Source organism: Cornus florida, unplaced genomic scaffold (assembly GCF_030987335.1).
Source record: "Cornus florida cultivar Cherokee Brave unplaced genomic scaffold, ASM3098733v1 CherokeeBrave_3.0.0_Hap2_Chr01, whole genome shotgun sequence".
Classification (NCBI taxonomy): Eukaryota; Viridiplantae; Streptophyta; class Magnoliopsida; order Cornales; family Cornaceae; genus Cornus; species Cornus florida.
In genome coordinates this window covers 76,634,733-76,778,911 of record NW_026775571.1, presented here as the reverse complement: position 1 = coordinate 76,778,911, position 144,179 = coordinate 76,634,733, and the positions used below count along the sequence as shown (strand labels likewise).

General features: G+C 33.9%; 5 protein-coding genes and 5 pseudogenes across 11 annotated transcripts; all 10 read left to right on the top strand.

Moving 5' to 3' along the window:
• The first annotated feature begins 7,309 nt into the window (after positions 1–7,309).
• LOC132283583 (small nucleolar RNA R71) lies at positions 7,310–7,408 on the top strand (annotated as a pseudogene).
• A 30,831-nt stretch (positions 7,409–38,239) lies between these two features.
• Positions 38,240–42,411, top strand: LOC132301795 (wall-associated receptor kinase-like 10; annotated as a pseudogene).
• Positions 42,412–51,127: 8,716 nt separating this feature from the next.
• On the top strand, positions 51,128–57,066 carry LOC132275234 (wall-associated receptor kinase-like 22; annotated as a pseudogene).
• A 5,955-nt stretch (positions 57,067–63,021) lies between these two features.
• On the top strand, positions 63,022–73,002 carry LOC132301771 (uncharacterized). Of its 6 annotated transcripts, none has more exons than XM_059799012.1 (15): positions 63,022–63,372; positions 64,561–64,751; positions 64,860–64,920; positions 65,085–65,133; positions 66,643–66,697; positions 66,774–66,861; positions 67,659–67,713; positions 67,801–67,877; positions 69,057–69,182; positions 69,658–69,783; positions 70,559–70,645; positions 71,564–71,718; positions 71,859–71,901; positions 72,364–72,481; positions 72,628–73,002. In XM_059799012.1, exons 1-9 carry the CDS (start codon positions 63,180–63,182, stop codon positions 69,062–69,064), a joined length of 777 nt encoding a protein of 258 aa, XP_059654995.1. In that variant the 5' UTR covers positions 63,022–63,179; the 3' UTR covers positions 69,065–69,182; positions 69,658–69,783; positions 70,559–70,645; positions 71,564–71,718; positions 71,859–71,901; positions 72,364–72,481; positions 72,628–73,002. The 6 variants fall into 6 exon arrangements, with proteins under 6 accessions (XP_059654995.1, XP_059654985.1, XP_059654991.1 ...); XM_059799002.1 differs by having other exon boundaries at positions 71,795–71,901; XM_059799008.1 differs by lacking the exon at positions 72,364–72,481.
• Positions 73,003–79,093: 6,091 nt separating this feature from the next.
• On the top strand, positions 79,094–88,113 carry LOC132301762 (wall-associated receptor kinase-like 8; annotated as a pseudogene).
• A 2,932-nt stretch (positions 88,114–91,045) lies between these two features.
• On the top strand, positions 91,046–93,971 carry LOC132275228 (wall-associated receptor kinase-like 22; annotated as a pseudogene).
• A 6,334-nt stretch (positions 93,972–100,305) lies between these two features.
• Positions 100,306–102,532, top strand: LOC132301752 (uncharacterized). Of its 2 annotated transcripts, none has more exons than XM_059798986.1 (4): positions 100,306–100,624; positions 101,807–101,970; positions 102,115–102,139; positions 102,304–102,532. In XM_059798986.1, exons 1-4 carry the CDS (start codon positions 100,432–100,434, stop codon positions 102,366–102,368), a joined length of 447 nt encoding a protein of 148 aa, XP_059654969.1. In that variant the 5' UTR covers positions 100,306–100,431; the 3' UTR covers positions 102,369–102,532. The 2 variants fall into 2 exon arrangements, with proteins under 2 accessions (XP_059654969.1, XP_059654965.1); XM_059798982.1 differs by having other exon boundaries at positions 100,311–100,624; positions 102,079–102,139.
• A 5,556-nt stretch (positions 102,533–108,088) lies between these two features.
• On the top strand, positions 108,089–117,503 carry LOC132275222 (probably inactive leucine-rich repeat receptor-like protein kinase At5g48380). Its single transcript, XM_059776657.1, has 2 exons — positions 108,089–108,637; positions 117,201–117,503. Exons 1-2 carry the CDS (start codon positions 108,089–108,091, stop codon positions 117,501–117,503), a joined length of 852 nt encoding a protein of 283 aa, XP_059632640.1.
• Positions 117,504–120,278: 2,775 nt separating this feature from the next.
• Positions 120,279–122,692, top strand: LOC132275215 (uncharacterized). Its single transcript, XM_059776644.1, has 3 exons — positions 120,279–120,770; positions 121,007–121,156; positions 122,141–122,692. Exons 1-3 carry the CDS (start codon positions 120,279–120,281, stop codon positions 122,690–122,692), a joined length of 1,194 nt encoding a protein of 397 aa, XP_059632627.1.
• A 12,559-nt stretch (positions 122,693–135,251) lies between these two features.
• Positions 135,252–139,480, top strand: LOC132275209 (wall-associated receptor kinase-like 3). The gene is made up of 4 exons (XM_059776630.1): positions 135,252–136,339; positions 136,473–136,554; positions 137,329–137,468; positions 138,110–139,480. Exons 1-4 carry the CDS (start codon positions 135,394–135,396, stop codon positions 139,324–139,326), a joined length of 2,385 nt encoding a protein of 794 aa, XP_059632613.1. The 5' UTR covers positions 135,252–135,393; the 3' UTR covers positions 139,327–139,480.
• Positions 139,481–144,179: the final 4,699 nt, after the last annotated feature.

Here is a 144,179-nt window from a genome sequence, read left to right as displayed (position 1 = left end):
TCCAACTTTTTGGAGATCGATCGAAGTTGCTGAAATTCTACCTTTTTGCTTCCTTTTGCTCTACTTTGCTCCTTTTTTTTATTCATCCCAGAATTGCTTCATTTCTGCTCTTATTTAGCTGAGTTAGCATATTTTGGGGCTAAGTACCTGAAAATGGAAATAACACGAAATCAATCTAAGGCGGGAAAATAAGATAGATAAAGGTCCTAGAATACCTAAGCTTAAGGGGTTTAAATGCGCATTTTTCAGCGCTTGTCACACCCCCAAACTTAAATATTGCTAGTCCCTAGCAATAAACTAGAAAGTAAATGAATGAAATGAACAACTATACAACTATGAATCTAGAAAGCAATGAAATGATAGCGCCACTTTCATAGGGAACACGATTGCATTTAGCACATATAACAAGCCTTTTAAACCCCTAGGTTACCCCTAGTAGACGAATGAAGTCTCGTGAGGGTTTCCAGAAATGATACCCACAAACATCAAGCTCAATCTCACTAAAAAGGCACCAATATTACAAACAAGGATTGGGAGAAAACTACCTCAAGTATGCAATGTTTCCAAACATTTATAAGCAATCTCCCAAAATTTTAGCATTAAGCAAGCAAGTATGGTCCTCCACACATCAAGAAAATGATCATGAAAATCAAAACAACTCAAGAATCCTTTTTGAGTGGACTAGCATCAAGTGCGTTGCTATCTAAGCCAACTAAAGAAATGACCACATCCTTACCTTCAAACTATCACACAAATCTAGTACCGATCATCAAAATAAAGAGTGGATCTTTTATTAAAGCTTTATTGCTCTAGGTGCGCTTATTCTTTCCACTCGATTTTTTTTATTTATTTATTTTTTTTTCATAACTACCCTAAGGATCAAAGATGGAAGTATGGTGCAATGTGTTGATCTATTAAGCTTTCTAGCGATCCATGAGGTCGAGCGTTAGGTCAATAACTCCCAAACTAGACGTCTTTAGGGCATTAGGCGTTCAAACACCCCTACGGACTTATAAGCTCAAATCAACTAGGTTACAAATCAAAACAACCTCCATCTAATCATTTCCCACTTCTCACCTTTTGGGAGAAGTCCTTACTTTTATTGCTTTTGCAACTTTTTCTCTTTTTTTTTTCTCTTTTTTGTTTTTTTTTTTCAAGTTATTATTAACCTAGAGTCTGGGCCCTCCACCTTTTGACACAAGAAATTCAGTGCTTGATGAGGGTAGAATCCCGACTACTTAGTGAAAAGGGGTTGTTTCAATGCACTACTAGCCCAATTAGGATATAACCAATTCAATAATCAACAAAGCATGTACCCCACAAATGAATGCTAGTGTGTGCCTGTGCTAGTGTAGAATACTAGAGTGAATCTCAAAACAATCACAAAATTAGGATGATGTTTACCACAAATGCAAGCAAGATATCAATCTTTTGAAAAAATTACTCCTAAATGGCATCTACAAGGCATACAAGGAGTATTGGACTCTCAAGTCAAACAATTTTTAAATTTTAAGCAATAGAGTCTTCAAAAGATCAAAATCATATCTAATCATGGACCAATCATAGAAAATCCCTCAAATACACAAGTCATGCTCAAAATTTTGAATTTAAAAACAAACACTGCAAAGCACCATTACCCCCAAACTTAAATGGTACAGTGTCCTCAATGTGCAAAGAGAACAAAAGGAAAGAGTATACCAGTGCAACTATAGCAAAGAATAGCCTGAACAAAAGTATCCAAAGTAGGTGGCATAGCCCCCCCAAACTTGGGATTAACTATGGTCCTAAAATTTTGGCACTTAGATAAAACTTATCAGATAACAAAAGGGATAATCACAGTGTACAGTGGACATGCAAGTGTAAATGGGATAACAACTGAAAATAGAGAGAGTTATAAAGGTGGTCCTGAAAATTTTGGGCAGTACTCTCTCTCACTGAAGTCACTGGGATGCATCTGATGGAGTCAATCACAAACAGATATATCAATAGAAGAGTATAACATCCAAAAGAAAGCATAAATAAAACAGGATAAAATGCATAGTACATCATAAAATTAAAGCCGACAGGCCGGTTGTAAAAATAATATACAGTGACAAAAATGTAGCAGGTATCATAAAGATCAAATATATAAAAGAAAAAGAACTGGGAATATCAGGTGGATGAGGCAGGATGGGCAGGGCAGGCTCCACGGATATCTCTGGATAGGTCTCGGAGTGCGGTCATAACATCCGTGCGGAGGGAAGCAATGTCAGCTCTGATGGATGCCACTGAGTCCTCCAGAGTCTGAAGATGCTCTCCAAAGCTGGGTATGTGGTCTGGAGCCTCAGGTGATGGATCTGAAGAATAATGATACTGAGTCTGCTCCTGGAAGTGTATGGGTGACCCAGCTGGAGAGTGCTACCCTGTGTCCTTGGCAAACTGCTCCAAATCGATATCAATGTGCACAGCAGTCGGATCGACTGGTACATCATCCGCTGCCGGGTCTGCTGCTACTGCCTCCTCAGCCTCTAACTCCTCTGCCGCCACTACCACGTCATCCTGGAGTTGGCTTATAATAGCGTTGTAGCTCTTTTCCCAGTCCTTCTTCTTGAAGGAACAGGATCCTCTCTTAGGGCGCTCCCGTGGCAGGAAGGGATAGTGCTAATTGCGTAAAATCTGGGTGATGAGGTGGCCGAATGGGAGGAACTTGGGTTGCTTGGGCCGCTCCCTGCTAATATAATCATCATACAGCTTCCTCATCACCCACCAGATAAGAGAAAGAATGGACAGCCAATGCCCTAAATAAAAGTCGTATAAAGTTGTAAGAAAATCGTCTCGCCGCTGGATCTTGTGGCCGGACATGAAGACGTTTCGGTATAGCACCGAATCGAAAAACCATAAATTGTCTGGAAGATAGGTCTGGGTGGCGAAGGTCTCGCCAGCAGCATAGTGGCCTATAAGAAAGACAGCCATGCCGGCATAGGTAGGCCTGTAGAGAGTAAAATAGGCCTCCTGAAGATCTAGTGGGCAGAGATACGGACACTGGCAGAATCTGGATAATGTGTCGACGGTAATCCTGATCGGGTAGCCGTCAATGGTGGTCCGCAGCTCCTCCAGGTTACGCGGGGCAGGCCAGATGTTCTGGTAGAACATCCGAACGAGCCTCGGGTATACCGGGTAAGTGACAGGGGCTAGGGTAGCTGAGATGCCCCTGCGAAAAATATCATCATATGCCGATTGGGTCAGTACCGACCGGGAAAAATAGTCGAGGTCAAAGAATGACTTATGCGCCACCTTAAGGCGTGAGTATCTCGGCAATGGCTGGTCTAGATCAAGAGCTGGCTGAGCTGGTGGAGATGGAATATGTGCAGTCTCAGCATCAGCTTGTTGGGAATAAGATGCCTCAGGAGAAGACTGGGGCCTACTGTCAGCTAGAGACTGAGGTGGAGTAGGCTCATGTAAGGGCTCTGTTAGCTCCTCTGTCCGCTGTCGGACTCTCCTCTGAGTGTCATCAGGGATGGGATCCTGGACACGAGATGGACCGGTCTGATCGGGTCTACGTCTATCTCCACTGTGATAGTGTTCGCGAGCTACGGTCTTAACTCTAGCCATAGTTTATAAAAAAAAAATTCAAATGGAAGTCAGTGCCAGAATAAAGAATATAAAGCACAGTTATAGAATCATGTATGTCAAATAAGATAGACAAAACTGGTAAGGCACATGAATCTATGCAAGTGACAAATAATGATGTGAAACATGCTAGACAGGATAAGTATGAAATGCGTCCAATGTGGAAAACATAGGCATTGGCACATATAAGGTGGCATGGCACACAATAGATGACCTATGAAGTGTATATAGCAAATCTATGAAGTTCAATCGATCACAAAAATGTGAGATCGATCTGACAAAAGAAACTTCGATCGATCGAAAATTAGTGAGATCGATCTCACCAGATCGACTGGGGAAAACGTTCGATCGATCGAACTGAGTGAGATTGTGGACAGTCAAAGATCTGTGACGTGAATGGCACGGGGGCCTCACAAATGGGTTTTTGGGCCCCTCTACATAACAAAGCATCAACAATGGTCACTTGGATTGGCCCGTGACCCCCAAAATAGAATTAAAATCAAAAATATCAAAAACATATACAACTATATATACATATATATACACATATATACAAAAAGCTCAAAATCGGCAACAATGGCAACAAATCATCATCATACACCTTAGATCTAACATTTAACACATGGATTGATGAAGTCTAAGCTTGGAATGAAAGGATGGGGTTCGGATCTTACCTCAAAACGGGAGAGAAGATGGGAGTAAGATGGAATGAAGACCCCGAGAGGAGAGAGAGAGATTCGGGATGCCGGAGGAAGGTCGCAGGAGGTGGGGAAGAGAGGTGCAGTGATGAAGGACGAAGGGTGGGTTGTTGGATAGATCTTAAGGGATCAATCTAATAACCCTAGATCTGTTTTTAAAAAACAATGTCGAACCAGTTCAATCGATCAAACTGAAGTCTCAGATCGATCGAACTAAGATCGATCTCACCTTTTGAATTTTTGGGATATTTTATTTTTTTTGGTATTTTTTTTTCTTTTTGGAAAAATTAAAAATTAAAAATGAAAAATTTAAAAATTTAAAAATTATAAACTAAAACTTAAAAAAAATAGAAAATGTTTTGGATTTTATTTTTTTTAAAATATGAAAGTCAAAACAAAGTTAAAATATCAAATTTCAGAACTGAGATCGATCTGAACAAATGTTCGATCGATCTGACAGAGAGCAAAAGTTTGCAGGTTTTTGGGTTCAAAAATATTCGAAGTGTTTGACACTACATATCGATCGAACAAGAAATTGGATCGATCAAAAAAGTGAAGATCGATCTAGGATCAAATTTGAATGATGGGACAGAGAGCTATTTTATGCAGGAAACCTTTGAACGATTGGACAGAGAGTGATTTGGATGCAGGTTTGATATAAGTGGGAAGTTCGATCGATCGATCGATCGAACTTGGACAAAATGCTCAATTTCAACATAAAAGTGCATGCAAGCCTAATCACAGTTCCTAGCAATGTATATGAACCTTAAGCCAATTTCTAGACTTCACAAGAAATGTAATTAAAGATAGAAATGAGGGAGGAATAGGGTTTTGACACCCTGCGAAATGTTTTGCTAGTCTTTAACGTCTCTAGCAAGACGTTAGGCTCTTTTAGCCCGGATCAAACATCTTGTAGTGCATCCCCTCCTTAATGGGGTGATGGATGCCTTGAGCTTCACCCAACAAATGGTTTCCTAGAGAACTTGTTGGATTAGGCTCAAAGGAACTTCTTGGTCCTTGGTCAAAATGATCTTTGGGCTTCCATGCCCTTTCAAAACAAGATTTTGAAACACCTTTCTTTGGTTTCAAGGTTGAAGGTGGACTTTTTGAAACTTTGGTCTCGCACAAAAACTCAATTCCTTCACATTCATGGTTATGACATTTCTCCACAACATTAACTTCTTCATGTTTGTCAAAGGAATTCGGGGTTAGATTAAAAATATTCAACTTCACCTTCATGTGGCCAAATGAGATCTTCATTATCCCCGTCCTACAATTAATGTTGGCATTCATGGTTGCCAAGAAAGGACGGCCAAGGATAACGGGAATTTGGCTCTTAGGATTTGGGACCAGTTCAGTGTCAATGACAACAAAATCAACGGGGAAGAAAAACTTATCAATTTCAATCAAGACATCCTCAATGATACCCCTAGGCTTCTTGATGGATCGGTCGGCAAGTTGCAAAACCACCGACGTTGGTTTCAAGTCTCCTAAGCCTAATTTGACATACACCGAGTATGGAAGAAGGTTAACACTCGCTCCTAGGTCTAGAAGAGCCCGATTAATGACATGGTCACCAATGATGCAAGAAGTGGTAAGTGAACCGGGGTCCTTAAACTTTGGAAGAGTGTTATGTTGCAAAATTGAGCTTACTTGCTCAATTAAGACCACTTTCCTAGGTGCTTGGCTTTTGTTCTTCCTCTTTTGGGTGCATAAGTCTTTCAAGAATTTGGCATAAGCCGGAATTTGCTTAATTGCATCTAAAAGTGGAAGATTCACTTTCACTTGCCTAAACACATCCATAATTTCATTTGCTTTGGCCTTTTGCTTGTCATTTGAAATGGATCCTTTTAAAGCATCCGAAAATGGAGCTTTTGGTTCAAAAATCTTTTCACAATTTTTCTTTGAAGTCTCTTAAACACAAGAAGTTTTGAAATCATGTTGCAAATCTTTCTTTTCAAAATCACTTTTCAAATCACTTTTCAACACATTCTCATTTGAAAAATCATGCATATGTAATGAAGGAGGAATAGGATGTGAATGGGACGGGTGTCAACTTTGGGTTGCACCGGTTCACTCTCTTCATTGGACATACCCACTTGGTTGTCCACAATCTTCTCACTTCTCAAGGTTGTCACCGCATTGACATGCTCTATTGTATGACCTTCCGATGAGGAATGAGTCTCCACAACACATTGTTGCTTTGGTGGGGCATTCAAAGGCATTTTCCCTTTCTTTCTAGCATTTAAAGTGTTAACTATTTGCCCTACTTGGGTTTCTAGCTTTGCAATGATTGAGAATGAGAATGAATTAATTGAGTGTTAGCCTCTAAAGTGCCTAAAGTGGTTAAAACTTTCTCTTCCAAAGCGGGACTCCTAGAATTTCCTTGAGAATAAGATGGTTGATGAGGAAAATGAGAATTAGAGAATTGGTTTCCTTGTGATTGAAATGATCTAAATCCTTGGTTTGAGCCTTCCCCTTGGTTTTTCCAAGAAAAGTTCGGGTGATTCCTCCAACTTGGATTGTAGTGATTACCATAAGGATTGTTCCCTTGATTAACAAATATTGCATTGACTTGTTCATGATGCTCATTTTGCACATGTCCATGGGGACACTTGGAAGTAGAATGTAAAACACTTGAACAATTCATACATGTCTCATTAGATGCATGATGGGAATGGTTAGGGATGGAAGATACTTGATTTGCCGAGTTTTGGTTGATTAAGAATTGATCGAACCTTTGAGATAATGATTGCATCTCTGCGGCTATTTCATTGGAATGGTCGACTTAATGTAAGCCAACACTCTTCCTTCCACTTGAATTCCTACCATTTTTAGAAGATAGAGTTCGATGTAAAGAATTCTCACTCATGCTCTCATAAAGACGCCACACGTCATCCTCATGCCTGTCAATGTAAGAGCCACCCATGGAAGCATCAACCATGCCCTTATGATTGTCCGATAAGCTCTCAAAGAAATATTGAACTAATTGCCATTTGGGCATGTCATGGTGTGGGCACTTCCTAAGCAATTCATTAAAGCATTCCCATGCTTCATAAAATGTTTCCCCATCCCCGTGTGAAAACTCTCGAATTGAGGTTCGCATGACATTGGTCTTAGAAACTAGATAGTACTTCTTCAAAAACACTTGTTGCATTTCTATCCAAGAAGTTATTGAAAAAGGCCTAAGATTATTAAACCAATATTTTGCCTTGTCTTTTAGGGTGAATGGAAAAAGTTTAAGCCTTAAGACATCTTTCGGCATGTCCGTATATTTCACGGTGGAACATACTTCAAGAAACTCATCCAAATGCTTGTAAGGTTCTTCACTTGGAAGTCCACAATAGTTAGGAAGCATTTGAATGGTTTGTGGCTTGATCTCATAGTGGTGTGCTCTAAATGGTGCCAATTGAATGCATGTCGGTACATTGTATTCATTAGGCACATAGTGATCTCTTAAAGCAAGGGGAGGATTAGTAATTGGAGGTGCAACATGGGCACCTTGATTGCCTTGAATGATGGGTGGTTGTGGAGCATAGATTGGCCTTAGCATTCCCAATGGAACTTGGCCTTGTTATTGTGGTAGATGAATGAATGGCCTTAGTATGCCTAATGGTACTTGCATGTTATCATGATGCACATTGGAGTGGAGGATACCTTGTTGGTCTATGTGACCAAGGTCCTCCACATGGTCGTCATTCAAATCCTCCATTGGCGAAATGGAGTGATGAGAACTACCTCTTCCCCTAAGATTACGAATAATGGATTCAAGATGCAAATTAGGAGGGATAAGAGTATGATTTAATGACCTACGACCATACATGCACAATGCAACACAAATAAGCAATAATGACAAACACTTCACCTTCACAACAAATCAACAATCAACAAACTTCCTCCACATACAATGATCCCATACTCCCATGCTTGAACAATCATGCAAAGAAAAGTAAATTGCCTCCACGTGGGCTCACGATTTATCTAAGAATTGAAATACAAGCCTCCACGCGGGCCGATGATTTAACTAGAGATTGAGTTAGAAAAATCTCACAAAGGTCCTAGAGCACTCCAACTCCAAAATTTTAGCTTCTAGCTTAGCAATTTTTTTAGAATTTAGCCTTTTTCCTTGCTTTTGCTTAGCTCCTTTACTTGGATGTTCCTTTACTGACCTTCTTGCTCAATGATCCTAGTCAAACAAGAACCAACACAATAAGTAACCAAAATAAAAATAAAGTAAAGACACGATCAAAAGAGTACTAATTCCTAATTGATTCCACAAATATAACGTTGCCAATCAATCAATCCCCGGCAACGGCGCCAAAAACTTGGTCCTATCGCTCGGTGTGCGGCCAAATTTGCATTAGCAAAAGGTGGACTAAGATGAGTGTGGACAAGTTCTACATTTATAATTTGCCACTACTACCTTTCACTAAAAATATAGCTAGGGCAAGTAAGGATCGTCCCAAGGGATTGTGAGGGTTGTAAAAGGTTGCAGAATCAAAATTAGGGTTAGTAAGTCGAGTGATCAAAGGATTGGTTGGTGGTTGAATTAAGCTAAGATGCAATTTAACTAAAGTAAGCAATAATGCAATAAAGGTAAAATAAGAGAGAGAAATCTTAGGGTTTAGAGATCACCACTAAGCACAACTCTTCTACACCCTTAATGAATGATTAATGAGGGGGGGAACATATATTGTAATAATGGTGTGTGTGTGGTTGTTTCAACAAGTATGGATGACCAATTAAGCATATATTGTCTAGACAACTCAATGAATAACACAACATACCAAACTAAGCCATTAATTTCTCTTTAAGCTCATAATCCAAACACAACACAAAATTAGAGAAATATGCCACTTGCATTCATAAGTATGGAATATCAAACAACAAGCATGGATTGTCCTCCCATTTAACATCTAAACTAAAATTACACTACAATTAAGCTAATGACATGAAATTAAACTAATTAAACTAAGGGAGAGGTACAATCCATCAAGAAATGAGTATGAACCATCAAATAAACCACAAGAACATTTCATTAAGCACTTTGTCTTGACAACCTCTAGATCTATAGCATTAATACACATAGACATGCATCAATAGCACAAGAAATAGAGACAAACACATGAACATCTATTCTAGCACACATAGACATATGGATAGAATGAAATGATCAATTAGAAGCATTAAACCATACAAATCATTGAATAAAGAAGATCTATATATATAAAAGTGTCAAAACATGTATCACAATACAAATCCCCTAAAAAATACACAAATCAAGATGTAGAAAGCATGCTTAGAGCTAACTCTAGCCCCAAGAAGATGTCTAGCCACTCATGGATGATGTCTCCCAACCCTCAAGGGCTAACTCCATGGTAGAGATTGCTCATCTTCTTGGTTAATGGAAGATTTCCAAGCTTGTGTCTCTAGCCTCTTCCTCCTCTAATTATCTTAGCCTCCAAGTATATATGTGTCTCTCTCTTTGAAAAGTGGCTCATATTCCTTATATAGGTAGGTCAAAAATCACCCTAAATGAGCTGGGCTCGTACACCAAATATTCCTCAATGATTGGATATAAGACAACTTTTAATGAGCTGGAATTTGGATTTTCTCCGGATTTGGAAAGTTCGATCGATCGAACTTGAGGTTAGATCGATCGAACATGGTTGAGATCCATCGAACTAAAGTTGGATCGATCCTTAATGGCGGTGCCTTTTGGATAAAAACAAATTTGAGATATTTTGAAGATATTTTTGGGAAAAGGACAAAAGTGGTTGGTAGGGTGGTACAGTTGGATAAGATTTGACATGTGGATAAGGACAGTAATGTTCGATCGATCAGAGAATGATGTTGGATCGATCGAACTTCTGGGATCTCTGGAAATGACATCATGGCCTGGATCTATCTTGAAGTGCTGAGATCGATTGAAGTTGGATCGATCGAACTTTTTTGGAGTTCGATCGAAGTTGCTGAAATTCCACCTTTTTGCTTCCTTTTGCTCTACTTTGCTCATTTCTTTGATTCATCCCAGAATTGCTTCATTTCTGCTCTTATTTGGCTGAGTTAACTTATTTTGGGAATAAGTACCTAAAAATGGAAATAACACGAAATCAATCTAAGGCGGGAAAATAAGATAGATAAAGGTCCTAGAATACCTAAACCTGAGGGGTTTAAATGCGCACTTTTCAGCATTCATCAACGTCATTGGCAAGGGTGAAGTGCAAATCAAGTTGAATGGGTCAGCTTGGAAGTTAAAGGATGTGAAACACATCCCTGACTTGCGGAAGAATCTGATTTTGGAAGGACAATTGTCAGATGAAGGTTTTGTTGTAACCTTCAATGGAGACTCGTGAAAAGTTTCCAGAGGCGCTATGACCATTACACGTGGTAAGAAATCTGGCATTCTCTACACAACTACCAGTGCTTGTGGGTCTATAACAGTTGCAAAAAACAGAGAAGATCACAACCTTTGGCACCAAAGACTAGGTCACATGAGTGAAAGGGGGCTCAAGATTATGCACTCCAAAGGGAAACTACCAGACATACGGGCAATTGATAGTGACTTCAGTGAGAGTTGCGTGATGGGCAAGCAAAAGAGGTTAGTTTCAAGAAGAGTGGCAAAGATCTCAGAAACTTGAGTTAGTTCACTGATCGGTTGGTCAATTAAACATCAACCTTCGCAATAGCACGAATCATTGTAAAATAGGGCTATTGGTCGGGTAAGTCGAACCACTGGGACTGCGCTAGTCTAAGGCAACCTAAATGTCTAGAATCGTTCTTAGAATGATGAAGGGGAAATAAGGAGTTGTTTGTTTGTCACTAAATTGAATATGTGAAGTGCATGAAATAGAAACTTACAATAATTGAAGCGAGATAAGATACGAGTAAGAGAAACTAAGGAAGTGAATCCGTCTCCATCCCTATACACATGCTAGGCTAAATTTAAATTCGGGAAATCAACATAAACGATGGTCATGATACATAACAACCCTTGGTTGCTATAATATCCTCAAGAGGGTCATTGAATCAAAAACAAGAATAATCCATCAAAGAAATACATGCTTAAACTACCTAAACTAGGGTGTAGTCTTCAACATGCTCCCTAAGCCAAAGATTATCAAGCCCTTAATTGAATGATAAAAGCACATAAAGTAGGAATCAAGAATAGACCATCAAAGGGGGAACCTAAGCAATGGACTATCAAATTTCTCTAACTTCATGCCATTAAAACTATTCCATGATCTCACTACCATTGTCACCATGAGAGTGCAAGCACTATGATTAAAAGAATAAACCATCTAAGATAGATAATTAATTCAACAATAATCATTAAAATACATGAAGATCCATTACAAGAAGCAAAATGCTCTAGACCATGAAAAGACCATAGGTTATACATTGAAATCCCAAAATAAAATCTACACTAGAACATGCTTACAAGGGAGGGACTTCATCACCTCCCTAGAAGAAGAGTTAGTTACCCATTGGAGCCTTAGAATGAAGAAGAAGCTTGAAGACCTCCTCCATTTTCGTGCTCCCTTCTTCAAGCTTGGAGAACTCTCTTCCTTTGCTCTCTTCTCTCTCCTCTAATCTTGTAGAATATGGGATAATGATATGTGTGGCCTTCCTTGCCTTATCTCCTTCAACAAAGCTCTCTCTCTCCTCCAAAAAAACATCCCCAACCACCTCATAAAGAAGTAAGTAGAAAATGAGGAAACCAATGCACAAGTGGCTGCCAAAATGAGAATTCCCGAAGGCAATTCTGCCCCAAATTCGAGCACTCTAAGCAAGGCCTCGAGCGCTCGAATTTAGTGTAAAAATGCCCATGCTTCACTTGCTCCGCCCAGACCTACTTTGGTTAAACAGCCATAACTTTGTGCTCCGAACTCCGAATGATGAACCGTTTAAAGATTTGGAGAGCTGATTCAGAGCTTTAAAAACTTCATGTTTTGATGAAGACCCAAATCTCAAGTCTGGTTGGTCGAAAATGGGGAGAAAGGCAGTACTTCAGTGCTGCCAGGCAGTTCTGCGCACCTCTGGTAACAAGGCCATAACTCTCTGCTCCGAGCTCCGAATGATGAACCGTTTGAAGATTTAGAAAGCTAATTCAGAGCTCTAAATCTTTCATGTTATGATGGAAGTGCAGTTCTCGAGCTTTCTGGGTCAAAATGGGGAGCAAAGTCCTAACTCCACTGCTGATCTCGTGAAGCAATCTGCCCTAATTTCGAGCACTCGAAATTAGGCCTCGAGCACTCGAAAATTGGCCAGAATGCCCTATGCTTGGTTTGCTCATCCCGGACCTACTTTGGTAAAACGGCCATAACTTTGTGCTCTAAACTCCAAATGATGAACCGTTTGAAGATTTGGAAAGCTAATTCAGAGCTCTAAAAACTTCATGTTTTGGTGGAGATCCAATTCTCAAGGATGATTGGTCGAAAATGAAGATCAAGGCAGAATTTCATTGCTGCCAGGCAGTTCTGCGCACCTCTGGTAACAAGGCCATAACTCTCTGGTCCGAGCTCCGAATGACGAACTTCTTGAAGATTTGGAAAGCTGATTCAGAGCTCTAAATATGCCATTTTATAATGGAAGTCCAGTTCTCGAGTTTACAAGGTCGAAATGGTGAGCAAAGTCCTGACTCCACTGCTGCCAGAAATTCAGAATTGTGCCTTTTGATGGCCAAAACTCCACAAAGCCTTGATTTTGCTCCTTTTTTGGCAAATGGACCTGAAAATGCATAAAAACATAGAAATGAAGATAATCTACATAAATTAACATACAACGGACTTTACTAATGCAATTTAGGGCGCTTGAATATATAATATTCGGCGCTTATCACACCCCCAAACTTACATTTTGCTAGTCCCTTAGCAAAACTACAATGAAAAATTTAATGAAAAGACAACCATGGGCTTGCTATTGCAAAAATATCATCCATGGTAAAATAAGATATATACATTGCTCAAAAAATAACTTGAAATAGAAAAAGAGCTGGAGATGGGGTCATTGGGAAGACTACCTTGCATATATGAAGCGTTGATACAAAAATTGGCTAAATACATATCCACATACATGCATCAACATCAAAGTCTATATAAATAACTCAATTATCATCTCTTGAATGGAAATCAACTCTAGCTTCAGTGAAAGTGAATTAGATTCTCAACATGCGGCTTTTACTTTCTTTTCCAATTCCAAAGCGCAAGTTTTCAAATCATTGAATTCCCCTTTAAATGAGGTCCCTAAGGCATGATTTTATTTACAAGACAACTTTTGTTGCTTGTTGACAATTTATTGTAACTCAAGCGAAACATAGAATGGTTGTGCAATGCTGAAGTCCCTTAAGCTTTCTAACCAACCCTTGTAGCAAGCGTTAGGCCAACAACTCCCAAACCAGATGGCTTTAGGGTGTTAAGTGTAGAGACACTCCATAGGGCTTAATAGCTCAAGTTGGAAAGGCTACGAACTCCAACGAACCATGTTTATTACCAGTTTATTTTTTTTTGAATGACCGTGCAATGTTTAAGTCCTTTAAGCTTTCTAACCAACCCTTGTAGCAAGCGTTAGGCCAACAACTCCCAAACCAGATGGCTTTAGGGTGTTAAGTGTAGAGACACTCCTAGGGCTTAATAGCTCGAGTTGGAAAGGCTACGAACGTCAACTGGTCATTATTTTCTTTCCTTTTCAGTTTTTTTTTTTTTTTTAGATTCATGCCAAAAGTATTCATCCATTAGGTTCATCAAATCAGATTAACTAGGGCAAGGTCAAGGTCAATCAAGTTGCATGCCTCACAGTTAAGTTTCCAATGTGCATCTGTGCATTGTGAAACTTAAAAGAGTGTCAAATCCAGCGAGAATTTAATTGAGACATTTATACAGACTAATTTGAATCTACATGATCATTTCAACTCAAATTTTCTTTATTTTCAAAAATATCAGCTGCTTCTATACACAAAGTTTTAAACATATGCTTTCATCTCCAACAGGTTTCAAATTCCATTATCATTGCTTAGCAAAAATGTAAAACCAAAAATACATAAATGCACCCCCAAACTTGAATGTCACATTGTCCTCAATGTGAGAAGACAAGTAAATCAAAATAAGCGCAAAGAGGGTAAAAGAACAATAATACCAAGTGGAGTGACGACGACGTAGATGTTCAGCCATGTGAGTACGCAACGGCGTCCCCCAAACTTGGACATGAAGACCTATCAAGACAGAACTAATGTACACAGGTGAAAGCATAGGTCTCTTAAGAAAAAAAAATCAAAACAGAAATGAAAACACTAAGACGAATGTGATTGCAAGGTAAAAATCCATACAAAATACAAATTGGCACACATGAGTCATAAGTGTAAAATGGAAAACAAAACAATGCCAAAAGCCGTGCATTTAGAGAGATAAAGTTGGCTTAGGCAATTCGTCAAACACGTGGTGTGCAAGACAAAAAGGAAGAGGGCCAAAGGTTGATTAGAGATGAGAAAATCCAAAAATTTGGCCCTGCAAATGCAATACACAACTCCCAAACAATCACAAATCCTTCACACAAGCAATCCCATCCTCCATTGATCAAAAATTGAAAGAAAAAGAGGGTAGACACTTACCCAACAATGGAGAACACAAGGCCCATTATGTGTGGTTAATGGAAGATGTGGATGAGAGGTTGATGATGGTGCTTGGGTTAGAGGAGAGTGGGGAAAAAGGTGGAGGAGGTGAAGGTGGGTTTGCATGGGGTGGTGAGGTTGAGGGTGGTTGGGTTGTGAAGTTGGTGGAGGAGAGGGGTTGGCAGCCGAGGAGAGGAGATGAGGTTGAGTGAGAGTTGGGGTGGTGGATGGAGATGCCGAGAGGGTGGGTTTGATAGGTTGAGGTTTGCCGAGAGAGATGAGGAAGGTTGGGGGGTTGATGGTGGTGAGTTATGGGTTGCATGCATGGTGGGATGAGATGAGGGTGGTGAAGTGAGGTTGATGGTGGTTGAATGGTGTGAGGCCGAGAGGGATGGTGGCTCACATTTAGAGCACTCCAAATGGGAGCTAGAGTGCTCTAAATGAAGGCAGTAGCTTGGGATGAGATTGGTTCACATTTAGAGCACTCTAAAATGGAATTAGAGTGCTCTAAAGACAACCAGCAGCCTCGGAATGATGGTGGAGAAGTTTGGAGCAATCCAAATGGAAGCTAGAGCACTCCAAACTTGGGCAGTGAGCATGCAAAATTGGTGTGGTAATTTGGAGCAATCTGAATGGGATTTGGAGGGCACGAAATTGGCTCAGTAGGCTAGGGGGTGAGCTCGGCTGTGAGGACTGAAGCAATGAGTGAAAGGGAAAACATGCAAGACAGTGAGCACCATAGAAGTTGAATTTATTGCAATGGAATATGGAATGTGAGCAACATGGAAATGGAAGTTGTTCAAAATGGAGTCCATGCATGGAAATTCAGTGGCTTGGAGATGAAAGAATGCATGCAATGAATGCATGCAATGAAAGAATGCATGCAATGAATTTTAATGTAGGGAAAATTTTTGAAGCCTTGCAAGAGAATTCCAATCCAATGCATGGATGGAAAATTTTTGAAACTTAGCACTTTATCTCTAAAGCATGGAAAAAATTTTAAAATTTGCAAATTCAGTCCATTCCACTGCATGGATGGAAAATTTTTGGAAAAATTGTCGAATTGCTCAACATTTCTAATGCCTAGATGAAAAATTTTCAAACTTTGCATTTCATCTCCAATGCATGGAAAATTTTGGGGAACCATGATCCAACAATGCGTTGAAAATGAGAGGTTGTGCACATGAGTTGCATGCCAAAGATCCTATGAACTTGCTCGAAAGCGATGGAAATTTCCGGGAATGAAAATTAGAGCTGAGAAGGTCTAAGAGGCCAGTCTAAAATTGCGGAACGCAACTGAAGATCATTTCAGAAAAATCAAATTTTTGGCTTTTCTAAACCATTTCCCAGAAAATTTCAAGGCACGAGCAATTTGAGAAGGTAGGGAAGCTTGGAACATCGAAAGAATTTCTTCCCTTGCTTTGCTAAATTTAATGTCGATAGCTAGACGAACCAGGATCAGGATCCATTGGAGAGATGGATCCTTAACGCTCCGTATGCAACTTGCCTCCTTCATATGGTCTCAAACTTAGATCAATGAATGGTGAGGGATATTGATCCTTCCGAAGAGAAACAAGTTTGGCCTTAGAGGATTTGAGTATCGCTTTTAATCTCACTTCTTTTATTTTCAGATTTAAGCAAAGGTGTTGCTTGTTCGAGATTATGGAGGCTCGTTGAATGTCATTGTTTTGACTAACAGTGGTAGGATTATGACCTTCCATATTTGCAATCTCCAAGTCATATACCTCATTGTACTCAAATGGTTTGTTCACAGGTTGAGTATCATGGACAATGATTCTAGATTGGGCTAGAATGATTGGAAGAATTTTCAGCAACTTGTCAACATTCTCCTTACCTTTGTCCGGTGGTTCACCCTCAAAATGTTGAGGTAACTCCGGTGAAGAAATGGAAGGAGATAGACAATCCCACGATAGAGATGGATTTGGTGCTTCCCATAAAGGAGAGGAAAATGGTGATGGAATATCAAGCAAGGAGTTGACTTCCCGAATGGATTTGTCCACACCAAAATCCTCAAAATCAAAAGGGACCAAGCAAGCATGTAGGGGATCCTCCGTTGAAGGAGGTGGGATTGGATTTTGAATGTGTTCATCAGCAATAGTGATTTCAAAACACTCATTGTCATCTGAAGGAAGTTGCACAGCATTGAAGATATTGAGCTTAACATTCATATTCCCAAAAGAGATATCCATCAATCCGGATCTACAGTTAATGGAAGCATTAGCTGTAGCTAGAAAAGGACGTCCGAGAATTATGGGAATGTGTTTTCTTGGATCATGGACTGGTTCTGTATCAAGAACCACGAAGTCTACCGGGAAGTAGAATTTGTCCACTTTTATGATCACATCTTCAATAATTCCCCGTGGTTGCTTAATAGATCGATCAGCAAATTGCAACACTATCGGAGTTGGCTTTAGATCTCCCAAACCAAGTTGTAGGTAAACCGAATATGGAATCAAATTCACACTAGCTCCTAAGTCAAGGAGGGCCCTCTCGATTTTGTTGTCACCAATGACACAAGAGATTGTGGGGGCACCCGGATCCTTATACTTCGGAGGAGTGCTGTGCTGAATGATCGCACTAACATTTTCAGTTAACCTCACTTTCTTTGGTAAATGACTTCTGGAAGTGCGCTTTTGAGTGCACAAATCCTTAAGGAATTTTGCATAGGGAGGAATTTGCTTGATAGCATCCAAGAGGGGAAGATTGATCTTTACTTGCCTAAAGACCTCCCACATGTCTTGAATTTTGCAATTCTTATTCCCAAAATGTGTCGACTCTTGAAGACGTTGAGGGAACGGAGCTTTTGGCTCATAAGTAGTTTCCACATTTGGGGTGACATGCGTGGGACTTCCGTGAATGGTATTTGGACAAGAAGAACTTGGATTTGGACTTGAAGAGCTTGAATTTGGATTTTTCAACGGAGGGTTTTTCTCACTTGCGTCTCCATCAACCTTGTTGTCAACCACTCTACCACTCCGAAGGGTGGTGATAGCTTGAACTTGTTCATGAGTCGGCCCACTCGGAGGAGGGGTTTCATCAATCACATGCATTCCTCTAGGATTTTCAAATGGTTGAGCGGGAAGCTTACCCTTGTCTTTTTGAGGAAGTTGGTTCACTTGGTTAGCTATTTGTCCCATTTGATTTTCGAGCCTAGCTATGGATTGAGTATGGGAGTGAACCATTTGGAGAGTAGGTTGCAAGGATGTCAAGAGATGCTTGTTGGAATCTATGATTTGCTTGTGTAATGATTCCATCATTTGCACATTTAATGATTCCATCATTTGCTTGTTTGCAGCCACTATCTCATCAATTGGATTCACAGGAGGTTGAGTGGAGACATTTGGATTGTATGGAGGTTGGTAGCTTGAAGAGGCTTGGAAAGGCCTACCTTGATATTGAGAAGAGGGCTGATTTTGAGGCCCTTGATTTTGAAGTTGGGAATTTTGTGGGGCTTGTTGCCTCCACGAAAAATTCGGATGGTCTCGCCAACCCGGATTGTAGGTGTTGGAATATGGATTGTTCCCGGGCCGTGAGAACATGGCATTAGCTTGCTCTTGGTTGGGATTGGGAAATTGCTCCGGTGTGGGGCAATCTTCCGAGAGATGAAATGGACTATTACATGAGGCACAAACCGAACTTGCCGAATTTTGAGACAATGAAGGAGGAAGATGTGGTGCCATCAATTGGTAGAATTTATGAGCGATGGCATCCACTTGAGATGATTCCTCCCTTATTGACTTTGGTTGACAAGGGTTGGTGTTGTTTGGAGTGGTTGCGGTCGGAGCCCTACGAGAATTGTGTTGAAGTGAATTTTCACTCAAATTCTCAAGTAAGGTCCAAGCCTCATCCGCATTCTTGGACATGAACATCCCACCACAAGAAGAATCAACCATGAATCTATGGGTTTCGGTCAAGCCGGCATAGAAAGCTTGCACTAATTGCCATTTTGGGATCAAATGATGAGGACACTTCCGAAGAAGATCTTGTAACCTTTCCCAAGTCTCGTGGAGTTGTTCTCCATCAATTTGAGAAAAGCTTAGAATGGAACGCCTCATTTGGTTGGTTTTACTCACCGGATAATACTTCTTAAGAAATTCTTGTTGCAATTGAGCCCAAGAAGTAATAGAGTTGGGAGCGAGGGAGTTCAACCAATATTTTGCCCTATCTTTTAGGGAGAATGGGAAGAGATGGAGATGAAGTGCATTGTCCGGAAAACCTCTCAACCGGATGGTTGAACAGATTTCAAGGAACTCATCAAGATGCTTGTATGGATCTTCATTATCAAAGCCATGAAATGATGGAAGCATTTGAATGGTACTAGACTTGATCTCATATTGAGCTGCATCGATGTTTGGCATCACTATGCAAGATGGAGAAGCATAGGTGGTAGGGATGAAATGATCTCTAAGAGTCATTGGCTCGATATTAGGAATTTCAGCCCTTTCATTCCCCGGATTTCCTACGTTATCCCCCATTATATTGAATTCAGTTTCAAGGTCCCTTGTAAGAGTGGGTTCCCTAAGGTTCCGTCTAAGAGTTCTTTCAAGAGAATTGATATCAATGGGCGAATCGATTGTGGGTAAGGAAAGTGACCTACGACCGAACATCAACAATAAAGCATATACTCAACAAAGCAATTCATCAACCACAACTCCACATACGATGTTCCCTTTCTCCTCAATTATCAAGACGGAAAATGTAAATGGCCACGACAAGGACCGATGCTTTAACACAAAATTTAAACAGGATAAGAGCCTCAACAAGGGCGTCACAACTAAACTAAAACTAAATTTAACACATGCACAATATTCACAACTCGAAACTAGAAGTCACGAGACTTACCTGGGGTCCTCTAGACTTACAATTTGCTAGCATTCCCACGGCGAGCTTCGAGTCCCTAGAATCTTACAACACTTAAAACACAAAGGTGGTCAAAACACACAAGGAATATTCACAAGACACAATATTCACAATCAAACTAAATTTAACCCTAGAAACTTCGGTTGCTAAACCGTTTGTAGTCCCCGGCAACGGCGCCAAAAATTGATCGGTTGGTCAATTAAACATCAACCTTCGCAATAGCACGAATCATTGTAAAATAGGGCTATTGGTCGGGTAAGTCGAACCACTGGGACTGCGCTAGTCTAAGGCAACCTAAATGTCTAGAATCGTTCTTAGAATGATGAAGGGGAAATAAGGAGTTGTTTGTTTGTCACTAAATTGAATATGTGAAGTGCATGAAATAGAAACTTACAATAATTGAAGCGAGATAAGATACGAGTAAGAGAAACTAAGGAAGTGAATCCGTCTCCATCCCTATACACATGCTAGGCTAAATTTAAATTCGGGAAATCAACATAAACGATGGTCATGATACATAACAACCCTTGGTTGCTATAATATCCTCAAGAGGGTCATTGAATCAAAAACAAGAATAATCCATCAAAGAAATACATGCTTAAACTACCTAAACTAGGGTGTAGTCTTCAACATGCTCCCTAAGCCAAAGATTATCAAGCCCTTAATTGAATGATAAAAGCACATAAAGTAGGAATCAAGAATAGACCATCAAAGGGGGAACCTAAGCAATGGACTATCAAATTTCTCTAACTTCATGCCATTAAAACTATTCCATGATCTCACTACCATTGTCACCATGAGAGTGCAAGCACTATGATTAAAAGAATAAACCATCTAAGATAGATAATTAATTCAACAATAATCATTAAAATACATGAAGATCCATTACAAGAAGCAAAATGCTCTAGACCATGAAAAGACCATAGGTTATACATTGAAATCCCAAAATAAAATCTACACTAGAACATGCTTACAAGGGAGGGACTTCATCACCTCCCTAGAAGAAGAGTTAGTTACCCATTGGAGCCTTAGAATGAAGAAGAAGCTTGAAGACCTCCTCCATTTTCGTGCTCCCTTCTTCAAGCTTGGAGAACTCTCTTCCTTTGCTCTCTTCTCTCTCCTCTAATCTTGTAGAATATGGGATAATGATATGTGTGGCCTTCCTTGCCTTATCTCCTTCAACAAAGCTCTCTCTCTCCTCCAAAAAAACATCCCCAACCACCTCATAAAGAAGTAAGTAGAAAATGAGGAAACCAATGCACAAGTGGCTGCCAAAATGAGAATTCCCGAAGGCAATTCTGCCCCAAATTCGAGCACTCTAAGCAAGGCCTCGAGCGCTCGAATTTAGTGTAAAAATGCCCATGCTTCACTTGCTCCGCCCAGACCTACTTTGGTTAAACAGCCATAACTTTGTGCTCCGAACTCCGAATGATGAACCGTTTAAAGATTTGGAGAGCTGATTCAGAGCTTTAAAAACTTCATGTTTTGATGAAGACCCAAATCTCAAGTCTGGTTGGTCGAAAATGGGGAGAAAGGCAGTACTTCAGTGCTGCCAGGCAGTTCTGCGCACCTCTGGTAACAAGGCCATAACTCTCTGCTCCGAGCTCCGAATGATGAACCGTTTGAAGATTTAGAAAGCTAATTCAGAGCTCTAAATCTTTCATGTTATGATGGAAGTGCAGTTCTCGAGCTTTCTGGGTCAAAATGGGGAGCAAAGTCCTAACTCCACTGCTGATCTCGTGAAGCAATCTGCCCTAATTTCGAGCACTCGAAATTAGGCCTCGAGCACTCGAAAATTGGCCAGAATGCCCTATGCTTGGTTTGCTCATCCCGGACCTACTTTGGTAAAACGGCCATAACTTTGTGCTCTAAACTCCAAATGATGAACCGTTTGAAGATTTGGAAAGCTAATTCAGAGCTCTAAAAACTTCATGTTTTGGTGGAGATCCAATTCTCAAGGATGATTGGTCGAAAATGAAGATCAAGGCAGAATTTCATTGCTGCCAGGCAGTTCTGCGCACCTCTGGTAACAAGGCCATAACTCTCTGGTCCGAGCTCCGAATGACGAACTTCTTGAAGATTTGGAAAGCTGATTCAGAGCTCTAAATATGCCATTTTATAATGGAAGTCCAGTTCTCGAGTTTACAAGGTCGAAATGGTGAGCAAAGTCCTGACTCCACTGCTGCCAGAAATTCAGAATTGTGCCTTTTGATGGCCAAAACTCCACAAAGCCTTGATTTTGCTCCTTTTTTGGCAAATGGACCTGAAAATGCATAAAAACATAGAAATGAAGATAATCTACATAAATTAACATACAACGGACTTTACTAATGCAATTTAGGGCGCTTGAATATATAATATTCGGCGCTTATCATTCACACAGATATTTGGGGGCCAACCACTGTTTCATCCATTGGCGGAAAATCCTACTTCGTGACTTTTATTGATGATCACACGAGGAAGGTATGGGTTTATTTTTTGAAGCACAAATATGAGGTATTTGATGTGTTCAAGAAGTGGAAGGCCATGGTGGAGAATGAGACAGGTTTGAAGATCAAGAGGTTGAGATCAGACAATGGTGGTGAGTATGAAGACACTGGGTTCAAGAAGTTCTATTTTGATAATGGGATTAGATTAGAGAGGACTATCTAAGGAACCCCACAGCAGAATGGGGTGGCAGAACGGATAAACCGAACATTGACAGAAAGAGCTAGAAGCATGCGCATACATTCGGGTCTACCCAAATAGTTTTGGGCAGAAGCAGTCAATACAGCATCTTACCTAATTAATCGTGGACCATCGATGCCTTTGGAGCATCGAATACCAGAAGAGGTATGGAGTGGCAAAAAGGTAAATCTTTCATGGTTGAAAAATTTTTGTTGTATTGCATATGCACATATTAGTGACTATGCTAGGGGAAAGCTCGACCCCAAGTCACTAAAATGCATCTTCGTTGGGTATGGCGGAGATGAGTTTGGTTATCGACTCTGGGATAATCAGAACAAGAAAATCATCAGAAGTGGAGATGTGATTTTCAACGAGAAGGTGATGTACAGGGATAGAGATGCAGCACAGTTAACTAGTCCTGTACAGAGTAAGCCTGAGTTTGTTGAGTTGGATGATGATCCAGAGAGTATTGATGCGGAGCAGACAGATGAGGGTTCTTGGCCAGAACTCACAGAGCATAGTTTACTGCAAATTCCAACTCCTATGCCTGCACCCAAAAGGTCTACGCGACCTCATGTACCGAATAGGAAATATTTGGATTATATGTTGCTCACAGATGATGGTGAGCCTGAATACTATGATAAAGCATGTCAAGTTGAAGATGTTAGCAAGTGGGAGCTTTCAATGGAAGATGAGATGAAGTCCCTTATCTCCAACAAAACATGGGAACTAGCCAAGTTGCCCGTAGGGAAGAAAGCTCTTCATAACAAATGGGTGTACAGGGTAAAAGAGGAACACGATGGTTCCAAGAGATACAAGGCGAGATTGGTGGTCAAAGGCTTTCAGCAAAAGCAAGGCATTGACTACACAGACATTTTTTCCTCGGTTGTGAAACTGAGTACCATTCACTCAGTTCTTAGCATTGTTGCAGGAGAAGAGTTGCACCTCGAGCAGTCAGATGTCAAAACTGCTTTCCTCCATGATGACCTTGAGAAGGAGATTTACATGCAACAACCGGAGGGTTTCTCAGTCAAAGGGAAAGAGAAACTTGTGTGCAAGTTAGAGAAAAACTTTATGGCTAAAATTCCATATGCCTCAGCCATTGGAAGTTTGATGTATGCCATGGTGTGCACAAAATCAGACATTGCATATGTAGTGGGAGCAGTAAGCAGGTTCATGAAAGATCCGGGCAAGCTACACTGGGAAGCAGTAAAGTGGATATTGAGATATCTACGGGGTACCATAGACAGATGCCTATGTTTCAAAAGGGGCGAAGTGAAGCTACATGGCTATGTAAATTCAGACTTTGCTGGCGAGGTGGACCACAGAAGAAGTACTACCAGGTATGTGTTCATGGTGGGTACAATTGCAGTTAGTTGGGTTTCGCAAATATAGAGGATTGTAGCGTTATCTACTACAGAGGCAGAGTATGTGGTGATGACAGAGGCTAGTAAAGAGATGACTTGGTTACAAGGTTTGTTAACAGAGTTGGGATTCGAACAGGTGAAGAATGTTTTGCACAGTGATAGTCAGAGTGCAATACATCAGGCAAAGAATTTAGCATTTCATTCAAGGACCAAGCATATTGGACTTCAGTATCACTTTATCAAATCTTTGTTAGAAGATGGGGTATTGACACTTGAGAAAATACTTGGCACCAAGAATCCGGCTGACATGTTGACCAAGACAGTGACCATGGAGAAACTGAAGTGGTGCGCAACTTCAGTTGGTCTTCTAGCTTGAAGATAGAAAGAAGCGCACCGACATGTATGGGATATGCATGAGAAGAAGATGGAATGGGTTTACAAGTGCTCCAGACCCCAAGTGCGAGATTGTTGTGATTTTGTGGAATCTGATTAGATGGAAGATTTTTAGGAAGATTTAATTATATGGAAACTTCAAGAGTACTGAATTTTAGGGAAAATTCAGTTTTCTAATCTGTTAGGGAAAATTCAGTTTCCTAATCTGACTTGACTTCCTTATTGGTTTAAGGAAAATTCAGTTTCCTGATTTGATTTAATTTCTTTATTGGTTTTGGATTCTACAAAAGGTAAATTCTTGTAGGACAAGTTTGGGGACTCTATAAATAGGGTGAGAAAGTTAGAGAAAAATTTATGCCAATACAAGAGAGAGCAATTGAGAGAGATTTAGAGAGAATTCTCCTTGTAATTCTTCATCTTTTTCATAGTGAATTTGTTCGGTGTGCTCCATGGACGTAACCCTAAGATTTGGGTGAACCATATATATCTTGTGTTCTTGTGTGTGATTTTTTTTCTTTGTGATTGCTTGATTATTCTTCGAACAACGTGTGTTGTTATTTTGCATTTCCAGCATAACAACTGGAATCAAATTCAGTTGATTGTGTAGTGCAACTCTAACACTCCATTTGGTCATATGTAAGAAAAAAAATATTAGGATTAGTAGTAATAACTCAACGAGATATTCGCCCTCAAGTCAGACAAACAAAGAAGGGAATCCTTTGACTTCTTATGCTTTAATGTATCCATGGCCATTTTCCAGTCAAATGATTACTAAGCTGCTCCCTGGGCCTTCTACGTTAGTGAGATATAGGTGATACAAAACAGCTCAAAATTAGCATCTATTCCAAGGAAGACTCGGTTCTGCAACTCTGTGGTAGCATCCAGTGTCCATCAACCCCATGCTTCACCATCAACAACCCAATAAAGGAAAAATAGGGCTCAGAAGTCACATTGAATCAATATCTAAAAGGTTGGAACACCGTCTGATGATCAGTTATAAGATAGCCAAAATTCAAAACACAGAAGTATGGCAAGGGAGAAGAAAAAAACACTTAAAAATGACAGTAAATTAAAGCACCATTAGGAATGGTGCAAGATTTTGAATTTAATGCAAGGACAGCATGCAGATTAGCCAAATGAAAAAATAAAAAAAAAATGGAATTAGAAGGAACTTAAATGACAGTTCAGAATTCAATGATGAGGATGGTTAGGGACAACTCTTATGTGGACTTGCGAAAAGAACAGAAAAAATAAATAAATGAATAAGAAGAAGAAGTTGGAGTGCCCAAAGAGGGGTTGTATACAGATTTGGGACGGTGTGACAGTGCTACCATAATGGTGAAGGGTCTTAATGACTTCCAAGTTTGTGCACATAAAGATCTGTAGGGGCGCTGGATCCAAATGTATATACATTGAAGATATGTTTTGACCCAATTTACCTAATATTCATCACAACAACATGGTAAAATATGAAATTTTGGAATGATTGAAGTAAACAAGAACAAAAGTGCAGAGATTGACAAAGTTTAGCTCCATTATTCTGAACCGTGCTGAAGAATCACTCCTAAAAATTAAATCTTAAATTTCCACGAAAGTGACCGTGCTGAAGATTAACTCCTAAAAATTAAATCTTAAATTTCCACGAAAGTCTGTAGCCTGATAGCATCTCCTCTGTTTTTAAAGTGAAAGATAGAGGGTTCGACGCGCTACAAGAGCACTGTGTGAGTTATTTGCTGAGACAATCTCCCTAAATTCCCAATAAAACATGAAACTGAATGGCAGTTTAGATTTTAAAATCTTACGGCAGTAAAGTAAAAAGTTGTACACCGCCAAAAGGAAGTGAATAAAATTGAATGGCTATAAACTCTTAAAAAAATAAATAAATAAAAAATAAAAATAAAATTGGACTTTTTCTCAATTTGTTCATGTTATCCAGGGACCATGCTAAATCTTCTCTTCAATTTGAGGTTCCAAATTAACGGATGTCTGATTAGGACAAACTGACTACTGGCTTCGATATATATATAAACTGTGAAATTTTGTTTCGCTATAGCGATGTGGGATCAAATAATAATACTTATAAACTAAACTTCAAAAATCTAAACGGATCAGATTCGGCTGTTGATCTAACCTCAATCCAATAAGGTTATTTATTGATCCAATTTGATTCCACCCAATTCATTAATGAATTTATATTTTGATTTGTTATTAACCCTATAATAGATTGGCTGAAGGATTTTTTTTACGAAGAAAAAAAGTCAAAAATTTTGAAATACAAATAAAATATGAAAAAGAAAAATAAAATTAAATCATTTACTCTCTACTAAAAAAACACTTTAAGGTGAGAAAAAAAAATAGAGAGAAAAAACAAGAAAATAATAATAATAAATATTTTTATAATATGTAAATAATATATATTATACCATCCGATAATATATTTGAACATATATATTATATAAGTAAAGTGCAAAAAAAAAGTCCCTACTATGTATGAATTTGCATAGAACTTCTTTGAAGAATATTTTGTACATAATACCTTTTGATTTAGGAGAATGATTCATTTTGTTGCAAAATGCCACCATGCCTGCATTGCCCGGGCTATTTTTCGTTAAATGATTATAATGTTCTTTTTTATTGAATTATACCTAATTCATTTTTCTTATTAAAATAAATTATGATTAAAAAAAATGCTAATTTGATTACAAATTCTTCATTAAATTTGCATAAATTAACTTTTAATTCTTGAAATTAATTGTTTAAATAAAATCTTAAGCAAAAATTTTAAAATAATTTAAGTAAACACATTTTTAAAAAGTGAAAAAGGAGGTATAATTGGAATTTCATATAATTATCTCAAAGAAAACAGAATTTCTCTGTGTTTTTTGTAGAAAAATTTTGTGGGAAAGTTGGGTGGTTATGAAAAATTACTTTCCCACAATTTTATTTTTTTTTTTTTTTTAACCAAACTCTTAAAAAGTTTTTAAAAATTCTTTTTCTTGCTAACCAAATTCTTAAAAAATTTAAATATTTTTATTTTATTTTCCTTTTTTTCTTGCTATTTCCATCCAACCAAAACTAAGCTTTACCACATGTGCAAGATGATAAAAACGACTAAGATTAAGGACATGGACGCATGAGTAAGAGAATAAAGATCCGACTGCTTTAGTGCTTTAGTAAAAGTACTTTAATAAAATGACTTACTTTTGTGGCTTTTACAAAAGTTCCTTATTTATAGAATGAAAACTTTGGATGTTGGTCACACTAGAGAAGGACTTCTGCGAGAAATTATTGTAAGATTTGTAGTTGAATTGAATAAAGTTGATATAAAATAGAAGCGTTTGTTTGCTGCTAGTGATTGGTCTGGACCACTTAATTCTGAAACGTCTGCAATCAATATGCTTTGAAGAAGAGAGGTTATAGCATTCCACTATATTTGGTCGTCTTTTGCAAATTGTATTTTGCCTTTCAAACAATGAATACCACCAATTATTTTGACTTCCAATCTATTTTGGATGTGCAATTGCTGTTTGGGGCCACCATGTTCCCGTCTAAAGTGTAAATAGGTTGGGGTCAAAAAACAATTTTTGACATATACACACACACACATATATATATATTAGGAAAAAGCGTGTCGGATGCACGTAATAAATGTTTTGTAACTTATTTTATTATTTTGTAAATTATTTTATTAAATTATTACCTATTTTGCCTATTTTTTTAGATGTTTTAATAATGATTTGAAATCTTTTATTTTAATTCAATTTATTTAAAGAAACTCATTTATTTTAATTCATTTTATATCAATTAATAAATATTTTTAATATTAATAAATAAATACTAAAATACTAAAAGAAAATAAAATAGTTAATTTGTGGTATAGTTTTAAAGACTATTTTTTATATTAATAATTCTTGTCTAATTATATTTCCTTTTATTAAAAAAGTCATAATAAAAGGTAATTTGTGGTACAATTTTAGAAAATTTATTTAATTTTTTATATCAATTAATAAATATTTTTTATATTAATAATTCTTATCTAATTAGATTTCCTTTCATTAAAAACTCATAATAAATAGATAAATAGGTAATTTGTGTTAGAGTTTTATAAAAACTCTTTTAAAACTATTTTTATATCAATTAATAAATATTTTTTATATTAATAATTCTTGTCTAATTAGATTTTTTTTCTTAAAAAACTCATAATAAATAGATAAATAGGTAATTTGTGTTACAATTTTATAGAAACTCTCTAAACATATCTTTGTCTAATGAGACAAAGTTTTATTGAAAAATAAAATAGGTAATTTGAGTTAGATTTTATAAAAATTATTTTATTTTTTTAAAATATATCATTGTCTAATTAGATTTTCTTTTATTAAAAAACTCATAATAAAAGGTAATTTGAGATAGAGTTTTAGAGCAGTTATTTTATTTTTATATCAATTAATAAATATTTTTTATATAAATAATTATTGGCTAATTATAATTTCTTTTATTAAAAAACTCATAATAAATAGATAAATAGGTAATTTGTGTCAGAGTTTTATAAAAACTCTTTTAAAAAATTATTATTATTTTTTAAAATATATCTTTGTCTAATTATATTTTCATTCACTAAAAAACTTATAATAAACGGATAAATACAGGTGCTATGTGATAAAGTTTTAAAAAAATAAAATAGGTAATTTGTGGTGGAATTTTTTATAGAAATTATTTTATTTTATTTTCTTTAAATATATCCATAATAAATAGGTTATATGTGATAAAGTTTTAGAAAAATTATTTTATTTTTTATATCAATTAATAAATATTTTTATATTAATAATTTTGGTCTAATTAGATTTTCTTTGATAAAAAAACTCTTAATAAATTGATAAATAGGTAATTTATGTTAGAGTTTTATAAAAAAAATTTTAAAATATCTTTTTATATCAATTAATAAATAATTTTTATATTAACAATTATCGTCTAATTATATTTCCTTTCATTAAAAGACTCATAATAAATAGAAAAATAGGTAATTTGTGTTAGAGTTTATTGAAACTTTTTAAATATATCATTGTCTAATATGATAGATTTTTATTGAAAATAAAACAGGTAATTCGTGGTACAATTTTATAAAAATTATTTTATTTTTTTTAAATATATTCTTGTCTAATGTGATTTTCTTTTATTAAAAACATATAATAAAAGGTAATTTGTGGTAGAGTTTTAGAGATATTATTTAATTTTTTATACCAATTCATAAATATTATTTATAGAAACTCTGTTAAAAAATTATTTTAACCATGTTTAATTATTTATAGAAACTCTGTTAAATATACCATGTTTAATTAAATTCCTTCTATCTAAAAACTCATAATAAATAGATAAATACAAGGTATATATGTGATAGAGTTTTTAAGAAACTAAAATAGCTAAATTATAGTAGAGTTTTATAGAAATTATTTTATTTTTTTTAAATATGTTCTTGTTTAATTAGATTTTATTTTATTAAAAAAACTCATAATAAATAGATAATGTCATACAGTTTTATAGGAAATAATTTGTGGTAAATTTGATAGAAATTTTTGTATTTTCTTTAAATATATTCTTGCCTAATTAGATTTTTTTTTATTAAAAAAACTCATAATAAATAAATAAAGAGGTAAAATATGTTAGAATTTTAAATAAACTCTTTTAAAAACCTTTTTTATATCAATTAATAAATATTTCTCTTTATATTAATAATTATTCTCTAATTAGATTTTCTTTTATTAAAAAACACAAAATAAAAAGTAATTTGTGGTAGAGATTTTAAAAAATTATTTTATTTTTATATCAATTAATAAATATTTTTTATATTAGTAATTCTTGTCTAATTAGACTTTCTTTTATTAAAAAACACATAATAAATTGATAAATAAGTAATTTGTGTTAAAGTTTTATAGAAACTCTTTTAAAATCTATTTTTATATCAATTAATAAATATTTTTTTATATGAATTTTTTTTGTCTAATTAGATTTTTCTTTCATTAAAAAACTCATAATAAATAGATAATTTGTGTTAGAATTTTATAGAAACTCTTTAAATATATCATTCTATAATGTGATAGAGTTTTTTGAAAATAAAATAGCTAATTTGTGGTAGAGTATTAAGCAAATTATTTTATTTCTTTAAATACTTAGTCTAATTAGATTTCCTTTTTAAAAAAAACTCATAATAAAAGGTAATTTGTGGTAGAGTATCAGAAAAATTATATTATTTTTAATATCAATTAATAAATATTTTTTTTATATTAGTAATTTTTGTCTAATTAGATTTTCTTTTATTAAAAAACTCATAATAAATAGATAAATAGGTAATTTGTGTTTGAGTTTTATTGAAACTATTTTAAAAACTCCTTTTATGTCTATTAATTAATATTTTTTATTTATATTTTGAAATAAATATTTAGATAATTTGAATTTTATTAGGTAATTTTTAATTTGAATTTTATTATGTAACTTGAAATAATTTTTTTGGTAATTTGAATTTTATAAAAACTCTTTTATAAAAAGTATTAGGTAAATTGTAATTTGAATTTTATTAAGTAATTTGAAATAATTTTTTAGGTAATATGAATTTTATTAGGTAATATTTTTTTCAATTAATAAATATTTTTTTATATTAATAAATAAATACGAAACACATATTTGAATTTTATTAAGTAATAATTTGTGATAGAGTTTTAGATAAATTATTTTATTATTAATATCAATTATAATTTTTTTTTATATTAATAATTTTGTCTAATTAGATTTTTTATTATTATTAAAAAGCTCATAATAAATAGAACAAATAGGTAATTTGTGTTAGAATTTTATAGAAACTCTTTTAAAAAAATATTTTATTTTCTTTAAATATATTTTTGTCTAATTAGATTTCCTTTTATTAAAAAACTCATAATAAATAGATAAATACAGGTTATATGTGATAAAGTTTTTTCAAAAATAAAATACGTAATTTGTGGTAGAGTTTTATATAAATTATCTTATTTTCTTTTAATAATTTTTTTTTTCTGAATAAACTGATAATAAATAGATAATGTGATAGAGTTTACAGAAAATAAAATAGCTAATTTGTGGTAAATTTTATTGAAACTATTTTATTTTCTTTAGATATATTCTTTTCTAATTTGATTTCCTTTTATTATAAAAAAACTCATAATAAATAGATAAAGAGTTAATATGTGCTAGAGTTTTATAGAAACTTTTTTAAAAATTATTTTTTTATCAATTAATAAATATATTTTTATATTAATAAATCTGTCTAATTAGATTTCCTTTTATTAAAAACTCATAAATTGATAAATTGGTAATTTGTGTTAGATTTTTATATAAATTTTTTAAAATCTCTTTTTTTATCAATTAATAATATTTTTTTATATTTAAAATTTATTTTTAAATAGATTTCCTTTCATCAAAAAAACTAATAATAAATAGATAAATAAGTAATTTGTGTTAGGGTTTTATAGAAACTCATTAAATATATCATTGAATTATGTGATAGAGTTTGATTCAAAATAAAATAGGTAATTTGTGGTAGTGTATTATAAAAATTATTTTATTTTCATTATAGAAATTTGTATTTTAACTACTGCCAATGCATTGATCAATTGTAGAAATGGTAACATGGCCTTGACCTTGAATTCTCAATAGTAAATAAAAAATAAAAATAAAAAAAATAAAAAAAATTGAAAAAAAAACATATAAAAAATTTTCAGCAACAAATTCATTTAATAGTGAAGTCCAACCGAAAACCCAAAAATATTGAAACCTGTATTACAAATGAACCAAAAATAAAAAATAAAAACTAAGAAAAAAATTACAATCCAATATAAACTTATAGAGAGTAAAATAAAAATAAAAATTAAAGAAAAAAGAATAATGGTACTTCTAAAAAATAAAAAGTAAAGAAAAAAAATAACAATAATGACTCAAAATAATAATAATAAATTATGAATGAACCAAAAAAAAAAAAAAAGAAAAAAAAAAATCACAATCCAAAGTAAACTTACCAAATCAACCACTTCTAAACATCAATTAGAAAGGGAAAAATATAATAAAACAAATCAACTACTTCTAAACATCAATTAGAAAGAGAAAAATAAAAATAAAACAAAAGAAAAAAATAATAATAATGCTTCTAAAAAGAAAAAGTAAAGAAAAAAATTAACAATTGAACCTTCTCAATGCAATAAATTAAGAATAACAAATTTTGAAGTATAATTACAAAGAGTAAAATAAAAATAAAAACTAAAGAAAGAAGAAGAATGATACTTCTGGAAAAAAAAATAATAATAACAATAACAACTTAAAATAATAATAAATTAAGAATGAACCAAAAATAAAAAAATAAAAAAATGAAGAAAAAAAAATCAACCACTTCCAAACATCAATTAGAAAGAGAAAATAAAAATAAAACAAATCAACTAAAAAAGAATAATGATACTTCTGAAAAATAAAAATTAAAGAAAAAAAAATAACAATATTGACTCAAAATAATAATAACAATAAAAAATTATGAATGAACCAAAAATAAAATATAAAAAAATAAAAGAAAAAAAAATCACAATCCAAAGTAAACTTACTAAATCAACCACTTCTAAACATCAATTATAAAGGGAAAAATAAAATAAAACAAATCAACTACTTCTAAACATCAATTAGAAAGAGAAAAATAAAAATAAAACAAAAGAAAAAAATAATAATAATGCTTCTAAAAAGAAAAAGTAAAGAAAAAAAATTAACAATCCAACCTTCTCAATATAACAAATTAAGAATAACAAATTTTGAACCATCCAAAGTATAATTACAAAGCTTAAAATAAAAATAAAAATAAAAACTAAAGAAAAAAGAAGTATGATACTCCTAAAAATAAAAAATAAAAAAAAAAACAATAATGACTCAAAATAATAATAAATTAAGGATGAACCAAAAATAATAAAATAAAAAAAAAATGAAGAAAAAAAAAATCAACCACTTCTAAACATCAATTAGAAAGAGAAAATAAAAATAAAACAAATCAACTACTTTTAAACATAAACATCAATTAGAAGGAGAAAAAAAAACAATAATAACATAATAATAATGCTTATAAAAAGAAAAAAGTAAAAGAACAAAATTATAAAGAGAAAAGAAAAAATATGCACACCACAAACCGGATCTAATATATATATATATATATATATATATATATATATATATGTGTGTGATAGAGTTTTATAAAAAATAAAACAGGTAATTGAAATTTTATTAGGTAATTTGTATTAGAGTTTTATAAAAACTCTTTTTATAAAAACTTTTTTTATATCAATTAATAAATATTTTTTTTATATTTATTTATATTAATAAATAAATACCGAACTACTGAAACAATTAATAAATATTTTTTATTTTAATAAATAAATACTGAAATACTAAAACACTAAAACTCTTTGTACATTTAATAATAGTATATATATATATATATATATATATATATATATATATATATATATATATATGGGTATAGTACAAAAAAACTATTGAATTAAAGATTGTTTCTCTGAACTATTGATTTTTTACAATTAAAAACAAATCCATCACAAAAAACAAATTTATAATTAGTATCAATTGATTATAAAAATGAAAAAAAAAAAAAGATTTTAGGTTACCATTTTCTAAAATAATTAACTATTATAATAAAACTTATTGACTCACTTTAAAAAAATTTAGAATAAAAATACCTTCTTTTTCATACAATATCCATGAAAATCTAATAAATTACATTAAAAAAAAAAATCTTCCTTTTATGCAATATATTAATGAAAATTAAGAAATAGCTTAAATTATTTCAAAATTTTCTACTTGACATTTTTATTTAAATAATTAACTTAAAAAATTAAAGGCAAATTTATGCATATTTAACGGAGAATATTTCATCAAATTAATTTAAATTTTTTTCATAATTTATTTCAATAAGAAAAATATATCAAGTAAAGTATAATTCAATAAGAAAGAGTACTATAATCATTTAATGAGAAATAGACACAATAATAACCAAGGGTTTCCTTATAATATCATATTAATTTAAATATGCTACTAGCCTACTACTTAATTATCCATGCTAAAATGAGTCATTTGGGTCAGAAACAATTACGAGAAAATTAATTTAACAGATACAATTAAAAGTCAATCCTACTAATTTGATGGTGAGTTTTAGGTGGATATGTGAGGCATTGTCACTCCCGTCTCTCATGTTCTCAATTTTTTTTTTTTAATTAATTAATTAAATCAGTTTTTACTATATTATAAAAAAACTAGACAATAGAAGATACTAGTTTTTGTTCTTTGATCTACGTACCTAATTACGAATAGGCACATTATTTTTTCGAGCCTCGGCATGGCAAAAATATATAGTAATTGTGTATTTGCTTTAACTCTTTTTCATATATATACTATACGTATAAAATATGACAAAACAATTTTTATTTTATTTTTTCAAATTTACGAACTCTAAAGTAGAAACACTGCTACTGTTTCATGTTAAAGTATAATTTATCAATTGCTAAAAACGAATAGAGTATAATTTATCGGTTGCTAAAAACGAAATCTTTAAAATTTAAGTGTCAACGAGGATGAAGGTAGGTATTCAAAGTTTCAAACCATTTACAATGATTGATTTAAATTTTAAACTTTGGCTTGAGCTCTAGGGTGATCTAGGAATTGTCAATGGGATACTAATAATTTTTATTCGTTTTTTGGGGTTGGGCTAAAATTGCAGTAATAATTTTTATTCTTTTATTTTTATTTATTTATTTTTTTGGATGGTGTGGACTCAAGCCCATCCCTAAATCCGCTCTTGCTTGAGCTCATCTAAAGCCGAATATATTTATACTTTGTCTTGGAACTTATCTAAAGAAAATTAATATTTTGAAAAAAAATATTTAATATTTAAAGTATAAATATTAATAATGAGATCAATCTGCACCTGAAGACAAAGACTGAGGTGTGAGGACCCGACGCATGAGCAAGAGGATAAGGATCCGACATATTGGGTCCGACTGCTTTAGTAAAAGTACCTTTAATAAAATTACTTTACTTTTGTGGCTTTTATAAAGCTAATTTACCTTGATGATGTTAGGTCACAATAGAGAGGACTTCCCGGAGAAATTTTTATAGAGATGTTAGGTCACAATAGAGATGTTAGGTCCTGATAATTTCGCAAACTTCTGCAGTGAATACCCTTTTTTATTATTATTACTTTTAAAAAATAATTCTTCTATAGATTTATTGCAGTGAATTATCAGATCTAATTTTTTAATTGATCCATCTTTATAACAAATAAGAAAATGAGTTCTTCCACTCATTTATATTGTGTATAAATAATCAATCAAAAATATTAATAATTTATTAAACTACTCGTATACACATACACACACATTCCACATATTGCTTCTCACCTCTCTTCAACGAAGAAGAAGAGGTTATAGCATTCCACTAATGAATGGTCATTATATTTGGACATATTTTGTGCACTGTCCTTTGCCTTTCAAACAATGAATACCACGGATTATTTGCACATTTGTAAATCCATCTTGGATTTGTCATGGGTTGAAGAAATAACCCCACACAATTGTTATTTTGGGCCACTATGTTCCCTGTCTAAAGCTTAAATAGGTTGGTCAAAAAACAAAATTTTGACTTATTCATATATATATAACACGCATATATGAAGCCCAAACAACTCTAAAAACTTAATGTAATTTTTAAAAAGATTATAAACAAATTCAATATACAATAAATTAAAATTTAAAATTATAGAACATAAAAAAAAAAAAAAAAAAAAAAAAAAAAACTAGAATTAGTGTTTAAATCATGTACCTCCATTGAATTTTAGCTTCAAATTTTTAATTTTTGTACCAGGCTACCAGCTTTTGTTAAAGTTGTCTTCTTTGCTTTTGGAAAATGTACATTAATAACGATTTTTTGCTTTAGGCTTTGAAACTTTTTTTTTTGTGTCCTGTACATTAAAGTTGTTTTTTTTTTTTTTTTTTTTTTTTTTTTTTTTTTTTTTTTTTTTTTGGTTTTTGTCCTATACAAAACTTTCCTACCGACACTTTTTTTTTTGGGTTCTATACAAACTTTTTCAGCTCTATATAAAATAAGTTGCAACCATGGGATGAAGTCATTGGTTAAATAAAAGTTGCTATCGTACTTCAGAGTCCTAACTCAGGTTCATGGGTTAAGTAAAGTTTATTACAAATTACTAATAATTATAGCAACAATGAGCTTGTGGTCCAGTGGGTTACATTGATGGCTTGTGACATTGGTAGGTCTTAGGTTTGAGTCAAATTAGTTTCATTTTCCTTTTCATTAAATAAAATCTCACCGTTAAATTGGTGTTTAACTCAAATTTGCTGCGAACAGAATAGTTGGACGAATCATGCTATACACATCTTTTTACAGTATAATTCGATAGGTTTTTAAAGATTTTATTAAAATTTTTAAGGATTATATAAGGCAAATCATGACCCATTACTAATTTTTAAGTGTACTAGCTGAGTTCAGTTTTCGGCCATTTGATAACTTAGTTAGAGCTTGAGTTTCATGAAAGAAATTTTGTTCATTGAATCATACATTAATTACCCCTTTTTTTTTTAAACACATTAATCATTCATTAATTACACCAATTTGATTAGGTATTAGTATTATTTTTAGTGATTGAGACGGACATTTCATTCCACTCTATTTCTGCACACCAAATATAGTTTTAAGAGAATAATGAAATACAGTTATCTAAAAATAGACCTTTTTATAACTGAATTTTCAGAAAACTGAACCAAGCATAATTTTTTATACACTTTTCTAAAAACATAAAATTATTCTCAGAGTTACAAACCAAGTAGACACTTAGATTCTACAAAAAGTACTTTTATTTTAGTATGAATAGAGTATAATTTATTGGTTGCTAAAAACAAAATCTTTAAAATTTAAGTATCAACAAGAATAGAGGTAGGTATTCAACGTTTCAAACCATCTACAATGATTGATTTAAATTTTAAACATTGGCTTGAGCTCAAGGGAGATTCAGGAATTGTCAATGGAATACTAGTATTACTTCTTCGTTTTTTGGAGTTGGGCTAAAAAATTGTCGTACAATTTTTTATTTATTTTTTGTGTGGACTCAATCCCACCAGAGTCCACCCACCCGTAAATCTGCCCTTGTTTGAGCTCATCTAAAGCCAAATATAGTTTATACTTTGCCTCAGAGCTAATCTAAAGAAAATTAATACTTTGGAAAAAAAAAAAAAAAAACAAAGAAAATTAATATTTATACTTTACCACATATTAAGTATAAATATTAATACTGAGATCAATCTGCACCCGAAGACCCAGACTGGGGAGGACCCGACGCATGAGCAAGGGGACAAGGATCCAACATATTGGGTCCGACTGCTTTAGTAAAAGTACCTCTAATACTTTTGTGGCTTTTATAAAGCTACTTTACCTTATGAAAACTTTGGATGTTAGGTCACAATAGAGGGGCATCTGGGAGAAATTTTTAAACAGATGTTTGGGCCTAATAATTTCTCAAACTTCTGCAATGAATACTGTTTTTTATTATTATTATTTTTAAAAAATGATTCCTGCACAGATTTGTTATAGTGAATTGTTAGACCTAATTTTTTAATTGGTCCATCTACGAAACAAATAAAAAAAAAAATTCCTTTACTTACTTATATTGTACATAAATAACCAATAAAAAATATTAGTAATTTGTTAAACTACTCGTACACACATTCACACACATTCCACATATTGCTTCTCACCTCTCTTCTTTAACGAAGAGGCTATAGCATTCGACTAATGAATGGTTGTTATACTTCAACGTCTTTTGTGCAGTGTCTTTTGCCTTTCAACTAATGAATACCACGAATTATTTGCACATCTTTAAATCCATTTTGGATGTGTCATGTGTCGAAGAAACAACCCCACACAATTGTTGTTAAAGATGTGCAAAAGTCACCAATTCAAAATAATGGTAGGCTCCAACTTTGGAATAATGGTTTAATGACTCCACCATCGACTAATATTGAGTCAATGACTAATAGATGGTAGTCTTCGTCTTCTTCCTTTTTCATTCTTCCAAAAGCACACCCACAGAGAACAATTATTTAATCGGTGATTGCCTCAATGATCAATCCAGCCTACTTAAATGACTAATAGATAGTAGTCTTCTTCTTTCTTTCCCTCCAATCTTCCAAAAACAGAGAGAGAATGGTTATTCAATTGGTGCTGCAAATCGCACTATTGTTGTGGCTAACACTAACACAAGCATCATCAGCATTAGCAGCATCACTAGCAAAGCCTGGTTGTCCAGACAAATGCGGAAATATTACCATTCCTTACCCATTTGGTATTGGACCCAATTGTTTTGCTATTGAGTCGAGTTACTCGTTTGAGATAATCTGCAACAAATCTGTCACCCCACCCAAACCATTCGTCACTAGCATGAACCTTGAGGTGCTTGAAATCTCATTAACAGAAGGCACTGTTCGTGTCTACAACCCGGTAATCACTTCTAATTGTGATAACAGGGTTAATCATCAAGTTGTGAACTTGAACCCAACTCCTTTTTTCTTCTCAGACACCTACTCCCGATTCACGGCCATGGGTTGTGACAACCTCGCCTTAATCGACTATCGAGGATTGGCCATAGGCTGCCTGTCCAATTGCAATGTTACTTCAAGAGATAAAGTTTGCTATGGCATCAACTGCTGCCAAACCACAATCCCTCCATTCTTCGACTTTTTCAATGCATCTTTCAGAAGCATAGTTTCAAACAATGATAATAAAGGGTGCAAATATGCCTTTATGGTGGACCAAGAATGGTTCACTAAACTGACAGACCCTAATGCCGTGAAGGGAATGGAGAAGGTCCCTGTTGTGCTGAGGTGGGGTACATCTGACATGTGCCGTGCATACATTGGCTTCAATCCTAAAACTTCATTATGCGGCACTAATGCTTCCTGTTTCAATCAAAGCTCAACTTACAATACTACCCTATGCCAATGTGACCACGGCTATGAAGGAAACCCGTATTTGCCTCATGGATGCCAAGGTAAAGTTCTGCAATTAATAAATTTTCAGTTTAGTTATGCAATAGTTGAGTAACAATGATTTGATTCTAAGATTTGTTTAATCCAATTGACCTCTCCAACTACTATAAATTCTAGGATAAATTACACTGACCTCTTTTGAAGTTTGAGAGAACCAACAGGCAATTCAGATGCAGCAGTCATGAGCAGATACTCTGACTCTTCACGAGATGGTGCTGGTGATCATGAAGGTGGAAGTGGAAATTATGTTGCTGATGATTCTGATGAATGTAGGGATTGTGATGATGAATGATGTTAGAGAGAGAAAGAAGTGGATGAGAGGAGATTTTAGAGAGGTAAAAATAGGTAAAGGAGAAGTTAGATTTTAGGATTTAGGAAAGGAAGAGGAAGTCGACGGCAGTGTTGGCAAAGGAGTGGGTGGGGAAAATAGAACAAGTTGAAGGGAGAAATAGATTAACATTAATTTATTTAAATATAATAAATTTGTATGTCTATTTTATTTATTTTTATATATATATATATTTTTAATTAATTCAATTTAATTAGCAAAAAAAACTATAATTTTTTTGGGTAAGGTCCATACAATTACTCCAGTATATGAGTTTGTGTATATATATATATATATATATATATGCATTAATGTAGATTACATAGAATTGTAATTTAATTAATGTCTTCTTGCATAATATAAGGATAGTTTAGGTACTATATAAATATTTTTAACTATTCTAACAGTCAGTTGATGGGAGGGGGTGGTTGAGTGCACACACCAAACCTCAAAGTAATAAACTTCAGATGTTCTATTAGCGCGTAATTTGACAAATTAAACCAAAGAAGTGTAATTTATCCCAATTTTAACAATATGTACACAAGTTATAATCTGTTGTCACTCTTCTGTGTATGCCTCAAGTACTCTTTATGTAGTCCTGTGCGAGTGTGTAGCCCTGTGCAGGTGTGTAGACAAACATGTTAATAACTTATTTTGTTTGATTTTGCATGTCAGATATCGATGAATGTGAGAGAAATGATACCCATACCTGTGAGATAATCTGTGAGAATACGCCAGGGAGTTACAAGTGTCATTGTCCACCTGGATACTCACCTTTTGGACCCCATGGAAGGTATTGCTATAAACTGAAGGAAGGCAACAGAAATGTGATCATTATCGCAGGTACAAACAACTCCCCAAGCCCGGCGATTCGGTTTGCGTCCATATAAAAAAGAACTAAATTTTGAGCCAAAATGAAGAAGAAAAAGAATAACAGACGAACACACTAGATTTTTAAATCTGTCAACATGATTTTTTAAGGTCTACAACTACTACAGATAGGAACAGGCTACACAGTAAACAAGTGTAGGGAAGCTATAAAAATTTCCATTTACACTATAGGTATATGAAAATTTCAAAGTTCAATATACAAAAATGTATTTACACTATAGTTCTTTAGGATGTGTATTAAAAGTGGTACACTTACGTATTCAAAGTAGTCCTTTTATTTACTGGAAGTAGCGTGCATTAGTATTAAATATGTGAGATGGTGAACAATGATTTTATATGACTATAAATGCTTTAAAAAACTTGTCATTTATACACATTGAACTTTGAGTTTTTATATAACTGTAATTAAACATCATAATTGAATATTTGGACTATTAGCTATACAAATATTTTTCACTCAAAGCATAATTTTTTTAGGTTGAAAAGGTAATTCTTACCAATTGAGTTCTGCAGGTACTGGAACATGTTTCGGAATACTATTTCTACTTGGTACATGGTGGATGATTAAACTAGTGAGAAAAAGAAGGAAAATTAAGCTCCATGAAAAATTCTTTAAACGAAATGGGGGTTTGTTACTACAACAACAATTGTCCTCAGGTGAAGGTAATGTTGAGAAAACCAAACTCTTCTCTTCAAAGGAGTTGGAAATAGCCACTGACCACTTTAATGAGAATCGAATACTAGGGCAAGGAGGGCAAGGTACTGTTTACAAAGGCATGTTAGTAGATGGTAAGATTGTAGCGGTTAAGAAGTCCAAAATAGTGGATGAAAGCCAACTTGAACAATTTATTAATGAGGTGGTCATTTTATCACAAATTATCCATCGAAATATTGTCAAGCTACATGGATGTTGTTTGGAGACTGAAGTACCCTTGCTTGTTTATGAATTCATCCCCAATGGAACACCTTTTCCAATATATCCATGACCAAAATGAAGACTTCCCTCTTTCCTGGGACATTCGTGTCCGGATTGCTATAGAAGTTGCAGGAGCTCTTTCCTATCTACACTCGGCAACTTCCATACCCATTTATCATCGAGACATCAAGTCCACAAATATATTGTTGGATGATAAATACAGAGCAAAAGTGTCTGACTTTGGGACTTCAAGATCAATTACAGGTGATCAAACTCACTTGACCACAAAAGTACAAGGGACCCTTGGATACTTGGATCCTGAGTACTTCCAATCAAGCCAATTTACAGAGAAAAGTGATGTTTATAGCTTTGGAGTAGTTCTTGTTGAGCTCTTAACAGGACAAAAGGCAATCTCATCAGCCAAATCTGAAGAATGGCGAAGTTTAGCAGCATATTTCATATTGACGATGAAGGAGAATCGTCTGTTTGATATTCTTGATGCTCGAGTTGTGAAAGAAGGTGGGAAAGAAGAGATCATGCGAGTCGCTAATCTTGCAAAACGATGCTTGAACTTGAATGGGAGAAAAAGGCCTACAATGAAAGAAGTTGCAATAGAGTTGGAAGGCATTAGAATGCCACACGGAGCATCCACTATTCAACAAAACTATGAAGAGGTTGAATTTGCGGTAGCTAACCTCACTGGGCCTTGGGATGCTGCTTCAACTTCGACAAGTTTTTATCAAGATAGTAGTGTATCATCATCGTCAGATGTCCAATATCTATTATCAAAGTAAATATTATGGTTGAGGTTTTGTTTTTTTCTTTATATTACATGTCCTTGTTTAAATAATAGTGTATAAGCACTGAAAGATGTTCCTACTTCTGGTATTTAAGAAATCATGATCAGCAAGAAAATTTTACTATCCTCTATATTATTTTCCATCTTGTGTATGTTAATCATGATGAGAAATATGCTTAGCATATGTTTCTTTGAAGTATTTATGGATATCATTTTGTATCGAAACTAAAATTCTATATGATGCCTTTTTTATTGGTTGAATATGATACATCTCTTCTTTGAGAACTGTCCATTCTCAATAAGAACTGATGCATTCTCTTATTCGAGATCCCTATATAGACCAATACAGTCGACACAATACAGATGCACCAAATTCTACTAGTTCAGTATCAACCACCCAAAGAAGATGGTCCAAAGATATGCTCTATTTGGCTATATCTAAGAAAAATATATATATAATGATTATTAAGAAATCAGACAAACAAAGAAGGGAATCCCTTTGAGTTCTTCAGCTTTCATTTATCAATGTTTATTTTCCTATCAAATGATTATCAAGCTACTCCCTAGGCCCTTATATATCAGCATGAGATTGATGATACAAAAGAAATCAACATTTATTCCAAGACAAACTCTCTTCCACGAGACTTTAGCCATAATGATCCTTTGTCAACTCAATTTACAAAGTAATGGAGAATTTAAAAAGTTAACATCCTAAAAACTGAATCTTAAATTCCTATTGTTTGGGTCTCGCTTATAGATTAAAATCTTAGGGCAGTTGAAAAATACATGCAGATTCAGTTACAATTGGGATCTATACATGCATATTAATATATAGACATAAATTTCTTCAAAAAGCACAATTTTTTATCTAAAGAGATCGAATTATATACCGAAAAATAGTTATAAACATACAATTAATGGTTCCAAAGAGAAATTGATAAATAAGCTGCTAATTTCTTACTGACCTTAAATTCAGAAGAGTGATAAAGTAGAGTTGTATTCACTGGAACAGAACTCAACAGTTAGAGGTAAAACTGAATGCAAAAGGGAGATGAGAGAACAGAGATAATTTACACCAAAAAAAAATTTAGACTTGTCATCCTTTGAGAAATATTTTTTTTGTGCCTTATTACATTGACATTGGATGCATCCAACCATTCATTACCATGCCTCTAATATACGAACACTCCAAATGCTCCCATTACAAGGCGAGCAAGTAAAATTTTATTACTATTTGTTAAGAGAGAGAGAGAGAGGCTATTTGGTGTACAGATGAAATGGACTATTCATTTCTTTGGTATGCAATTTAAAGTTAGAATTCCCAAGTAAATTTTTTAAAAAAATCAACTTCTAAAAATACTCTCATATTCCAAGTCCAAAAACTACCACTACATTTCACCACAACCACATCCGTCTTTCACCACCACCACCATTTTCCACTACCACCGTCGCCACCGACTTTCACTATTGCACACCGCTTTCCACCACACCACCACCGCCACCTCCTTTCACTACCGACACCTCCTTCCTTTGCCGCAACCACCACCACAGCTGTTGCCTTTCAACACCACCACCACCTTCCACCACTAACGCAGCCATCGCCTTTCACCACCGCCTTCCACCACCACTACCACCACCGCTTCCTTCCACCACCACCACTACCACCTTTCACCACTACCTTCCACAACCACCTTTCACTACCATCATCGCCTTCCACCATCACCACTACTACCGCTGCTACCATCACCGCCATCGCTTTCCACCACCATCACCTTCCACCACCACAACCTCCACCACCTTCCACCACCATCGCCGCCGCCACCACCAACATCACTGCCATTGCCTTCCACCACCTTCCATCACCACCATAGCCTTCCACCACCGCTGCCACCACCACCACTACCGCTGTAGCCGTCTTTTACCACCACCGCCGCCATCGCCTTCCATCAGTATCACCGACATCGCCTTCCACAACCACAACCGCCATCGCCTTCCACCACTTTCCATCACCACCACCACCATCGCCACCGCCTTCCACTACCGCCACTACCACTGACACCACCTTCCGTCACCACCACCACCACAGCCTTCCACCACTGCTACCACCTTCTACTATGGCCGCCACCACCATCGTCACCACTTTCCACCACCACCTTCCACTACTACCACCTCCACTGCCTTCCACCACCGCCATCACCACAATCACCTCCATTGGCTTCCACCACCACCACCTACACCTTTATCTCCTTCGACAACAAGCACCACACTACTGCCACTGCCTTCCACAGCCACCACTACCGCCTTCCACTGCCACCGCCACCGACTTCCACCATTGTTACCGGTGCTACCTGTAATGTTGTGATATATATGTATATATATATATAATAAATGTTAAAAAAAATAATAATAAGGCAAGTGGGCCCCACCCATGTTATAAACACACAAAAGGCCATAAGACCATTACACGAGTCCACCTTTCTCTCTCTCTCTCTTGCTGTAACCAGACTGCTCTCGGCAGTTCCCATTTTTTTTTTTTTTTTTTTTCTTTTTGCAACTTCAAACCTTGATCTTGCTTTTTCCTTTGGGAATTTGGTAGAACATTGTGAAGCAAAGTTGTTGAGCTCTTCGAGGCCGTTAATTTGATAGGAGCCAATCATCATTTGGTGCACTCTAGGGAGTTCAAAATTCTAGGGTTCTTGGGCTCAAATTGGGGGTTTTCATCAATTTGAGGTAGGGGTGTTCTAATCTACAATTTCTTGGCCTTTGGTGAATTTTTCCCCTTAAATTTGATTCTAAGTATGCTAAATTTTAATTACTTAGCTTGTTGTTGTTGTAGTTCTTTGTAATTACAATGATAATTATGCTCCTTGTGTTATTTGAGTTCATATACATGTCTATTTTCATTACGGTAAATGAGCATGCTTAGTGTTTGATGTGTTGTATGTTCCATGATTATTGATTTATTTATTGTCTTGAAGAAAAATGGATGCTATGATTATAAATAAATAAATAAATAAAGGAAAGGAATGTTTAGAAATTTTCATTAAATTGTGATGATGATGTAAATAGAAATGTGTGAAAACATATAGTTAAATTAGTGATTTAAAGCATGAAGCATTCATGCATCCATTGGGAAAGAGAAAGGGGGAAAAATAATTGTTAGAACAAATAAAATTGTTTTGGGGAAAATATTTTCTAAAAGTGTTGCGAAAACCGGACGCCTAGGAGGCGCCTAGTGGTCCGTGATGTTGGTGTAGTCTAGAAGGGAATGTAGTTGAGTTAACTAGGCCGGATGCGACGCCTTGGAGGTGCCTTGTGGTCGTGGATAGTTAACCAACCTTCCTTTCGTGACGCCATGGATGTGTCTTGGGTCGGACTACACTAACGGTTTGGTTATTGAAACGGAATTGTTTCGGAAATGGGGAGTGACATTTGCATAACATTGCACTTCATGACATCGTGGTAAATTTGTGATTGGTTGATATTTGTTATATACTTGTTATTGTGGTTGAGAATGTGCGTTTCCCGATAGCATGATCCCGTTCACTTTTTATCTATTCATTGAATGGATTCACGGGGACATAAGAAGTGTGTCTTAGACACTTCCTACTGAGCTTATGCTCACCCCCTTACTTTTAACATTTTTTCAGGATATGGAAAAAAGGTGGCGGACGACGGTCCACCACAGGTTTAGATGAGCTTGAAGACCCATTCTATTTTGTTATCTTTTGTATTAGACTCTAATATTTTGTAAATGTAATATTAACTACCTTGTGACACTTCAGTTTAATTAGTATAATGTTGTAAGCTATGGACTTTTAATTCTAACTACATTTTATGGACTGAATTTGATGTAACTTAAGTGGGTTCCATGTTTGGATGAGATGGAGGAACGGGACTTTTATATGTATGTAACCATTTTGGGAATGTAGTATAATATTTGAATTGTGCGTTGGGACAGGATAAGTTAGATTTAAAGCCCAGTGAGGCCATTGCATTTATTTTTGTATTTCTACAGGTTGTTGAGGGACATTTTCTGCGGAAGTCATGTCGAAATTTTTATAGATTTTTATTATTATTTTGGTATTTATTCGAGTCGTTACAAATTTGGTATCAGAGCGATGGTTCGAATACCATTAGGACGACGAGTAGAGGCCTACCTAGGATTGCATGGGGAGTTGAGTTATTTGCTTATTTGTTTAATTGCTTACGTGATTGCATGCTTATATGTTTATGTGTTAAGGTATTTAATTATTTGAAAGGCATGCTTAATTGTTTAAATGCTTATATCATTACGTGTTAAGTGGTTAATGTTGTTGTATATTATTATGATTATGTTTATCCTTAGTTGGGTATTTTGAAAGTATGGAAGGTGTTTATGTGTTTCCATTTTTGTCAAGTCATTCGTGTGAGGACTCCGTTCTTGTGCGTATTTTAGTGTCATCGTAATTGATCCGTTTCCTTTTCTTATAGCTTCATGGCAACACGAAGGGATCCCGGGGAAAGTTCTAGCTCCAATCCCGTGGAAAGGGATCAAGAGCAAGTTGAGGAAGATATCTTATTGCGTGATTTGGTCCCACCAAGAGAGGGACAAGCGAGGGGGACCGTTAACCCACCTTTTCAGATAAATAGGGAGCAGTTGAGGTTAGCCGTTCAGGAGGCTATTTTTGATGCATATCAACTGACAGGTGCGTCATCGTCACAGTTTGTGCCACCACCGGCACCACCACCACCACCTCCAAAGAAAAATGAGTTAGATGATACTCTTTACCACATTGCAAAGTTTGTGAAATTGATGCCAACTCTGTTTGAGGGCGGTCCAGATTCGCTTGTTGCGGATAGTTTCATGGATAGGGTGGAGAAGCATATTAATGCCATGAATTTGGCAACGGACAAGTTGAAGATTACATTGGCTACTTACAATTTTGTGGGCGATGCTGAGATTTGGTGGAAAACCGTTTCTCACACCCATAATCTGGATACTATGACATATGCTACATTCAAGAAGTTGTATTATGAGAAGTACTTTCCAGCGCCTAAGCGGAGGGAACTAAAGAAGGAGTTTGATGGGTTAAAGCAAGGAAGTATGACAGTTACAGAGTATGAAAACAAGTTTACATCACTTTTGAGGTTTGCACCGGGAATTGCTAATGATGAAGAAGGAAAGATAGAGAAATTTGTTGATGGCCTTGATCTTACCATTAGGCCAATTATAGCTACTTCAGAACCGACAGAGTATGCAAAAGCAGTGCGAAAGGCTTTAGTGGTTGAGGCTGAGAGCAAGGATAACAAAGTTATCAGGGAGTCCTACAAGCACAACAGGGGTATGAGTACTTTCTCCGAAGGTCAATCAAGTAAGAAGCAGAAGCATGAGCAGTCAGGCTTTAGGGGACAACAGCCAGTCAGATCTGCACCCACAACTTCAGTGTCCATGGGGTCTTCTAGACCGAATGTTACTTGTTTCAGATGCGGGCAGTTGGGACATTACAAGTCCCAATGCACTCAGACACAGGTAGCTCAGATGATTTGTTTCAAGTGTGGGCAGCCAGGGCATCACAAGTCCCAGTGTACTTAGATTCAGGTGGCATCTGGTGGATGTTTCAGGTGTGGCCAGCAGGGCCATAGGGTGAAATATTGTCCACAGCGGGGCAGTGGTTTAGGCAGAGGTGGAGGTTCACAGCAGAGGCAGATGCAGTCTGCCACAGTTCAGTCAAGGTTTCGACCACCACCACCACCTCAGCCGTCTCAGCCAACTATGTCAGCCCAGAGTTCTCGACCTGGTAGGGGAGCTTCTTCGAGTGCACCTACTCAGCAGTCTGGCTATCAGGCAGGCAGTTCTCAAGGGCAGAGGACCCAGGGTCACGTGTTTGCACTCACTCCAGCCGAGTCACCATCCAGTCCTTCAGTTGTCAGGGGTATGTTCCTTGTGTCCCATTCTTGGGCTCGTGTATTGTTTGATTCCGGTGCTTCTTATTCATTTATTGCTTCATCATTTGCACGGGCATTAAGTTTGGAGGTCAGTCAGTTAGACAGACCGCTTTGTGTTGACACGCCTATCGAGGGTTCAGTTGCTCTTAGTAGAGTTTGTAAGAGTTGTTCCATCACAATTGCCGGACGTGTTCTTGAGTTCGATCTCATCCTTCTCGAGATGACGGGATTTGACGTCGTTCTTGGGATGGACTGGTTGTCATCCTTCAGAGCTGTCATTGATTGTTTCAGGGGCAGAGTTTCAGTGTGTACGCCGGATGGGGATTGTTTCTGTTTTGTGGGAGATCGGTGTGATCCTCTCACTCATTCATTTTATGGTGTTTGGGGTCGAGATCGGCAGACATTCTTCTTGGCTAGTCTTTTCACCGATGATGACGTTGAGTTTTGTGGGGTTGATTATCCAGCGGTTGTGCGTGATTTTCTGGATGTGTTTCTGGAAGACTTGACTGAGTTGTCTCCACACCGAGAAGTGAAATTTGCTATTGATTTGATGCCTGGTACCGCGCCAATCTCTATGGCACCGTATCGTATGGCACCGATTGAATTAGAAGAATTGAAGAAGCAACTTGATGATTTGAGGATGAAAGGCTTTATCCGACGAGTGTGTCACCGTGGGGTGCACTGGTCTTGTTCGCTAAGAAGAAAGATGGTTCTTTGAGGTTGTGCATTGATTACCGAAAGTTGAATCATGCCACCATCAAGAACAAGTATCCTTTACCAAGGATAAATGATTTATTTGATCAGTTGAGGGGAGCTAGTTGTTTTTCGAATATTGACTTGAGATCAGGCTATTATCAGTTACGGGTTAGAGTAGGTTCCATGTTTGGATGAGATGGAGGAACGGGACTTTTATATGTATGTAACCATTTTGGGAATGTAGTATAATATTTGAATTATGCGTTGGGACATGATAAGTTAGATTTAAAGCCCAGTGAGGCCATTGCATTTATTTTTATATTTCTACAGGTTGTTGAAGGACATTTTCTGCGGAAGTCATGTCGAAATTTTTATAGATTTTTATTATTATTTTGGTATTTATTCGAGTCGTTACACTACCTTCCAACACCTCCACCTACATCACTACCGTTTTCCACCTCCACCACCATCCACCACCGCCACTGCCACCATTTATTTTTAAAAAATTATTAGATAATGTCATTTTGTTAATTTAATTTATTTGTTACTAAGAGAGATATTTTGGAGAATCAATTTGAAATTTATTTCATTCTAAATTTTATATTGGTCCAATCAAACAGTAGAATGGTTATTATCATTTCATTCCTACACATTTCATATTTACAATTAAATAATAGAATGAGAATGGTCATTTCATTCCATTTCCATTCTCATTCCATTCATACTTGAATTTCATTCCATTCTTGCACACCAAACACAACATAAAAGAACAATAAAAACATATTGTATATTATATTCGGTCAGATCCAATTGATTTGGATTCATTTAGAATTCGGATCAAATATCTACCAAATTAAATCTTTCCAAGTTAATTGGACATCTTTTCCATAAATGCATCTTAAAGGCCAAGATCATACCCTTGAATTTGAATGTTTCCAAAATGGTTATAACTTATCAAATCCTTCTCATATTTTTATAGAACAAATATATATATATATATATATATATATATACACACACATGATTACTATATACCTTGTGGATAACATTTCTTGCATCTAGGTGAATAAGAGATCACCAATATATATATACATGATTACTATATACCGTGTGGATAACATTTCTTGCATCTAGGTGAATAAGATATCACCAATATATATATATATATATATATATATATATATATTGGCAACTGTAAATTTGTAACTACACTAAAATCCATGAACAATGAGTCCACCAATTCAATTTTTAAACGGGTTTGGACAACTCTTTTTGTTGTTTGGGTTGAAAGTTATTAACCTGGCCTCAATTCATGTTGGGCTCAGAAGGAGGTGTTGGACAACTTAATCCCAATCCAAATCAACATTTTTACAGCCTTCATGTATTACAATCCTTATTTTTCCTGATTATGCAATTTAGCATTGTGTGAAATGAATGAAATATAATCTAATGTTCTGTTTGGCGGCATAAAATTGAAACTTTAGAATTGGAATTGGAATTGTTCGTTTGCATGGAATTGAGATAAAAGCAAGTTAAACAACTAACAAAATTGAATCAAAATTTTTTCCAATTCTACAAATTCCAATTCCAAGTTTCCAATTCCACACAGCCGAACGTTCAATTTTCTAAGTTGCTTTTCTCAAATTCTATAAATTCCAATTCCATGCCTAAGAAACATAGCTTAAACTCTAAATGCAGCTAATTTTTTTCCAAGTTTGAAGGGCCCTCTCATTGAGGAATTAAAAGGAGATAGGATTCAAGGAACCAATTAGTAAACTCAGAGAGAATATTCAAAATAAGTGAAACTTTATCAATCTAAGTCACAAAAAGACACTAATCTATTTGATAATGGCTCCACTCAAGCTACATGGTAACATAGATTAGGGCTAAAGAAATTACTAAGAGTGGTTAGACCAAGTCACCCCATTTAAAAAAAAAAATAGTGTTTTCCAAGACAAAGAATGGCAAGAAAATGCCAGAACATTGATGTCAATGACTCAATGTCATCCATTAAAAATTTAATTTATGGTAAGCACTTTATCACAATTGACAATAAGGTAAAGCTAAACATCATGCTAAAAATGGTCAAGAATGGATGAATGCCTGCAACTTTGGAATAATGATTTACTGACTTTGCCGAATACCATCGACTAATGTCCAATAGATTGTAGTCTTCTTATTGCTTATTTCCTTTCCATCTTCCCAAAAACTGTGTGTGTGAGAATGGTTATTCAATTGGTGCTGCAAATCACACTATTGTTGTGGCTAACACAAGCATCATCAGCATTAGCAGCAACAGTAACACAGCCTGGTTGTCAAGACAGATGCGGAAATGTTATCATTCATTTCCCGTTTGGTATCAGAGCCAATATTATTATGAAGAGTCGTTTGAGATAAGCTGCGACAAATCTTTCAACCCACCCAAACCTTTCATCACTAACATCAACCTTGAGTTGCTTGAAATCTCATTATCAGAAGGCACTGTCCGCGTCAACAACCCTATAATGACTTCTAATTGTGAAAACAGGACTAATAATTAAGCTGTGTCCTTGTTTGGTACTCCTTTTTCCTTCTGAGACACCTACAACCGATTCATAGCCCTGGGTTGTGACAACCTCGCCTTAATCAACTGGCAAGGGATCATCATAGGGTGCGTGTCCAATTGCAATTTTACTTCAAGAGATAAAAGTTGCTATGGCATCAACTGCTGCAAAACCACAATCCCTCCAGCAATCATGTTTATTGTAATATCCCTAATTTTAAAAGGATAGTCTCGGTATTTATTTATTTATTTTAATTGAATTTTTAATTATTTAATTGATTATTTAACTAATTGCTTATGTGTTTAATTGAATTAGGTATTACTTGATTATTTAATTATGTGTTTATGCATTATTTGTATTTGTCTATGTATTAATTATTTAATTAGATTATGTGCTTAAATGGTGTTTTGATTAGTTGTAAATTAAATGTTTTCTTTTCTTTTATTATTTTATTTTATTTTTCTTTTATGGTTATTGTTAGTAGTAATGGACCAACCAATTGGGTTCCATGGACTACTTAGATAGGAGGTTGGATGTGTATGGATTATTACCCATGGATAGTTGTGTATGTATATAGATATATATTATATACATATATAAAAAGGAAAGTAATTTATTAATTACTTTTATGGTAACTTGGATAGTAATATTTAATCTGATGTATATGTTTTATATTTAAATAATAAAAATATACATAGATTTGATACGTGTTATGTTTTAAGTTACTTTATAATATTATGGTAACTTAAGTATTACTGGATAATCTATTAATAAATAATGGAATGTGTATAATTTATTTATTTAATAAACATATACATAAATTATATACGTAACATATTTTACTTACCTTTTTATTATATATATAAAAGAGAAAGTAATTTATTAATTACTTTTATGATAATTTGGGTAGTAATATTTAATCTGATGTATATGTTTATTTAAATAATCAAAATATACATAGATTTGATACGTGTTATGTTTTAAGTTACTTTATAATATTATGGTAACTTAAATATTATTGGATAATCAATTAATAAATAATAGAATGTGTATAATTTATTTATTTAATAAACATATACATAAATTATATACGTAACATATTTTACTTACCTTTTTAATATTTTTATTTTCATTTCTTTTTAGTTGACTTGGATTGGGAAAAGGGTTAGGGTTATTTTATTTAGCCTATAAATATATAGCTATAGGTTGTAAAAGGGGGTTAGAAATATTCACGTGATATATACTAGAGAGATAGTGTTAGAGAGGGAATGAGGAAAAAGAAGGAATGAGGAGAAAAACCCTGTAGAGAGAAGGTCAAGGAAGAAGAAGTTTAATTTTCGATCCGAAAGTTTAAGGCAAGTTCTTCTTCTATCTCTTTCCCTTTGATTCGTGTTTCTGTACATGCCTAGGAAATTTCAGGATTTATTAAACACATAAAATTAAATAATTATGCATATTTAATTGGGTTAGAACATAGGTTTTATGAAATTGGTTCATATCTGTTCTTGTGTTATGAATTGATAAAATGCATGATTTTGATTTGATTTCTTATGTGAATTTTTTACATGTTTAAATTACGCATTTTTCATATCTGTGGAATGATGGAACGTAGAAACATGCCTAGGATTCCTGAACATTAAATAGGGACTAGGTTTGGGTTTTAATAAATTTAAATAGACTCAATCATAATGATGCTTGCTATTTGAATGTTTTAAACAAACGAATGGATTTAATCTTTTAAAATATTTTAGCAATTGAGATTAAATGTGTAAGATGAATTGGATATAGAGAATCCTTATTTAACGGTATAATAAAATATCATCATGTATAAGATTCAGTTTGTGTAGGACATATGATATAGGAAGTTTAAAGAAATAATAAGTCATTCTTACTATGTGATAACTTGATATCGTATTTATCATAGTTATTTATGGAATGTTTGATATATTTCCTTAATTGTTACATCAATTGTTAGATTGTGTGGTTTAATGCACCGGTATGGGACGGTGGCATTCTAGGAATGGATTAACTTATCAGTTAAATCCTACCTATTTTATATAAGGGAATAGATTAACTAAAATGTTAAGTCCTATTTATATTTAAGTCAGGTCAGCTGAATAAGTTGAATGACTTATGGAGGATTAATTTATTATATAAGGGAATGGATTAACTAAAATGTTAAGTCCTACTTATATTCAAGTCAGGTCAACTGAACAAGTTGAATGACTTATGGATGATTAATTTATACTGGATAGGATGGTTACTAGATTATATATATATAAGTATGGTGCCATGATATGAGCTTGAGTCTCAGGATCAATGGTTAGGGCGCGTATATCGCCAGGGATGTGTAGCTAGATATAGTGTAATTGTGTACCCTGGTAGGTCTAGGTACTCATGCCTACTATATGTGCGTTTTGCATGTTGCCTACTATTCAGGTTGAGACAACCATATAGTCTAGTGAGGTTCCTTTAGTGTGTATATATATATATACGGACTACTAGTTATAATTGGATTGACTATGATGTATACGTGTATCGGATCTCTGCTTGGACTGTAGTAGAGTAGAACTTGTTTGTGGGCCTGACCCACCATTATTTTTCAGGTGTTCGTCACGAGTAGAGGTTGTTCGTGCTGAGCGGGGATCAGTCTACTTCATTCTTCCGATGCTACATAAGAGTTCCTTTATGATTCAGTTTCCTGTTTTAGATTACTGTCATTTGTTTAGTTTGGATTTTCTAGGGGTCCACACAGTATGGATTCCCGAGTTGTATTTTGGAGGATCAGTTGTATCAGAAGAGTTTATTAATTAATGGAAATATATTATGAGGTTTATTATTAGATTATCATTTTAGTTTCTTGTTAGCATTTTATTTATTCTTTTGTACTCTGTGTTCGTTTATTATCAATTTGTTTTGATATCCTTGGGTATTCGGGCGTGGGCCTGGCCAACCCGCATTCGGAAATTCGGGGGTATCACATTTATCAATGCATCTTTCAGAAGCATAGATTCAAACAATGATAATAAAGAGTGCAAATATGCCTTTATGGTGGACGAAGAATGGTTCACTAACCTGACAGACCCCTATGCCGTGTAGGAAATGGAGAAGGTCCCTACTGTGCTGAATTGGTATGCATACGGGACGTGCCATTCATCCGTTGTGTATACATATGGGCCATCATTATGCGGCATGAAAGCTTCCTGCAGTTCCCTTTCCAATAACAGCTCAGGTTATCTATGCCAGTGTGACCGCGTCTATGAAGGAAACCCATATCTGCCTGAAGGATGCCAAGGTAAAATTCTGCAGTTAGTAAATTTGCACTGCAAATTTTCAATTTAGTTATGCAGTACCAGAGCATATCTTTATCAATTGATTACCAAGAAAAGCAAACACCTAGCCACTTGTCTTTAATAACTTCCAACAAAATCTATCGTCACTCTTCTATGTTTGGCACAAAGCATATGCCTCAACTACTATGTGTGTAGTCCTGTGGGCTGTGCCGGTGCGTAGACAAACATTTTAATACCATATTTTGTTTGATATTGCATGCCAGATATTGATGAATGTGTGATGAAAAAGACCAATTGCTGTGAGATGAACTGTTCGAATATGCCAGGAAGTTACGAGTGCTATTGTCCACCAGAGTACTTAAAAGTTGGAGATTATTCTTGCTATAAACTCAGGGGTAATGCAGGGAATAGAAATGAGATCATCACTATAGGTATGTCCTTCCCCCCACCCCAACACACACACACACACACACACACACACACACACACACACACACACACTGAGATAGCAAGCACAAATTTGGAGGCCCTGATTATTGCTTGATGACAACTGATCGATTCAGTTAGAGTCCACATATAAAAGAACTAAATTTTGAGCCCACCTTGAAAAAAAAAATAATAATAATAATAAATAAAGCAAAAAAAATAAACTAGATTTCCTAATCTGTCAATATGATTTTTGAACACAAATAGAATTCAACTTTGCAAACCTTGAATCCCTTCTGACAGTACAATAACTACAGGAAATATGGTAGCAATTAATGTAGCTCCAAAGAGTAACAATATAGACTAAATCAAATTTGTGGACTAACAGCTTCTATTCAAAGTCTAAGTTTAATTTAATATGGTAAACTGAATTCATTTGATTTGGTTCCTAATTACTGTTGACAGTTTAATTGGGTAGTTCTGCACTCACAATAAAACCATGCAGCAATGATATAGTCCAATTGCACATCAAATATATATATATATATATATATATATATATATATATATATATGATAAAGTCCCCTTGCAGCACTCTACAATTCGCTGCCTTTTTCAACACAAGAATACTGGAAAGTGACTTGTCTTTCTTTTAGGAATAGATGGCATATGAACGAACTTAGGAAATATCAACATATACAAGTATTTTTTGCACTCAATTAAGCATAAAAGTTTTAGGTTGAAAAGGTGATTATTTCCTTTTGAATTCTGCAGGACTAGCACAGGTCTCGGAAAACTATTTTTACTTATTGGTACATGGTGGATGATTAAACTAGTAAAAAGAAGAAAGAAAATTAAGCTCCAGGAAAATTTCTTTAAACAAAATGGGGGTGTGTTACTACAACAACAATTGTCTTCAGGAGAAGGTAATGTTGAGAAAACAAAACTCTTCTCTTCAAAGGAGTTGGAAAAGGCCACTGACCATTTTAATGAGAATCGAATACTAGGGCAAGGAGGGCAAGGTACAGTTTACAAAGGCATGTTGACTGATGGTAAAATTGTAGCGGTTAAGAAGTCCAAAATAGTGGATGAAGGCAGACTTCAGCAATTCATTAATGAGGTAGTCATTTTATCACAAATTATCTATAGAAATGTTATCAACCTACATGGGTGCTGTTTGGAGACAGAAGTACCTCTGCTTGTTTATGAATTCATCCCTAATGGAACCCTTTTCGAGTATATCCATGACCAAAATGAAGAGTTCCCACTTTCCTGGGGCATTCGTATTCGGATTGATATAGAAGTTACAGGAGCTCTTTCGTATCTACACTCAGCAGCTTCCATACCCATTTATCATCGAGACATCAAGTCCACAATCATACTATTGGATGATAAATACATAGCAAAAGTGTCCGACTTTGGGACTTCAAGATCAATTGCAGTTGATCAAACTCACTTGACCACAAAAGTACTGGGGACCTTTGGATACTTGGATCCTCAGTACTTTACAGAGAAAAGCGATGTTTATAGCTTTGGAGTAGTTCTAGTTGAGCTCTTAACAGGACAAAAACTGATTTCATCAACCAGACCTGAAGAATGGCGAAGTTTAGCAACATATTTCATAGCGACAATGGAGGAGAATTGTCTGTTTGATATTCTTGATGTTCGAGTTGTAAAAGAAGGTGGGAAAGAAGAGATCATGTGAGTCGCTAATCTTGCAAAAAGATGCTTGAATTTGAATGGGAGAAATAGGCCTACAATGAATGAAGTTGCAACAGAGTTGGAAGTGATTATAATGCCACATGGAGCATCTACTATTCAACAAAACTATGAAGAGGTTGAATTTGCGGTAGCTGAACTCACTGGGCCTTGGGATGCTGCTTCCATTTCGACAGGATAGTAGTGTATCATCATCGTCAAATGTCCAATATCTGTTGTCCAAATATATATAAGGGTTAAGGTTTTGTTTTTCCATATATTACATATTCTTGTTTGAATAATAGTGTATAATCATGGAAAGATTCTCTTACTTCTAGTGTTTAAGAAATCATCATCAGTAAGAAAATTTTGTTGTCCTCTATCTTATTTTCCATCTTGTGTAAGCTAATCATGATGAGAAATAGTCTTAATACTTTTTTTTAGTAGTTGAATACAATATATCTCTTCTGTTGTTTTCTGGTGCTCCAGTTAAGTTATGCCCATTCTGAATTAGAATTGATGGATTCTCTTATTTGGGATCCCTATATAGACCAATATGGTCGACACAATACTGATGCACCAAATTCTTCTGGTTCAGTATCGACCACCCAAAGGAGATGGTCCAAAGGCACTCTCCATTTGGCCATATGAAAAAAATAAAATATTATAATTATTAAGGACTCAACGGGATCTTCTCCCTCAAATCAGACAGACAAAGAAGGGAATCCCTTTGAGTTCTTACTTTTTCATGTTTTTATGTTTATTTTCCTATCAACAAGAGAGAAACGATAAATATATAAGAAACAGCTCAAAATCAAAATCTATTCCAAGAAAAACTTTCTTCAACAACATTTTGGTAGTGTACTAGTCTCCATCAACTCCATGGCACTCAGAAGTCACATTGAATGCATTGATATCTAATAGGCTGGAAAACTCTCACATGGTCAGCTATACAAGATAGCCGAAAACCAAAACACGGAAGTATGCCAAGACAGGATAAAAATTGTTAAAAATGGAAGGAAATTAAAGCACCATTTGAAATATTGCTGGACTCCAAATTTAGTGCAAGGATAGCATATTGCAGTTATGTTCCAATCATATGATTAATCATAATCTATTGAGAGGGAAAACAATTGAGTTGGATGGAACTCAAATGCCAGTTCAAATTTCAATGATGAGGAAGGCAAGGGCTCTTCCATGGACTTGGAAAAAAAAAGAAAAAAAAAGAAGGAAGTTCAAGTGCCAAAAGAGGGTTTGTATATGGGTTTGGGATGGAGTGCTACTAAATGGCTTCCAATTTTGTGCACATAAAGATATAGGGGCACTTGATCCAAATGTTTGTACTTCTTTTCTTGCTTCCCATCTTGTCGCTGGCTCAAACTTTGGATGGGCGGGCAATAGTTGTCAGTTATATTGGTAGTACGAAAAGTTCCATGACTTGTTTGCAATCACCCTCAATGACTTTCTTGCTCACTCATCGTTATTGAATGTACTAAAAAAGGAGTGTCCCTGAGGCTAGACTGACAATAAGCCTTAATCAATTCCATTATCATATTGATGATCTTTTTCATATGGATTTTCAACCAGATCAGAACAGACTGGTCAGCTTTACGATGACGCTGTAGAAGGCCTAGATCCCAAATGGGCTATTCAAGATGGAAGTCATCGCCTATAATCCCTTTTTTCAACTCAATTTACAAGATATTCAGCACAAAAGGCATGGTAAACAAGAACCAAACTACAGAGAATGACAAAATTTTAGCTCCATTATTCTGAATCTTGCTGAAGATTCGCTCAGAATTAAACAAATCATCATCCTAAGAACTAAATCTTAAAATCTTATGCAGACTACCTAAAGGAAGTGATTGAAATTGAATGGCTATAAACTCTGAAATCATGAAAAGGGTATACAAGAAACTCATCAAATCATCCTCAGAATAGGGATTCAGTTTCAATTGGGATCCATATATGTATATTAATAAATATATAACCACACACACATTTCTTCAAAAATAAAACTTTTTAACCTAAATGCTCAGTTCGGTAGGAAGGAAGAACGAGGGGTGAAAAGAAAATAGGAGAGAACGAACAAAAATTTTTCGTTGGGTAGGAAGGAAACACGGAGGGTAAGGATAATAGGAGGGATGTCTTATCCCTCCCTCTTAACAAATTTTCATCCGTCCAAATTTGGGCGGAAGACAGGAGAGAAAACAAGTGGAGCTATTATAATACTATTAAATTACAATATTATACTTTCCAAATATTAAAAATTAAACCCTACACATCTCATCTCACGCAAAAATATATATATATATATATGGATTGTTTGTTATATAATTTCCTTATTAGTAAAAAAAAAGGATTCAGAAGAAAAAATACATAGTCTACATAAAGAAAAAATACACAGTCTACATGATGAAATATGATTATATATATAAAATTAAAACAAACAATAAATTAGAGTGAAATTAATGGTACTATTTAAATGAGTAGTAAAGATGATGGCTATTTACCGGGAAAAAAATAATAATTATGAGGTATAATGATTAAAATAATTTTAAATTCTCCCTTCCCTTCTCTCTCCATAATCTCTTTCCTAGAGATGTTTCATCCTTCCCTTTTACTCTCCCTTCCATCCAATTTACTTCCTTCCTAACGAACGGAGCCAAAGAGATGAAATATATAGCAAGAAAACAGTCGCAAACATAAAATTAATAGTTTCAAAAAGAAATTGATAAAATAAGCTGTTGATTCCTTACTGACCTTAAATTCAAAAGTGGAACTGAGCTGAACAGCAAAAAGAAGATGAGGAATGCAGATAACACGGAAATATGTCCCAATCTTCTATTTTGGTTTAAATAAATTCTGAGATTTTACATCGTGTAAGCGACGTGGGAACTGATAATCTGAGGAATAATTCATTAATAAATTTATATTCGGAATATTAATCGAATATTCAATCCGTTAAGAGCTTTTTTTAAAAAAAAATATATATATATATATATATATTAATAATAATGTGAAGGGAGGATCCACAAACAATGATTAAAATAAATAAATAAATAAATAAATAAAACATGAAAAAATAATTGGTAAATGTAGATCGTGTCAGTTAAATTGGTATTTTTTTAGTTTCCTTTTGCTAACTAATAATAATAATAATAATAATATTGGTATTTTTTTAGCCCCTTTCACATTTTGTTGACTTGTCAATAAATTAACACTAACAAAATTGGGCACAACGAATTGATTTATTTTGATGGGACAATTGACAAACTCTGACAGAAGAGTGCGGTGTAATTTCTAAAAAATATAAGAGAATTTTTTATAATTAATGCTTACATGAGTAGAGTTTAGTATAATTTTTCCAAAATTCAAAAACCTTTCCATTTAACTTCATAGCTTGCACTGGTGTTCTTTTTGATTTACCATTCGTTAACAAATTTTCCCCTCCATTGACTTCTTATGTTAGTCAACTTCAATTTTTACTAAATTAAAATTTTAAAATACCAATCTTTTTATTAAAATGTTTGTAACAGAAATGGAGGCTAATAAGCCCAACAATGAAAGAAGTTGCAATAGAGTTGGAAGCGATTAGAATGCCACATAGAGCATCTACTATTCAACAAAACTATGAAGAGGTTGAATTTGCGGTAGCTGACCACATTGGGCCTTGGGATGTTGCTTCAACTTCGACAAGCTTTTATCAAGATAGTAATGTAACATCATCGTCAGATGTCCAATATCTATTGTCAAAGTAAATATGGTGGCTAAGGTTTTGTTTTTTCCGTATATTACATGCCCTTGTTTGAATAATTGTGTAGAAGCACTGAAAGATGTTCCTACTTCTGGTGTTTAAGAAATCATGATCAGCAAGAAAATTTTACTGTCCTCTATATTATTTTCCATCTTGTGTAAACTACACGTGCTGAGAAATATGCTTAACATATGTTTCTGTGAAGTATTTATGGATATCATTTTGTATCTAAACTTGAATTCTATACAATGCTTTTTTTATTGGTTGAGTACGATACATCTCTTCTATTGTTTTCTGGTGCTCCAGTTAAGTCATGCCCTTTTTGAATAAGAATGGATGCATCCTCTTATTCAGGATCCCTATATAGACCAATACGGTAGACACAATACGGATGCACCAAATTCTACTATTTCCGAATCAACCACCCAAAGGAGATGGTCCAAAGACATTCTCCATTTGGCCATATCTAAGAAAAAAATAACATATTATGATTATTAAGAACTCAACGGGATCTTCTCCCTCAAATTAGACAAACACAGAAGGGAATCCCTTTGAATTATTACATTGTCATGTATCTATGTTTATTTTCCTATTAGCAAGAGATAGATGATACAAAAGAAACAGCTCACAATCAAAATCTATTCCAAGAATTCTTACGTTGTCATGTATTGGTCCCCATCAACTCCGTGCTTCATCCATATAAAGGCAAAATGGCGCTCAGATGTGACATTGAACGCATTGATATATCTAAAAGGCTGGAACACCCTCGGATAATCAGTTATACGAGATAGCTGAAAATCAAAACACAGAAGTATGGCAAGGGGGAAAAAAGTAAAAAAAAAAATGGAAGGAAATTAGAGCACCATTTGAAATACTGCTGTACTCCAAATTTAGTGCAAGGATAGCAGATTACAATTATGTTTCAATCATAGGATTAATCATAATCTATTGAGAACGAAAAAAATGGAGTTAGATGAACTCAAATGACAGTTCAAAATTCAATGATGAGGAGGGTAAGGAAAAAGTCTTCCATGGACTTGCGAAAAAAAAAAAAACCTAAAGTTCGAGTGCAAAAAGAGGGGTTGTATATGGATTTGGGAAGGAGTGCTACCCTAATGGTGAAGGGACTTAATGGCTTCCAAATTTGTGCACGTAAAGATATATATGGGCACTTGATCCAAATGTTTATATACTTGAGGGCATGATTCAACTCAATTTACGAAAGGTAAGATTCAAAATTTGGAATGATTGAACCAAACAAGAACCAAAACTACAGAGAATGACAAAAGTTTAGCTCCATTATGCTGAAACTTGCTGAAGATTCACTCAGAATTAAACAAGTCAACATCCTAAAAACTGAATCTTAAATACCGGAAGGAAATGACTGAAATTGAATGACTATAAATTCTGAAATTATGAAAAGGGTATGCAAGAAATTCGTCAAATCGTGCCTGCCCTAATCCTCAGAAGACGGGCATTGAGTTCCATTCTGTCTTGGAACTCGTCTCATCTATACACGCAAATTAATATATAATACACAAATTTCTCAAGATAAATTAATGGTTTCAAAGAGAAATTGATAAAGGTAAGTTGTTGATTACTTTACTGACCTCAAATTCAGGAATGGAACAACGGCAAAAGGGTGACGAGGTAAAAAAATTTAATCTGAGGAATAATTCATTAATAAATTTATATTCGATTAATATATAATCGAATATTCGATCTGTTAAGAGCATATTTTTAAAAATAATAATAATAATGTCAAAAGAGATCCACAAAGTTACAATGATTTAAAAAAAGAAAGAAAAAGAAAACACAAGACAAATAAAACATGTTTTGGACTTTTTGTGTTGCTTCGATTGCGCAAAATATTAATAACATGCTAGTAAATATACTCCATAATCCGTACGATGTTACAAAAACTTAAAAAGAAACTGTTAAAATATATGTAGTAAATAGTAAATACTGAAACTTTGTTGACTTAAAATGAACAAAACTACTGAAATTTTAGAATATAATAACATTTTCTCTAGAGGATTTAATAATATTTGTTCATATTGAAATTTGGAAAATATTGAAAATTTACATTATTTATTATTTTGTTTTTAAATTTAATTTAATGTTGATTTTATAATGGGATTGATTATAAAACAGAGGGATATTGACAAATCTAACCTAAAGTAAGTAAAATTTATTCAAAAATAAATTATTCAATCTTAATCTTATTTTATATAAATAATATCTTTTAAAGAAATATAAAAAATACTCAACTTTCTTATAATCTAAATTACTTAAGTTAGTGAAATTTTGCCAAATGATAAACTTTTTTGGAAAAATTTAAACTCTTTTTCTTGACTGTGTTCATGCTCTTAAACGAAAATAAGAGTATTTCGACTTACCTTACAAAACGTACTTCAAAAAAGAAAAGAAAAAAAGAAAAAAGAAAAGAAAAGAAAAGAAAAGAAAGAGAGTTCACAAGAACAAGTAAAAAAATGACCAAAGTCATAGCAACACAACTGCAATTGAATTGAAGATGAGAGAGAATTGAAGTGTGAGAAATGGAGGAACACGAAGAGCCATCGTCTCCAGGAGTCAGTCCAGTACAACTCAAAGAATGCATAGAGGAGGTGCTCAACTTTACACTCGCGTCCTCAATCGACGAAACCCTAGGATTCGATATAGGCCTTTCAAACGAGTACTGTTCTAACCTCCTCAAGAACGACCCTGCAAACCCTAATTGCAATCACACCGGTACTTGTTTGATCATCAAAATCAAATCTTCACTATCTACAGTTGCACAAAACTCATTACTCAACACACACGCACACACACTTCTTCCCTACTCAAGTCCCCAGCTATAATGTGTAGTATGTGTGTGTATAATTCAGTTAATTTTGTAGAGCTTGTGTTATTTAGAAATGAATGACTGATCTATAGCTTAATTACTTTGTTAAGGTAGTGATTCGTGAAGCTTGTTGTGTCCATTTATTTATGCATGCCAAATTCAGAAGGGGTGGGGACGTGGTTTGTAAGTTGTGAATCTGTGGGCAGTTTGGAGGCCAATTCTGAGTCTGAATTTGTTTGTATTATTGAAATTATCTGAATTTGGACAATTGGATTATTATTATTTTTCAATTTTAGGCAACATAAATTTGGCCGAGCTTCTGTATAGTTAACTCAATTTTGAAATGAATCATTAAAACAGTACTAATCCGATTGGTGATCCAAGCTGAGGTACATTTACATACATACATGTGCTGGGCTGAATGTCATTTGGTGTGTAGTTGATGTGGGATTTGGGCAGGAAAAAGAGTATTGTTTTAGTAACTTGCTCAAATAAGTGAAGTCGGATAGAAGCCGAAGAAGAAGAGAGTAGGAATGAAAAAGAGGCAAACAATCTGAGACATATTTAGTACAAATCAAACTTGTGAATCCTTTTGTACTGTGGACCTTAATTATATACCATTGGAATCTTTCTTGGCAAGTTAAAGAACTTTCAGAATCTATGCAGCTATACTAACCAATATAAGAAACAAGCAGCAATATTTTTTCTAAATAAATTATTAAGTTTGTTTATATTCATGATTTTGGAAGTTCTATGAGGCTAATTTTCTGTGGTTACAGTCTTTATTTGCAAGCCAAATATGAGTAAATAATATAAAAGTAATATCCTCTCGATCTTCGGCTTTAGAATGTTTTGGAGCTTGTCAATGTAAACACTCAGAGATGTGCATTTCATTTGTTTGCAAGTATATATGGATATGCAGTTCTAATGCTACTGGTGTGTGGAACTTGCCATGCACGTGGTAGGAAATGAAGCATTGGAAACGCCTTGTGTTGTGCTAGAATGAAGCTTAATTTTGACAATAGATTACACAAATCTGGTGGCCAATGCATTTATGATTAAGAAAAGACATTTTTCATTCACACTTGTTACAGATTTTTCCGGAGGAGTTTCTCAATATCCTCTACGCAAGCCTCTAGCATCAGCTTTGTACCAGTCTATATCTTCTGGAACTTTCTGCGGGACATATAAAGAAATGGAATTGATCCATGAAGACAGTTCCATGAAGCAGAAAGAAGAAAAGTGGAATCAATTGGTTCTAGCAAAGGGGTCTGAATTAGTAAACGTAAGTTAAACGTGATGATGTCAATCATTTTCTGTTTTCCTTCTTATTATATTTATTTATGATACATTGGTGTCATTGTTGTTAACATATTGTATGCCCTTCTATCAGGTGTTGAAAACTATAGACTTTGAACTTCATGTTCAGGAGCCTTTCTTTTCCCAGCTCAAAGGTATTGTGTGTTTGTATTAAGAAGTACATGGCGGCCCATAACTGGATTATATATTTTGATACTTAACTGTGGAAGTCCTAATTGCTTTTGAGCTTGATTTCTTGATAAATTGTTTCTATCTGGTGAATGATTATTTATTCATATTAACTTGGCATTGCTTGCAGATGGCCTAAAAACAACTGAAGGAAGATGTGCTGTTGGTGACTATAATAAGTATGGATTATTTTAGTCCTGTATATAAATTCTGTAATAATGCACTTTGCTGAATTTTTTTACGTTCTTTTTTCACGTTGCTCTCTTCTTTTGTGTCATAAATCAAATACTATGTAACTGTTACAGGTCCTACTTGGGTTGGTTTTGTTTGAAATTTGAATCAAGCTCAACGTAAACCAAGTATTTAGAGTTTCAACTGCAGCTCTAACAGAATTAACTTCTCTGAACCCCTAAATAGACATTCAAACAGATAATCCCTCTGACAACTCTGTCATTATGATTGATCGATGCGACAAATTTGAACTTGGACCTGCCAACGTACCCAAGGTAGATGGGTTTAGATTTTTCATCAAACAAGAGATTTAGTCTGTGTAATACAGAGTTCAACTTGATCGCACTTATTTGGGGTTTGGTTGAGCCTGTTAACTCCATGTATGTGTAAACACTGATTATGCCTCAGTTGTTCACTTCCATAACCGTATCTCCATGTATGTGTAAACAGAAAATCTGTGTGAAATTCCAGTTTTTTGTTTTTTTCTCTGTAAGACATGGGAGTTCAGAGTTCAAACAATACTGTACATTATATGTATATCTTAGAAAAGAAATTGGTTGAAATTTATAAAATACAATAAAAAAAAATCCAACCTTCGCTTAAGCCAAACCATTGGAAGTCACGAATTTAAGCCAAACCATGTAACTGTCTTCAACAATATTAATAAAAAATTTTGGGGTTTGGTTGAGTCTTTTAACTTTAATGGGGCTGTTTTTGTCCTGATTCTAAACCCCCACAACATCACTTGTTTGGAAAAATAGGTACCTTAAGTTACATATAAATCCATGGAGTTGCCACTGCATAAGTTTTATTGCAATGACATGCACAAAAGATGGAAATAGTTAAAAGAAAAAAAGAAGAAAGAAATGATGGAGCAGAGTACTCCAAGCTATAAGATGGAAGAAGGGAGTAGTGGAGTCCAACCCATGTAATAGCTCTTACTTAATTTCTGTGAATTAATACACAACTGAAACCCTATTAACCTTGTCAGGTTGAAGGTGTTAAACAATAACAATAATCTTCTCAGGGCTCAGTGGCTCACTAAGACAAGCATACTTCACTTTTCTTAAAGAGTTGAAAAAGAATGTCCATATAGAAAGAAATAGACTGTAGAAATTTGTTAGTGTTTCTTGTGTTTTCCTTTTGGGTGAGAAGTGAAAAATATTTTCTGGGGAAGATATGATGGGGTCGCAAGATAAAATTAAGTTGAGATTGGACAAGGAGAATAGTTGCTGTGGATGTGTTTGCTGCCTATTTTTAACCTGAAGGATTATGCTTCTCTTCCTGCTTATATAGTGTATCTAGTTCTCCTGTCAGGTTAAATCTGTTTCCCTGGTGTCAAACTAATAGCCTTTTATTTTTGAATTAGTGAATAATAATTAAGATTACTTAAGTATTCTTTATTGGGCTTTCCTATTCATTTTTTCGCTTTAATTTTGCCTTAATTTGATTATCAGAATTGGATCAGGAGCACTGCTTCTCTTCAACAAGTGTTTCGTGCTTCAAGTTCAGGTGATCAGATTTTCTTGCAGTTCATCTTTACTTTCTTCATATGCACTTCTGCACACATAGCTTTAATAGTTTTCAGGATGTCATCAGGTATGCTTTGTTTTCTGAGATGTTGGAAGCAGAGAGGCTAACAAAAGTCCTTACTGGAGTAAAAACCACAGAAGAAGGTAACAGCCTCATATTTTATTAGGAATTCAATTCAGGCTACTTTTTGATGTTGCTACTAATTGTAAATGATCCGCAATAGGGCTGCAAATGAGCTGAGCTATTCATGAAAAGCCTGGGCTTGGCTTGATTAAAGCTTGGCTTGAGGTTGTTTGATAAACAAGCCGATCCTGAACAATCCATGGCTCGGCTTGTGAACATGTTCATGAACAAGTTCGATAAAGGTTCGTGAACATGAGTTGTTTATTAGAATTTGTTTGAATATATAGTTATTTCTTCTTTCAAAGAATCTTAAATCTCAAAATATATGCAAAAGTACCTAAATTTCAAATGGACATTTCTTCTATCCGGAACATCCCAAATGATTTTTCTTTTTTTCCTTAAAACAAAGTACAGGATTGTGGACCTACTGCTCTAATTTTCAAAAACAAATCAGAAGGTACAGATACAGGCTGTAGGAATTTGTTAGTGTTTCTTGTGTTTTCCTTTTGGCTGAGAAGTGAAAAATATTTTCTGGGGAAGATATGATGGGGTCACAAGATAAAATTAAGTTGAGATTGGACAAGGAGAATAGTTGCTGTGGATGTGATTGCTGCCTATTTTTAACCTGAAGGATTATGCTACTCTTCCTGCTCAGTGTATCTAGTTCTCCTTTCAGATTAAATCTGTTTCCCTGGTGTCAAACTAATAGCCTTTTATTTTTGAATTAGTGAATAATAATTAAGATTAATTACGTATTCTTTATTGGGCTTTCCTATTCATTTTTCTCTCTTTAATTTTGCCTTAATTTGATTATCAGAATTGGATCAGGAGCACTGCTTCTCTTCAGCAAGTGTTTCGTGCTTCAAGTTCAGGTGATCAGATTTTCTTGCATTTCATCTTTACTTTCTTCATATGCACTTCTGCACATGTAACTTTAATAGTTTACAGGATGTCATCAGGTATGCTTGGTTTTCAGAGACGTTGGAAGCAGAGAGTCTAACAAAAGTCCTTCCTGGAGTAAAAACCACAGAAGAAGGTAACAGCCTTATATTTTATTAGGAATTCAACTCAGGCTACTTTTTGATATCGCTACTGATTGTAAATGATACACAATAGGGCTGCAAATGAGCCGAGCTACTCATGAAAAGCCCGGGCTTGGCTTGATTAAAGCTTGGCTTGAGGTTGTTTGATAAACAAGCCGAGCCTGAACAATCCATGGCTCGGCTTGTGAACATGTTCATGAACAAGTTCGATAAAGGTTCGTGAACATGAGTTGTTTATTAGAATTTGTTTGAATATATAGTTATTTCTTCTTTTGAAGAATCTTAAATCTCAAAATATAAGCAAAAGTACCTAAATTTCAAATGGACATTCTTCTATCCGGAACATCCCAAATGATTTTTATTTTTTTCCTTAAAAGAAAGTACAGGATTGTGGACCTACCACTCTAATTTTAAAAAACAAATCAGACAGATACAGGCCCTCAGGGATATTTGCACTTCTGAAATAACACCATAAAGTGGCCATCACCTGAATCTGGTGAGGGAGAAGATTTATAATTCTGCATTCAAACCTTACTTTTAAAAACATTTTGATGACTGTTTGTACAGCCTGATGTTAGCCAATATTGTGATGAACCTGGCAGTTACTGGTTTGCTACCGATAGGCCTTTCTCTGGTTGAAAATTTTCAAATATAATAAGCAGTTATACAGTGTGGAATCTGAAAGGATGGTGAACTGTTGAACTGCAGAAACTTTCAGGGAAGCTTATCAGAAAGCAAAAGGCAAAGAGATAGAAGATTCAATTTTTTTTATCCAAACCTGATGTTAAGAAGAGTGAGAGGAAGAAGTGATATGATAGAGGACTCTTTTATAAGTTAAACACTAAATGAGTTGTAATGAGCTCTAGTAATTAAGCAAATGAATTCGTGAGTATATGTCCTGAGCGCCCCCAGCATTTATAATGTCACGCTTTATTTTATAATGTCATGCTTTATTTTATTTTAAGTGAAGTTTAGAGAACATGCTTATTTTTTTAACCTGCTTGGTCAGAAATCATATCCTCTTCTTGTTGCTGCTTTGTTCTAAGTTAATCCTGCAATCACTTAACTTAAATGAAAGAATTACTGATGACCACTAGAAGCCTGACTTTGAAGTGATTTATAAAACTTATTATACTTGTAGCCCACAAATAATGGACATTCAACCTTTTCAGGTGTGTAGATTTACCGGAAGTTTTACACAGAAAAGAAGGAAAGGTCAAATGGAGTCCTTGCAATTCGTGTTACGATTCACGAAGCCAGCTGCTCAGCTTTACATTCCTTTGGCTAGCATACTTTTGGTAAGTGTATTTGCAGTTAAGTAACATAGATGTCTGGACACGGAACAGAATACTACACAAATGTGCAGAAACAACAGATGCTAGAAAAGTAGGATATTGTCAGGATGAAGACAAGAATATGAATATAATTTTTTGTTTATATACGTTTATTATATAAGTGACTATAGAATCTTGACTAATTTTCTATTTTTATTATGAGAATTGTATAATGTGAAAGATGAAGTTAAAGAATTATCAGATTATTATATTCTATATAAGTTGCTGCTCCACTGTTACATTTTATACTCCTATATCGTATGCATTTATATGCACATAATATGGTCAGGTAAGAATCTGCTTTGATTTTTTGCACGTGCATATAGGGTTCTCTTGTCTTCATTTAATTACCAAACATCTATATTATTTAGAGTAGAGATGTACGTTATAGTAGAAGGATCCTGCAGTGGTATGTTAAACTATTTTCATGTCTATCCAGGGATTGAGTTATGAGGGTGTTCAGAGGCTTTTGGGTCTCACTCGTACAGCAGGAACAATTCCAGAGGCGCTTCCTCCGCCAAGATCGACTCTGCTTTTGTCATTTTTGTTGCCTCATAATCCAGAGGTATAATGGTGACTTGTAATAATTATCTTATTAGTTATTATCTTTTCATTTTATTTGTAAATACAATTTTCCTTTTAATTTTTTTTAGTTCTTGATAGTGCAAATTTTCATGTTATTACAAGGAAAAAGGAAAACGGAGAGAGAATTGGGTTTGTTGATGATGTTTGGATTGTATTTAAAAGGTTTTATTTGGCTAGGAGGATGAGTAAGCTATTTTGCATTGTCTGCACCTTAGACATAGCACTTACACTGAGGAGGTAGGTCGAACAATTTGATGGGTCTCATGTAGAAGAAATAAAAATCTGACTTCCAGTGTGTCCTCTGGAATGTACAGTCAGAAATATATTGCAGAAATCTATATAGTGTGGATGGTACATTTCATCCAATTGCACTGACGACTTGACGAGTGACATCACTAATGATACCTACCGTATTGGACCTGAAAAACCCTGATCTGTACATTTACAGACTTGTGACTTGATATCCTTTACCCAAATGGTGGTGCACTTGTGATCTATATTTGTATTTTATGAATTCACATTGGGATGTCTGTTTATCAGAGTGATTGGAAAAAAAAAAAATTCTTTGTATTGACATTGAGATGTTCTGTTTATCAGAGTGATAGGAAAAACATTTTCTTCTTGAGAGTTCTTTTTTATTTTTATTTTTATATACAAAGTTTATATGTTTATTTTCTTGAAGTCTTTAGGAGAATGATGATATGGTACCTTTTTCAGTGCTTAACTATTCTCATTTTCTTGTCTACGGGTTAAAGGTAGCATCTTGACTGATGGAGCTAGGGCCTTAGCTAAGCACATCAACAGGAGCAGTGATGGATACTGGGGTAGTTTCAATGGAAGTGGTTGGTTCCTTTTTTTTGATGTGACTCTTCAATATAGATACGTTGTTTTTATTGCATGTAAACATAACGCTGATCGTTCTCATGCCTAATAACATGCTATTAAGAATAAAAGTTTCTTTCCTAAAGGAAAAAGGTGTGATGTCTTTGCTTATTCTTTTGGGCTGCTGACATACTCTTTATGAGCACCAACTTATTAATATAGGCAACTTGATCTCGAGTTTAAAAAGTTCACAATGAATTACTGTTTTGTTTGGAAAAAGAAATGTTGATGGGAACACATATACTCTCATGAGAGAAACTATATTGGATGCATATGGGAATGACCATGAGTATTCCCCCCTCTGAACTTGATTGTATAAGCCTAAAAAGGTCTTAAGAAACCCATCGTATCATTACGTGGAACAGCTAAGGGAGGATAATTAATTGAATGGTGGCTATCAAATTCCACACATTTGGGAGCATGACTTTTTAAACTTTTTAAAGACAATAGCAAATTTACCTCAATAATAGAATCCTCCATTTTGGTTAGAAATTTGTTGCAGATAATACGTAATCACCTTGTATTTAGTGGTTGGGGTTGAGGGAGGATAATTAATTGAATGGTGGCTATCAAATTCCACACATTTGGGAGCGTAACTTTTTATACTTTTTCAAGACAATAGCAAATTTAACTCAATCCTCCATTTTGGTTAGAAATTTGGTGCAGATAATACGCCATCACCTTGTATTTAGTGGTTGGGGTTGATATGATGGTGGATTCACCTTTTAAATGCTAAGGTAGTGTTTTTTTAGGATAATGATTAATGACCATTGTACATTTTATAAAAAGAAACGAAAAAGGTTTTTCTTAGTTAGACTCATCACTCTAATAAGAATCTTGATTGATCTTTTGTTGCTTTTTCTTTTTTCCTCCACTAGATTCCGATAAAAACAGACTTGCTGCTGATGTCATTAGTCGTTTAATAGATCATTGTTGCTGGCAAAATATGCATATTGTTCCTCCACATGGGGTGGTCTTTGAGATAAGGATTGTTGATGGTTATGGCGCTCGATGGTCTGAAGATAGAACAAAGGTATTAATGTTCTTTTTATATGCTTTTTAAATTATAACTAAAAGGACGGATTAAAATTTATGTGAAACTTCTACAGGATTTGCGGCTAGAGAAAAGCTAGAATTTTAAATAACCTCAGACTGAATCTCAATATTGTGCAGTTAAAATCAGATCTTGACAACCCAATCTCCAAAGAATTTGCAGGTTGTTTTTCTTTTGCATAATTAAGATTTTAGAAAAAAGATTAGAATGTTATTGCAATGGCATTTTGGTTCTGATTGTAACTGAAATGAAATTAATAATAACTTGATTTTTTTTTTTTTTTTCAAAATTGCTTTGAATTACTGCCATTATATATGGTGGAAAATTTGAATTTTGAAAGTGACTTAAATCAAGATGGACTTTGTAATATTTTTAACTTGGTCTTATGAACATTTTGAACAAGGAAATGTTATTTTATATTATAAGTGTTTCTCTTTTGTCTTTTCTTTTCATTGTTTTTCCTCGTTCTCTGTTCATATTTGGGAAAAGCACAATATGGTTATTATATGCATCATTCCTTAGGCTGTGTTTGTTTCATTGCTGAATCGTATTCTCATAAAAAGGCATAAATACCAGCAACTTTAGGTGGCAAGAAGTATGTTAATATATTGCTTCTATCGACAGGATATTTGTGGTGAAAAAACTTCCTATGGATGTTGAAAAAAGTTTTGTCTCTCAGATAACACCGGACAAGACACAGTTTTGAAAAGATTCCCTGTAAAACAACATTGGCTGCCATCAGGTGGACTAAAATTAGCTTGTTCAAAGATAACACCTAGCAAACAATAGGAAATTGTTTAAACAGATAACCGATTGAAAAGGAAGTTTTATGTCAGGATTTGACTTTATTTGGAAAAAATGGAGCTAATAGTGTTTATATTGTTGCAGTTCATTGGATTTCTTGAACCGTACATGATGGAAGGCCACTCAAAAGGATGGATGCACTGACTTTACTCCAGGAGAAAGTTACTTTTGGCCCTCTCAACTGTAAAAGTGTGCCTTCAGTGGGAATTGCTCTATTCTCACATAGTCATAACTAGAAGACATTAAGTATAAGCACGAGTCTCAACTCAATTTTTTCAGGCTGCATGTATGCTCCTTCCTTTTAAAACTGAAACCGAACATTCAATGTACTGGCAGGAATCCAGGATGTCTGTCCTTGACCAATGTACACCATCACGGTACTCAGTTCTGTAGTTGTGGTGTCGGAAATATGAACTAATCTCTTGTGATTTATATATATTAATTTTTCTGCTTGAATCATCTCTCCTCTTTAAATGCCTTTAATTCTGCAGTGCAACTCCTTTTCTATATTTTCATTGGATTTTATGCCATTTCAGTTTGTATCATTTATCATAGGTTAGTTTCTCTGTGATCAAAGGTAGTGGAAGTGGACAATGAGTACGAGAGCCACAATTTGAAAGATTCTATACGATGTAGAATTTCTCTGTGGTTGTAGCTTAATAGTTACTTCCATGTTTAAGTAATAAGATGTGCAGCAACTGTCAAATTTTCAATCTATTCACCTCTTAATAGTTACTGCCCAGGTTTTGCTACTCCTTGCCCAGGTTTAATGGACTAGTCTGTTTCTAGTCCGCCTAAATGGACTAGTTTGTGTCTAGTTTGGCTCTTTATGTAAAACTTAAATTTCCTTTCTGGCGAATACGGTAATATATTTGATTGTGGTTGTTTTGCGTATGTTAATCCCGTCAACTTCTTTGGTCAAAATTTGACGAGTTGGTTTTGTTTCTGTTAAGCTGAATGCTCTCTCCTGTTCTAGTGTAATATTACAGCTTCAGATCACAGTAAAGCACCCATCAACTAGTTTGAATGGAATACATCGGTCAGTACTCACTACTGAACTCGGATGGCTCACTCCCTTGGGCAAACGATCTCTTCAACCTCGATTTTCTTCAATAGATGACACAAGGTAAAGTAGACTGTCACTCTGAGGTTTCTCTTTGACACTTCGTATGCAATTAAAACAGGTGCACTTTCATTTTAACTATGAAAATCACATGTTAGAATGCATTTGGGACCAATGTGCTACTAATATATTCAGTTAGTCACTACATCCACTATCATATAATTTTTGAGAATCTCCGTATCTCACCATTACCAGTGGCCCCATCTTTCACTTCTTGTTATTGCTTCACCACCAATCTATCATTGCACTAGTAACTTATCACCGCCACATTTTATAACCATCACTGGCACCATGACCTGACTTAAGCATGACTGGCCAATGCCACACTGTTCGTAATGACTTTGTCAACACTGCATCTATGTTAAACATACCACGCTTGTTTGACCACCGCCACCACCTAATACTTGCATTTAGGGTGACCATTTCAAAATCATTTTGATTCTAATGACTTGTCCAAATAGTGAAATACTAATAAATGTTTGAAGTCTATGGTTTCAGTTTTCTCTAAGTTGTAAATTGTAAATTTATCCATTTTCAGTTCTTCGTACAACACTTGGCATAGATTAGTTTCCAGGGCATGATTTACTTGTACTAGTTTTGCATTTATCGTACTTCAATTATATGAACTTGTCCATTAAACATAGGGAGTGTTTGTGCATCACACAGTGGTGTTGGTGGGGGGAGTTGTACAGTGGAATGGTGAAAGTGGTGGTTGGTTATGGTGACAACTTGCTCCTTCTCTTTCTCTCTCTTTACTTTTTTTCCCCTTAATTAGTTCCTTGAGGTGCATGAAAATGATATAGCTTGATTATTATTTTCCTTTACTCCACAATCTTGTTGAGAAAACTCAGAAAAGTGCTGCATTCTATTATTATTTTATTATTTTATATTTTCTCTTCTTTTGTCACTAATAGGCACTATTCTTAATATCTTCCTCACATTTTGATTAGTAATCTGTATTTTCAAGTTTTATTCCTATCATCCACCTCGATATCCTATCTCAGTTACATGGATGCATTGTTCTTGTTCATTTTTTGGCTATTAGAAAAGTAGGATTGATTTAGACAAGGGTCGTAAAAAGTTGAAAGTTCATGGTTTTGAATATTCAAAAGGAGGTGAAGCGTCGCTATTATTTGGCTATCTTGTTTGGGTTTTAGTGGTGGGGGAGAAAGTTCAGTGGCAAGGAAACAATTCCTTGCTGATGACTATTGCAGTGAGGCATATAGATGTCATTTTCTTTTTTCCTGGTTGTCTAAAGAATGAGTAGATATTACGTGCGTTTTGCACCTTACATAATTAGTATATTTATTTAATGATAATGTATCATTCCAAAAAATGTTGACCCACCCGCTTATAAAATTATTGATAACGAGATAATATATTATATATGATTGAATAAGTATACTAATGACTGGTGTGCTCAACTTACCAATATTTATTTTCAAAGCAAGGCGGCTCAACTGGCATTGGGGCAATGAGTAAGGCCCCACTTGAGAAAGACTCTTGAGCTAAATAACCTTATAAAGTATTGGTAAGTTGAGCACACCAAGAGGATTTTATTGCGGAGAACACAAAAGACATTGTATTTTGTGTCTTGTAAAGTATTGGTAAGTTCACAAACATATTGGTAAATTCAATCCAAGAGGATTTTGTTGAGCTAAATAACCTTATAAACACTTGAGAAAGAACTCTTGATCTAAATAATTGGTAAGTTCAATCCAAGAGGATTTTACTGTCGAGAATACAAAAGACACTGTATTTTGTGTCTGGTTTGTGTCTGGTCCCTCTGGGGTACCAAAACTCTACCTAACATCACGACTAAGTTTTTCAGAAGAAACGTCACTATCAAAACCACGTTCTCCAACACATGAGATTTTTCAATTTTGCTATAAAATAGAAATTAAATGACCAACCTAATGAATCTAAACAAATATAACAATTATATACATAAAAAGTACAACATAAAATATATATATATATATATATATATATATATATAACAAATTAAAAAGTAATACAAAAATAAATCATACAACTTTGTGGAGAATCGATTGCCTTCTTAATATTACTTCTTTGTTTTATCCTTCCTTCATTGCTTATAACATATAGCACTCGATATGACTCACTATAGCTCTCGGCTAGCATAAAATTTTCGTTAACAGAAATCATTTTGACAAAGACTTAATAGACACAATATAACACATTCATATATTACTTCACAAACTTAGTTCCAACTTCCACATAGTTTAAATCATGTACCTCCATTTAATTTTTGTACCAGGCTACCAGCTTTTGTTAAAGTTGTCTTCTTTGCTTTTGGAAAATGTACATTAATAAAGACTTCTTGCTTCAGGCTTTGAAACTTAATTTTTTTTTTTTTTGGTTCTATACAAACTTTTTTCAGCTCTATATAAAATAAGTTGCAACCATGGGATGAAGCCATTGGTTAAATAAAAGTTGCTATCGTGCTTCAGAGTCCAAACCCAGGTTCATGGGTTAAGTAAAATTTATTACAAATTACTAATAATAATAGCTACAATGAGCTTGTTGTGGTCCAGTGGGTTAAATTCATGGCTTGTGAAATTGGTACGTCTTGGGTTTGAGTCGTATTAGTTTCATTTTCCTTTTCATTAAATAGAACCTCCCCGTTAAGTTGGTGTTTAACTCAAATTCGTTGCGAACAAGATGGTTGGACGAATCATGTTATACACATCTTTTTACAGTATAATTCGATAGGTTTTTAAAGATTTTATTAAAATTTTTAAGGATTATATTAGGCAAATAATGACCCATTACTAATTTTTAAGTATACTAGCTGAGTTCAGTTTTCGGCCATTTGATAACTTAATTAGAGCTTGAGTTTCATGAAAGAATTTCTGTTCATTGAATCATTCATTAATTACGGTTTTTTTTTCTTTTTTTTTTTTTTAAACCACATTAATTATGGTTCAATTACGGTTCTTTTATTATTTATGGCACAACACATATTCTGTGTCCGAGCTGACATAAATGGTGAATCTAGGATTAAGTATTAGTATTATTTTTAATAATAATAGACCAATAATGTTTTTTTTTTTTTTTTTTTTTCGTAAAAGACCAATAATGTTATACCAGTTTAAAAGCACAAGGTTAAGAGGAAGAAAAAAAATGCACCAATAATCACGTTTTTTAATTGTAGTAGTTAAAAATAAAAAATAAAAAAAAAGGAAGTTCTTGCTAATATTGTGAAGAAGTTGTGCTCTTCTGCGGCTCTCTCCTTCAAGAGATTCAATTGGTGAGTGGACAAAAATGTTAAAAAATAAAATCTGCAATCTCAAAAAAAAAAAAAAAAAAAAATTAAGAGGGAGGCTTAAGAAATATTGTTACAAGTCAGGAAGGTTGTATGCAATTCACAATTTTTTTTTTTTTTTTTATTTAAAAAACTTACATTAAAATTCTGGTTTAAAAATTTAAGAAAACTACTTCGATTTTGATAGTAGGGAGTATTATTTTGATGAATTTGGTGGTCATTACATTCTATGCATAACAATCATAAGCTTCGAATAATAATTTCTCAGAGATTGTGTTATCCAAAACTTGTGTGGTTGTTTCTTAAAGATTGTGTTATCCAAAACTTATGTTTATATATATATATATATATATATATAAATATATCCTTTCCTGTCGGTGAAAAAATAATCTTCCACTTCCTATAGACTCATTTATTTATACCCATTCAAATAATACTGATTTTCAAAACATTTTCTATATTTACAAATCTTTTTATGGTATCTACAATCTCCATCCAATAATGCAAACAACAAAAACAAAACAAACTAAGGACCCTTTTTTACTTTACTTTAGGGCACATCACCCGTGATACATGCATACAAGGTGTATTCAAAGTTTCAAACCATCTACAATGATTTATTTAAATTTTAAACTTTGGCTTGAGCTCAAGGGAGATCCAAGAATTGTATACTTGTAATATTTCTTCATTTTTTGGGGTTGGACTAAAATTGCCGTATATTTTATTTATTTATTTAGTGTGGGCTCAAGTCCATTTGAACCGACCCTTAAATCTGTCATTACTTGAGCTCATCTAAAACAGAATATATTTATACTTTGCCTTGGAGCTTATCTAAAGAAAATTAATATTTTTAAAAAGAAAAATAATATTTATACCTTACCACATGTAAAGTTTAAATATTAATAACGAGATCAATCTGCACCCGAAGACCAAGACGTATGAGCAAGAGGATAAGGATCCGACATATTGGGTCCAACTGCTTTAGTAAACTTACTTTAAATAAAATTACTTTACTTTTGTGGCTTTTATAAAGCTACTTAACCTTTAGTTCTAATCAATCAATATTTAATTTTTATATAGTACTGGACCATTAATTCTAATCAATCAATATTTAATTCGAAAGCAAAAATTGAATAAAATTGATATAACACTGACCCATTTATTTACAGCTAGTGATAGAAAGAAAATTGCAGATTTAATCCAATTTCGTTTGAACTAGAAAGAGAATTGCAGATTTAATCCAATAGGAAGCTTGATTAAGCTGGTTGCTGCTTTATGGCTCTTATAGCTTTTATAAAGCTACTTTACCTTAATGAATACTTTACTTTTGTGACTCACGATACAGATGTTAGGTCCTAATAATTTCTCAAACTTCTTCAATGAATACTGTTTTTAATTATTATTATTTTAAAAAACTGATTCTTTCACATTTTGGATGTGTCATGTGTTGAAGAAACAACCCCCACACAATTGTCGATTTGGGCCACTATTTTTCCGTCTAAAGCGTAAATAGGTTGGTCAACAAACAAAATTTGAATTATTCATATATATATATATATATATATAACAAGTAGATGCGAAGACCAAACAAATCTAAAAACTTAATGTAATTTTTAACAAAGATTATAAACAAATTCAATGTACAATAAATTAAGATTTAAAATTATAGAACATAAAAAAAAAAAAAAAAAAAAAAAAAACTAGAATTAGGGTTTAGGTTGTTCACATTAACCCAAATTCAATCCTAATTAAATTCAGCTTAGATATTTAAGTTCAAACCTAACACAAATTGTAGAAATATTTGTCTAAACTCGTAAAAAATCAGGTTGAGCTTAGGATAGATTTGGGTCAATCCGTCCAAATTGCACCCATATGCAAATGAAAGGAGGGTTAAACACGAAGATTTTTCGCTTTTAGTTTTGGGTACTAAAATGCAAATTTAATAAATAAATAAATAAATTTATAATATAATTACCAAGGGGCCTTGTAGCTACTCCCCCATTCTGGCCCCATAACCATTTAACCATGCTCATAATCATTCCAACAGGACATAATATTTTGTCATACCTACTCATGCCTATAGCCCTATGAGGCTTGAAACATTATTTTTATTTTTATTTTTTAATTTATAAAAAACCTCTTATAAATGCACAAATTAGATAATTGCCTCAATGAACAATCCAAAGCAAATACAAAGTAATGGTAGGCTCCAACTTTGGAATAATGGTTTAATGACTCCACCATTGACTAATAGGTAGTGGTCTTCGTCTTCTTCCTTTTTCATTCTTCCAAAAGCACACCCACAGAGAACAATTATTTAATCGGTGATTGCCTCAATGATCAATCCAGCCTACTTAAATGACTAATAGATATTTGTCTTCTTTTTTTCTTTCCCTCCCATCTTCCAAAAACAGAGAGAGAATGGCTATTCAATTGGTGCTGCAAATCGCAATATTGTTGTGGCTAACACTAACAGAATCATTAGCAGCATCACTAGCAAAGCCTGGTTGTTCAGACAAATGCGGAAATATTACCATTCCATACCCATTTGGTATTGGACCCAATTGTTCTGCTAATGACTCGTATTACTCGTTTGACATAATCTGCAACAAATCTTTCACCCCACCCAAACCATTCATCACTAGCAGTAGGATAAACCTTGAGGTGCTTGAAATCTCATTGACAGAAGGCACTGTTCGTGTCAACAACCCGTTGATCACTTCTAATTGTAGTAACAGGGTTAATAATCAAGCTGTGGACTTGACTGATACTCCCTTTTCCTTCTCAGACACCAACAACCGATTCACGGCCATGGGTTGTGACAACCTCGCCTTAATCGACTGGGCAGGAATGGCCATAGGGTGCGTGTCCAACTGCAATTTTACTTCAAGAGATAAAAGCTGCTATGGCATCAACTGCTGCCAAACCACAATCCCTCCATCACTGCAGTATATCAATGCATCATTTAGAAGCATAGATTCAAACAATCTCAGGCCCAGAAATGAGTGCAAATATGCCTTTATGGTGGAGCAAGATTGGTTCACTAACCTGACCGACCCCTATGATGTGCAGAAAATGGAGGTGGTCCCTGCTGTGCTGAGTTGGCGTACATATGACATGTGCAAATCATTCGGATCATTATGCGGTACTAGTTATCAAAAATGCCTCCCTGGGGTGTCTCATAGCTCACAAGTGTCTAATACCTCATTATGCGGCACGAATGCTTCCTGCAGTTCCAATACCAATCAAGGCTCAAGCTCTCTATGCCAATGTGACCGCGGCTATGAAGGGAACCCATATCTGCCTCATGGATGCCAAGGTAAAAGTTCTGCAATTAATTAGTAAATTTGCACCGCCAATTGTTAGTTTAGTTATACAATACTGGAATATATATCTTCATCACTTGATTACCAAGAGCAGCAAATACCTAGCCACTAGTCTGTATTAACTTTTAACATCATCTACACTCTCAGGGGCGGCTCAATATAATTTGAGACCTTAAGCGAAAATTATAAAAGTGACCTCTTAATGTATTAATAATATTATTTTAATGAAACTGTTTGAGAGTAGGACAACACAAATCTAAGGAATAATATATATATTTTTTCACTATTGTATTATTTTTAAATTATTTAGATTAGGATAGAATTGTAAATTTTGATAGAAAGTGAAATGAAAATTTTAGAATTAATCAAATTCTTTAGCTACGAAGAGTATAATAATAAAATAAAATAAAGACATCTATAATATATTGTTAACCCGATATATATTATAAATAATAATAACGATAATAATATACAGTAAGAAAGTAGTAATTTTAGGGCCTTACAGGAAAATAAAATTTTTAAGAAGTCTAATAAAGCAAGAAAATAATAATTATAGGGGTCTTCTTATTGGCTCGACTATCTAATACTGCCAGGAAATAAAAATGTTTGGAAATAAAAATAATAATTTTAGGATCTAACTGATAAAGGAAATAAAAATTTTAAGAAGTCTAAACTTTCAATCCAAATTGCAGATTTAATCCAAAAATTGAATAAAGTTTATATAACACTGACCCATTTATTTACAGCTAGTGATAGAAAGAAAATTGCAGATTTAATGCAAATTCGTTTGAACTAGAAAGAAAATTGCAGATTTAATCCAAATTCGTTTGAACTAGAAAGAGAATTGCAGATTTAATCCAATAGGAAGCTTGATTAAGCTGGTTCCTTTATGTGTGAGTGATTTTGGTGGTTGTAAACTTTCAATCAAAATTTATTTACCGAAAAAAAAAACAATTTAATCAAAATTTGAATATTATATAAGATTTGTTCTTTAAAAAAGATTTCATATTTATGATGTTTTCAATTCCAACATTTTATTTACTACGTTTTCAATTATGTGGGTTTGGTCAATGATTATGTTTAATGTTGTTTGTATTGGTATAATTAATTTGTTCTTAAATAAGTGACTGCTAACAAATTTTTCCAAAGATTTTAAAGGAGCTAATTTACCGAAAATATTATTTTGGTCCTCTAAAAAGGAGGGTGAATTTATTGCACTTCTGGACGTAGAAGAACTTGACAACCTCTCTCAAGTTTATCCACAAGAAAGATCTGGTATTTTTACAATTTACCGTTATTATTAAGGTTAAAAGGGTATTTGTATTCAATAAGTACAATATTGACATTTAATAATTTTAAGTTTACGTTTTTAAAAATAGTCAAATGTTTTATTTTTTTTGCAATATTACCAATTTAAACTTCACCTATAAAAAGTAAACAATTACGTAAATGTGGATTCACTAAAGATAAATTTGGTAATTTATTCACTACTAATATAATACAAAATAATAAAAATTATTCTATTAAAAAGTTAAATTATCAATAGGCCCGTGGTCTAGTAAAGTCAGACTCTTACTTTCTAAAAAGATGTCAAAGACATGCTTGATTTGTAATTCTGAAAATAATTTTCAGATTTTCAACCAAACAAAACTATTCTAAAAATTACAAACTAAGCAAATCATTACTAGTATATTCTAAAAAAGTACTTTTATTTTTAAATGAATAAAATATATAATTTATTGGTTGCTAAAAACAAAATCATTAAAATTTAAGTGTTAATGAGGATGGGGGTAGGTATTCAAAGTTTCAAACCATATACAATGATTGATTTAAATTTTAAACTTTGCCTTGAGCTCAAGGAGATAAAAGAATTGTCAATGGGATACTAGTAATACTTCTTCGTCTTTTGGGGTTGGGCTAAAATTGTCGTAAAAATTTTTATTTTTCATTTTTTTGGTGTGGCCTCAAGCCTAACGGGTCCATTTTTAAATCCGCCCTTGCTTGAGCTCATCTAAGGCCAAATATTTTGAAAAAAAATAAAAATTAATATTTATACTTTACCACGTGTAAAGTATAAATATTAATAACGAGATCAATCTGCACCCGAAGACCAAGACTGAGGAGTGAGGACCCGACGCGTGAGCAAGCGGATAAGGATCAGACATATTGGGTCCGACTGCTTTCGCAAAAGTACTTTTAATAAAATTACTTTCCTTTTGTGGCTTTTATAAAGCTACTTTACCTAAATGAAAACTTTGGATGTTGTTAGGTCACAATAGAGAGGACTTGTGGGAGAAATTTTTATAGAGATGTTAGGCCACAACGGAGATGTTAGGCCGCAATAATTTCTTAAATTTCTGCAATGAATATCGTTTTTTTATTATTATTTTTAAAAAATTATTCTTGCACAAATTTATTATAGTGAATTGTCATATCTAATTTTTTTAATTAATCCATCTATAAAACAAATAAGAAAATAAGTTTCTCCACTTATTTATACTGTACATAAATAACTAATCAAAAATATTAATAATTTATTAAAGTACATTCACACATCTTCCACATATTGCTTCTCACCTCTCTTTAAAGAAGAAGAGGCGATAGCATTCGACTAATGAATGGTCATTATACTTGGACGTCTTTTACGCACTGTCTTTTGCCTTTCAAACAATGAATACCACGCGAATTATTTGCACATCTTTAAATCCATTTTGGATGTGTCATGTGTTGAAGAAACAACCCCACACAATTGTCGTTTTGGGCCACCATGTTCCCCGTCTAAAGTGTAAATAGGTTGGTCAAAAAACAAATTTTGACTTATTCATATGTGTATATATATATATATATACACATAACACGTAGATATGAAGACCAAACAAATCTAAAAACTTAATGTAATTTTTAAAAAGATTATAAACAAATTCAATATACAATAAATTAAGATTTAAAATTATAGAACATAAAAAAGAAAACTAGAATTAGGATTGAGGTTGTTCACATTAACCGAGTTCAATCCTAATTAAATTCAGCTTATATATTTAAGTCTAAACCCAACTCGAATTGTAAAAATATTTGTCTAAACTCGTGAAAAATCAGGTTGAGCTAGATTTGGTCAATCCGTCCAAATTACACCCATATGCAATGAAAGGATGGTTAGACACGGAGATTTTTTGCTTTTGGGTACTAAAATACAAATTCAATAAATAAATAAATTTATAATATAATTATAAAGGCCTTGCGGCTACTCTCCCATTCTCGCCCCCATAACCATTTAACCATGTTCATAATCATTCCAACAGGGTGGGGTGGAAGGATATACCCAACGGGACAAAATATTTTGCCATACCTACTTGTGCCTATAGCCCCATGAGTCTTGAAACATTTTTTTATTTATAAACATATTAGATAATTGCCGCAATGAAGGCAAATACAAAATAATGGTAGGCTCCAACTTTGAAATAATGGTTTAATGACTCCACCATTGAGTAATATTGAGTCAATGACTAATAGATAGTAGTCTTGTCTTCTTCCTTTTTCATTCTTCCAAAAGCACACCCACAGAGAATGATTATTTAATTGGTGATTACCTCAATGATCAATATTCCAGCCTACTTAAATGACTAATAGATAGTAGTCTTCTTCTTCTTCTTCTTTCTTTCCCTCCAATCTTCCAAAAACAGAGAGAGAAAGGTTATTCAATTGGTGCTGCAAATCGCACTATTGTTATGGCTAACTCAAGTATCATCGGCATTAGCAGCATCACTAGCAAAGCCTGGTTGTCCAGACAAATGCGGAAATATTACCATTCCATGCCCATTGGGTATTGGAGCCAATTGTTTTGTTGCTAATGAGTCGCGTTACTCGTTTGAGATAATCTGCAACAAATCTTTCACCCCACCCAAACCATTCATCACTAGCATGAACCTTGAGCTGCTTGAAATCTCATTAACAGAAGGCATTGTTCACGTCAACAACCAGGTAATCACTTCTAATATATTGTGATAACAAGGGATGCCTACTCCTTTTTTCTTCTCAGACACCTACACCCGATTCACGGCCATGGGTTGTGACAACCTCGCCTTAATCCACGACTGGCGATCGGGAATGGCCATAGGGTACGTGTCCAACTGCAATGTTACTTCAAGAGATAAAAGATGCTTTGGCATCAACTGCTGCCAAACCACAAACCCTCCATCACTAGACTTTATCAATGCATCTTTCAGAAGCATAGATTCAAACAATGATAATAAAGGGTGCAAACATGCCTTTATGGTGGACCAAGATTGGTTCACTAACCTGACCGATCCCTATGCCGTGCGGGAAATGAAGGTGCATGGTCCCTGCTGTGCTGCGTTGGGGTACATATGAGATGTGCCATTCATTCATTGGCTACAAGTCTAGTAGTTCATTATGCGGCACTAATGCTTTCTGTTTCAATCGAACTTACGGACGTTCTAGCCTATGCCAATGTCACCAAGGTTATGAAGGAAACCCGTATTTGCTTCATGGATGCCAAGGTAAAGTTCGTCACCAAGAACAGCAAACACCTAGCCACTTGTCTGTATTAAATTTTAGTATAAATTACACTGACCTCCCCTGAAATTTGAGAGAACCAACAGGCAATTCAGATGCAGCAGTCAGGAGAAGATACTCTGACTCTTCACGAGATGGTGAAGGTGATCATGAACGTGGAAGTGGAAATTATGTTGCTGATGTTTTGATGAATGTAGGGATTGTGATGATGAATGATGTTAGAGAGAGAAAGAAGTGGATGAGAGTAGATTTTAGAGAGGTAAAAATAGGTAAGGAGATGTTAGATTTTAGAACAAGTTGTACACAAATAGAAGTAGGTCGGGAAAATAGAACAAGTTGAAGGGAGAAATAGATTAATATTAATTTATTTAAATATAATAAATTTGTATGTCTATATATATATATATATATATATATATATATATATATATATATATATGCATTGATGTAGATTACATAGAATTGTAAGGTAATTAATGTCTTCTTGCACAATATAAGGGTAGTTTAGGTACTATATAAATATTTTTAACTATTTCTAACAGTCAAATGATAGAAGAGTGGTTGAGCGCACACACCAAACCTCAAAGGAGATCAAAGTAATAATTAATAAACTCCAGATGCTCTATTAGCATGTAATTTGACAAATTAAGCCATAGGAGATCAAGTGCAATTTATTCTACTTGCTCAACAAATTAATGTCTTCTTGCATAATAAAAGGGTAATTTAGGTATCATATAAATAATTTTTAACGATCCTAACAACTAATTAATTGGTGGGAGGGATTGTTCAGCACACACGCCAAACCTTAAAGGAGGTCAAAGAAATAAACTCCAAATGCTCTATTAGCGTGTAATTCGACAAAATCACGTGGAATAAGTGTAATTTACCCTAATTTTAACAATATGTACACAAGTTATAATCTATTGTCATTTTTCTGTGTATGTCTCTACTACTATGTATGAAGTCATGTGCAGCTGCGTAGACAAATATGTTAATAACTTATTAATTTTTTGATTTTGTATGTCAGATATTGATGAATGTGCGAGGAGGGAGACCAATCACTGTGAAAAGATCTGTGAGAATACGCCTGGAAGTTACAAGTGCCGTTGTCCAGCTGGGTACTTATCTATTGGTCGATATAGTTGCTATAAAGTACCCAAGGTTATTGAACCCAAGCAAAACAGAAATGTGATCATTATTCTAGGTATGTCCTTTCCACCACGACGTAAACACACACTCAGATAACAAAGCACATATGTTGAGGTATTGATTAGTGCTTAATCAGAATCAATACAATTGATCGATTTAGTTTGAGGACATATAAAAAGGAACAAAATTTTGAACCAAGCTGAAGTAAAAAAAAAAAAAAAACTAGAAATTTTAGTCAGTCAATATGATTTTTTTAACACAAATAGGATTCAACTTTGCAAACCTTGAATCCCTTATAATAGTACAACTACTATAGGAAACATGGTAGCAATTATGTAGCTCCGAAAAGTAACCAAATAGCCTAGAATCAAAATTGTGGACCAATAGCTTCAATTCAAAGTCAAGCTTAATTTAATATCGCTAATTTAATTCAGTAGAGTTGGTTCCTAATTTCTGTCGACAATTTCAACCAACTAGTTCTATGCTCACAAAAAAACTACCATGTAGCAAGGATATGGTCCCATTGACTCTAACCATACAACTGGCTAAATTTTATTTAAACACTAGAATACTGGGAAAGGACTTGTCTTTCTTATGGGAATAGAATGGATATGAACGAACGTAGGAAAAATTAGCAGATATACAAGTATTTTTTTCACTCAATCATAAAATTGTTAGGTTGAAAAGGTGATTCTTTCATATTGAGTTCTGCAGGTACTGGAATAGGTCTCGGAATACTATTTTTAATTGGTACATGGTGGATGATTAAACTGGTGAAAAGAAGAAGGAAAATTAAGCTCCAGCAAAAATTCTTTAAACGAAATGGGGGTCTGTTACTACAACAACAATTATCTTCAAGTGAAGGTAATGTTGATAAAACCAAGCTCTTCTCTTCAAAGGAGTTGGAAAAAGCCACTGACTACTTTAATGAGAATCGAATACTAGGGCAAGGAGGCCATGGTACTGTTTACAAAGGCATGTTAATAGATGGTAAGATTGTAGCGGTTAAGAAGTCCAAAATAGTGGATATAGACCAACTTGAACAATTTATTAATGAGGTGGTCATTTTATCACAAATTATCCATAGAAATATAGTCAAGCTACATGGATGTTGTTTGGAGACTGAAGTACCTTTGCTTGTTTACGAATTCATACCTAATGGAACTCTTTTCCAGTATATCCATGACCAAAATGAAGAGTTCCCTTTATCCTGGGACATTCGTGTTCAGATTGCTATAGAAGTTGAGGAGCTCTTTCCTATCTATACTCAGCTGCCTCCATACCCATTTATCATCGAGACATCAAGTCCACAAACATATTGTTGGATGATAAATACAGAGCAAAAGTGTCCGACTTTGGGACTTCAAGATCACTTGCAGTTGATCAAACTCACTTGACCACAAAAGTACAAGGGACCTTTGGATACTTGGATCCTGAGTACTTCCAATCAAGTCAGTTTACAGAGAAAAGTGATGTTTATAGCTTTGGAGTAGTTCTTGTTGAGCTCTTAACAGGGCAAAAACCTATCTCATTTACCATATCTTTAGAATGTCAAAGTTTAGCAACATTTTTCCTATTGACAATGAAAGAGAATCGTCTGTTTGATATTCTTGATGCTCGGGTTGTGAAAGAAGGTGGGAAAGAAGAAATCATGCAAGTTGCTAATCTTGCAAAACGATGCTTGAACTTGAATGGGAGGAAAAGGCCAACAATGAAAGAAGTTGCAACAGAGTTGGAAGCGACTAGAATGCCACATGGAGCATCCACTATTCAACAAAACTATGAAGAGGTCGAATTTGTGTAGCTGACGTCACTAGGCCTTCGGATGTTGGTTCAACTTCGACGAGTTTTTATCAAGATAGTAGTGTATCATCATCGTTAGATGTCCAATATCTATTATCAAAGTAAATATGGTGGTTAAGGTTTTGTTTTTTCCATATATTACATATCCTAGTTTGAATAATAGTGTATAAGCACCGGAAGATATTCCTACTTCTGGTGTTTAAGAAATCATGATCAGTAAGAAAATTTTAATGTACTCTATATTATTTTCCATCTTGTGTAAGCTAATCATGATGAGAAATATGCTTGACATATGTTTCTTTGAAGTATTTATGGATATCATTTTATATCTAAACTTGAATTCTATACGATGCTTTTTTTATTGATTGAATATGATACATCTCTTCTGTTGTTTTCTGGTGCTCTAGTTGAGAATTGTCCATGTATTCTCAATAAGAATTGATGCATTCTCTTATTGGAGATCCCTATATAGACCAATACAGTCAACACAATACAGATGCACCAAATTCTACTAGTTCATTATCAACCACCCAAAGAAGATGGTCCAAAGATATGCTCCATTTGGCTATATCTAAGAAAAAAATATATATCATGATTATTAAGAACTCAACGAGATCTTCGCCCTCAAATCAGACAAACAAAGAAGGGAATCCCTTTGAGGTCTTCCGCTTTCATTTATCTATGTTTATTTTCCTATCAAATGATTATCTAGCTACTCCCTAGGCCCTTATATATCAGCAAGAGATAGGTGATACAAAAGAATAAGCTCAAAATCAACATTTATTCCAAGACAAACTCTCTTGCACGAGACTTTAGCCATAATGATCCTATGTCAACTCAATTTACAAAATTATGGAGAATTTAAAAGGTCAACATCCTAAAAACTGAATCTTAAATTCCCATTGTTTGGGTCTCGCTTATAGATTAAAATCTTAGGGCAGTTGAAAAATACATGCAGATTCAGTTACAATTGGGATCCATACATCCATATTAATATATACACATAAATTTCTTCAAAAAGCACAATTTTTTATCTAAAGAGATGAAATATATACCGAAAAACAGTTATAAACATACAATTAATGGTTCCAAAGAGAAATTGATAAAATAAGCTGCTGATTTCTTACTGACCTTAAATTTAGAAAAGTGATACAAAATAGAGTTGTATTCACTGGAACAGAACTCAAAAGTTAGAGGTAAAACTGAATGCAAAAGGGAGATGAGAGAACAGAGATAATTTTCACCAAAAAAAAATTTAGGCCGTGTCTTCTTTTGAGAAATATTTTTTTGTGCTTGAGTACATTGGACGCATCCAACCATTTATTACCTTACCTCTAATACATTAACGGTCCAAATGCTCCCATTTACAAGGCGAGCAAGTAAAATTTTCTCCTTTCACAGGAGTCAGGCTATTCTTCTATGTAATGAGATAAACGTGTAAGCAATGTGGGAATCAGTCAAACAACACTTTATTACTATACCTGTAAACTGACCAGATTCAGTTTACAATATTCGGCCCTGATTCGAATCTCTATCTAATTCAATAATCTGAGAAATAATTTATTAATAAATATTTGATTGTTATGGTCTGTTTTTAAAGGAAAAAAAAACGGGGTAATTTCAAAGGAGATTGGCAAACAAAGATTGAGAAAAATAAAAAAAATTAGATTTTTAATTTACTATTTGTTAAAGAGAAAGAGAGAGAGAGAGAGAAAAAAAAAAATAGATCTTTAATTTACTATTAGTTAAAGAAGAGAGAGATGAACGTACTATTTGATAAAACTGAAAATTTCAAATACTGAATTTTAAGCATTGAATATATTAATCTGTAAATTTATTTAATATTATATTAATTTTAAGAGCTGAATTCATTAAGATTCTTTGTTAAATGCAAAAGCTGAAATCTAAATGTTGTATATATTACATTTTGCTTGAATATCTTCTACATATAATATTATTATAAAAGATATTATATTAAAACATAAACATATATATAAAATAATGAATTTCACCAAAGAAATATATTAATTTAACGATGCATATTAATGTCAAAACTGATCATAAAAATTTCAAAATCAACATATAAAATGAATAACTTATGAAAATGAAATATTTATGAGAATGCGATTAGAATTCACGCATAAATCATTCGATTTTTATTTATATAGTAGATTTTTATCATAACAATGGTGCAAGGGTTTCATTACATGATTGTTGATTATAAAGTTTAGTGAACCATGCAGTGTTTATATATATATATTGATTTATTTATATTTTGTTGAATATTAAAATCACTTACTGTGGTTTGTGTCATTCAAAATTTTGGCCTCAGGCCCGAAGACTAAAAGCATATTGTATATTATATTCGGTGATTGATTTGGATTCATTTAGCTAACAAGAATTCGGATCAAATGTCTATCAAATTAAATCTTACCAATTTAATTCGACATCTTTTCCATAAATGCATCTTGAAGGCCAAGATTATACGCTTAAATTTGAATGTTTCAAAAATGGTTATAACTTATCAAATTCTTCTCATATTTTTATAGAACAAATATATATATATATATATATATATATATATATATATATATATATATATGACCGATTATATCCAATGATTACTATATACGGTGTGAATAGCATTTCTTGTATCTCAGTGAACAAGAGATCACCACTATATATATATATATATATATATATATATATATATATATAGTTATATATATATATATTGATAATTGTAAATTTATAACTAGACCGCCACCCATGAACAATGAGAGTCCAATCCAATTGAGGAATTAAAAGGGAGATAGGATTCAAGGAATTAATTAGTAAACTCGTAGAGAATATTCAAATTAAGTGAACCTTGATACTCACAAAAAGACACTAATCTATATGATAATGGCTCCACTCAAGCTACATGGTAACATAGATTAGGGCAAAAGAAGTTACTACAAGTGGTCAGACCAAGTCACCCCATTAAAAATAAATAAATTGTTTTCCAAGACAAAGAATGGCAAGAAAATGCCAGAACATTGATGTCAATGACTCAATATCATCCATTAAACATTAATTTCTGATAAGCACTTTATCACAATTGACAATAAGGTAATGCTAAACATTACGTTAAAAATGGTCAAGAATGGATGAATGCCTCCAACTTCGGAATAACGATTTACTGACTTTGCCAAATGCCATCGACTAATGTCCAATAGATTGTAGTCTTCTAATTACTTATTTCCCTTCCATCTTCCCCAAAATTGTGTGTGTGTGAGAATGGTTATTCAATTGGTGCTACAAATCACACTATTGTTGTGGCTAACACAAGCATCGTCAGCATTAGCAGCAACACTAGCACAGCCTGGTTATCCAGACAGATGTGGAAATGTTATCATTCCTTTCCCTTTTGGTATCGGAGCCAATTGTTATTATGAAGAGTCATTTGAGATAAGCTGCGACAAATCTTTCAACCCACCCAAACCTTTCATCACTAGCATCAACCTTGAGCTGCTTGAAATCTTGTTATAAGAAGGCATTGTCCACGTCAACAACCATATAATGACTTCTAATTGTGAAAACAGGACCAATAATCAAGCTGTGTCCTTGATTGGTGCTCCTTTTTCCTTCTCGGACACCTACAACCGATTCACAGCCCTGGGTTGTGACAACCTTGCCTTAATCAGCTGGCAAGGAATCATCATAGGGTGAGTTTCCAATTGCAATTTTACTTCAAGAGATAAAAGTTACTATGGCATCAACTGCTACTAAACCACAATCCCTCTAACAATCATGTTTATCAATGCATCTTTCAGAAGCATAGATTCAAACAATGATAATAAAGAGTGCAAATATGCCTTTATGGTGGACGAAGAATGGTTCACTAACCTGACAGACCCCTATGCCGTGCAGGAAATGGAGAAGGTCCCTGTCGTGCTGAATTGGTATGCATACGGGATGTGCCATTTATCCGTTGTGTATACATATGGGCCATCATTATGCGGCACGAAAGCTTCCTGCACTTCCCCTTCCAATAACAGCTCAGGTTATCTATGCCAGTGTGACCGAGGCTATGAAGGAAACCCATATCTGCCTAAAGGATGCCAAGGTAAAATTCTGCAATTAGTAAATTTGCACTGCAAATTTTCAATTTAGTTATGCAATACCAGAGTATATCTTTATCAATTGATTACCAAGAAAAGCAAACACCTAGCCACTTGCCTTTATCACTCTTCTGTGTTTAGCACAAAGCATATGCCTCAACTACTATGTGTGTAGTCCTGTGGGCTGTGCCGGTGCGTAGACAAACATTTTAATACCATATTTTGTTTGATATTGCATGCCAGAGATCGATGAATGTGCGATGAAAGAGACCAATCGCTCTGAGATGAACTGTTCGAATACGCCAGGAAGTCACGAGTGCTATTGTCCACCAGAGTACTTAAAAGTTGGAGATTATTCTTGCTATAAACTCAGGGGTAATGCAGGCAATAGAAATGAGATCATCATTATAGGTATGGTAAACTGAATTCATTTGATTTGGTTCCTATACTGTTGACAGTTTAATTGGGTAGTTCTGCACTCACAATAAAACTATGTAGCAATGATATAGTCCAATTATATATATATATATATATATGATAAAGTCCCATTACAGCACTCTAACTTTACAACTCGCTGCCTTTTTCAACACTAGAATACTGGAAAGCGACTTGTCTTTCTTTTGGGAATAGATGGCATATGAAACAACTTAGGAAATATCAGCATATAAAAGTATTTTTTACACTCAAGCATAAAAGTTTTAGGTTGAAAAGGTGATTCTTTCCTATTGAATTCTGCAGGTACTAGCACAGGTCTCGGAATACTATTTTTACTTATTGGTACATGGTGGATGATTAAACTAGTGAAAAGAAGAAAGAAAATTAAGCTCCAAGAAAAATTCTATAAACGAAATGGGGGTTTGTTACTACAACACCAATTGTCTTCATGAGAAGGTAATGTTGAGAAAACAAAACTCTTCTCTTCAAAGGAGTTGGAAAAGGCCACTGACCACTTTAATGAGAATCGAATACTAGGGCAAGGTATTGTCTACAAAGGCATGTTGACTGATGGTAAAATTGTAGCGGTTAAGAAGTCCAAAATAGTGGATGAAGGCAGACTTCAGCAATTCATTAATGAGGTAGTCATTTTATCACAAATTATCCGTAGAAATGTTGTCAACCTACATGGGTGCTGTTTGGAAACAGAATTACCTCTGCTTGTTTATGAATGCATCCCTAATGGAACCCTTTTCCAGTATATACGTGACCAAAATGAAGAGTTCCCTCTTTTCTGAGGCATTCATATTTAGATTGCTATAAAAGTTGCAGGAGCTCTTTTGTATCTACACTCAGCAGCTTCCATACCCATTTATCATCGAGACATCAAGTCTACAAACATACTATTGGATGATAAATACAGAGCAAAAGTGTCCGACTTTGGGACTTCAAGATCAATTGCAGTTGATCAAACTCACTTGACCACAAAAGTACTGGGGACCTTTGGATACTTGGATCCTCAGTACTTCCAATCAAGCCAGTTTACAGAGAAAAATGATGTTTATAACTTTGGAGTAGTTCTAGTTGAGCTCTTAACAGGACAAAACCAATTTCATCAACCAGACCTGAAGAATGGTGAAGTTTAGCAACATATTTTATAGTGACAATGGAGAAGCATCGTCTGTTTGATATTCTTGATGTTCAAGTCGTGAAAGAAGGTGGGACAGAAGAGATCACGCGAGTCGCTAATCTTGCGAAAAGATGCTTGAACCTGAATGGGAGAAACAGGCCTACAATGAAAGAAGTTGCAACAGAGTTGGAAGTGATTATAATGCCACATGGAGCATCTACTATTCAACAAAACTATAAACAGGTTGAATTTGCGGTAGCTGAACTCACTGGGCCTTGGGATGCTGCTTCCACTCCGACAGGATAGTAGTGTATCATCATCGTCAAATGTCCAATATTTGTTGTCAAGTAAATATGAGGGTTAGGGTTTTGTTGTTCCATATATTACATGTTTTTTTTTTTGAATAATAGTGTATAATCACTAAAAGATTCTCCTACTTCTAGTGTTTAAGAAATCATCATCAGCAAGAAAATTTTGTTGTCCTCTATCTCATTTTCCATCTTGTGTAAGCTAATCATGATGAGAAATAGTCTCAATGCTGTTTTTTAGTAGTTGAATACAATACATCTCTTCTGTTGTTTTCTGGTGCTCCAGTTAAGTTATGCCCATTCTGAATTAGAATTGATGGATTCTCTTATTTGGGATCCCTATATAGACCAATATGGTCAACACAATACTGATGTACCAAATTCTTCTGGTTCAATATCGACCACCCAAAGGAGATGGTCCAAAGGCACTCTCCATTTGGCCATATGAAAAAAATAAAATATTATAATTATTAAGGACTTAACGGGATCTTCTCCCTCAAATCAGACGGACAAAGAAGGGAATCCCTTTGAGTTCTTACATTTTCATGTTTTTATGTTTATTTTCTTATCAACAAGAGAGAGATGATAGATACATAAGAAACAACTCAAAATCAAAATCTATTCCAAAAAAAACTTTCTTCATCAACAACATTTTGGTAGTGTATTAGTCTCCATCAACTCCATGGCGCTCAGAAGTCACATTGAATGCATTGATATCTAATAGGCTGGAAAACTCTCACATGGTCAGCTGGATAGCCGAAAACCAAAACACGGAAGTATCCCAAGACAGGATAAAAATTGTTAAAAATGGAAGGGAATTAGAGCAGTATTTGAAATACTACTAGACTCCAAATTTAGTGCAAGGATAGCATATTGCAGTTATGTTCCAATCATATGATTAATCATAAACTATTGAGAAGGAAAACAATTGAGTTGGACAGAACTCAAATGCCAGTTCAGATTTCAATGATGAGGAAGGCAAGGGACAGCTCTTCCTTGGACTTGGAAAGAAAAAAAAAAAAAAAAAAACAGGAAGTTCAAGTGCCAAAAGAGGGTTGTATATGGATTTGGGATGGAGTGCTACTAAATGGCTTCCAATTTTGTGCACATAAAGATATAGGGGCACTTGATCCAAATGTTTGTACTTCTTTTCTTGCCATTCCTATCTTGTCGCTGGCTCAAACTTTGGACGGGCGGGCAATAGTTGTCAGTTATATTGGTAGTACGAAAAATTCCATGACTTGTTTGCAATCACCCTCAATGACTTTCTTGCTCACTAATCGTTATTGCATGTACTAAAAAAAGGAGTGTCCCTAAGGCTAGACTGACAATAAGCCTGAATCAATTCCATTATCGTATTGATGATCTTTTTCATATGGATTTTCAACCAGATCAGAACAGACTGGTCAGCTTTACGATGATGCAGTAGAAGGCCTAGATCCCAAATGGGCTATTCAAGATGGAAGTCATCACCTATAATCCCTTTTTTTCAACTCAATTTACAAGATATTCATCACAAAAGGCATGGTAAACAAGAACCAAACTACAGAGAATGACAAAATTTTAGCTCCATTATTCTGAATCTTGCTGAAGATTCACTCAGAATTAAACAAATCATCATCCTAAGAACTGAATCTTAAAATCTTATGTAGACCACCTAAAGGAAGTGATTGAAATTGAATGGCTATAAACTCTGAAATCATGAAAAGGGTATACAAGAAACTCATCAAATCGTCCTCAGAACAGGGGTTCAGTTTCAATTGGGATCCATAAATGCATATTAATAAATATATAACCACACACACATTTCTTCAAAAAGAAAACTTTTTAACCTCAAAAGATGAAATATATAGCAAGAAAACAATCTTAAACATAAAATTAATAGTTTCAAAAAGAAATTGATAAAATAAGCTGTTGATTCCTTACTGACCTCAAATTCAGAAGTGGAACTGAACTGAACAGCAAAAAGAAGATGAGGAATGCAGATGACACAGAAATAACGGATTTCCCAATCTTCTAATTTTGGTTTAAATAAACTCTGAGATTTTATATCGTGTAAGCGACGTGGGAACTGATAATCTGAGGATTAATTCATTAATAAATTTATATTCGGCATATTAATCGAATATTCAATCCATTAAGAGCTTTTTTCTAATAAAAAAAAAATTAATAAAAATGTGAAAGGAGGATCCACGAACAATGATTAGAAAGAAATATAAGGAAAAAATAATAATAAGAAGAAAAATAAAACATGAAAAAATAATTGGTAAATGTAGATCGTGTCAGTTAAATTGGTATTTTTTTTTAGTTTCCTTTCACCAAATAATAATATTGGCATTTTTTTAGCCCCTTTCACATTTTGTTGACTTGTCAATAAATAAACGCTAACAAAATTATGGGACAATTGACAAACTCTGAAAAGTGCGGTGTAATTTCTAAAAATATAAGAGAAATTTTTATAATTAATGCTTATAAGAGGAGAGTTTAGTATAATTTTTCCAAAATTCAAAAACCTTTCCATTTAACTTCATAACTTGCACTGGTGTTCTTTGAGATTTATGATTCATTAACAAATTTTCCCCTCCATTGACTTTTAATGTTAGTCAACTTCAATTTTTACTAAATTAAAATTTTAAAATACCAATCTTTCTATTAAAATGTTTGTAACAGAAATGGAGGTTAATAAGGCCTACAATGAAAGAAGTTGCAATAGAGGTGGAAGTGATTAGAATGCCACATGGAGCATCTACTATTCAACAAAACTATGAAGAGGTTGAATTGGGGGTAGCTGGCCACATTGGGCCGTGGGATGCTGCTTCAACTTCGACAAGTTTTTATCAAGATAGTAGTGTATCATCATCGTCATATGTCCAATATCTATTATCAAAGTAAATATAGTGGTTAAGGTTTTGTTTTTTCCGTATATTACATGCCCTTGTTTGAATAATAGTGTATAAGCACTGAAAGATGTTCCTACTTCTGGTGTTTAAGAAATCATGATCAGCAAGAAAATTTTACTGCCCTCTATATTATTTTCCATCTTGTGTAAACTAATCATGATGAGAAATATGCTTAACATATGTTTCTGTGAAGTATTTTTGGATATCATTTTGTATCTAAACTTGAATTCTATACAATGCTTTTTTTACTGGTTGAGTACGATACATCTCTTCTATTGTTTTTGGTGCTCCAGTTAAGTCTTGCCCATTCTGAATAAGAATGGATGCATCCTCTTATTCAGGATCCCTATATAGACCAATACGGTAGACACAATATAGATGCACCAAATTCTACTAGTTCAGAATCAACCACCCAAAGGAGATGGTCCAAAGACATTCTCCATTCGACCATATCTAAGGCCATATCTAAGAAAAAAATAACATATTATTATTATTAACTCAACGGGATCTTCTCCCTCAAATCAGACAAACACGAAAGGGAATCCCTTTGAATTCTTACGTTGTCACGTATCTATGTTTATTTTCCTATCAGCAAGAGATAGATGATACAAAACAAACAGCTCATAATCAAAATCTATTCCAAGAAAAACTTTCTTCCACAACATTTTGGTAGTGTATTAGTCCCCATCAACTCTGTGCTTCATCCAAATAAAGGCAAAATGGCGCTCAAAATTGACATTGAACGCATTGATATATCTAAAAGGCTGGAACACCCTCGGATAATCAGCTATACAAGATAGCCGAAAACCAAAACACAGAAGTATGGCAAGGGGGAAAAAAAATGGAAGGAAATTAGAGCACCATTTGAAATACTGCTGTACTCCTAATTTAGTGCAAGGATAGCAGATTGCAATTATGTTTCAATCATAGGAATAATCATAATCTATTGAGAATGAAAAATAATGGAGTTAGATGGAACTTAAATGACAGTACAGATATCAATAATGAGGAGGGTAAGGAAAAAGTCTTCCATGGACTTGTGGGAAAAAAAAAAAAAAAAAACAAAACAAAACAAAAAAAAAAAACAAAAACAACCCCAAGTTCGAGTGCCAAAAGAGGGGTTGTATATGCATTTGGGAGGGAGTGCTACCCTAATGGTGAAGGGTCTTAATGGCATCCAAATTTGTGCACATAAAGATTTATATGGTGACTTGATCCAAATTATTATACTTGAGGGCATGTTTCACCTCAATTTACAAAAGGTAAGATTCAAAATTTGGAATGATTGAAGCAAACAAGAACCAAAACTACAGAGAATAACAAAAGTTTAGCTCCATTAGTCTGAAACTTGCTGAAGATTCACTCAGAATTAAACAAGTCAACATCCTAAAAACTGAATCTTAAATACCTAAAGGAAGCGATTGAAATTGAATGGATATAAACTCTGAAATCATGAAAAAGGGAATGCAAGAAACTCGTTAAATCATGCTTGCCCAAATCCTCAGAAGACGGGCATTGAGTTCCATTCTGTTTTGGAACTCATCAATACACGCAGATTAATATATACGTAGTAGTAATACACAAGTTTCTCAAGATAAATTAATGGTTTCAAAGAGAAATTGATAAAGATAAATTACTGACCTCAAATTCAGGAGTGGAACTGAACTGTGAACGACAAAAGGACGACAAGGGAAAAAAAATTTACTCCGAGGAATAATTCATTAAAAAAACAACAACAACAACAAACTGAGGGATAGGGTTTAAGGAGTATTTTCAGTCAAAACATAACCCTTAAACAGACATCAGTTAAAATACCCCTCAGGGGTGATTTTCTTCTAAAACAATTCATGGGGGGGTTTTGCTACCAGGTGAAAGTCGAAGGTGGTGGGTTTTTTTTTTTTTTTTTTTTTTTTTTTAAACTTACTCTCCCTAACCTCTCAATCTCCTCCATCCCACCATCGCCATCATAACCCACCACATAACATTGAGACTTCGATTTTAATGAATTATGCTCCTAAACAGTTCATGAATGGCTCAAAGGTGGTTTCACTAGTTAATAAACCATCTGATTTAAACTAAATAATTGGGAATTCAAAAGGAATTTTTGATGGGCAAACTTAATAGAGTCTCTCAAGACCTTCATGTTAAAACCTGGGGGAAAACAATCCATTAGTAATTCATCAAAAATCCCAAATCATCCTTAATTATGCCTCTACCTGTAATAAATCCAAGATTTTTCCTTTGGATTTCATCCTATTTCTCTCTCCTCTCACTTGGCTTCAATTATCCATTATATATATAAACTGTGGAATATATATATTTCATCCTGTTTAAGGTGGGTTGTGGTGGCGATCGTGGGAGGGAAGAGAATGAGAGGTTAGAAAAAAAAAAAGAAAAAAGAAAAAGAAAAAAGAAGGTAACTATTTAAGGGATATTTTCGTCCAAAACATAATCCCTTAAACAAACATTAGTTAAAATACCCCCTCATGATAGTTAAGGGGATTTTTTTGCTAAAACAATTCATAAGGGGGTTCCGCTAACAGGTGAAAGTTGAGGGAATTTTTTGCAATTCGCCCTTAATAAATTTATATTTGATTATATTAATGGAATATTCGATCTGTTAAAAGCATATTTTTTAAAATAATAATAATAATGTCAAAAGAGATCCACAAAAAATGATTATTTAAAAAAGAGTAATAATAGAGAAATCGAAAAGGAATTCTCGAAATAATATCGAATTTGACGTGGTTGGCTATACTTATCACGTATAAACAATTATTTTTTGGAAACTATTTTAGTAAATGAGGTGGACAAAAACACGTCAGATCCGGGACTTATTCGGATAAATCATTCGGTGACCCTATCATTTTAAGAAAAGAAAGAAAGAGAAAACACGTGACAAATAAAACATGTTTTGGATTTTTTGTGTTGCTTAGATTGCTTAAAATATTAATAACATGCTAGTAAATACTCCCTTTCCTTTTAAAAAGATGTCCTTTTTCAGGAACCGTTTTAATAATATTACAAAAAAAAAAAAAAATCTATTATAATATATGTACTAAATAATGAAACTTTGTAGACTTAAATTTAACAAAACTACTGAAATTTTAGATTGGAATTTGGAAAATATTCGAAGTTTATATTATTTTGTTTTTAAATTTAATTTAATGTTGATTATTATAATTCTGCTTCTAACTTTTAAAGAAATTGAGTCACAAATTTGGTAAACCACTAACAATAATATTATGTCTCAAAATAATAAAGAGTAAATTTTACTTATTTTCTCTAATGCCAATTTGTTTATTTGGGAACTCTAATCTTTGCCATTTATTTTGAGAGGTATGGGCAATATTATTTAGACCATATTGATTTTTTATTAATCTTTTCTTACTGACATTCGCAAAACAACGAGAATTTGTTAATAAATCTTCCTTTTTTTTAATACCTCAACTTTCTTATAATCTAAATTACTTAAGTTAGTGAAATTTTGCCAAATGATAAAATTTCTTGGAAAAATTTAAACTCTATTTCTCGACTTTGTTCATGCTCTTAAAATTGTTGGACCGTGACTTTAAGAAAATAAGCTCCTGCAGCTTTAAATTACACGTTGGTTTGTCTATCTCCATTACAAAAGGCACTTAAAAAAAAGAAAAAAAAAAAAAAAAACGAAAGATAGTTCACACGAACAAGTAAAAAAATGGAGGGGGATTGGGCCCACCAAGATCATAGCAACAGCACATCTGATAGACTGCAATTGAATTGAAGATGAGAGAGAATTGAAGTGTGAGAAATGGAGGAACACGAAGAGCCATCGTCTCCAGGACTCAGTCCGGTACAACTCAAAGAATGCATAGAGGAGGTGCTCAACTTTACACTCGCGTCCTTAATCGACGAAACCCTAGGATTCGATATAGGCCTTTCAAAGGAGTACTGTTCTAACCTCCTCAAGAACGACCCTGCAAACCCCAATTGCAATCACACCGGTACATGTTTAATCATCAAAATCAAATCTTCACTATCTACACTTCCACAAAACTCATTACTCAACACACACACACACACACTTCTTCCCTACTCAAGTCACCAGCTATGATGTGTAGTATGTGTGTGTATAATTCAGTTAATTTTGTAGAGCTTCTGTTCTTGAGTGTTGTGTTATTTAGAAATGAATGACTGATCTATAGCTCAATTACTTTGTTAAGGTAGTGATTCCTGAAGCTTGTTGTGTCCATTTATTTATGCATGCCAAATTCAGATGGGGTGGGGACGTGGTTTGTAAGTTGTGAATTTGTGGGCAGTTTGGAGGCCTATTCTGAATCTGAATTTGTTTGTATTGTTGAAATTATCTGAATTTAGACTATTGGATTATTATTATTATTTTTCAATTGTAGTCAACATAAATTTGGCCTAGCTTCTCTATACTTAACTCAATTTTGAAATGAATCATTAAAAAAGTACTAATCCGATTGGTGATCCAAGCTGAGGTACATATATATACATACATGCGCTGGGCTGAATGCCATTTGGTGTGTAGTTGATGTGGGATTTGGGCAGGAAAAAGAATATTGTTTTAGTAACTTGCTCAAATAAGTGAAGTCGGATAGAAGCCGAAGAAGAAGAGAGTAGGAATGAAAAAGAGGCAAACAATCTGAGACATATTTAGTACAAATCAAACTTGTGAATCCTTTTGTACTGTGGACCTTAATTATAAACCATTGGAATCTTTCTTGGCATGTTAAAGAACTTTCGGAATCTATGCAGCTATACTAACCAATATAAGAAACAAGCAGCAATATTTTTTCTAAAAAGTACTAAAACAGTTAAATATTTAAATTTTGTCCTAGCTTCTCTATAGTTAACTCAATTTTGAAATGAATCATTAAAAAAGTACTAAAACAGTCAAATATTTAAATTTTGTCCAACTTTTTAATCCAAATTTCATGCCAATCCGATTGGTGATCCAAGCTGAGGTACATAATGCTACTGGTGTGTGGCACTTGCCATGCACATGGTAGGAAACGAAGCATTATTGAATTGTAGTTATGTCGTGGAAACACCTTATGTTGCGGTAGAATGAAGCTTAATTTTGACAATAGATTACACAAATCTGGTGGCCAATGCATTTATGATTAAGGAAATAAAATTTTCATTCACACTCGTTACAGATTTTTCCGGAGGTGTTTCTCAATATCCTCTACGCAAGCCTCTAGCATCAGCTTTGTACCAGTCTATATCTTCTGGAACTTTGATCCATGAAGACAGTTCCATGAAGCAGAAAGAAGAAAAGTGGAATCAATTGGTTCTAGCAAAGGGGTCTGAATTAGTAAATGTAAGTTAAATGTGATGATGTCAATCATTTTCTGTTTTCCTTCTTATTATATTTATTTATGATACATTGGTGTCATTGTTCTTAACAAATTGTATGCCCTTCTATCAGATGTTGAAAACTATTGACTTTGAACTTCATGTTCAGGAGCCTTTCTTTTCCCAGCTCAAAGGTATTGTGTGTTTGTATTAAGAAGTACATGGCGGCCCATAACTGGATTATATATTTTGATGCTTAACTGTGGAAGTCCTAATTGCTTTTGAGCTTGATTTCTTGATAAATTGTTTCTATCTGATGAATGATTATTTATTCATATTAACTTGGCATTGCTTGCAGATGGCCTAAAAACAACTGAAGGAAGATGTGCTGTTGGTGACTATAATAAGTATGGCTTATTTTAGTTCTGTATATAAATTATGTAATAATGCACTTTGCTGAATTTTTTTACATTCTTTTTTCACGTTGCTCTCTTCTTTTGTGTCATAAATCAAATACTATGTAACTGTTACAGGTCCCACTTGGGTTGGTTTAGTTTGAAATTTGAATCAAGCTCAACGTAAACCAAGTATTTAGAGTTTCAAACAGAATAAACTTCTCTGAACCCCTAAATAGACATTCAAACAGATAATCCTTCTGACAATTCTGTCATTATCATTGATCAATGTGACAAATTTGAACTTGGACCTGCCAACGTACCCAAGGTAGATGGGTTTAGATTTTTCATCAAATAAGAGATTTAGTCTGTGTAATACAAACTTGATCACATTTATTTGGGGTTTGGTTGAGCCTGTTAACTCCATGTATGTGTCAACACTGATTATGCCTCAGTTGTTCACTTCCATAACCGTATCTCCATGTATGTGTAAACAGAAAATCTGTGTGAAATTCCAGTTTTTTGTTTTTTTCTCTGTAAGACGTGGGAGTTCAGAGTTCAAACAATACTGTACATTGTATGCATATCATACAAAAGAAATTGGTTGAAATATATAAAATACAATAAAAAAATCCAACCTTCACTTCTGCTTTTGTCTATTTTTTGGTTTTTCATTTACATGTATTATACACCCCCCCATCGATATTGTTTCTATCCCATCCATATTGGAGGAGAGACTAATACAGTAATACCCCATTGATGACAAGGTTTTTTTTTTTTTTAAAACCTTGGCACTTGTTGTAATCTAGTGGTAGGTTTTCGTTTTTCAAAATAAAAGGTTAAGGGTTTGAGTCTCCTTATAGGGTATAATTGTAATAGGGGTGTGATTTTCTTACCAATTAAGGTAAAAACAGAAAAAAGAAAAGTTATATTAAGGTTTTAATCATGTTGCATAATAATAATAAAATAAACGACATCAATAATTGTGTGTATTGTATTGCACGTTTTGGTATAAACTTATAAGGGCTGTTAATTATACTCATAAGAACACTACAGATCATTTTAACAGTTGAGCAAGAAATTAACAAAAAAGAAGTCTAGGGAACAGGTATTATCGAATATTAAAACACACGCAAGAGCGTAATTATATATAGATTTCATTTTCTTATGAATACTCCATTACAATGTAATTATATATAGATTTCATTTTCTTTTGTAATTGATTTTTTCCTTTTTTTTTTTTTTTTGTTCCCTCTCCTCTGTAACTTCATACTCGTGAATAATTAAGAAAGAAAGCAGAAAAAAAACAAAACCTTCTATGAAAAGTTTTAATTGAAGTAATATTATGAGATTGAGTTTTGGTTGAAGTAAAATTTTAGAATTTGAGCTTTAGTTATTGTGAAAAACATTGAAAGAGAGATGAGATGGTTGGAATCCCTTCAAAATATGGTTATATATATAAGGAAAGGAAAGAAAAAGAAAGAACTTAAAAAAAAAAAAAAAAAAAAAGGAATGGGAAGAAATAATTCACAAATATGAATTTAGGGAGGAGAGGAAGAAAAGGAAGAAAAAAACAATTATAAACGAAAGAAAAAAGACTATATATATGGTTGTGTATATATATTTATAATATTATTAAAAATGTAAAGAGTTTCAGCGTTTCGGTATTTATTTATTAATATTAAAAAATATTTACGTATTAAAATAAAATAGGTAATTATTTAATAAAATAGGTAATCATTAAATAAAATACCAATTAAAATTAAATAGGCAATTCTTTATTTGAAATTCAATTAATAAATAAATTATCAATTAAAAGTAAATAAGTAATTGTTTTATTGAAATTCAATCAAAATGTTCAAATCATTTATAGATAAAATAATAAAATAACTAACCAAATTATAAAATAAGCTACCAATTAAAATAAATCATATTATTCTCGAAATTCTTATTGAAATTAAATTGGTAATTGTTTATTTGAAATTCAATCAAGAAATAAATTACCAATTAAAATTAAAATGGTAATTGTTTAATTGAAATTCAATTAAGATGTTTCAAATCCAAATAATAAAATAAGTTACCAATTAAAATAAATCAAATAAGTTACCAAATAAAATAAATCCTATTATACTTGTAACTTCTTCAAGGTTAAAACAATTTTCTTTTTTCTATTTTATTCTTTTTCTAACTTTTCCTAAATATAAATATAGATGAAAATCTATCCAAATAATAAAATAAATTACCAATTAAAATTAGCAGGTAAATTCAATCAAGAAGTTTCAAATCATTATTAAAAACAACAAAAATAAGTTACGTATTAAATTAAAATAGGTAATTATTTAATAAAATAATTTACGAAATATAAAATAGATTACCAATTAAAATTAAAAAGGTAATTGTTTAATTGAAATTCAATTAAGATGTTTCAAATCATTAAATATATTAGCAAGTATAATTAAATAGGTAATTCCTTATTTGAAATTCAATCAATAAATAAATTACCAATTAAAATTAAATAGGTAATTTCTTATTTGAAATTCAATCAATAAATAAATTACCAATTAAAATTAAATAAGTAATTGTTATTGTTTAATTGAAATTCAATCAAGATGTTTCAAATTATTATAGATATAATAATATAATAATTTACCAAATAATAAAATAAGTTACCAATTAAAATATAAATCAAATTATACCTGGAATTCTTCAAGGTTAAATCAATTTTATTTTTGTCTATTTTATTCCATTTCTAACTCTTTAGATAATAAAATAAGTTACCAATTAAAATAAATCCTATAATTTACTAAGTAAAATAAATCATATTATACCTGCAATTCTTCAAGGTTAAAACAATTTTACTTTTTCTATTTTATTATATTTTTAACTATTTCCTTAATATAAATATAGATCAAAATCGATCTAAATAATAAAATAAATTTTCAATTAAAATTAGGTAAATTCAATCAAGAAGTTTCAAATTATTATTAAAACAACTAAAACAAGTTACATATTAAAGTAAAATATGTAATTATTTAATAAAATAGATAATCATTAAATAAATTACCAATTAAAATTAAATAGGTAATTCTTTATTTGAAATTCAATCAATAAATAAATTACCAATTAAAATTAAATAAAAAAATGTTTAATTGAAATTCAATCAAGATGTTTCAAATAAAAACAAATTTAATTTTTCTATTTTATTCTATTTCTAACTCTTTTTTAAATATAAATATAGATCAAAATCTATCCAAATAATAAAATAAATTACGAAATAAAATTAGGTAATTATTTAAATCACGTATATTACTCCCTACACGCCAAGGAGCAATTGAACGGCACTGTATATACATGCATCACAAAGTGGAAAGAATTTTAAAGGATAATTTAGTCCTGAAAATATTTGTTTTAAAATTATATAAAAATAGAAATGACACAGTAATTCTTTATGATTTGTATTTCGACCTATCAAAGATGATACTGTGAATGGACTGGACAGTCAACAAATAATCGTTTTTGCATCCATTTAACTTTTTTCCAAAACGCACAGTTTAAATTTGAGGAATATTAATAAACTCATGTGAGTAAAATACTACTATTATTTTTGTATTCTGAAGCGTGTAGGGCAGGGTGATTTTCACCTGCGTTGCACCGTGCGAATTTTCACCGTAAACCCATTCTCACCCAAAACTATTAAATGGGTCATAGTCTTTTCAAACCGTACAACGCGAGAGTGTCTGACGGGGCGGACTATTGCCATCATATCATTCACCAGTCAATGGACGAGTAGTCTTACCGTGTGAGCTTTAATTACAGAAACTTGACTAATGGTTCTAGTGGTGTGGAAAAGAAAATGACAAGGAAACAAGTCCTTAATTGGTCGCTTATGACTACTCATATCATGTTTTCTTGGACTTATGTTGATAATGAATAATTGGCATGGAATAGAAAGAGGAAATTGAACCATATTGTATGGGGAAATGTTACACAAAGTCATGACTAACGTGACAATGGAATTTAGTTTGTCTGACTACGCATCTCTCAATTTGAGCACACATAAATTGGTAATTGTCACTTTTGCTAACCCATCAATTGTCTAGTGATATTTTTTCAGCATTCTAAAGAAAAAAGTTATCCGAAGACCTAAAAAGGTAGGTAAGCACATACAAAGTACTCGCACATGATTTCACAAGCGATGAAATGTTAAAAATTTGAATGTTTGAAAGTAACATGAATAGGAATAATTGTCTCCACTGAAATTTTTTTATTTGTTTTATTTTTTATATTATACTCCTATAAAGAAATTATTTTGAAATATATACTTATAAAAATTAACCATTACCCCTACAGAAATGTTTGAAAATTAGCACTATTACCCCCACAAATTCACATTGAGCTTCTTTAAAGAGAAAAGGTCAATGGCTCAAACCACTGAAAGTATCAATCTAACCATCAAATACTTTACGCAGAAGGTTATTATAATAGCTTGATTTTTTTTTTTTTTTTTTTTTTTTTGCTTATTATAATGGTTTGAATTTTTTTTTTTTTTTTTTTCTTGTTGCTGTTAAAGGTCACCCCACTCACATAATTTTCTGAATCCATCCCTGAACAATTTTCTGAATCCATCCCTGAACAAGAAGCAATGTGGAATTTATTGTGGGGATGGGATTCTCAACTATATAGCTAAGTGGATTGCAGATCTTTGGAAGCCCAATACAAAATTTGACCTTGCTTCTACTTACATGTTGTGCTTTTCTGGGCGTATTTATTACATTTGGAAGGAGATCGTACCTTTAAGAGGAAATTCAACCCGCCGGAGGTAAATTGCAGGCTTGTGGATGATTGCATCCGATATGACCTCCTCTCTGTTACATTCAAGGACTGTAAAAGCTCGCGATCGATTGTTCAGCGTGGGCTCTACCAAGTTCTGTAATGGAGAGATGTTGTAACTCTGAATTGTAGCACTGTTGTTTGCCCTCGTAGTTGATCTCTTTGCTGTTGTCTCTAGTTTGCAGTGATAACGGCTAGTTTTCCCTGGGCTGGGCCTCCCACTCTTTGAGTATTTTCTTCTTTTTCTGGCCTGTTGTTTGTTTGGTTTTCTTTAATAAGTTGGCTAAATGCAAAACCTATGTGTCAAGTTTGAGGGTCTAAATAGCTCAATCAGTGTCATGTTATGCTTCAAAATTCTACCAAAACTGTGGGATATTAAGCATTGCTTATAGGCTAGGTGTTACAAGGGGAAAATTGTTCCACATTGAATCCGGATGAAAAAATAAATATGTATATATGGGTTGGATCTTAATCCCACCCAATAATTTAATCTTTTGAGTCAAATCACAAAACAACACCCCTCATAACGCCCAGTTTAAATTTTAGGGATGTTACTTCCCCTGCTTTGCAACGTGCGAATTTTCACTGTAAACCCATTCTCACCCAAAATTGTTAAATTGGTTGGCAAAGTCTTTTTAAACCGTACACTTGAGAGTGTCCGACGGGCGGACTATTGCCATCATATCATTAACCAGTCAAATGGACGAATAGTCTTACCGTGTGAGCTTTAATTCCAAGAACTTGACCATTTTTTTTGGTACTAGTGGTGGAAAAGAAAATGACAAACAAGCCGTTAATTGGTAGCTTATGACTACTCCATTACAATGTAATTATATATAGATTTCATTTTCTTTTTCGCTGGGTGTCCATGCAAACAACTATTTGCAGTGGAGAACTTGATTAAAATTTTGATGCATCATGACCCTAATTGGCAGTGGTCTCAGTATTCTAATGTTCCACAGTTTTGTGTGGGTGATATTATTTACTGTAGCCTATGCTACATTAACTGATGTCTATTGCTTGAGAACTATGAAGGAGTCTCTTGAAGACCCTCTTAACTACTTGGTTCCCTGGAATTTCAGCAACAGTATAGAAGGTTTCATTTGCAATTTCACTGGTGTTGAATGCTGGCACCCTGACGAAAATAGAGTCCTAAATATCCGCCTATCCAATATGGGTCTCAAGGGTCAATTCCCTCGTGGTATCGAGAATTGCACAACCCTAACCGGCTTAGACCTTTCCGGCAACCACCTCTATGGATCTATCCCTTCCAATATATCCCGTATGCTTTCCTTCGTGACATCCCTTGACCTCTCCTCTAATAATTTTTCTGGTGTTATTCCTCCGAGCCTAGCGAATTGTAGCTATTTGAATGTCCTTAAGCTCGATCACAACCGGCTAACTGGTAACATCCCATTACAACTCGGCCTGCTCGTCAGGATCAAAACGTTTAACATTTCGAACAATCTTTTTGTTGGGATTTATATGCCCTGGCATAGCAAATTCCTATCTGGATTATATTGACATATGTTCCTGACATATCTGAAATATTTATGATTTATATAATTGGTGAATTCAATGTATTATGTTTCAATTCACTATGAAATTGATAGTGTCCAGTTAATTACAAGAAATATTTATATATATGTATGTGATGACAATCAATGCATGATATATAAATAGTAATTATAAATTGTTCATAGTCGGTAATTATGGATGGACTCATAATTAATTAAGACTTGAACTGGATCCGCGTTAGGTTGAGATATATTGCGAGAGCCGTCGTATGCAATTACTCCCTATCACCGTCATGGCATTTGACTCTTAAGCATGAAAAAAATATAGACTCTTTTATTAATTAATAATTACTTTGATTTGTTCGGCGGATTCTTCGGGATCCTTAGACCGACACTTTGGGTAGTTATGTAATTAATAGTTAGAGGGTTATATTTTCAATATTTGCATCATTGCTACTTGTATTTATTTTGTATTGATTATGGTTGATCACAAAGTAAATTCGAAGGCCTTCGTGTGTTTTTAGACAAAATGATTTATTATATATTTATTTATTTAAATTATTATTTTTGTCAAACAAATGTTTTATTGTGATCGAGCCAGAAATAATCAAAGGTACCAAAATAAATATATTAATTAAGTAGTCGGATTGATGGCTATATTTATCCGATAACTAATTATGCATAGAGGGGTCAAAGTGCAATATTGACTTAGAGGTTATTTATTATTTAATTGGAGTTCAATTAATTTCTTTTAGTGGAGTAGAAATTAATTTATGAATTAATTGAATTGGGTCCATGGACCGGGCCAATTATTAATTCATTGCAGCCAATAAAATAATAGGCCCAATGGATTCTCACTCATAGCCCAACTTGATATTGGAATCATATTAGATTTGAGACATATGAATTAGAGATGGAGAAGGATTTGTTGTTTCCTTTTCTTTATTTTTATGTTGCCTATAAATATACATGGTCTATGTATATTTTAGGGGGTGATTTTTATGAGAAGGAAAAAGGAATAAATTTTCTCTCTCTAGAAAATTAGGGTTTATGTTCTCATCTAATGGAGGCTCCCACAAGCCTAGTTTTCCAAGGTCATTCATGGAGGCATATGAGTGATTCCTAAAGGCAAAAGAATTACCAAGAAGATGGAGATCCATGGAAAAGGTGTCTAGCAAAAGGGATCTACAATAAGTGAGAACATTCACTTTAGAGGAGAGATCTAAGGTTTACTCAAACCTTGATGTAAGTATTCAATCTTTTAATTGAATGATACATCATGTTTTATTTTTGCATAAAACTTGTCTCTAAGTGATGAATCAAGATCTATGAATTTAAATCCCTCGAAAAGTTTTTAAAACTAGCACGTTTCCCAACAGTGGTATCAGAGCATGGTTTGATTCATTATTAGAGATCATGATTTTATGAAAATCATCATTCATGGATCCAAAATTATATTCATATATATTTTTATTGATGTATGTTGATGTATAATTTAATATGTTGATATATATTGATACATAATGATGTATGAATGATTGTGAATGAATGATGATGTATGGTTGGGCCATGGATGAAGCTTATAGGAATATTACATGTAATTTTATCTTTGGATTAATGTAATTAAGGCTTTGATTTAGCCGTTTGAAAGTTCAATGATGTAATTTAATTTTTTTTTTTTTTTCATTGTATTTCAAATTGTAAATATTTTTAAAGCCATGTAATCTTCGTCAAAGGATGCTATGAAGCTTCAAGAAGGTCCAAGAGGGTTAAATTAGGCTTCAGAAATTTTCTGGGATTTTTTAGCAATTTTCCGGAATTTTTCTGGAATTTTTTAAGGCCTAATTTAATTTCTGGAAATTTTTATTAATTTTTCTGGATTTTTCGGCGTTTTTCCGGTGGCCGGAGCATCACCGGCGGCGAGAAGAGACGTCGGAGGAGGCTAGAATCAAGTGTAGTGCATCTGGGGTGAGCCTGGCGCGTGAGGAACACGCGCCAGGAGGTGACATCTGCTGGCGCGTGCATTGCACGCGCCAGCCAAATGTGTATGGCCTCCACGCGCGTGCAGGCGCGTGGAGGCGCGTCCCACGCGCCCCATGCGCGTGCCAGCGCGTGGGGGCGCGTCCCACGCGCCCCAGGCGCGTGCCAGCGCGTGGGGGCGCGTGGCTTCACCTGCAGCATGCCCCAGGCGCGTGTGAGCGCGTGTGGGGCCCTCCAGTCGCGTTCCAAGCCGTGTTTTGCTTCTCCTGGTGCGTACCAACCTTATGTGGGTGTTTGTAAGCTGATGGAAGATCTTCGCGCAGTGATTAGAGCAATTAAATGTTAAAAGCTGATTCCATTGGCCATTTTATTTGCTTTATCTGTCATTTATTGTTGTATGAGATGCATGAAATAATTAATTGCTAATTATTATTGTTCATGCATTGGATCCATGATATTTATTTAAATGGCTTGATTTATATTAGTTAAATTATGAAAATTAATTGGATTTGATTACTAATTAATTAGAGGGCACTTATTGGGAAACGAAAAATTATTTTTATAAATTATTTTTGAAGTGTGCCTCAAGTTAAATATTAGTGAATCGTTTAAAGTCCAAATATTTTCTAAATTTAATTGGATTAAAATCAAGACGTTTTGCATGCATTATATCATGTAAATGAATAAAATGAAAACCCTAATTATGAATGATTAAAAATTGAGTGGGAGCGGGGATTTTTATACATTGCCCCATGGCCTTCGTTATTAAAACCATTGTAATTAGATCTTCAAAAATAAGGCCCCACGCATGATTTGAAGAGTCTTAATATTACAAGAATGGTTGTCTCATGAAAATAAAAATATTAAATGTTCATTGTAATTAGATCTTTAAAAATAAGGCCCTACGCATGATTTAAAGAGTCTAGATTATAATGACAACAGATTTAATGTTTTATTTTTCATTAGAGCATTAATAATGTTATACACTCAATCTAAAATCAATAGTGTTAGCTCCCCAACGGAGTGGTCTACACTAGGTGATTTTAGAAAGGCTAAACATAATCGGGAGTCATTTCATATAGATAGACAAGGCATTGTTTTAAGAGATATGGAGATGATGGGATTTGCCCGCCAATAGCAATAATGAACTTCGCCAACCGAATAAGTTATTGGTGTATTGGTTATCCGATTTTTCATGCAGTGGTTAAGGGACCCACATACTATTTTAATGGAAGTGCTCACCTAATAGTAAATGAATCTCAACAATAGTAATAATGAACTCCTCCAACAGGATAAGTTATTGACATATTGATTGGTTGATTTATTATGCTACAGAGTTGAGGGACCCGCATTAATTAAAAGGGATTGTTCACCAATAATGATAATGATCTCTTGTTTGATTGAGATTTATTATATTATGTGGTTAACAAACTCATTTTAATTTTAAATATGCATGACAGAATTAATAATTCACCTTGCATATTGTATGAATGCATTTATATTCAGATTAATTATGTCTAATCCAGTTTATCTACTTGCTTACATATTCTATGATATTGGACCTTATTTATAATGACTGGAAAATGAACTTAGATATTTTATTCACAACGTAAGGGTACAAAATGTGTTTATTACTCCTATACCTATCTCTTTTACTTTGAGATACCAAATTTGACATTAATGTTTTTAATAAATTAGATAAGGCAAATGATATGACTTGGTGCAATATTCTAGAGTTTAGCTCGAATATACTCCAAAGCTAACATTTGTATTATTTTATTTTCTTCAAGCATCATATTAAATGTCAATGAGATATTTTGGTGAGATTAGATAGAGCATATGCCTAAGTACTGTGTCAAATTTAAATACCATCAAGATAGCCTGATGAACTCCAGTTTGAAATCAAATTTTGGAAAATGATTGTTTATTATTTAAAAATTAGCTGGAGATCAATAAGGCTGACTTGGGTGGTAAGTTTCAAGTTGACATGATTATTGCCTTGTTACCAAACTCATTCGACTCTGTTAGAGTGAACTAAATAAGGAATCAGTTTGAGTTCACACTCGCTGATATTCTTATAGAATTGGTAACAGAAGAAGGGATAATCAAGAGTATGGGCGTTCCTATCAATCTAACCTAGTCTATACCATCTTCTTCTAGGCCCAAGTGGATGGGCAAAGCAAAGAAGAAGGATGATAATAGGACTAGGCTAGCACAAAACATAGGTATCTAAAAGGTTAAAGGGAATAAGGCAGTGTATGTGGAGGGCGAATGAAACTGTTTCTTTTTGCCGTTAACTAAGACACTAAAGGACAAACTGTCTAAACAATGACGTGGCATAGGAAAATATATATTTAATCATTGAGCCATGTTATGTGGTTGTATCTATTGATTCCTGATGGATAGATTCTGGAGCCACTAAACATGTTTGCAATTTATTGTAAGGATTTCAGGAATCCAGAAGCCTTGATGATATGGGTATATATTTATCTTTTAACCTGATGCCAAGGTTGTAACTAAGTCAGTGGGAGTATTACATCTGAAATTAGAGAGTATGAGGATATTAGTATTAGAGAACTATCTTTATGCACAGAAGTGAAACGCAATCTCATTCTTATTTCACTTTTGGCTTATTAAAACTAGATCGTTATTTTGTAAAACTGGTTTTATAAAATTGAATAGATATGTGATTACTTCTGGTGTATTGAAAGATGGTTAATATACTATAATCACAAGCTCTTAAGATTTGCAGGATGTAGAAACTAATGTTGCATCTTCTAGATTGAATGTTAAGAGAAAATTTGTTATTCCTGACTCATTGCATTTTTGGTGTCTATTTTTGGGTTGTAATCAATCAAAATGAGATTTAAAGATTGGTTAAAGAAGGTTTATTACCTAGTGAGGCAGAGGAGCCTAGACCAAACTTGTGAATCTTGTTTTGAAGGATAGATAACTCTAAGGGCTTAATCAGCCAAATGAAATAGACATAAAGAACAATTGGAGTCGGTACACACGTACACGTGTAGTCTTATGAACATCCAATCAAGATTACTCACGTTTTGGATAAATTTACCTGTTGCGACACAAGTCTTATACTTTTGGTATATTCTGAGAGGGTCAAGACTGATGTGGAGCTCAGATTAGGTAAACTTATCAAGACACTTTCGATCTGATCGAGTATTTGAGTATTTCTTGGGATAGTGCAAAGACTATATGGTCAATGAGGGTGTTGTGTACCAGTTTTCCGCAATTGACGCTAAATTAATTTAGGTGTCAAATAGGAATAACAGAATTCCACTTAACATGGTTAGATCTATGATCAGTAATGCCACATTATCTCTTTCATTTAAGAGTTTAGCGTTAATGACATCGATGCGCATTATGAACTGCATTCCATCTTAGTCTGTCTCAAGGATACCGTTGAGCTGTGTTTTTGACTAAATATTAGTTTGAATCATATGCACATATGGGGTAGTCTTGCACATGTGCGCTTGATATGGACAAGTAAGTTGGAAGCAGATCATAGGCATGCTAGATTTGATAGCTACTCTAAATGTCACTAGGATGGATTATTTTATGATCTCAAAGATAAAAGTTGATTGTTTTCACTCACTGTTTATCTATAGGAGAATCATATTATGAATCACATACCTAGTAGCATAATGTTAGAGAATTTGGTATGAGTACCAGGTGTACCACATGTGAACACACTTATTATAGAGATTGAGAATAATATATGAATTCCCTATTGATGCGTTAGCATCATCTACTACACAGATTCTTGCATCGGTACATTGATGTAGTGGGAGGATTGTCATCCAATTCGACAGAATCATGTTTTTAGGTGAGACCATTATGGACATCCCTGTTAAACATGAGTTGGACCCAGTAAGCTACACGGAAGCGTGAACTGATGTGGATACAGATCGTTTTGGTGAGTTACTATGAAATCAGAGTTGGAATCTATGTATTCTAATAAATTCTGGGATCTTGTAGAACTTTCTAGTAGGGTGATTCCTATGGAAGGCAAGTTAATCTACAAAAAGATACCAGAAGATTTCTTAGTGAATAAATCATGAGTATACAAGGGAATGTTATTATTTTTCTTAATTCTATATATTGATGACATCCTACTCATTTATAATGACGTGGAAGTTTTGTCATCAATTATAAGGTAGTTGTTCAATTACTTTTAAATGAAGGATTTTCAAGATGTAAGCTATATTCCTAGGATCAAGCTTTTGCAAGATCAGGTTAAAAGGAAAATAGGCTTATCTTAATAATCCTACATTGATAAAGTTTTGACCAGGTTTGGTATGCATAACTCAAAGAATGAGTTCTTGCTTTATTGATATGGATCGCTCTCTCTAGTAAGTAGTTTTTCAAGACTAGCAGAGGAGATTGAGCAAATGAGACTGGAACAATATGTTTCGGCATATGAGAGTCTCATATATGCCATGGTCTATACCAAACAGGACATCCGCTACATGGTAGGGATAGTCAGTAGAGATCAGTCCAATACTGGACTTGACAACTGGTCTATTGTGAAAAATATCATTAAGTACCTAAGGAGAATCAATGATATCATACCCATTTATGGATGTGATGATATGGTCCTAGTCAGGTATGCTAGTTCTGATTTTCAATCAGAAGTAGATACTATGAGGTTCATGACTTAGTGTATGTTCACTTAATGGAAGGGAAATCAGTTGGTAGATTGTCAAACAGATTTCAACTGTTGACTCAAACCTGCAGGTGGAACATATTGCAGCCTTAAAGGTGGCAATATAAGCCTATTGGTTTGATCTCACTGATTTAGAGGTTGTGGAGCATACTAGCCTGCCTATCGAGCTATATTGTGACAATAGTGCAGAAGTAGTCCAAACCAATGACCCAAGGTTCCATAGAGGAACAAGATACACTGAGAGGAAGTATCATGTTCGACATGATATTGTCCGGCAAGAAAATGCACTTGTAGTTAAAACATTGCATTGGAACACAACTTTGTTGATCCATTATCAAAGGTGTCATTGATCAATAATTTTGATCATCATCTGGATAACATTGAAGTTAGGTGCAATTTGAATTGGCTATGAGGGCAAGTGGGAGCTGTTGGGATTTATATGCCCTGGCATAGCAAATTCCTATCTGGATTGTATTGACATATGTTCCTGACATATCTGAAATATTTATGATTTATATAATTGGTGAATTCAATGTATTATGTTTCAATTCACTATGAAATTGATAGTGTCCAGTTAATTACAAGAAATATTTATATATATGTATGTGATGACAATCAATGCATGATATATAAATAGTAATTATAAATTGTTCATAGTCGGTAATTATGGATGGACTCATAATTAATTAAGACTTGAACTGGATCCGCGTTAGGTTGAGATATATTGCGAGAGCCGTCGTATGCAATTACTCCCTATCACCGTCATGGCATTTGACTCTTAAGCATGAAAAAAATATAGACTCTTTTATTAATTAATAATTACTTTGATTTGTTCGGCGGATTCTTCGGGATCCTTAGACCGACACTTTGGGTAGTTATGTAATTAATAGTTAGAGGGTTATATTTTCAATATTTGCATCATTGCTACTTGTATTTATTTTGTATTGATTATGGTTGATCACAAAGTAAATTCGAAGGCCTTCGTGTGTTTTTAGACAAAATGATTTATTATATATTTATTTATTTAAATTATTATTTTTGTCAAACAAATGTTTTATTGTGATCGAGCCAGAAATAATCAAAGGTACCAAAATAAATATATTAATTAAGTAGTCGGATTGATGGCTATATTTATCCGATAACTAATTATGCATAGAGGGGTCAAAGTGCAATATTGACTTAGAGGTTATTTATTATTTAATTGGAGTTCAATTAATTTCTTTTAGTGGAGTAGAAATTAATTTATGAATTAATTGAATTGGGTCCATGGACCGGGCCAATTATTAATTCATTGCAGCCAATAAAATAATAGGCCCAATGGATTCTCACTCATAGCCCAACTTGATATTGGAATCATATTAGATTTGAGACATATGAATTAGAGATGGAGAAGGATTTGTTGTTTCCTTTTCTTTATTTTTATGTTGCCTATAAATATACATGGTCTATGTATATTTTAGGGGGTGATTTTTATGAGAAGGAAAAAGGAATAAATTTTCTCTCTCTAGAAAATTAGGGTTTATGTTCTCATCTAATGGAGGCTCCCACAAGCCTAGTTTTCCAAGGTCATTCATGGAGGCATATGAGTGATTCCTAAAGGCAAAAGAATTACCAAGAAGATGGAGATCCATGGAAAAGGTGTCTAGCAAAAGGGATCTACAATAAGTGAGAACATTCACTTTAGAGGAGAGATCTAAGGTTTACTCAAACCTTGATGTAAGTATTCAATCTTTTAATTGAATGATACATCATGTTTTATTTTTGCATAAAACTTGTCTCTAAGTGATGAATCAAGATCTATGAATTTAAATCCCTCGAAAAGTTTTTAAAACTAGCACGTTTCCCAACACTTTTGTCAGGTCAGGTCCCTATTTTTTATAATGCAACCTATTTTTCAAGTGAGTGCTATGCAAATAATTCAGGACTCTGCGGGGTGCCTCCAAATGCTTGCCAGGGTCCCCACCAGGGCCACCATCCTCCAGATGTCAGAATCATTGCAGGGGCGGCAGTTGGCGCGGTGACTATTGCAGCCTTTGTTGCGGTGACTATTGCCGCCTTTGTTATGGCTGCAAAGGGGAAGACGAGGACCTTCAAATTTAACAAGGAACCAAAGGCATCAACACTAGTTTATTCTGCAAAGGAGGGAGATTGAGTGTCGGATTCTGAAGGGGCAATTTAATTTGTAGGTTTTTTATTTTTTATTATTATAACCGTGGACCTGTAAGGGGCCTTCGGATCCACTTCTTGAAGATAAACCACAGGTACATGGGCGAGACCCAAACACAAGTCCCCGAATAAGTTACAAACAATCCAGAAAGAGTGCTGCCTTCATGTGCCTTTGGAGTGTGAACGCAATTTTATAAATGTTTGTGGGCTTACTTGAACTTTTCAAAGAAAGTTTATTTTGTTATATTTATATCTTCTAATTTTAAGAGTTTGTTGTTATTCATATATATATGTTGACCTTGAATCTAAGGTTTTTGATGATCATAATTCATTAATGATGTTCTTTGTGTACTAATATCTACCTTGAGCAAATTACAGATTAAAAGCACTCATCAACATAAGTCAGTACACATTTAAGCTCAAAGGAGAAAGCATGGTCAAGACATGATAAGGAGGATTCAAGATTCAAAGAAGCTATCTAGATGTCATCAATTGGGTAGCTAGGATGGTGAGCTACTTAGGAATCTTTGTTAAAGTTTGTATGAACACTTTGAAACTCATAATTCTCAAATCATGCATAATCAACTCATTCACAATCCCTATGGACCAAAGGACCAAACTTGTCATATCATCATAACAAGTTTCCTGAAACATAAACCAATTCGGTTGACCGAATTAGAAGGGCACATTAAATCAGTCGACCGATATAAATAGAGACTTTGGATCAAAACCCCTAAGCTAATTTAGTCTACCGAACCTCAGGATCTAGCTAAATCGATCGACTGAACCTGGCATATTAAAAGTCTCATAAAAAGTTTCAGGTGACTGAATCTAAAGAGGTGTATAAGTCAGCAGAGCTGATTCTCATAGAAGGTTTTAGAGCTTTTGAGAAAGGAGTTTCGGTCGACCGAAATAAATGGAAGTTTTCATCGGTCTACCAAAATATGGTGAGTAATCAACCTCATATCAAATCGGTCGACCGAACCAAAGAGGACTCTTTCATCAGTCTACCGAACCAAGGTTGATGGCCATCCTTTGACTAAATCGGTTGATCGATCCTCAAGAGCAATTTATTTCGGTCTACCGAACCTGCAAGAATTCAAATTTCAAATGGGCTTTATTCCTCGAAATATGTGTCTAACAGCTAGAATTTATATCGAACAGTTCTGAAAGTCTATGTAATGACTGGTAGCCTTCATAAAAGCTTGTTGCATTTATTAAGAAAGATCCACTAGTAATCAAAAAGCTTTTCATCATTATTTACACACATCTCATATCATAAAAGAGAGTTGAGCTTCAATTTATTCATACACACTCTAGAGTGAGCTATATCTTGTACTTCAGATCTAAGAGAGATCATATTGTACTTCTTCAATCCTATTCAAAACTTGTAAGGGCTGGTGTGGCCCAAGAAAGAATAAGAGAATGTGTTTCTCTTAGCACCTAGAAGCAAGGAAGAGCTTCTTGTAAAAGGTTTGCTCTCCACCCGCAAGGAGAAGCCATAGTGAATTGGGAAGTCTCAAGAGGGGTCTTGAGCCGAGGAGTAGGAGTTTCTGAACCTTGCTAAAAATCGCTGAGTATATGTTTGCAATTTCTATCTCTATCTCTTACTTTTATTGCTTCATATCTTGTTTGATAAATAGTTTCTTTTGAAATCTAAAATTCAGTTTGCTTTCTTCAATATCTATCAAGTAAGTTAAGTCTTGTTACAGTTAGTGAGTTAAAATAAAAAATTGACCTTAGTTTGCTTAGACTCTATTCACACCCCCCCCTCTCTAGAGTCTATACTTAGGCAACAATTGGTATCAAAGCCAAAACTCTATTGAAAAAGCTTAAGTGTATTAGAGAACGATCATGGCAAACTTAAATGGTCATCTTCATCAAGAAGGCCAATCTAATACTAGACCTCCTTGGTTCGATGGAACAAACTAAGGTTATTGGAAAAATAAAATGATAGACTTTCTTCAATCCGTAGACTATCAAATTTGGCTAGTTATAGTTAATAGACCTTTTGTTCCAATGAAAATTGTTAACACCGGAAGAATTCCTAAAACTGAAGCTGAATGGGACACCGAGGATTATAGACTTATCTCTTTAAATGCTAAAGCCAAAGTTAATCTAAATTGTGCTATAAGTACGAATGAATATAATAGAGTCTCTACATGCACCACAGTTAAAGAAATCTGGGATAAACTTCAGGTTACTTATGAAGGAACTTCACAAGTCAAGGAATCCAAAATTGAATGAAAATGAGTCTATTAGTGCAATGTTTATGAGATTTACTAACATTATTAACAGGTTGAAGCATCTTGGTAGAACTATGACTAACTCTGATCTTGCAAGGAAAATTCTAAGAAGCTTACTCGAAAAATGGGATGCAAAAGCAACGGCAATTAAGGAAGCTCACAATCTCAACACACTTGAGTTAGATGAACTTCTCGGTTCTCTTCTCATATGGGAGATTACTTTAAAAGATAGAGAAGGAGATCATCATCAGAAGAAAGAAATTGCTCTCAAAGTCTCTCAAATAGAAAAGGAAGTAGCCGGCAACGAAAGTGAAGATAATGACTTGGCTCTTATCACTCAATCCTTCAAAAGATTTCTTTATAGGAAGAAATTCAACAAGGGAAGGTTCAAAAAGGGTGAATCATCTAATGAATAGAGCAAACGAGACACCTCTACCTGTTTTTATTGTGGAAAGCTGGGACACTTCAAAGCTGATTGTCATGTTTACAAAGAATAAAGGAAAAAGAGAAGAGTAATGCAAACCACTTGGGAAGATAATGACTCAAATGGCTCCGAAAGCGATAATGAAAAGGCAATACTCTGTCTCATGGCAAATAGGGATGAGGTAAACTCTAATTATGACTCTTCCTCTGAATGTGAAATGTCCTATGATGATTTAGTTGATGCATATAATGGATTACTTGATGCTTTTAAAAAATTGCATGATAAACTAGGAAAAATGGTCAAAAAATGTGCCTCTCAAAGAAGAGAAAAACTTATCATTGAAAGCAAATTTCAAACTCTTCTAAATGAAAATGAAGGCTTGAAAAAGGAATACACTTTGCTTAAAGAAACAGGATCACCTGAACTTATCTTTGAAAATGCTTCCTTGAAGTTAATCAGTGAAGACCAAATTGATGGCCTAGCAAAGTTTACTCAAGGCACCAAAAATCTAGAACTCATGCTAGGTGCTCAAAGAAGTGTCTTTTATAAAAATGGATTAGGATATGACCCTTTTGATAAGAAGGCATGCTCATTGAAAAAGAGAAAGTCTTTGGCCAACTACTTTGTTAAAAGTAAAAACAAAAATTCTAAATGCAATTATTGTAAAAGGATGGGTTATCTTATTCAAGAATGTTCAAAGGGAAATCCTAAGTTCATAAAGAAGTGGGTTCTTAAAGGAACATATGTGCTCTTAGCTAACTCCCATGGACCCAACAAGATTTGGGTACTAAGTGAAAATACTTGAAATCTCTTTTGTAGGATTGCTTCAAAATCTCCACATCTTCCAAGGACAAATGGTTTCTAGATAGCGGATGTTCAAGACACATAATGGGTGACCGCACAAAGTTCTCCTCTCTACAAGCCTACAAAGGAGGAAGCGTAACATTTGGAGACAACTCTAAAGGCAAGGTAATTGGCATTGGGATCATAGGTATTTCTCCTTCTTTATCAATTAAACATGTCTTACTTGTTGATGGTTTAAAGCATAATCAATTTAGTGTTAGTTAACTTTGTGATAATGGATTTGATGTAATTTTTAAATCGGATAAATGCATTGTTAAAAGAAATAAATCTCAAATATTTTGTGCTCCTAGACATGGTAATGTATACACCTTGCTCTTAGGTGAACTTCAAGAATAAGATGTTAAGTATTTCATGTCATCTAATGAATATAGTTAGTTGTGGCATAGGAGGTTAGGTCATGCTAGCATGAGATTGTCTAAAAATGAACTTGTCAAAGGTCTCCCCAAGATAAATTTTTCAAAAGACAAACCGTGTAGTGCTTGCCAAATTGGTAAGCAAATTAAGTCCTCCTTCAAAAGGAAAAAGAATATAACCACTTCAAAACCATTTGAATTGATTCATATGGATCTTTTTGGTCTGGAGAAAATTGCTAGTCTTGGTGGTAAACTATATGCCTTTGTAATCGTAGATGACTACTCTAGATTCACTTGGGTATTCTTCCTTGCACGCAAAAATGAGGCTCATTCAATTCTTTTAAAATTTTGCAAAAGAGTCAAAAATGAAAAGGAATGTAAAATTAAAACCATTAGAAGTAATAGGGGTAGAGAGTTTGACAATCAAGACGTCGAAAGAATTTGCGATGAAAATTGCTACCATCACAATCTTACGGCACCTAGGACTCCCCAACAAAACGGTGCTGTTGAAAGGAAAAATCGATATCTTCAAGAAATGGCTAGAACCATGTTAAATGAGCACAATTCACCTAGATCTCTATGGGCCGAAGCCGTAAATACTTCATGCTATGTTATAAATAGAGTTGTTATTAGAAAGATTCTCAATAAAACACCCTATGAGTTATAGAACAAAAGAAAACCTAATATATGTTATTTCAAAGTTTTTAGGTGCAAATGCTTTGTCCTCAATGACAAGGATAATCTAGGAAAGTTTGATGCTAAATCCGATGAAGGCATTTTTCTTGGATATTCCTCTATAAGTAAAGCATATAGAGTTTATAACAAGAAGACCTTACTTGTGGTTGAATCCATACATGTTGTGTTTGATGAATCCCCAACCTCTCCCACAAAAAGTGTGATGGATAATGATGAAGAAGTTGAACTTGAAAAGGGTACAAATGAACTTAATACAAATAGGTGCCTTATAGAGCTTGAGAAGGGTATCAATGATCTCAACATAAATAAGTCTTCTATTGATATCTATCAAAGTTCTAACTTAAGTGATGATACCTCTCAACATAAAACTACTCCAAATGAATGGAAGTTAGTTCATAATTATCCCATTGATCAAGTTATTGGTGATCCATCCAAAGGTGTTAGTACACGGTCTCAATTAAGAAATATATGTAATTTTGTGACATTTGTTTCTCAATTTGAACCTAAAAATATACATGAGGCTGAAAATGATGAATCTTGGCTCTTGGCAATACAAGAAGAACTCATTCAATTCAAAAGAAACAAGGTTTGACATCTTGTCCCGAGGCCTCAAAATAAAACAATTATTGGCATAAAATGGGTTTTTAGAAACAAAAAAGATGGAGTCGGGAACTATTATTAGGAACAAGGCTAGACTTGTTGCAAAAGGGTATAACCAAGAAGAAGGGATAGATTATGAAGAGATTTTTGCTCCCGTTGCTAGACTTAAGGCTATAAGAATGTTACTTGCATTTGCATCTCACAAAAATTTCAAATTATTTCAAATGGATGTAAAAAGCGCCTTTTTAAATGATTTTATAGATGAAGAAGTATTTGTAGAACAACCACCGGGCTTTGAAAGTTATGACAATCCAAACCATGTTTATAAATTACCCAAAGCTTTGTATGGTTTGGAACAAGCCCCTAGAGCTTGGTATGAAAGACTTGGTGGGTTTCTACTTTCAAATGGTTTTAGTAAAGGAAAATTTGATAATACATTGTTTACCAAAACCATTGATGGCAATTTGTTGATCATTCAAATTTACGTTGATGACATCATTTTTGGAACAACAAATGATTCTCTAAGTAAAGAGTTTACTACCTCCATGCAAAACGAGTTTGAAATGAGTATGATGGGTGAACTTAACTTCTTCTTAGGCTTGCAAATCAAACAAACTCTTGATAGAATTTTTATTTCCCAATCAAAGTATACAAAAGATTTGCTAAAGAAATTTGGCTCGGATGACGCCAAACATGCTAAAACTCCCATGAGTCCTTCCTTAAAGCTTGAAAAGGATGAGAAGGGCAAGGATGTTGACATTAAGAAATATAGGAGGATGATTGGAAGTCTTCTATATTTAGTGGCTAGTAGGCCGGACATTATGTTTAGTGTATGTTTGTGTGCTAGGTTTCAATCGTGTCCCAAAGAATCTCACTTAAATGTTGTCAAGCGAATTTTTAAGTATTTAAATGGCACTATCAACTTAGGATTATGGTACCCTAGGCACACATCATTTGAACTTGTAGGATTCACGGATGTTGATTTTTCCGGTTTTAAAGTTGATAGAAAAAGTACAAGTGGCGCATGTCACTTTATTGGTCAATCTCTTGTATCATAGTCTTGCAAGAAACAAAAGTCAGTAGCTCTTTCCACTGCTGAAGCTAAATATGTTGTTGCTGAAAGTTGCACAAATCTTGTATATCAAACAGCAACTTGAAGACTTTGGCTTATTCTTCCGACAAAATCCTTATTAAATGTGACAATACCAGCGCCATATGCATATCAAACAACCCCATTTAGCATTCCAAAACAAAGTATATTGAAATCAGGTATCACTTCCTAAGGGATCATGTTTCAAAAGGAGATATTGAATTAATGTTTATCAACACCGAGAACCAATTGGTTGACATTCTCACGAAGCCACTTCAAGAAGATAGGATTTGCACACTTCGTCGAGAAATCGGAATAGCTATAGAAAGAGAGATTCATGACCACTAATGTACCCCTTACGAAATGAAAGATGTGGTTCTATTCCCAGTTCGGCAAACCGAATTAAATTTCGGCAGACCGAAACTGAAGTCCCATCTAGTTCGGTAGACCGATTTCAGGAAATCACTTTTTCTTCAAAAAGCCATTTCGATCGACCGATTCTCCAAGGCCCAGGTACGAACAGGATCAAATTAGATTTAAATGACCCGCGAATCGATCTTTTCTCACAAAACACTTATCTTTTTCTCTCTCTCACCATCTAAAGGCGATCGCGAACTGATAGCACATCTCTTCTCCTCATTTTCAAGGTAAGTTTTACATCTCTCTTCTCGAGTAAATCCCTTTGACGTCAGTTCTTTTGAGTTCTTTGAGTTCCTTAATCCTTGTTTCATCATACTAAGTTAGATTTGTTGCACTCATCATCATCTTGCCATCTATCTCACCAAATCTCCAATCTCAAAAATGAACTCATGGCTTCCCGAAAGAATCCCTCTAGAACTGATAGGCAACTAGAGAAACGCACCAAGATTTCCCATGACTTAGATGCCGGGGTGTCTAACCCCCCAAACCCTGAGCAATTGGATCCCTATCCCGCTCCCAATATGCGTCTCTTCCGTGAACCTGAGTTCAAGGAAGCCTATGAAACAAGATTCTTCCATAAGGTAGTTGAAAAAGGAAAACTTTTCAATGATCATGAAAATGATGAATTGATTCAGCATACCTTCTCATTGTTTGATGCTATAGGCTTAGGTGACTTTGTATCCCTCAAAGTCCCTTTCTATCCCAAACTTGTTAGGCTATCTTACACCCATCTCAAGAAAGAACTAGGGAACACCGCTTACAATTCCTTTGTGGTAGGTACTAACATTCACTTTACCGAGTCCAGTTTGCGACGTATTCTCAAACTTCCTTACGGTGATATCACCTACTTTACCTCTTACAATTGGTATCATGGAGAAGAATTTGATCCTCTCCAAGCAGTCCAACAAATGAGTCAATTCCTTACTGAAAACACTGACAAGATTTTTGCAAGTCAGTTAACCGTCCAAGCCCATCTCATCGATCATGTCATCATCCATACCATTCTTCCAAAATCCGACGGACATTCGGATGTGTCGTTCATGGAAGCCTTTCTCATATGGTGTGTCTTAAATGGAAAGCGGTTTAATCTCTCATTCATCATCTTTCACCATATGCAAGATTGCATTAAAAAGGAGAAAACACACCTCTTCTATGCCATGCCTCTTACTATCATCTTCAGAGCATACAAAGTTCGCATAAAAGGAGAGGACAAAAAGGAACTTACAAATCTCTACAGATTTGACAGTAACCTACTAATTCGGATGGGTTTAAAAAAATTCGAAGCCAATGTCTGGTACGACCCTAAGTTTGGGGTTCCTCAAAATGAAGACCAAGATTTGGTCATGGATGAGCAACAAGTGGAAGCTACTGAAGAGGGTGGTAATAGAAATAGAGGAGAGGATGTAGAGGCTAACAAGGAAGTAGAGGTAGAAGGTGAAGAAGATGAAGAACAACACCAAGCCCCTACTATTTATCCCTCTGAAGAGCAATCTCTACGTGCGCTGCTCGTAGAAAATATTGCTTTCTCTAAAGAGCAAATCGCCCTTGGTAAGGAAAACAGGGATCACATTCTTGAAATGCGCAAATCATTTGAAGAAGTCGCCAATGAAGTCGATCTTGTGAAGCACGATCTTGCCGACCTCCGAGTCACGGGACTTCCTCACTTCTGATGCTTTCACACCCCTCCCCTACCTTTTTGATGTATGACAAAGGGGGAGAAATTGATGATGTTGATGTAGATGATGTTGATGTTGATGTTGGTCTAAGTGGGTTGTTAGTTGATATAGGTTGATGAAAATGAAAATGTGCAGGTTGTTAACTGTAGTGGTCAAAATGTAGTTCAAATATGAAGTTTAATGTACTTTGAAACTTTGAAACTCTTGAAATGGAAATACATTTTTGGTTACACTGTCTTAATTTTTGTTATGCAGATTTTTCTTAATATGCAGATTTTTCTTAAAAATATCTTGCTAACAATGTTTAGATAAATGCACATAGAAAGGGGGAGCCTTGAATATCTCTTATGTTTTTCCTCGTTTTTTAATCTGTGCACTGTGTACTAATATTTACCTTAAGCAAATTACAGATTAAAAGCACTCATTAACACAAGATAGTACACATTTAAGCTCAAAGGAAAAAGCATGGTCAAGACATGATAAGGAGGATTCAAGATTCAAAGAAGCTATCTAGATGTCATCAATGGGGTGGCTAGGATGGTGAGCTACTTAGGAATCTTTGTTAAAGTTTGTATGAACACTTTGAAGCTCATAATTCTCAAATCATGCATAATCAACTCATTCACAATCCCTATGGACCGAATGACCAAACTTGTCATATCATCATAACAAGTTTCCTGAAACATAAACTAATTCGGTCGACCGAATTAGAAGGGCACATTAAATCAGTCGACCGATATAAATAGAGACTTTGGATCAAAACCCCTAAGCTAATTCAGTCTACCGAACCTCAGGATCTAGCTAAATCGGTCGACCGAACCTGGCATATTGAAAGTCTCACTTAAAATTTCAGGCGACCGAATCTAAAGAGGTGTATAAGTCAGTAGAGCCGATTCTCATAGAAGGTTTTAGAGCTTTTGAGAAAGGAGTTTCGGTCGACCAAAACAAATGGAAGTTTTCATTGGTCTACCAAAACATAGTGAGTAATCAACCTCAAATCAAATCGGTCGACCGAACCAAAGAGGACTCTTTCATCGGTCTACCGAACCAAGGCTGATGGCCATCCTTTGACTAAATCGGTCAACCGATCCTCAAGAGCAATTTATTTCGGTTTACCAAACTTGCAAGAATTCAAATTTCAAACGGGCTTTATTCCTCGAAATGTGTGTCCAACAGCTAGAATTTATATCAGACAGTTCTGAAAGTTTATATAATGACTGGTAGCCTTCATAAAAGCTTGTTGCATTTATTGAGAAAGATCCACTAGCAATCAAAAATCATTCATCATACACACATCTCATATCATAAAAGAGAGTTGAGCTGCAATTTATTCATACACACTCTACAATGAGCTATATCTTGTACTTCAGATATAAGAGAGATCATATTGTACTTGTTCAATCCTATTCAAAACTTGTAAGGGCTGGTGTGGCCCAAGAAAGATTAAGAGAAGGTGTTTCTCTTAACACCTAGAAGCAAGGAAGAACTTCTTGTAAAAGGTTTGCTCTCCACCCGCAAGGAGAAGCCATAGTGAATTGGGAAGTCTCAAGACGGATCTTGAGTCGAGGAGTAGGAGTTTTTGAACCTCGCTAAAAATCGCTGAGTATATGTTTGTAATTTCTATCTCTATCTCTTACTTTTATTGTTTCATATCTTGTTTAATAAATAGTTTCTTTTGAAATCTAAAATTCAGTTTGCTTTCTTCAATATCTGTCAAGTAAGTTAAGTTTTGTTACAGTTAGTGAGTTAAAATAAAAAATTGACCTTAGTTTGCTTAGACTCTATTCACCCCCCCTCCCCCTCTCTCTAGAGTCTTTACTTGGGCAACAATATAGTTTCCTGCTTGCTTGAATTTATTTTTAGGTTGATGCTAACATAAAATTTATGTTATGATGCCAAATGTTCAAGATGATATTGTGATTTTACCATCCAAAAAAAAAAAATAAAAAAAAATAAAAATCACAATCCTTATTTTTTCCCATTATGAAATTTTGCGTAGTGTTAATGAATAAAATAGGATTAATCTGGACTCGGTGTAGCTAAAACCGGTAAGGTCCCCTTAATGTGGAAAGGACAATATTTGCGTACTCATCAATAAGTAGTTGCTCTCTAGTCATCTAAGGTAAATTAATATTGAATGTTATACAAGTTTTTTCATATTACTCTCTCCCCTTCCTTGTGTTACAGATTCCTACTTTTACTAGGAAAAGAATTATGTTTGGGCCTGGTAGGCCTACCGTGCTTATTACAATTTTCATGGGCCATAAGCCTTGGTCGAGTTCCAGCTTGCTGGGGTGATCGGCCCAATGTTGATTAAAATCCAGATTCTACTTTGGATAATCTTTTGACTAATTCAGTCATAAATTCTTTTTGTTTGAACTAGAAAGAGAATTGGGGATTCAATCCAATAGGAAGCTTTATTAAGCTGGTTCCTACTTTATGTGTGAGAATGAATTTGGTGGTTCTAAACATTCAATCAAAATTCATTTGCCGATTAAAAAAAAAAAAAAAAACATTTAATCAAAATTTGAATATTATATAAGATTTGTTCTTTAGAAAAGATTTCATACTTATGATGTTTTCAATTCCAACGTTTTGTTTGTATTGGTATAATTAATTTGTTCTGAAATATGTGAGAGTACTTCTGAAGGTCGAGTGCTTACAAATTTTTCCAAAGAATTTAAAGAAGCTAATTTAACGAAAATTTAAAAGGAGAAAATAAATTTTACAATTTACCGTTAATAATTTTAAGCGATGACTCAAGAGGTTGTCGTCAAGATCGATTAGTGTTGCCGTTAAAAAGCAAGATTTTGTGTTACAAAGTTTGATTTTGTTTCTGTTTTTGTTTTTGTTTTTTTTTTTTTTTGTCAAGAAAAAGAAATTATTTTTTGGTAATATTACCAATTTAAACCTCATGCATAAAAGGTAAACAATCACTTAATTGTGGATTCATAAGAATAAATTTAGTAATTTATTCACTACTAATAAAATATAAAATTATAAAAATCATTCTAATAAAAAGTTAGATTACCAACAAGCCAATAACCTAACAAAACATACTCCTACTTTTCAAAGGAATTTTTGCTTGAACTTTATAAAGCCAAATATATTTATATTTTGCCTTGGAGCTTATCTAAAGAAAATTAATATTTATACTTTACATATGGTAAAGTATAAATATTAATAATGAAATCGACCTGCACCCGAAGACCAAGAGGAGTGAGGAGGACCCGACGCATGACCAAGAGGAAAAGGATCCGACATATTGGGGTCCGACTGCTTTAGTAAAGGTACCTTTAATTTACTTTTGTGGCTTTTATAAAGCTACTTTACCTTTAAGCTTTGGGTCATTGGAGAGCACTTCTGCCAGAAATTTTTATATATTACTGGACCATTAGTTGTAAGACTGGGGAGTGAGGACACGACGCATGAGCAAGAGGATAAGGATATTGGTCCGACTGTAAAGTATCTTTAATAAAATTAGTTTTTTTTTTAGTCTTAAAAAAAATTACTTTACTTTTGTGGCTTTTATAAAGCTACTTTACCTTTGATGAAATTTTTTGATGTTAGTTCACACTGGAGAGCACTTCTGCCATAAATTGTTATATAGTAGTGAACCATTAGTTCTAATCAATTAATATTTAATTCGAAAGTAAAAATTGAATAAAGCTGATATAACACTGACCCATTTATTTACAGCTAGTGATAGAAAGAAAATTGCATATTTAATCCAATTTCGTTTGAACTAGAAAAAGAATTACAGATTTAATCCAATAGGAAGCTTGATTAAGCTGGTTCCTGCTTTATGTGTGAGAATGATTTTTGGTGGTTCTAAACTTTCAATCAAAATTTATTTACCGAAAAAAAATAATAATAATAATCAAAATTTGAATATTATATAAGATTTGTTCTTTAAAAAAGATTTCATATTTACGATGTTTTCAATTCCAACATTTTATTTACTACGTTTTCAACTATGTGGGTTTGGTCAATGATTATGTTTAATATTGTTTGTATTGGTATAATTAATTTGTTCTTAAATAAGTGAGTACTTCTTAAGCCAGGAGTGCTAACAAAGTTTTCCAAAGATTTTAAAGGAGCTAATTTGCCGAAAATATTATTTTGGTCCTCTCAAAAGGAGGGTGAATTTATTGCACTTCTGGGCGTAGAAGAACTAGACAACCTCTCTCAAGTTTATCCACAAGAAAGATCTGGTATTTTTACAAGAACAATGCTTACCTTAGGCCGTATAAGAAGGAACCTCCTTCTTATGATGAGGTGGCCCAATAAAACACTACCATGAGTTGAAGTTTTTAAAAAATAAGAAATAATGATTACAGGAAAAAGAAACCCTTGTTCTCTCTGACGCAACTATATATCACTCTTGTGTTTTATCCCTCAAATTATGGACCTCGCTGCCGATTGAGATTTTGTTCACCACCAACTATTTTTATGGACCACCGCGGCCCGCCACCAACTATTCACACAGCGCTCAATCAATTTCGCAGCCAGAGTTTACATCATGTAAATATCATCAAAATTACCAATCAATGGTGAATATGAGACCCAAAAAAGAGTTGATTTGGTAGTCGTCTGTGATGGGATACTCTGATGGTGGGAAGAATGATTTTATGAGGCGATGGTTGTCACATATACTGGCGGCCTGGAGATGGGTTGATTGGTTTGGTGATAATTCGATTCCCTGTGGTCATTATTATTATTATTATTAAAACTTCAACACATGGTAGTGTTTTATTGGGCCACCTCATCGTAAGAAGGAGGTTCCTTCTTATACGGCCTAAGGCAAGCATTGTTCTTTTTATAATTTACTGTTATTATTAAGGTTAAAAGAGTATTTGTATTCGATGAGTACAATATTGACATTTAATAATTTTAAGCAATGACTCAAGGGGTAAGTTTACGTTTTTAAAATAGTCAATGTGTTATTTTTTTGCAATATTAACAATTTAAATTTCACATATAAAAAGTAAATAATTACATAACTGTGGATTCAGTAAAGATAAATTAGGTAATTTATTCACTACTAATATAATACAAAATAATAAAAATTATTCTATTAAAAAATTAAATTATCAATAGGCCCGTGGTCTAGCGAAACCAGATCCCTAATTCCCAAAATGATGTCAATGGTTTGAGCCTCAATGAAGGCATATATGCAACTACCAACTAAAAAAAAAAATTAGGGTATGCTTGATTTGTAACTCTAAAAATAATTTTTAGAGAATAATAAAATACAGTTATCTAAAAACATGTCTTTTTATAATTGAACCAAGCAATACTGTTCTAAGAATTACAAACTAAGCAAATCCTTATATTCTAAAAAAATACTTTTATTTTAAAATGAATAGAGTATATAATTTATCAGTTGCTAAAAACGAAGTCATTAAAATTTAAGTGTTAATGAGGATGGAAGTAGGTATTCAAAGTTTCAAACCATCTACAATGATTGATTTAAATTTTAAACTTTGGCTTGAGCTCAAGGGAGATCAAGGAATTGTCAATGGGATACTGTAATACTTCTTTGTTTTTTTTGAGGCTGGGCTAAAATTGTCGTAAAAATTTTTATTTTTTATTTTTTTGGTGTGGCCTCAAGCCCACCAGAATCCACTCCTAGTCTCCTACGTCCGCCCTTGTTGAGCTCATCCAAGGCCCCATATTTTAAAAAAAAATGAAAATTAATATTTATACTTTACCATGTGTAAAGTATAAATATTAATAATGAGATCAATCTGCACCCGAAGACCAAGACTGAGGAGTGAGGACCTGTAACAACCATCATTTTTATAATGGGGTATTACGTATAGATTTTTTGTACATGGTTAAGTACGTGGTTTAACCATATTATTTGGTATTATTTGGTACTTTAGGTTAAGTGGAGTTACGCTAGTGGTAAGACGATTGTTTGTGGATTTAAGTTTTAAATGTGGATTAGGATATGTGATACGTGTTGCATCACGTTATAAAATTGTGAGAATTAGTCTACGACTAAACGAAGTTCAGTAACTCTCTAACCGAAAGATTTTATTTAGATTTAAAACTATATTTACTTGGGAATGGAAAAGGATTTTATTTTCGGAATTACAAATAACAATTGTAGAGAGGAAGAAGGTTTTATGGTCAGAGAGAATTACGAGGAAGAATTATAGAGGAAAATTGAAAGAGGCGGTTGTGTTGGATCATGAAGTGTTAGCAGAAGTTTAATCGGCAAGTTACTTTTAGCTCTCTCTTATACATATCATATTTATGAATTCATCAACTGTGATCTATTAGGTAGTTAAATTATTGGATCGATGTATTGTGTAGTGTGTTTTTTTTTATATTGATACAGATATTAAACATTAATGGTTGGAATTCTAATTGGGTTAATCTGTAGTACATAAAACTGTCTGTGATCTATTGTGTAGTATCTAATCGCGGGGTTTATGAGGTATTAGTCGATGATCCGGATTCTATGTTAAACACTTGCCGTCATCCAACTAGTTTCTTGAAGGGACTATGAATATATATATACAACCTTAGTAATCTGGACTCATATAATACTATTGGAGTACTTCAAAAGTTATGGAATTGTAAATAATATTTAGAATATATTTAAATATTATTATTTGATTTTTGACCATTGGAGTATTTCAATTTATCGATATTGGGAATATGAGTTTGGTACTTGATGATGGGAAATTAAAGTTATTACTAGACTACTAGAAGGTTTGAGGTATAGTCGATACATGATAAAGTCACTATTAGTTAATAGATCACTATACAACACACCGTCAGGTATATATATAACCTTTTTATTTTGGGCTGGTTAATGAAAGCAAACTTTAACTTACGGTGCAGTTGAGTAAACTAAATTATAGTGTTGAGATAGATAAAATATTATATGAAGTTTTATATTTTGATTTGTGTACAAACTTGGACTAATGGATGGGTTCGTTTTACTCAATGTGTTACAGACTTGATGGGGATGTGTTCCCTAAATTTTTGAAGGTGTTCCACTATTAAACTGGATGACTTCCTTATTTATGGAATGTGTTCTTTTCATTATTATGAGATGTGTTTCATAAGTATCTTGTACCAAGTAAGGTTAATTACTGAATGGGTTAATCAAGAGGACTAGCATATAATCCAGATTTAGAACTTTATGAGATATTACCACTAGTATTTCTAATTTTTACTATGGTTACAATGTCAATGTAATTAAAATGCATTACTATAAGGAGAGGGTATGGGTTAACTTGTTGAGCAAGGATCTTGCTAAGCATGCTGAGCTTTTGAGCTCACTTCATTCTTATCATTTCAGGTACTTGGTGGTTGTAGAGTTGGCGTTGAGGACCAGAGCAATTCAGAGTTTCTTTTTTTTTTTTTCGTAGTTGTGAGAATTTTTATTTTGAGGACTTAATGTAACTTCATGTTGATTTGAGTACTGTATTTTGGAATGATTTTTAGTTCACACCCATTTTGAGTATTGTTGTCAGATGTATTTGTATTCGAATTTTGGGGCGTGACAGATTGGTATCAGAGCTAGTACCCAGCTGGAAGTGCGGTGATAGTGACGATGTAGACGGTATGAGTGGGTAGGTGAGGTGCACTGGCAATCTACCATACTTGGAAATAGGTCATAGTATCCCACACCACCGGGGAGAAATGGTGTTTATATGGCAACAAGATAATTATAAATTTCGAGGAAGAAATTTCTTAAGGGGTGGAGAATGTGACAACTCATATTTTATTTAGACTCTTAAGTATAATTAATTGTTTGATTAATTATATTGGAGACTTTACTATAGTAATTAGGAGTTTTATTTCATTTTTGGAGATGGTTATAGATTTGATTATATGAGAATTAATGAGTTAAATTTGAGGCCTTTTGGGATAAAGCCCAAGAGCAAAACCATGCAGGCTCAGGCCCAAAGCGGACAATATCATACCATGTGGTGGAGTGGGTCGTTACAGGACTCGACGCATGAGTAAGAGGATAAGGATTTGACATATTGGGTCCGACTGCTTTAGCAAAAGTACTTTTAATAAAATTACTTTCCTTTTGTGGCTTCTATAAAGCTACTTTACCTATATGAAAACTTTGGATGTTAGGTCACAATGGAAACGACTTATGGGAGAAATTTTTATAGAGATGTTAGGTCACAACAGAGATGTTAGGTCGGAATAATTTCTTAAATTTTTGCAATGAATACCGTTTTTTATCATTATTATTTTTAAAAAATTATTCTTGCACAGATTTGTTACAGTGAATTGTCAGATCTAATTTTTTTAATTGGTCCATCTATAAAACAAATAAGAAAATAAGTTCCTCCACTTACTTGTACTATGCATAAATAATCAATCAAAAATATTGATAATTTATTAAACTATTCACACACATTGTACATATTGCTTCTCACCTCTCTTTGAAGAAGAAGAAGAGGCTATGGCATTCGACTAATGAATGGTCGTTATACTTGGACGCCTTTTGCGCACTGTCTTTTAGCTTTCAAACAATGAATACCGCGAATTATTTGCACATCTTTAAATCCATTTTGGATGTGTCATGTGTTGAAGAAACAACCCCACACAATTGTTGTTTTGGGCTACTATGTTTCCCGTCTAAGTGTAAATAGGTTGGTCAAAAAACAAATTTTGACTTATTCATATACACACACACACACACACACACACACACACACACACACGAAGACCAAGTAATTTCTAAAAAGATTATAAACAAATTCAATATACAATAAATTAAGATTTGAAATTATAGAACATAAAAAAGAAAACTAGAATTAGGGTTTAGGTTGTTCACATCAACCCAAACCCAACCCGAATTGTAAAAATACTTGTCTAAACTCGTGAAAAATCAGGTTGAGCTTAGGATAGATTTGGGTCAATCCGTCCAAATTCCACCCATATGCAAATGAAAGGATGGTTAGACACGGAGATTTTTTGCTTTTGGGTACTAAAATACAAATTCAATAAATAAATAAATTTATAATATAATTACAAAGGCCTTGTGGCTACTCTCCCATTCTCGCCCCTATAACCATTTAACCATGCTCATAATCATTCCAACAGGATAGGGTGGGAAGGATACCCAATGGGACAAAATATTTTCCCATACCTACTTGTGCCTATAGCCCTATGAGGCTTGAAACATTTTTTATTTATTTATAAAATACTTCATAAAAATGCACATATTAGATAATTGCCTCAATGAACAATCCAAGGCAAACACAAAATAATGGTAGGCTCCAACTTTCGAATAATGGTTTAATGACCCCACCATTGACTAATATTGAGTCAATGACTAATAGATAGTAGTCTTCGTCTTCCTTTTTCATTCTTCCAAAAGCACACCCACAGAGAATGATTATTTAATTGGTGATTGCCTCAATGATCAATCCAGCCTACTTAAATGACTAATAAATGACTAATAGATAGTAGTCTTCTTCTTCTTTCTATCCCTCCAATCTTCCAAAAAACAGAGAGAGAATGGTTATTCAATTGGTGCTGCAAATCGCACTATTGTTATGGCTAACACAAGCATCATCAGCATTAGCAGCATCACTAGCAAAGCCTGGTTGTCCAGACAAATGTGGAAATATTACCATTCCATACCCATTTGGTATTGGAGCCAATTGTTTTGTTGCTAGTAATGAGTCGCGTTACTCGTTTGAGATAATCTGCAACAAATCTTTCACCCCACCCAAACCATTCATCACTAGCACGAACCTTGAGGTGCTTGAAATATCATTAACAGAAGGCACTGTTCGTGTCAACAACCCGGTAATCACTTTTAATTGTGATAACAGGGTTAATCATCAAGTTGTGGACTTGAACCCTACTCCTTTTTTCTTCTCAGACACCTACACCCGATTTACAGCTATGGGTTGTGACAACCTCGCCTTAATCGACTATGGAGGAATGGCCATAGGGGGCGTGTCCAACTGCAATGTTACTGCAAGAGAAAAAAGATGCTTTGGCATCAACTGCTGCCAAACCACAATCCCTCCATCACTAGACTTTTTCAATGCATCTTTCAGAAGCATAGATTCAAACAATGATAATAAAGGGTGCAAATATGCCTTTATGGTGGACCAAGATTGGTTCACTAACCTGACCGATCCCTATGCCGTGCGGGAAATGAAGGTGGTCCCTGCTGTGCTGCGTTGGGGTACATATGAGGTGTGCCATTCATTCATTGGCTACAAGTCTAGTAGTTCATTATGCGGCACTAATGCTTCCTGTTTCAATCGAACTTACGGAGGTAGTAGCCTATGCCAATGTCACCACGGTTATGAAGGAAACCCGTATTTGCTTCATGGATGCCAAGGTAAAGTTCTGCAATACTTGAGTTTATCTTCATCACCAAGAACAGCAAACACCGATAACCACTTGTCTGTATTAAATTTTAGGATAAATTACACTGACCTCTCCTGAAATTTGAGAAAACCAACAGGCAATTCAGATGCAGCAGTCAGGAGCAGATACTCCAACTCTTCACGAGATGGTGAAGGTGATCATGAAGGTGGAAGTGGAAATTATGTTGCTGATGATTCTGATGAATGTAGGGATTGAGATGATGAATGATGTTAGAGGGAGAAAGAAGTGGATGAGAGAAGATTTTAGAGAAGTAAAAATAGGTAAGAAGATGTTAGATTTTAGGGTTTAGGAAAGGAAGAGGAAGCCGACGGCAGCGTTGGCAAAGGAGTGGGTGGGGAAAATAGAACAAGTTGAAGGGAGAAATAGATTAGTATTAATTTATTTAAATATAATAAATTTGTATGTCTATTATATATATATATAATTAATTCAATTTAATTAGCAAAAAAAACTATAATTTTTTTGGGTAAAGTCCATACAATTACTCAGGTATATGAGTATATATATATATATATGCATTGATGTAGATTACATAGAATTGTAAGGTAATTAATGTCTTCTTGCATGATATTAGGGTAGTTTAGGTACTATATAAATATTTTTAACTATTTTTATTAGTCAAATGATAGAAGGGTGGTTGAGCACACACACCAAAAGGTGATCAAAGTAATAATTAATAAACTTCAGATGCTCTATTAGCATGTAATTTGACAAATTAAGCCATAGGAGATAAAGTGTAATTTATTCTATTAGCTCAACAAATTAATGTCTTCTTGCATAGTAAAAGGGTAATTTAGCTATTATATAAATAATTTTTAATGATCCTAACAAATAATTAATTGGTGGGAGGGATTGTTCAGCACACACACCAAACCTTAAAGGAGGTCAAAGAAATAAACTCCAAATGCTCTATTGGCGTGTAATTCGACAAAATCACGGGGGATACGTGTAATTTACCCTAATTTTAACAATATGTACACAAGTTATAATCAATTGTCACTTTTCTGTGTATGTCTCTACTACTCTATATGAAGTCATGTGCAGGTGCGTAGATAAATATGTTCATAACTTATCGCCTGGAAGTTACAAGTGCCATTGTCCACCTGGGTATGCTGGTGGATATAGTTGCTATGAACTCAAGGTTATTGAACCCAAGCAAAACAGAAAAGTGATCATTATTCTAGGTATGTCCTTTCCACTCCGGGGCAAACACACACTCAGATAACAAAGCACATATTTGGAGGTATTGATTATTGCTTAATCAGAATAATCAATACAATTGATCGATTCAGTTTGAGTCCATATAAAAAGGAACAAAATTTTAAACCAAACTGACGAAAAAAAAAAAAAAAAAAAACTAGAAATTTTAATCAGTCAATATGATTTTTTTAACACAAATAGGACTCAACTTTGCAAACCTTGAATCCCTTCTGACAGTACAACTACTATAGGAAACATGGTAGCAATTATGTAGCTCTGAAAAGTAACCAAATGGCCTAGAATCAAATTTGTGGACCAATAGCTTCAATTCAAAGTCAAGCTTAATTCAATATGGCTAATTTAATTCAGTAGAGTTGGTTCCTAATTTCTGTCGGCAATTTTAATCGGATAGTTCTACGCTCACAAAAAAACTACTATGTAGCAAGGATATAGTCCAATTGTAGGACTCTAACCATACAACTGGCTAAATTTTATTTAAACACTAGAATACTGGGAAAGGACTTGTCTTTCTTATGGGAATAGATGGGATATGAACCAACCTAGGAAATATTAGCAGATATACAAGTATTTTTTCACTCAATCATAAAATTGTTAGGTTGAAAAGGTGATTCTTTCCTATTGAGTTTTGTAGGAGCTGGAATAGGTCTCGTAATACTATTTTTAATTGGCACATGGTGGATGATTAAACTAGTGAAAAGAAGAAGGAAAATAAAGCTCCAGCAAAAATTCTTTAAACGAAATGGGGGTTTGTTACTACAACAACAATTGTCTTCAGGTGAAGGTAATGCTGATAAAACCAAACTCTTCTCTTCAAAGGAGTTGGAAATAGCCACTGACAACTTTAATGAGAATCGAATACTAGGGCAAGGAGGCCAAGGTACTGTTTACAAAGGCATGTTAATAGATGGTAAGATTGTAGCGGTTAAGAAGTCCAAAATAGTGGATGAAGGCCAACTTGAGCAATTTATTAATGAGGTGGTCATTTTATCACAAATTATCCATAGAAATATAGTCAAGCTACATGAATGTTGTTTGGAGACTGAAGTACCTTTGCTAGTTTATGAATTCATCCCTAATGGAACTCTTTTCCAGTATATCCATGACCAAAATGAAGAGTTCCCTCTTTCCTGGGACATTCGTGTTCGGATTGCTATAGAAGTTGCAGGAGCTCTTTCCTATCTACACTCAGCAGCTTCCATACCCATTTATCATCGAGACATCAAGTCTGCAAACATATTGTTGGATGATAAATACAGAGCAAAAGTGTCCGACTTTAGGACTTCAAGATCAATTGCAGGTGATCAAACTCACTTGACCACAAAAGTACAAGGGACCTTTGGATACTTGGATCCTGAGTACTTCCAATCAAGCCAGTTTACCGAGAAAAGTGATGTTTATAGCTTTGGAGTAGTTCTTGTTGAGCTTTTAACAGGACAAAAGGCGATCTCATCAGCCAGATCTGAAGAATGGCGAAGTTTAGCAGCATATTTCATATTAATGATGAAGGAGAATCGTCTGTTTGATATTCTTGATGCTCAAGTTGTGAAAGAAGGTGGGAAAGAAGAGATCATGCGAGTCGCTAATCTTGCAAAACGATGCTTGAACTTGAATGGGAGAAAAAGACCTACAATGAAAGAGGTTGTAACAGAGTTAGAAGGGATTAGAATGCCATATGGAGCATCCACTGTTCAACAAAACTATGAAGAGGTTGAATTTACAGTAGTTGACCTCACTGGACCTTGGGATGCTGCTTCAACTTCGACAAGTTTTTATAAAGATAGTAGTGTATCATCATCGTCAGATGTCCAATACCTATTATAAAAGTAAATATAGTGGTTAAGGTTTTGTTTTTTTCTGTATATTACATATCCTTGTTTGAATAGTAGTGTATAAGCATCGAAATATGTTCCTACTTCTGGTGTTTAAGAAATCACGATCAGCAAGAAAATTTTACTTTCCTCTATATTATTTTCCATCTTGTGTAAGCTAATCATGATGAGAAAAATGCTTAACATATGTTTCTTTGAAGTATTTATGGATATCATTTTGTATCTATATTTGAATTCTATACAATGCTTTTTTTTTTATTAGTTGTATATGATACATCTATTCTATTGTTTTCTGGTTTTCTAGCTGAGTTCTGTCCATTCTCAATAAGAAATATTGATGCATTCTTTTATACAGTCGACACAATACATATGCACCAAAATTTACTTGTTCAATATCAACCACCCAAAGGTGATGGCCCAAAGACATGCTCCATTTGGCTATCTCTAAGGAGAAATATATATATATATATATATATATATATATATATATTATGATAATTAATAACTCATCGAGATCTTCACCCTCAAATCAGACAAACAAAGAAGGGAATCCTTTTGAGTTCTGCTTTCATTTATCTATGTTTATTTTTCTGTCAAATGATTATTATTAAGCTGCTCCCTAGGCCCTTATATATCAGCAAGAGATAGGTGATACAAATGATTAAATGGAGAAAATCAACATCTATTCCAAGAAACACTCTTCCATAACACTTCAGCCAAAAATGATCCTATGCCAAAAAATAGGACATGTTCCAACTCAATTTACAAAATTATGGAGAATGACAAAGTTTAGATCCATTATTGTGAACTTGCTGAAGATTCAGTCAAGAATTGAACAAGTCAACATTCTAAAAACTGAATCTTAAATTCCCATTAAAATCTTAGGGCAATTCAAAAATACATTCAAATTCAGTTACAATTGTGATCCATACATGCATATAAATATATAACACATAAATTTCTTCAAACAGCATGATTTTTTATCTAAAGAGATGAAATATAAACCCAAAAACAGTTGTAAACATACAATTAATGGTTCCAAAGAGATATTGATAAAATTAGCTGCTGATTTCTTACTAACCTTTAAAAAGTATAGTTGTATTAACTAGAACAGAACTCAAAAGTTAGAGGTAAAACTGAATGCAAAAGGAAGATGAGAGAAAAGAGATAATTTACACCAAAATTTTTTTTGGACCATGTCATCCTTTGAGAAATATTTTCCTGTACTTTGTTACATTGGGCGCATCTAACCTGTTGGGGAAACGGAAGTTTTTAAAACTTTATAAGGTCTTTTCAAATAGAAATCTTCATTCATGTGTAGAGATGAGTTTTATGCATGAAAAATATGATGATCCATTCAATTTAAGGATAGAAAACTTACATCATGATTTAAGTAAACCTTAAATCTCTTCTCTAAAGTGAATGTTCTCACTTATTATAGATCCATTTCCTATATGCATCTTGCTTGGATCTCCATCTTCTTAGTAATGATCTTGCCTTTAGGAATCACCCATAAGCCTCCATGATTGACCTTGGAGAGCTAAACTTGTGGGAGCCTGCATTAGATGGGAACACGAACCCTAAAATCTTAAAAAGAGAAATACTTTATTGTCTTCTAAAAATTATTACACAAAGGCATAACTTAAAATATACATGGACCCCATATATATATAGGCAAAATAAAAATAATAATTAAAGACATTATATTTTTCTCAATCCCTAAAAGTAACGTGATATCTCAAATCTAATTGGATTCCAATATCAAGTTGGGCTATGAGTGAGAATTCTTTGGGCTTATTATTTTCTTGGCTACAATGAATTAATAATTGGCCCGATCCATGGACCTAATTCAATTAATTCATAAATTAATTTCTACTCTACTAAAAGAATTTAATTGAACTCCAATAAAATAATAAATAACCTCTAAGTCAATGTTGCATTTTGACCCCTCTATGCATAATTAGTTTTCGGATAAATAAAGCCATCAATCCGACTACTAAATTAATATATTTATTTTGGTACCTTTAATTATTTTCGGTTTGATCACAATAAAATATTTGTTTGACAAAAATAATAATTTAAATAAATAAATATATAGAAAATCATTTTGTCTAAAAATACACGAAGGCCTTCGAATTTACTTTGTGATCAACCATAATCAATACAAAATAAATACAAGTAGCAATGATGCAAATATTGAAAATATAACCCTCTAACTATTAATTGCATAATTACCCAAAGTGCCGGTTTATGAATTCTGAAGATTCCGCTGAACAAATCAAAGTAATTACTAATTAATAAAAGAGCCTATACTTCTCTTATGCTTAAGAGTCAAATGCCATGACAGTGATAGGGAGCAATTGCATACGACGGTTCTTACAATATATCTCAACCTAACGCGAATCTAGTTCAAGTCTTAGTTAATAATGAGTTCATCCATAATTATCGACTATGAACTATTTATGATTACTACATGTATTGATTGCCATCACATGCATATATAAATATCTCTTGTAATCAAATGGACACTATCAATTCCATAATGAATCGAAATATAATACATTGAATTTACCAATTGTATAAAGTATAAATATTTCAGATATGTTAGGAATATATGTCACTTTAATCTAAATAGGAATTTGCTATGCTAGGGCATATAAATCCCAACAGCTCCTACTTGTCCTCAAAGCCAATTCGAATTGCATCTAACTCCAATGTTATCCAGGTGACGATCAAAACTATTGATCGATGACACATTTGTTAATGGATCAACAAAGTTATGTTCTAATGCAATATTCTAGCTATGAGTACATTTTCTTGTCAGACAATATCATGTAGGACATGATACTTCTTCTCAGTGTATCTTGTTCCTCTATGGAACCTTGGGTCATTGGTTTGGACTACTTTTGCACTATTATCGTAATATAACTTGATAGGCAGGCTGGTATGCTCCATAACCTCTAAATTAGTGAGATCAAACCAAAAGGCTTCCTTTGCTACCTTTAAGGCTGCAATGTACTCCACCTTCAGGTTTGAGTCAGCAGTTGAAATCTGCTTAACGATCTACCAACTGATTTCCCTTTAATTAAGTGAACATATAGCAAGTCATGAACCTCATAGTATTTACATCTTATTGAAAATCATAACTAGCATACCCGACTAGGACCACACCATTATATCTATAAATGAGTATGAGATTATTGGTTTTCCTAAGATACTTTATGATATTTTTCACAACAGACCAATTATCAAGTCTAGGATTGGACTGATATTTACTGACTATCCCTACATTGTAGGGGGTGTCCTGTTTGGTATAGACCATGGCATATATGAGGATCTTACATTTCGAAGCATAATATTTCACTCTCATTTGCTCAATCTCCTCTGCTAGTCTTGAAAACTACTTACTAGAGAGAACAATCCATGTCAATAAAGCAAGAACTCATTCTTTGAGTTTTGCATACCAACCTAGTCTAAACTTTATCAATGTAGGATTGTTAAAATAAGCCTATTTTCCTTTTAACCTGATCTTGCAAAAGCTTGATTATAGGAATATAACTTACATCTTAAAGATATTCCATTTCAAAGTAATTGAGCAACTACCTCTTTAATGATGACAAAGCTTCCACGTCATTATAAATGAGTAGGATATCATCAATAGAATTAGAAAAATAATGACGTTACCCTGTACACATATGGTTCATTCACTAAGAAATCTTCTAGTATGCTCTTGTAGATTAACTTATCATAGGTATCATCCTACCAAAAAGTTCTACAAGATCCTAGATTTTATTAGAATACATAAATTCCAACTCTGATTTCATAGCAACATACCAAAACGATCTGTATTCATATCGGTTCACACTTTCATGTAGCTTACTGGGTCCAACTTATGTTTAACAGTTATGTCCATAAAGGTCTCACCTAAAAACATGATTCTGTCGGATTGGATGATAATCCTCTCATTACAACTATGTACCGATGCAAGAATCTATGTACTAGATGATGCCGACGCATCAATAGGGAATTCATATATAATTCTTAATCTCTATAATAAGTGTGTTCAAATGTGGTACATCTGGTACTCATACCATATTCTCTAACATTATGCTATTAGGTATGTGATTCATAATATGATCCTCCTATAGAAAAACAGTGAGTGTAAACAATTAACTTTTATCATTGAAATCATAAAATAATCCATCCTAGTGCCTTTAGAGTAGCAATCAAATCAAACATACCTATAATCTGTTTCCAACTTACTTGTTCATATCAAGCGCACATGTGCAAGACTACCCCATATGTGCATGTGATTCAAACTAAAATTTAGTCAAAAACACAGCTCAAAAGGTATCCTTGAGACCGACTAAGATGGAATGTAGTTTATAATGTGCGTTGATAACGTCAAGGCTAAACTCTAAAATGAAAGAGATAATGTAGCATAACTGATCATAGATTTAACTATGTTAAGCAGAATTCTGTTATTCCTATTTGAAACCTTAATTCATTAAGCGTCAATTGCGGAAAACTGGTACACTATACCCTCATTGACCATATAGTCTTTGCACTATCCCAAGAAATACTTATATCCACGATTAAATTGAAGTGTTTTGATAAGTTTACCTAATCTGTACTCCACATCAATCTTGACACTCTCAGAATATACCAAAAGTTTAAGACTTGTGTTGCATCAGGTAAATTTATTCAAAACATGAGTAATCTTGCTTGGATGTTTTGAAGACCACACGTGTCAGTGTGTACCGACTCCAATTGTTCTTTATGTCTATTTCATTTGGCTAATTAAAGCCCTTAAAGTTATCTATTCTTCAAAACAAAATTCACAAG

Excerpts from the sequence above, each read along its gene's own strand:
- LOC132301771 (XM_059799008.1), top strand. The coding sequence starts at position 63,180 with ATGGAGGAACACGAAGAGCCATCGTCTCCAGGAGTCAGTCCAGTACAA. Across the intron at positions 64,921-65,084 it reads TTTCTTTTCCCAGCTCAAAG|ATGGCCTAAAAACAACTGAA; the intron begins GTATTGTGTGTT and ends CATTGCTTGCAG. Across the intron at positions 67,714-67,800 it reads GTTTCGTGCTTCAAGTTCAG|GTATGCTTGGTTTTCAGAGA; the intron begins GTGATCAGATTT and ends GGATGTCATCAG.
- LOC132301752 (XM_059798982.1), top strand. The coding sequence starts at position 100,432 with ATGGAGGAACACGAAGAGCCATCGTCTCCAGGACTCAGTCCGGTACAA. Across the intron at positions 100,625-101,806 it reads CCCCAATTGCAATCACACCG|ATTTTTCCGGAGGTGTTTCT; the intron begins GTACATGTTTAA and ends CACTCGTTACAG. Across the intron at positions 102,140-102,303 it reads TTTCTTTTCCCAGCTCAAAG|ATGGCCTAAAAACAACTGAA; the intron begins GTATTGTGTGTT and ends CATTGCTTGCAG.
- LOC132275222 (XM_059776657.1), top strand. The coding sequence starts at position 108,089 with ATGACCCTAATTGGCAGTGGTCTCAGTATTCTAATGTTCCACAGTTTT. Across the intron at positions 108,638-117,200 it reads CGTTTAACATTTCGAACAAT|CTTTTGTCAGGTCAGGTCCC; the intron begins CTTTTTGTTGGG and ends CGTTTCCCAACA.
- LOC132275215 (XM_059776644.1), top strand. The coding sequence starts at position 120,279 with ATGCAAACCACTTGGGAAGATAATGACTCAAATGGCTCCGAAAGCGAT. Across the intron at positions 120,771-121,006 it reads ATGACCCTTTTGATAAGAAG|GATTGCTTCAAAATCTCCAC; the intron begins GCATGCTCATTG and ends TCTCTTTTGTAG. Across the intron at positions 121,157-122,140 it reads GAGACAACTCTAAAGGCAAG|GATAATCTAGGAAAGTTTGA; the intron begins GTAATTGGCATT and ends CTCAATGACAAG.
- LOC132275209 (XM_059776630.1), top strand. The coding sequence starts at position 135,394 with ATGGTTATTCAATTGGTGCTGCAAATCGCACTATTGTTATGGCTAACA. Across the intron at positions 136,555-137,328 it reads GTAAAAATAGGTAAGAAGAT|GTGCGTAGATAAATATGTTC; the intron begins GTTAGATTTTAG and ends AGTCATGTGCAG. Across the intron at positions 137,469-138,109 it reads AAAAGTGATCATTATTCTAG|GTGATTCTTTCCTATTGAGT; the intron begins GTATGTCCTTTC and ends TAGGTTGAAAAG.